This window comes from Panthera uncia (genome assembly GCF_023721935.1).
Source record: "Panthera uncia isolate 11264 chromosome B2 unlocalized genomic scaffold, Puncia_PCG_1.0 HiC_scaffold_24, whole genome shotgun sequence".
NCBI lineage: Eukaryota > Metazoa > Chordata > Mammalia > Carnivora > Felidae > Panthera > Panthera uncia.
The window spans coordinates 103,322,820-103,465,671 of record NW_026057580.1 but is presented as its reverse complement, the minus strand read 5'-3'; the positions used below and the strand labels follow the sequence as shown (position 1 = coordinate 103,465,671).

Genomic DNA, 142,852 nt, shown 5'->3' with positions numbered 1-142,852 from the left:
AAAAAAAAAAAAAAGAGGTTAGAGTGGGAGAGAGCCAAAGCATAAGAGACTGTTAAAAACTGAGAACAAACTGAGGGTTGATGGGGGGTGGGAGGGAGGGGAGGGTGGGGGATGGGTATTGAGGAGGGCACCTTTTAGGATGAGCACTGGGTGTTGTATGGAAACCAATTTGACAATAAATTTCATATATTGGAAAAAAAAAGAAATTTCTTCATTAATGTAGAAAGGGATCATTAGAAAACAAGAAACTAAAAGCTGCTTTTGAAAAAACGAGTAAAACTTTTTGTTTCAACATACATTTTTCTAGGGGTGCCTGGGTGGCTCAGTCGGTTGAACGTCCGACTTTGGCTCAGGTCATGATCTCACGGTTCGTGAGTTTGAGCCCGGCGTTGGGCTCTGTGTTGATGGCTCAGAGCCTGGAGCCTGCTTCAGATTCTGTGTCTCCCCCTCTCTCTGCTCCTCCCCCACTTGCACTCTGTCTTTCTCTGTCTCAAAAATAAAATAAACATTAAAAAAAAATTTTTTTTAAAACATATTTTTCTAGCTTTTGTATTAGTGGTCATCGCTATATAGTAAATCACACCAAAATGCGGTGACTTAAAACAATACACATTTACAGTCTCACAGTTTCTGTGAATCACAATTCTGGAAGTGACTTGACTGGGTGGCTCTGACTCAGGGTCTCACACAAGGTTGCAGCCAGGGCTGCAAGATGGCGGCCAGGGCTGCAGTCATCTGAAGGTTTGACTGGGGCTGGAGGATCCACTTTCAAGTTTGTCACTCATATGCCTGGTTGTTAGTCCTGGTTGTTGGCAGAAGGTCCTAACTTCTTGCATTGATCCCTCCATGGGGCTGCCTGTCCTCACAACAAGGCAGCTGGCTTCTTCCAAAATGGGTGATCCAAAAGAAAACAAGACAGAAGCAGCAAGGGCTTTTGTGACCCAACATTGGAAGTCACGCCATGTAATTTCCATAGTGTCCTATTGGTGGCACAGGCCAGCCTTCTTCAATGTGGAAGGGGACTTACAAGGGTGTGAATATAAGGAGGCAAGAATCACAGGGGACAGGGAGGGGCATCAGGAAGACTGGTTACCACACTGCTTGAAACTAACATCAGACCTCAATAAAAAACTGTATTTTATTGGGTGTAAAATAGCATTGACTATGGAATGCCTGGGTGACTCAGTCAGTTGAGCGTCTGACTCTTGATTTCGGCTCAGGTCATGATACCAGGGTCATGGGACTGAGCCCCATGTCAGGCTCCACAGTAAGCATGGAGCCTGCTTAAGATTCTCTCTCTCTCTCTCTCTCTCTCTCTCTCTCTCCCTCTGCTCCTCTCTCCCACTTCCTGCTATCTCTAAAAATAAATAAAATAAAATAAAATAAAATACCATTGACTGTATAAGACACATTTTTGTTTTATGTAACAATAAGAAAGAAAAAATTGGCCAGTATTGGGATAGTCTCCAAATAAAGCTGGTCTACCAAAGGCTATGCCTTCAGTGTAGGGGGAAATGAAAATAAATCTACAATACAAAAAGGAACAGCAGAAGACTCACAAGTCTCAATTTGCACTGGGTGAAGGTGGGGATAAAATAGTCCCTCGAGAATTTGAACCCAAGCAGGTAGGACCTCCCCCAACTGAGACAATTGTAAATAGAACTATCTGCACATCCACTCTTAAGGAACTTGATTTCAATCCAGGATGAATGCGACTGGCAGAGACTTTCTAATTTTAAAGGATGTTAAAATGTAGGAAAATGCGCATATGAAAATTAAGAAAGCCCAGTAAGTCATATCAGTAAAGACTCAGGTAAAATGTACAGAAATAGTTTAGAGTCAGCATTCTTTAGGGCCAGCTGACAAAAATGGAGACTTATTTTTGAAAACAGAACAGAACCTTGGTCCATCTGCTGTGTTCTGTTGGCCAATACTGTGTCCTTTCTCACATCAGTTTCTTAGACTCAGCTAATTACAGAAGCAGAAAATGAAGCAAAAAGTTAAGATGGGAATCCGTGGAAATTGGATGAACTTTGAATTAGACCCACTGAGGTCCAGGCTTTCAGAGCTTTGTGACCTTGAGTGAGTGGCTTTCCCTCTCTGGGTCTCTAGTCTTACGACCTTTGGGTAAGGTCCAGGCAATGATCTACCTTGCAGAATTGTAAGAATTAAATATAAGTATGAAGCATCTAGCATGGTGCCTATCATATTTACTCAACAATGATAGCGAGTTTTATGATTATGACTTACCAGTTTCTACGACTACACTCCTTTTTTGAGATGTCTTTTCAAAGGAGCAAATAGGAGCCCTAGTGGCGAGGGAGGACTACCTTCCTCCTGCTGCTCATTCAGTAACAGCTGTAAATATTGATGGAGTTCTCAGTCTTAATTGCACACGGGTCCTGGACTTAAGTATTATTTCAGCCGCACCACCTACGCAGCCCTGCCTCCTTCCCACGGAACTGTAAAGAGAATGGAGCTGGTCGTCAGGGCTGCTTTACTCCAGCCAAAAGGAGTCCCACTGAGTCTCCATCCTGGAGAAGTCACCTTCATTGATTTGGAGTGAATGGTTCTTCATTCTGCAAACATTTACTAAGTATCTTCTACATTCCAGACTCTAAATCAGGCTGCAAGGACATAGAGATTAATACACGTGGCCAGTGACCTTGAGAGGCTAATAATCCTGTGGAGGAAAGAGCAGGGAGAATGAATCATGACAGGTGAGAAGTCCCATGAGAGATGTAGGTGGAGGTTGTGGGAACAACTAGGACACGTTGACTCCATCTGGGGAGATCAGGGAAGGCTTCAAAGAGGAGGTGATGCCTGGGAAACCTTAAAAGATGAACAGTATTTTGCCACATCGATACTATTGAGGTCTTAGGGATTTAACACTTGACATTCATTTATTTTTTTCCCTTCTCGGGTATGGAATCAATCGAGAAATAACACATAACAGATAGATCAGTGGAGGTCAAATTCTCAGCTTTACTGCTGAGAAAGCCAACTGGAGAACACTCCTCTAGACCTATGGTCAAAAAAGCAGGCCCAAAATGAGTAGCATTTACAGTGGAGAAACCTGAAACACACACCAAGCCAGGTGATCAAGGTCAACATCAGCATAAATCATGTGATAGCAACTACCCGTGATGTGATGGGATGAGAATCACACGTCACCTTGGGGGTCTTCCTCCCCCAAACCCATAACCCCGGTCTAATTGTGAGAAAAACCTCAGACAAATTCCAGTTGAGGGACTTTCTACAAAATACTTAACCCGTCTTCCTCAAAACTGTCAAGGTCATCAAAACAAGGGAAATCTGAGAAACCGCCACAGCCAAGAGGAGCCTGAGAAGACAGGACAAGAAACTTCAGCGTGGTATCCTGGGTGGGCCTGGGGAATAGAAAAGGGACATGAGGTAAAAGCTAAGGAAATCTAAGGGGACTTTCGTTAAGAAAAACGTATCGATTTTCGTTCGTTATTTGTAAAAATTTACCATGCTAACGTAAGATGTTAATGATAGGGGAAAGGATATAGACTATAGGCGCATTTCTGTACTGTGTTCTCAAATTTTCTAAAAGTTAATACTGTTCTAAAAAATAAAGTAATCGGAAAATCGAGGCGGGTGGGTTTCCAGTACCCCCCAGCCCTCCATCCAAGTGTGGACAGCGGGTATATATTTGGGAACTGCAGAGCAGACCCCCTGAGCCAGCACGGCTGCCCAGGACAACCAGGAGCAGAAACTGAATCCCAGAGACCTGAAGGCATTTCATTGGTTGGCCCCACCCAACTGTGGCCCACTGTCTGTGACCCCCCATTCGGGTCATGAAGGTGGCCTCCATGCAGGACCCAGGCATGTTTCCGAAGAGGCCCTGTGGCAAAGCAGTCAGCGCATGGGTGTGGAACGAAGCCATCTGAGGTCAAAGCCCGGGTTTGCCACTTTCTACCTGTGCAACCTTGACAGGTTGCTTACCTTCTCTGAACCTCGGTTTTGTGACCCGTAAGAGGGAATTCCTCTATAGCTTATAGATGCTATAAGCAAGGTAGCTGGAACAGTCCCTGGCATACAGTAAGTGCTCAATAGGTATAAGCTGCTATTGTTACTCTCATGGAAACATAAAGCCAGATGACTGCAAGGTCAGGGTCGGGTGCCCTCCCTGACGTTACAGTCATCTTGGTTGAGGACACCCGGCACCCAGGAAGCAGCCCCTACAATGGCAGGAAGTGAAAGGGGAGGGGGTCAGCATGCAGGGGCTGCAGCCCCGGGTGCACATGGGAAATCGGGTAAGATCAGACTGGAGCACAGCTGGGCTTAGCCACACGCCGGTGAATGCTAGGACTCTGGACTTTTCTAGGGATCGACAGGAACTTTTAAAGCTATGGGAGGCAGATTTTTTCTGGAAAAGGCCAAGGAGTATATACTTCAGGCTTTGTGGGCCAAGGGGCAAAATCAAGGATATTATGTATCCTTGTTATATAACTACAAATAAAAAATATATGTACATACATATATATAAAGTTATGCATATTATATAGACATATAGTAAGTTGCATAACAAGAGATAGCATTTTCCATTAACAAAAATGGATTCCAAGAAAAATCGCTGGAACAGCTCTTTTTGAACACGAAATAGCTATTTGAAAACAACCATTAGGTGAGTCTAGTGCAGTTAAATAGCCAAATTCCACCCCATCTCAATCTCCAACCCCCTGTAAGCATGAATTTAAAAATGAAAACAAGCAAGGTAAATTGTGGAGTTCTTTGGTCTACAAGGTCAGCGAAACCCCCCCATCCCCTAATGAGTTGGAACCCATTGCCTCAGATTCACTCTCCTACTCTCCCGCGCCCTGTGTAATTTGAAGCCTTTGGAATAGCCGGTAATAAAAAATAAAATGAAGTGTCCTCGTATGGCAGCAGGGGAGGAACCCCAAATGCTGCTGAGTTACAACTGCATCACTACAATTTATAATGCACCAAACGGTGGGCATTTATTTTTGAGAGAGAGAGAGAGAGAGAGGAACTGCTGGGCTGTTACGGCAGAAAGCAGCCGTAGACCATACGTGGGCAAATGGGCATGGCCGTGTTCCAATAAAACTTTATTTGTGGATACTGAAATTTGAATTTCATATACTTTTCACATGTTGTGAAATGTCATTCTTCTCTTCATCCCCGCCACCACCCCCCCAGCCCCCCGCCAGTCATTTGAAAATGGAAACACTATGCTTAGCTTCAGGACCCTATGAAAACAGACATCAGGCTAGATTCTGCTCACGGACCAGCTTACCCTCTCCTGGGTTGTTTTTTTTTAATTATTTTTATTTATCTTATTTTATTGAAATATAGTTGACACGCAATGCCTTTTATACCCGTGATGCCCACGCCTGTTTTAAAGGCTGGTCCTAAATAAACGCTGAATCTTATCAACTCATCAGCAAGCAAACACATCTAAAACCTCTTCCCTCCATGTTCTAGGGCTGATGGGCTCTCTGTCTCCAGAGCTCGGGAAACCCCTGCAGGGTTTCCTCTGACTCACCCTCTTTCTGGTAACATTTGCGGCATTTTACCCTCCCTTTCATAGCAGGTGCTGTCTCAGATGGCAGCAGAATGAAACTCAGAAAAATTCTCATCACTCTAAACTGAGGGCATCCCCGGCTCCTAGTACCATTAAGAAAGAACTACTTTTAGCCTCATGACTATTGCCGGAACTTAATGAGCTCAATTCAGTTGCTAGAACTCACTTCTACAGCATCCCCCAGCTATGCAAGGTGTTAATGCTAGATGGAAGCCTCCCAGCCTCCAGGAAAGGGACGTACAATGTGCTTGAAAGTGACATGAAGACAAAAGGATATGAAACACTAAAGAAACAATATGTCCACAGTTAAATAGTCTTTGATTTGTTATCGAGTTTGTTTGTACATTGAAAGGAGTTTTGAGGGGTGCTTGGGTGGCTCAGTCGGTTAAGCATCCAACTTCAGCTCAGGTCATGATCTCACGGGTCATGAGTTCAAGCCCCGCATTGGGCTTTCTGCTAACAGTGCAAAGCCTGCTTGGGATCCTCTGTCTCCCTCTCTCTCTGCCCCTGCCCCACTGGCACATGCTCATGCATGCTCTCTCTCTCTCTCTCTCTCTCTCTCTCTCTCTCAAAAATAAATAAACATTAAAAAGAAAGAAGTTTTAAAATGAGTAAGAATAACCATAGGTGCCACCATTCACAAGTTGGTGTAGAATGAGGCATGGGTGCTGAATGAAATGGGGAGAGAACAGAAAATAAGAAGAGAGACTGGAGCACAGTCTCTTAGTGTCTCCTTAGTCAGTGCTGAGCCTCAGAACCGTCCTGGGGTGAGGACTCAGCTCCTTTGACGGAAAAGAAGACAAGTCCGCAAAGGCCAGTGGGTCTGCCAAGTTTCTATAGCTGGCAGGTGGACCTCATTGTCGCAGGCTGGCAAGGACAGATCAGACAGACTTCTATGAATGAACTGGCTGAAATCACAGGGTTTACCTCGGTTTGCACTGACAGTCTCAAGTTCCTCCTCGAAGTGGGCATTCGGTTGGGTGTCCCATATAGTCTCGTGTACATTTTTGTCCAGTGTAACCGACAGCATCCTCTATGCTCTCAATGGCGTCCGGCTGAACATAGATTAAATGGTCACCCTACTATTTGGCTTGTTAATGGAAGCAAAGAACTTAAGGTTCTGGACATGTCTGAGAGTAACTGCCAGGCGTCAGGGACAAAGAAGAGGGAAGGTGTCCCCAGGCCCACTGGGATGGCCCGAAGCATGTGTTCCTCACGCATTTGTTTACTTCATCCAGCTCTCGCCCAAAGTATTGGTCAAGTTCAAAGAGTCTTGTTTTACACTCTGCAGCCATTTTCTTCATGCAGGCAAAGCTCATAGCTTGTGTCCAGACAAACCAGTTCCAGAGCAAAAGCAGACCAAGCGCAGACAACACCTTTCAGCACACCGGAACCTGCCCCTTGGAACAGCCCAGACCCTTCAAGCAATCCTGGAGAGCAGTGACACCAAAGCCCGAAAACCCTTCCGCCCTTGAAGTTCTGGCTTGACGTTGGGTGCTCTTGGGGAAACAAAGATTAGAAATGTTTGGTGTTGAACATACTTGGTGTTGAACAACAAGTACCTAAGTCCAGAAAGGAGAGAGTTAAAGGTAAACATTAAATAGTCCCCAGAAATACTCAGGTGATTACAAAGCCTCCTGACATTCAGTCAATAAAGGGAGGAGAGATGGTGGATGATGCTGTTTTGAGCAGGTTTCCCGAAGTGTGAACCGAGGACTTCCTAGGGTGAGTGGAAAGACAGATTCCCGATCTCCATCCTGGAATCCGAGAGCGAGGTCAGAGGCTACACCCATAAAGACCCCAGGCTATTCCAATACGCAACACATGCTTGAAAGAAACTGATTTAGAAACATATTTCAGTACATATACTCTGACCATTCTCTTTGTACAGTTCACACTACCTTGTGCTTGCTTAATGGGACTTTTTCCTGAGATTCCCTAAAGTCAGATTTCAATTAATGATGGAAAGAATCAATCGATCAATCGAAAAGGGGCAAAGGGGAGGAAGGGAGGAAGGACTCAATCATGTGAACATCAGTCTCTTAAAGAACTTAAAGCTGCTCTATAATGAACAGCCCCCTGCCCCTTAGATAACACAGCTGACTGGGCTCACAGGATTCAGAAGGTTCCCGTTGTAGGGTCCTGGTGGGTTACAGGCCTGATCTCTCAGGGGCCTGGCCTTCTGCTTGTCCTGTTTGCTACAATATGCCGTCGGACATCTTTTTCTACTCATGCCATGATACAGGAAAGATTGGGAAGCACGGAAGTTATTTCGCCACAGACGTATATGTTAGCCTTCATGATTTTGCGCCAATTCTAATGTGTGGGGGGTGGGCACAGGGACTCCCCACTGACAAGCAACTGTCCCACAACAGCTGTGTGTTATAGAATTCAACTCAATTCTGATGCTATCCACCCAGAGATAGCATCAGATCCCACAGGTTAAGGACTCAGTCCACAACACTGCCCCCCATACCCCACCCCCCCTACACACACATGCACTTCAAATGCCAATTGCAAGCCCGGGTGGCCACCTGTGCTTCTAAGTGACTGGCCATGGATTGGAACTTCCAATGACGCCCTCCTTAGATCCTACTCATTCGCTAGAGTGGCTCACAAAACTCAGAGAAACATTTCACTTGGTAGATTAACAGTGTACCATAAAAGGATGCGACTTAGGAACGGCCAGATGGAAGAGGGGCATAGGGCAAGGGAAGGGAAAAAGGGCACAGCTTTCAGGCCCTCTCTGGGCACCATTCTCCCTGCATCCTCCTGTGTCCACCAATCCAGAAGATTTCCAAACCCTGTCCTTCAGGTTTGTAGAGAGGCTTCATTTTGTAGATGCAACTGATTAAATCCTTGGCCATTAATGATCGACTCAACTGTGAGCCCCTCTCCCGTCCCTGAGGTTAGGGGGTGGGACTGAAAATTCTAACCCTGGAATCGCAGGGTTGGCCTCTCTGGCCAGCAGCCCCCATCCTTCTGGTTCTCTGGTGGGGGAGGGGAGTGCTTTCCAAAGCCACCTCATCAATAGAACAAGAGATGCCTGTATTGCCCTCATCACTTAGGAAATTGCAAGGGTTTTAGGAGCTCTGTGCCCCAAACAGGGATGAAAACCAAATGTATAATTTTTATTATAAATCACAATATCACACCTCCTTCACCGGTCGCTTTCGGGTGGAAAGTGCCCTCAGCGTGCTTGCCACCGAGCGGGGCAGGGAAGCAACGTTGTCCTGGCCGCACGTGTTTTTTTGTCAAAGTCCAGCCATCAACACAAGCCTGGTTTATCACCAGAACAGATGGAAGGCTGCGTGCCTGCTCTGCATGCTCACTTCAGAAAAGGCTGAAGCCCACAGCGCTAATCTGACCTGAATACCTCGGCTCTCGGGCCTCTCTCCTCTCCCCCTGCTTTCCTGCCGAGTTAACTTCTCCGGGGCCATGTTTCCTGGAGGCTTCCGCCGGGTCAGCAATAAAAAGGAAAGGGCGGGGGCGGAATCCCAGTGGAGAGAACGAGAAGAATGGACAGTGCCAGGGCCGAGTGGCTGGTTTTGCCCCCGGCCCGTGCTTTTCTGCAGGTCCGTCTCCTCGGAAGATCCGAGAAGCCAGTTCACGGCAAAACCTTTTAGGTCTCTGCAAACCGTGCAGCCCCGGGAGAGAAAATGGATGTGCTTGTTTGTTTTGTTTTGTTTTGCCCCCTCAAGAGAATCACTTGGAGACCAATTTGCCCTTTTGGGACGCCGAAGGGTGACTCTAGAAGAAGTGCGAGGCTATATTTAACCTCAAACCCAAGGCCAAACCCTAGCTGCCGCCGGGGTTGGCTGTTCAGCCTAGGAATCAGCTGGGATTGGCCTAACCGCTCACCCGCCACGGGGTCAAGCTAGGCCAGGCCTGGTGGGAGCCCGCTGAAGGATCTTTATTGATAGCGATGCTACAGACGCTCCTTTTTCCAGAATGAGGGCCACGGCAGGCTAGCACACATGCCCCGGCCTGTTGTGTTTCCCCTGGGGACTGAGAAAGAAAGCCATATGCTAACTTTCTGTGGGCTTCCATCGCAGAGGCAGAACATATGTCAGGGGAGTTGTGGAGAAGCTTCCCGTTAGCACAGCCTTTGTCCATACACTTTTTGGAGCACAAAAGCCCTCATTAATTCAGCGCACCTCCTCACACCCGCCAGACACCAGCCAGCCCCTTGGTGATTCTAGCAGTCTCTTTGTTGACTGGAGAAGACTGTGGGCCTTTCTTCATACCTTCCAGACAGCGAGGGCCAAATGTTACCTATCACCATGGGCAACAGCCTAAAAATATGGGCTATACCTATATCAGTTGTTTATATATATATATGTATATATATACATATATATATATAAGTTATTTGTAAAAAAAAAAAAAAAAAAAGAATTTTCTCTGAGTGATGAAAATTGCCAACGGTCAAGCGGTGATGTCTGCCCGCTCACGTCTCTACAAGAGGAGGCATCCACATCCACATGATAAAACCCTCACTCAGATAAATGTAGATCTGTATTGTTGGATTGGTTTAAGAATGCTATGACTGTGCGAAAAAAAGACGAGAAGGAGAAGTGCCCAAAATGTTACTGTGTGGTACAACGATAAGTTGTTTTTCTCCCTCTTCCTCTTGGACATATTTTCCAATATTCTAAGAAAAAGCATTTGGTACCTTTATCATCAGAAAAAGGGAGCTGTGTTGTCCCGGCCCTGGGATAGCTGCAGACTCTACAATGCGAATCCGTTAACTTAGTGGTAGGTTCCTTTTTAGGGGTGGGGGAGGGCGGGCACGGAGGCGTCGCTTCACGGATCCTGAGGCTGGAGTCCAACATCAGGAAGTCTCCCACCACGTGGGTGGAGCTGCCCTCCCTCGGGAACCCTAAACCTACCTGGCCCTGGAGCCAGTATGGACGCAGAGGCTGGCAAGGTGTCCCCCAGCCCCGTTTCTAAATCCTGTTAAAGGCAGGCTTCCGGAAACCTTCTTCAAAGTTTGAGAACCTCAACTTTAACGAGAGCTACCATCAACCATCCCGTCTTGGCGAAGCAGTCTGCGAACAAGATTTGAAGAGAAAGAAAGGGAGACGGATGGGCTGCCTTTGGCCCATCTGACTCTGTGTCTCTGGCCCACAAACGTGGCCGTCGTCAGAAATTATCGTGGGGCTTACCCCAGACCGGTTTAGCAAGTCATTTCTCCCAACTGTGGTTGCCTTGAGCACACACACTGGAGACGGCGGGCAGAGTGAGTGTTTGGACCTTTCTGGGTCGATGTGTTAAACCACGTATGTTTCAAATAGGAAGCTAATGAGAATTTGCCCTCTTGCCAACTCCCGGCATTGGGCTTTAACAGCACAGACTGGACGGAGGAATATTCTAGATACTTGGTGCAGTAGAAATGGTCACTCGCTCTTTATTCCAACATTTTGCTAAGGACTTTCATATATTACAGTCATCCTGAACAGATTATAAGCAGATTTTCCCAGACCCCCTGCAACTAGTGTTTCCTAAGGGATTGGGATTTGCCATTCAAATGCACTCATGCAGCCTTGAATAAGGGACTGAGTTAAGTGGGGAGGGAAGCAGGGTTCACAGGCACGGTTTAGTTTTGCAGCCGACAGGCTTGATGGTAGGTTTTGATCCCAGGACCAAGGCCGGGACAGTGTGTCCCTGGAACCAGCCTTTGCAATGGCTACTTCCTGATCCTTGGAGTATGACTAAGGGATAGGCCCTGGAGCCTTGCATTTGTTACGGTGGTTTACCAATTGCCCGGATTCCTGAAGTTCACTTAGTGTCGCTGTCCTGTGCACACATTCTCCTGTGACCCATTCCTGGGGGCCCAGCCTAGAATCCCACTCCTTTAGCTCCAACAATTCTGTAAGCAGCTAATGCCCTGCATTAAATCCCTTTCTACATAAAATAACTATAGTGGACTCTGAGTGCAACTGAACCCCAACTTTCAGTAGAGATATGCTGAAGGCCCGCAGTATGCCAGGCTCTGTGCTACCCGTGAGAGTATAGACATGAATTCATCTGTATTGAGCACCTCCTATGGTGCCACAGATCACTCTGAGAGCCCTTTCCTTTAAGACCTTATTGGTGATAATTACATTTGGACACCCGTGAAAATAGTGACAGATGGTACATTATGATGCAACCAGTTAGGGCTATAACAGGAGATCTAAATAAAGTTATGGAGGAGCAGAAAAGACAGAGCAAGAGTTGGATAAGCCTTCAGAAATGGGGTTCTACACCCCCTCAAGGGAACACTTCTATCAACTGCTCCTAGGCCTGCTTCGTTCTCTGCTTGTCCACCTGCTGGGGCTTACCACCCTTCACTCCAGCCAGGTTGGTCTTCTCCTGATTTCTCACCTCTCTGTCTCTGCTCATGTGACTCCCCAACACTGTGAGTGTTCCTCTTTGCCCACCAGAATTTCATTCCTCGTTCTCTGAATTCCTACAGCCCTTGGGGGCCACACTCAGAGTTTTGCGCTCGGTCCCTGCCATGCGGGGCCTAGATAGTAACTGTCACCGATCTGCTTACTCAGCCTCACCGGCCCTTGGAAACAAGGGACAATTCACTAAGTGTGTGACAGTCGCTGGATAGGCAGCTAGATGAATTTCATTTGTGAGTGGCCCCCGCTGAGTCATTCACCTGCTCGTTCTCAGGGCCCTCAACCTTGCTGTCCTGAAATGACACCCACAGAAATAGGAGTTCAGGAAAGATGCAGGGACCAGTTGAAGGGTGCAGAGAGGACAAGAGAGGCAGGGAAAGGGGAGGGTCATACACAAGAAGTCAAATGCAAAAGCGAAAGGAAAAAAATACTTTGCGACTGGCTGGCTCAATCGGAAGAGCATGCGACTCTTGATCTCAGGGTGGTGAGCTTGAGTCCCACGTTGCGTGTAAAGCTTACTCTAAAAAAAAAAAAATAAACTAAAAAAGAAACCTTGCCTTAGGCTAGACAATACTTTTCTGTCTTCATTTGGCAATATTTCCATTCTAGATGGTACCAGTTTGACTTTCTAAGTACCCATTCTATGAGTCACGTTCGATTCTTTTGATGCTCACATAAGGGTAACAACAGAGTCCAAGTTCCCAAGAATGCTCCCAAATGAAAAACCCCAGCCTGTCATTTGCAACCCCCATCGGCTACGGCTGCACAAGCCACTGGAAGTTTCCAGGCATTTGCTAGAGTTCTATCATCCCGGTACCAAAAACAAAACACTGTCCATGCTTTTCTGTCCGCCATAACGCAGGAAAACCAACGCGCCTCTCTTCTTCTTGTGAGCTCAGAAAAATAAAATGTTTCTCCTGAGGACAAACCGGGATTTGGAAGGCTTTGCAGTATTTTTTTAATTTACGCACCTTCACATATCCCCGTACAGAGCAGTACACTTGAACAATGAAAAGGTCTCGTGGGCAGCAGACCCGCATAGAGTATGAGCATGGGTAAATACCAACCAGCACATGGAGATACATGGGTGTTAAATGGGTCCAAGATGTTTGAACTTGGGACTCCGAGGCCCTTGCTTTCAACACACAGACTCTTGCTCATGCTGTTGTGATTCTTCCCCGGGGAATCTTCCTAGACATCATTTATTCTAGACGCTCCCAAGACAGAAATAACTCCCTCGATGTTGGGTACGCCAGGAAGGCATCCCCTAACTCTTTGAGGCCACTGGAGACTTATTTATCACATGTTGCTGACGATTGCTCTTGAGAGTTGTATTCACGCACCAAAGGTGAGGTGGGACCCGTCCCCGCACGCACACTGGGCCCTGCCCACCAGCCCCCTTCAGATCACCGGCACGCCTCCCCTGACCCAGCACTGGGGGTTCTCAGAGTCAGTGCAGGCAGCTATTTCCCTCATTTGTCAAATGACAAAAAGAAACAAAACAAACCAACCACCACCACCAAAACCTAGGCCCAGATGGCGTTAATACCCCAGCCAAGGCCACACTGCCGGATAAATTCCAGACCCTCAAGTTCGTCAGGGGTTCCCCGTTTGGATAAAGTCCAAACAGCTTAACAGTGCACAGGAAGCTCGTTGTGACCTGACTATCCAGCTCCAGCCCTTCTGACTCTTGCTGACTCCTCCAACCCTGCTGAAGTCGCTGACGTCTGAGACTCACGGTGCCCGTTGTCAGTCAGACGCTCGCTAGAACATCCTTCTCCAGCGTCCAGCCCTACCGCCTCCTATGCCTTCTCCTGGCTCATTCCCACTCATCTTTTGAGTCTCAGCACCTCATTCACTCCATCAGTTAATCCACAGGCGTTCTGCTAGTTCTTACCCCACACACACCACGGCAGGTGCCGAGGATACGGCAGTGAACAAGCGAACCTGGTCCCCACCCACCCGGAGTTTGTGGCCCAGTGAAGAGACACAAACAGGCAGTAATAAGATTCTGAGATGCGGTGTGACAGGCTGTGTATTCAGGGTTCTCCAGAGAAACAGAACCAATAGGCAATAGAAGATGTGTGTGTGTGTGTGTGTGTGTGTGTGTGTGTGTGTAAAGAGATCTACTATAAGTAATCGGCTCATGGAGCCAATTGATTACGGAAGTGGGCAAGTCTGAAAATCTGCAGGGTGTGTTGTCAAGCTAGAGACCCATGAGAGCTAATAGCATTGTTGTTGTCCAAGTCTGAAAGCCGGAGAACAGGAGAGCCAATGGTATGGTTGCAGGCCAACGGCCAGCAGGCTAGAGATCCACAAAGAGCCAGAATTTCAGTTCGCATCCAAAGGCAGAAAAAAACCCAAGTCCCAGTCCCAAGGCAGTCAGGCAGAAGGAATTTTCCTTTACCTGGGGGAGGACCGGCTTTTTTTTTTTTTTTTTTTTTTTTTTTCTGTTCGGGCCTTCACTTGATTGGGTGGGGCCCACCCACACAAGGGAGGGCAATCTGCTTTACTTAATCTACCAATTTAAACGCTAACCCCGTCTAAAAACACCTTTGCAGAAATACCCAGAGTGATGCTTGACCTAATATCCGAGCACCCCTTGGTCCAGTCGTGTTGATACAAAAAAGTAACCATCACGGTCCTTATCATATCATAATGCCTGTTGGCTTGCCTGCCTCTCCCGCTAGCCCGTAAACTGCTCAATGTTCCTACAGTGCTGTTAAGACCTTGCTCTGAAGTCACACCAACTAGGTTAATGTCCCAGCTTTCCTACTCTTAGCTGGATTCCTAGTCAAGTTCTCTAACAACCCTGAGGCTCAGTTTTATTTGTGAAAAGGGATAGCGATAGTTCCTACCAGTCTCACAAGAAAGTCATAAGGATTAAACAAAGTGATACATGGGAGGGGCACCTGGGGGGCTCAGTCGGCTGGGCGTCCAACTCGGTTTTGGCTCAGGTCATGATCCCACGGTTCGTGGATTCGAGCCCCACGTCGGGCTCTGGGCTGGCAGCACGGAGCCTGCGTAAGATTCTCTCTCTCTCTCTGCCCCTTTCCTGTTCATGCTCTCGCTTTCAAAATAAATAAACATTTTAAAAAGTAATACATGGGAAGTGCTTACTGCTGTGCTGGTCCATAGTGGGTCCTCAGAAAATAGGGGCCATTTCTATCATTTCGTGGCTGAGCTCCAACAGCCAGCAGAACTTCCTGCATGTGACAGGCTCTCGATTGGACTTGCTCGGCAACCCCCTGCTTCCCATTTCTTGACAGGCCAGCAAGTCTGTGCCCAAGAGCATCTAAGGCCCTAACGTTGCATAGTTCCCTCCAGACAGGTGCAGCAAGAGGGGAGAGTGTCTGATCTCGTCTGAAGGAAGATGATGACAAGATAGACAGATATTTGTGTGAGACTGGAGTGCCCGGAGAAGCTAGACCAGGAACTATTCCCAACAGGTGATGAACGTGTTGTCTGGAGTGATTGGCCCCGTCCAGCTAAGATCTTCAGTTAACAGCAAGACTGGCTTCAATCAGGCAGTTGATGTTCAGCCAATCACTTTTTTTTTCTTTAAGACAGAGAGAGACAGAGCATGAGTGGGGATGGGGCAGAAAGAGAGGGAGACACAGAATCCGAAGCAGGCTCCAGGCTCCGAGCCGGCAGCACAGAGCCCGACGGGCGGCTCGAACCCACGGACTGTGAGATCATGACCGGAGCTGAAGTCGGACGCTCAACCGACTGAGCCACCCAGGTGCCCCTGGCCAATCACTTTTGAAAGGAGGAGACCTCAGGATGGTCCACTAGTCAAACATTTGATTTCCACTTCAAGGAGAAATAGTAGTCAGCGGAATGACTCAACACTGGGCAATTTCATCTTTTTCCATCAGTAAGAATGTTTCCGTCTTCCTCAAGGGCTTTAGAACCAGTTCCTCGTTAGGGTTAGGGTTAGGGTTAAGGTTAGGGAACTCAGTGGTGTGATAGTGTCTCCTACCATGATCTTCCACCTGTGGCCACGGAATGAGTCCAGGATGGGATCACCAGGCTCTGCCTCCCATTACTCTGTATCACAGTCACTGCACCTGTAAAAAAAATGGGGACAATCACCTTCCCTATACTTCAGGGTGATATCTTGTGATATGACATCTGTACCGATTAGGCGCTACTCGTGAAAAGGGTAGGAAGAGTACACGGTGTTACACATATACACGGCGGTAGCATTCCCTGGGAGGAATTCAGCCCGAAGGCCTTGAACAACCAAAACTAATTCTTACATGGGAATAAGTGTAAAGTGGGAGATATAACTTGTCACAGCATGTAAATCAACAACCGTGTAGTAAGGCTTTAAGAAATTATCTGGCATTATCTCTAGTATTTCAGCGAGCTCTCTTCCTTCCGAAGCTAATAGCATCGTGTATCCTGTGTGCTCGGCCCTCATCATAGCTTTTTGTTCCTATTTTTCATTCCAACCCATCCTTCAGCACTAACACCACCAACTACATGAGCTAAAGATAAACAGATAAGCTATAAAAAAGATGCTGAATTAAAAAAAAAAAAGATGTTAAATGATAACCGCAGTAAATGTTAAAATAACAGCACTGTGGCCCCCAACATCAGTCTGGCTGGGGGCCGTGGGCATATACCACAGTGAAGTTTGGAATTGGCAATTTGTTTTTCAGCTACAGGGCACTGCCTCAGGAGCAGAGCGTAAACACAGCTTACAGTTCGACAAGCCCAGTATGAAAGATGGGTGCTGTGGGTTGAACTGTGTCTCCCTTAAAAGATTTTGAAGTCCTAGCCCCGACCCCATACCTGTGTATATGACCGTATTTGGAAATAGCATATTTGCAGAAGGTCAAGGTATGGTAAAGTCGTTAGGGTCGGCCCTAATCCAATGACTGGTATTCTTCTAAGAAGGGGAAATTTGGACACAGAGACAGACAGACATAGAAAGAAGACAATGACAATGTAGACACACGGGGAGAAGACGGCCATCTACAAGCTACGGGACACCTTGGGCTCCCAGAAGCTAGGAAATATTCTCCTTCACACGCCTCAGGAGAAACCAACATTGCCAACACCTTGATCTTGGCCTTCTGGCCTAATGAACTAAGTAAGAGAGAATATGTTTCTGTTTAAGGCATCCAGTTTGCAGCAGCCCTAGCGAACTAATGTATTAAACTTACTTTTAATTCTTTTGGGGGGATTCTCCTCCATAAGGTAGTATTTCATCAATTATTTAAATGTCATACTGGAACCCCCGGGGTGGCTCAGTCGGTTAAGCGTCCGACTTCGGCTCAGGTCATGATCTCACCGTTTGTGGGTTCGAGTCCCGCATCGGGCTCTGTGCTGGCAGCTCGGAGCCTGGAGCCCGCTTCAGAGTCTGTGTTTCCCTCTCCCTCTGCCCTTCCCCTGCTCACGCTGTGTCTCCCTCCCTCTCTCAAAAATAAATAAACATTAAAAAAAAGGTTTTAAACAAAACAAAAAATGCTGAAGTTTCCCAGAGAAGAGAGGTTCTGCCTCAAGGCTACAGCACTAACTCTTGCTTGGGTTCCCAGCCTGGCATTCTGTCCAACAGGTTTTGAACTTGCCAGCCTCTACAACACATAAATAAATTCCTTAAAATGATAAATTATACACACACACACACACACACGTCGAAATACACATACACATAGACATACACATAGACACCTATGCATATACAGATACACGCACACGTGTATTTATGTGTCCTTGGTTCTGTTTCTCCAAAGGGCCCTGACTGAAACGATATTTGAAAATCACAGGATTAAGCGTTGAAGATCTAGATCTGAGCCCCAGATCCATCCTGTACCGTCTCTGGGAAGTTCAGAAATTTCTGGGAAGGCCTAACACCTCTTCAGAAATTCTCCTCGAGCTTTAAATCCCTCATCTACAAAGCAACAATACAAAAATTTTTTTTTTCTGAATAATCCTGCTTGCCTCACCTACTCGATAGAGTTGATGTGAATACCAAATGAAAACACGTTTTAAACACTAGAATGCCACGCTGATACCCGTTATTAAATTCCAAGGGCATATTTCTTACCGATGTCAGGCATCTATTTCTTTTCTTTCAGACCTTGCAAAATGGGACACTAAAGGAAGGCGCTCAGCTTCAGCTGGAAAAGAATAAAGACAGGGTGGCCTGAGGTCACTGAGAGTCAGTTCGAGGGGGTAATCAATACGCCGCCACCGGGGCTGTCCTGGCAGGTGGCTTGGGGAGGACAGAGGAAGACAGACAGCACCTGTATGCCCGCTGTTGGCATGGAGACAGAGGGAAGAAGCTCTTTCCCATCAGTTGGCCCATCTCTTAGGAGACACACGAGCAGGAAAGCGAACAGGCGTTGTGGCTGCTGTCGGTCCCCGGTGTCCCAGGCTGCTGTCCCCGGTGACACAGAGCCTGTGTGGGGTGTCCCCAAGCACCGCCGAGCAGGCCACCGTGTGATGTCAGAGGCGGGGAGGGAACCGCCTGACCTACCCCGGAGCAAGACATGGGCCTTTGGACAGGTGTGTGGCATCTTCACAGGAGGCCTGGTGTCACCTCGGAGGAGCGCCGCCGAGCTGGTGCCTCCCTGGGGGTTAGCGGACTGAAAAGTGGCCAGAGAGGGGAGGGGAGTGCGGAATGCGGGCCCAGCTACGCACAGTGTGTGCTCGTGAGCCAGCGTCCGTGGCGGGCATGCGGGATGGGAGAGTGTGGACACGCCAGCTGGGAAACTGGCAAACAGCGCCTCTCCTGGCCGTGCCTGGGACTCGCTCCAGTGTCCTCCCTGTCCACGCAGATGGCAAACTGCTGGTTTCGTGGGGCTCCTCCGGTTGCCCCCGGTGACTTTCCCTTTGCTCCTACGCCCCCCGGGGGGGGGGGGGGGTTGCAGAGAGCTCGGCCGCCACCGTCTCCGCCTTCCCGAACCCTCCACGCCTACCACTTCTCTTCCCGCGTCCTTCCCAAAGCCAGATGACGCCGCACCTGTAGGGCCACAGGGCCATTTAGAATTTCCCCGGTCTCCCGGGATGCCAGGTTTTATCCGGGCCAACAGACTTTCTGAGAACAAAATCCTTTCTTCGCAGATTCAGCAGAGCCAACCCATTCCTCTAACATTGTAACTCTAACTTTAAAACGGGTCCAGGGTGACTGCTGTGAGCTTGTTCGAAGCCCCACTGCCTACGGCCAGGGATTTCCTCGTTTTCTCGGAGCTCCTTACCAGACATTGTCATCATAAAGATGGATCTCGTACTTGGCCCCTCGAGACCTGTCACACTTCTATATTTTCAAGACTGTTGTGTGTTAATATTTTCTTTGTCTTCCAGGATTACCTCCGTTCCCCATATGTTCTCCACCCCCCAGAGTGTCGTAAAAATCAAAAGCCTTAATCAGCTTGCACCATTACTATGCCAAGTAGTTCGTGGGCGTTTATGGCTACCTTTCCAACGAGCACCTCGTCTCCCATTTGTCCCCATAACAGCATCTGCGCTGGAGCTCCGCTCCCTAGAGGCACAAGACAGTTCCCAGGCTGCCCCCCTGCCCAGGCCACAGTCGGGTTTCTGGAAGTGGGGTAAGCCTCCCTCTATTAGAACTCTATAGAATTCTTCAGATATACGCGATACACATCTGAGCGCAGGCAAGAAGTTCTGTACGTAAAGAAACGATAAAGGTTTGTGCAAGCATGTCAAAAGGAAGGAAGGAAAGAAGGGAGGGAGGGAGGAAATCAGTCATCCTGGACTATCGGGCAGAAAGGGGAGGTGACAGCTTCTGTGCTTCTCCAGAAGCACATTTGATGATATCTAGTAAGTGTAAAGGCACGGAGAGCCTCCTTCCCAGCAGTCCTCAGGCCAGGGCCGGGCACGCTGCCGACAAGATGGCCAAATCCAGCGGGCACAGCTCTCGAGTTAGAAATGGTTTTTACGTTTTTACAAAGTTGGAAAGAAGGTGGCAGTAGGCAGAGATGAAGGGCAGAGCCTGTCAAAAGCTCTGTGGCCCGCAGGGGTGCCTGGCTGGCTCAGTCGGTTGTCTGACTCTTGGTTTTGGCTCAGGTCATGATCTCACGGTTTATGAGTCTGAGCCCCATGTCGGGCTCTGTGCTGATAGCACGGAGCCTGCTGGAGAGTCTCTCCCTCTGCCCCTCCCCTGATCTCTCTCTCTCTCTCTCTGTCTCAAAATAAATAAATAAACTTAAAGAAAAAAAAAAAAAAACCTCTGTGGCCCACAGAGCTTAAAATATGTATGGTCTGGCCCTTTCCAGAAAACGTTTGAAAAGTTTGCCCTGGAGTTTTCCAAACTTGTCTGATCATCTCACCTGTGGACATTATCACACATACAGATCCACGCTTGCGACCAGCCCATCGGCCATCATCGCATTGTTCGTAATCACTAGAAGTCAGAGCTGACCTAAATCCTCGAGCAAATGGACGCCTCCCTTAGAATAAATGTGGTGGCCACGAGCATTAAGACAGGAAATTCTCATGTGTAAAAAGCACGTTGCAGATAGAGAAATGGAGTGTGATCCTATTGACATGAAGTTCTTCACGTAGTCGCATTTGTGGAACTTCCATAAGTAGTGGAATTATGAAGAACCTCATGGGAAGGACAAATCTCAAATTCACGTTAAAAGCTGCCTATACAGATGGAGAGGCAGGGGTCAGCCAGGGCTTCGATATAATCTGGAATGACAAGTAGATACATAGATAGATGATAGAGTGCGATAGAGCAATCAGTATTGTGATATCACTCCCTAGATTTTTCTGTACACCAGAAATAATTTATTTTAACGGTTTTTTAAAAAAAATTACTGTTGACCTTCCTGATAGATATTCCAGGAAGCCAAAGCCTTTTAGGGTTAATATGTGGGTCACGTGAAAGAAAACTCCCTATTTTCTGTCTTCTTTTCCAGTGATTCATCGAGCGATGAAGATTTTAAAAATCAACTGGATTTTTCTGGTTTTAGGAGGAAAAGTCAGCAGGGTCCATGTTTGATTAAGGAAGCTCTTCTTCTCCTAAAAATGCTTCTCCCCCTGAGACTTTCTGGCTAAAAAAGGGAACGTTGCTTCCTTCTGGAAATGCTGGGCAACATCTTCATTAAAATACTGTGGACAGGTGGAGACCAGTTCAGGGAAGAGCCAGGAGAGACAGCCAGCAGGGGGGGTGGGGGGCAGGCGGAGGGGGGTTACGAGAGAGCAGCCTCTGCCCTTAGCTGGCTCACAGCCACAGGTCGCTGGGAGAAGGAAGAATGCAAGCTGAGGCAGCAGGAAAGAAATCCTACAGATGACGCTTCCAGAAACTGGAGCTGCCAGAGACAGGAGAGACTTACAAATGAAACCTTGAGGCCAGAGGGAGGTCTCTGCTAATTGGAGTATATAATTCAAGAGGTGAACACAGCACAGAGCCCTAGAGGGGCTGACTGCAGGTGTAATTAAAGATGATATTCCAGGGGCGCCTGGGTGGCGCAGTCGGTTAAGCGTCCGACTTCAGCCAGGTCACGATCTCACAGTACGTGAGTTCGAGCCCCGCGTCAGGCTCTGGGCTGATGGCTCGGAGCCTGGAGCCTGTTTCCGATTCTGTGTCTCCCTCTCTCTCTGACCCTCCCCCGTTCATGCTCTGCCTCTCTCTGTCCCAAAAATAAATAAAAAACGTTGAAAAAAAAATTAAAAATAAATAATAAATAAATAAATAAATAAAAGATGATATTCCATAACCTTGTCCTTGATTTGAGAACACTGGCCCCGAGAAATGCTGGGGGAACACAGGTGTGCCTCGTTAGATGAAGCTCTCCTTCTTTGAACTCGGGTATACGGAGGGCCATTTCCCACCTGTAATTTGGCCCACCGGGATGGCTTTTGGATTGAGGATTCTTGCTCAGCTTGCCGCCTTCATACACTGGCCAAATGTGACCCCAAGAGGGAGAAATAATACAAATACATTTGAATAATAAAAGTAGAAAGTCTGGGGGCATCCGGGTGGCTCAGCTGGTTTAAGCGTCCAACTTCGACTCGAGCCATGATGTCATGGATCGTGGGTTCGAGCCCTGTGTCAGGCTCTGTGCTGACAGCTCAGAGCCTGGAGCCTGCTTTGGATTCTGTGTCTCCATCTCTCTCTGCACCTCCCCTGCTCTCTCTCTCTCTCTCTCAAAAGTAGATAATAAACATTAAAAACATTTTTCAAAAAGTAGAAAGTCTAATATGCAGACAACAAGGATCAAAACTCTAGTATCTTCCACTCCTCTGAGCATCTAACTACAGAATTCGAGAGCCTGAGATTTCTGGGGTACAGATGCTTGTCCCTCATGGGCAGGTGCTCCAGGGTTACTCCTAGAGATGGCCTTGAAGACTTACCACGCACCCTCAACTCCATTGAGCTCCCCCCGGCTTCACCCGACTGTGGTTTGGCAGAATCAGACGGACCACGGGAACCGACCAAGAAGCAAAAGGGAAGAGAAAACACAAAGGTCTTAAGGGTAGTGATCATTATTTTTTTTAAATCAGAAATGAGCAAGAAAAGTATTCTAAGCAGCTACGTGCAGCATTTTCCTAATCACAGAATAGTAACAAGGCACTTTGTGTCTGCACACAGGGCTTAACACACATGCAAAAATCTAATGCTGTAATTTCTCCACTTTATAAAGGAAGCAAGGGACGGGCCTTAAGGCAGTGCTGAAAATCACAGGGAGTGAGCAGCGTTCAGGCCTGATTCCCAGCCCAGTGCTGTTGGGGGAGGGGGTGAGAGGCACCGCATCTGGGCAGCGTCTCGAGCTTCCAATCTGATGAACATACTACGTTGCTGCTGCAGCTGTTTATCCGGGGCTGGACTTTTTGGCATCAATTGCTTGTTTGCTCCTTTCTTGCCTGGGCAGAATCACTTGCCCAGGGACACCGGCCTGGGTTGTGACAGATCCGAATGTTCTTCTCACTCTGTCGACCTCCCAGAGCCCACCTGATGCCCACAGGAGAATCACAATAAAGACCAGACCCTTCTGCACCCGCTCCCTTGCAGCTTTCTGTCTCACAGCCACTAGGGTGTTTTTCTGAGCCAGGCCCTCCCCTGCCGTATTTGCCTCGTGTGAAGTACCTCGGGAAGGAAATGTTCAGATGAACAAACGAGAATCACAGACTGCTTAATCTAGCGCCCGGGGCCTCCCTCAATATATGCTTCGTTTCGCTAGCTTTTATTGTCAATGCTGAGAGATGCCCATACTTTGGAGAGGCCTGTATCACAAGACAGGAGCCAAAGGACATGATGGCCCCCACTTCCTAGCTCAGAGGACCGTCCAACTTGGAAACTCGGTTCAATTTGTAACTACAAACTACACACAGTTGGGCAGAATTGGCTTTGTACTCAGACGGCCAACCTTGAAATGGAATCTTTCCCATCCACTGGCTGTGTGGCCTCAGGCTATTTAACCTCTCCAAGCCTCAGTTTCCTTATCTAGGTAACGGGACCTACCACAGCTTCGTGAGGCAAGTACAGCTCGTATCCAAATGCATCCGCATAGAGGGGACTCACTGAAAGGTAGCTGATGTCACCATCACTTGCTCGGGGCGGGGTTGGCAACAATGACAGTGCCCCTGGGTAAAAGCATGTAGCCGTGGGCGCTGGACGGGCAGAACACGCAGGCGCCGGAGGCACGCTGCCCGGAGTTATCCGAGATGAACAATGGAAGAGCCATCTTGGGCCCGCTCCAGCCACCACGGCTCTGGGACCATTCTGGGGGAAAACACAAACCCCTCCCCCTCCCCCCAATTCTTCACCACGTCTTTAGGGATAAGTTTTACCCCTGCACTCTCGGGGTCTGCCCTAAACTTTCCTGCTGGAGCTGGATGCTATTTTCGTCCTGTTTTGTCACATTCCCCACAGACGCCCTTTGGGGATCAGGAAACTGGGTTCCAATTGACCATCGGCCTCTTCTCTCAGAAGAAAAATGCCTCTGGCTAAACCTTCTCGGCCAGGGCCTGTTGGAAACTTCCAGACCCTCTGTGCAGTCCCCCGGGCCCAAGCACACAGTCTAGGCAGTGCGGACCATGCTTGGCCAGCCCCGAACACAGGTACGAGGTTCCCAGGGGCACTGGGCGAGGCACCTTGCACAACGATGTCTTACTCAATACTCGAACGCTACAGAAATGTAATCAACCGTAAGCGGTCTCCCCAACACCTGACCCTATATGCTTACCCCAAGATAACTATTGATGACAAAGTATTCTTCCACTTTTTAAAATGTATATAATCTTATGTATATGGGATTTGCATAAAAAATGGGATTACATTGGGGCGCCTGGGTGGCTCAGTCAGTTGAGCATCCGACTGCAGCTCAGGTCATGATCTCACAGCTCATGAGTTCGAGCCCCGCATGGGGCTCTGTACTGACAGTTCAGAGCCTGGAGCCTGCTTGGGATTCTGTGTCTCCCTCGCTCTCTGCCCCTCCCCTATTCATGCTCTGTCTCTCTTTCTCTCTCTCTCTTTCTCTCTCTCAAAAATAAATAAGCATTAAAAAATTAATAAAAAATAAGATTATATTAAATCCTTTGCTATAATTTCCTCTGTTCTCTTGGTAACCAACACCCTGTTGGTGTATCACTCTTCTTAAAACTATATGTTTGACAGGCATGGGTTGGTTTCCATTTTTCTCTATTACAAAAACACTGTCACAAAGAAACTGTATGGGTATATTTGTACAAGTATTAGTTACATTTTAAAAAATATAACTATTGAAGCAAAAAATATTAACGTTTTATATTTTAATCAATACTTCTATTCTCTTTTTGAGAGAGAGAGAGAGAAAGCATGAGAGAGGGAGGGGGAGGGGCGGAGGGAGAGGGACAGGGAGAATCCTAAGCAGGCTCCAAGCTCAGCACGGAGTCCGGTTGCAAGGTTCGATCTCACCACCCTGGGATCATGAACTGCGCCAAAATCGAGGGTCGGACACTCAACTGACTGAGCCACCCAGGGGCCCCTTAATAAATATTTCTAAGTTGCCCTCCTAAAGTATGGTATCAGTTTATATTGCCTATCCTGGTCCGTCTTTTGGCAAAGAGTTTGACGTTCTCTCAGCCTGGCTCCTAATTGTAAATGGGACATCATACTGCTCACATCACAGGGCTGGTGCAGACAACTGACATTCAATGGCCATTGGTGGTCCCCATTCCCCACCTTTAACTAGCCCTCCCAGCCTCACGTACCCAGACCCTCCCCTTCAATAAGGAATTGGACGAAAGCAAAGATGATTACAGTTTAAGGCTCCTACCGGGGGTATGTGTGGGCAACGTTGAGGGAGAGTGGATGTCCAATCACGGGGTCCCCAGCACTGATGTGGTGGGGGGACTGCAGTATTCCAGAGGAAGGAGGGCGGGGCACGAGACCTCCCGTGGCAGCTGAATCCTCACTGGCTGGTGCCTGCTAACACCACCAACTCTACCAACTCTAAGCCTGTTCCCTAGAGGATTCTTTCTTTCAAAACACGGGACACATAGCTTAGCCTCCGGGTCACCATTCAGGAGGAGGACAGAGGGAGCCGTAGCATTATGTTAAAAGCCTGATATGTGGTATGGTGGGCAAGCTTCGCCCACCTTCTTGAGGAGACGGTTCACTCTGACACTGGCAGGTAATTTGAAAGCTTTTATGGAGCCTTGAGTGGAACCCAATGAAACCTGCAATCTCGGCCAATTCAATAGAAGCGTCTGAAAAGTTGGTCACAAAACATCCTTCCCTAATCCACAGCAGACATTAACATAGACTTTGCTGATTGTCCATGAATAACCTCCAAGGACTTTTGCAAAAACTGACAACACAAAAATTATGACTCCCTTGTAATGAAGTTAGTACCTGAGGGAGATATTGGGTTGATTACTGGTTATGATTTGAAAGCCCCTTTATTTCCGCTTGTTTTTCCCTAGACAGTCATCACTGAATGAACATGAAGTTTGATACTTACTGTTGGTCACAGGGGGAGTTCCAGCTCTTTCAGGGCCTCTGCCTTCTGGCTCTGGGGCTCATTAGAGACACGGCTTTTTCTGGTTCATAATACGGGTGGATGAGGCATTCTGAATCACAGGCGGTAGAAGGGTGAGCAAGCACTTAGACGGGGCAATTTCTGCTGCTAACGTCACATATGCAACTGATCTGTGTAGTGGCATTAAGAAGTACCTTGGGGCACCTGGGTGGCTCAGTCAGTTAAGTGTCTGACTTCGGCCCAGGTCATGATCTCACAGTTCATGAGTTCGAGCCCCGCATCGGGCCCTGTGCTGATGGCTCAGAGCCTGGACCCTGCTTCGGATTCTGGGTCTCCCTCTCTCTGCGCCTCTCCCCAGCTGGTGCGCTCTCTCTCTTTCTCAATAATAAATAAACTTTAAAAAACAAGTTTAAAAAGAAGACGTACCTTTAGTATTTCTGCCATATTAAGATCACAAATGATGGAACAGTGCTTTGGATTAAATGAGACTCATGATAATACATGAGCAGAAACAGTTAAGAGCTTACTTCCTCTTAGAAGGTATCAAATATTTTATAGAATTTAAATTCCAGGCCCAAATATAACACAAGAGCTTTCTTCCTTTGCACACCTATGAGACAACACAACGATACACAGAAGAAGTGGTTTGCCAAGGGGCAAGTCACTGTTCTTACCTTCTTTTCCTCCCCCCTCCCCGCCGGGACTGTTCACCAGTATTCACATGCTTGTCTCAATTTGCTTGATCACCTAAACAAGATTGCAGAAGTGAGTGGGAGCAGGGGTTAAGGTGTGGAAAGATTTTCCTGCAGGTGCCCTTTCACAACACAGGGTGTGCTGCTTAGGCAATGGCATCATCAGTTGAAATAGACTGAACCTGAAAGAGGGGAAAAAAATTCCGACAACGTGGGTGAATCTTTTTTTATACGCATGAATTTTTTTGCTTATTTCTTTATTTTGAGAGAGAGAGAGAAAGAGAGAGCACGAGTGGGGCAGAGGCAGAGAGAGAGGGAGAGAGAATTCCAAGCAGGCTCCATGCTGACATAGCGCAGAGCCCGACGTGGGGCTCGAACTCACAAACCATGAGATCGTGACCTGAGCCGAAATCAAGAGCCGGATGCTTAACCTACTGAGCCACCCGTGTGCCCCACAGCATGGGTGAATCTTGAAGCTATTATGCCCAGTGAAAGAAGCCAGACGGAGAAGGACAAGTATGAGATCCCGCTTACAGGTTGGACCTGGAGTGGTCAGTCTCAGAGCGACAGAAACTACTTTGATGGTGACCTTGGGTTGAGGGGAGGGTGAATGGGGAGTTACCATTTAATGGGCAGAGAGTTTCAGTTGGAGAAGTTGAAAAAGTTATGGAGACGGATGGTAACTGATGGTTGCATAATAATGTGAATGTACTTAATGCTACAGAACTGTATGCTTGAAAATGGCTAAAATGTTACATTTTGTGTTACGTGTATTTTACCATAGAAAATAAAATTGCCAAAAAAAAAAAAAAAAAGAGAGAGAGAGAGAGAGAAGAGAAATAGACTGTGAAGCTGGGCATGTTGGAGGTGAATCTACTCGAAAGGCTTGTGATCAAGGGAACCCATACACGGAACCAATCCCGGAAAGCAGAGGAGGAAAGACACCTGGAATCTACCTCCTGAACAAGCCGGTGCATGCGCACGAGGGGGTACGGGACCAGCCCCCTTCCAGGCGTCTCTGCCAGGTGGGCTGGGAGATTCTATCATCTCTGGAAGATTCTATCATCCATGAAGGAATTCAGCAAAGGGAGCATGAGGGGGAGGAAAGGGATTGGGAAATCCAGGCAGGGGAATCCAGGAAGGAGATTGGATTGGATCCCCATCCAGGAGATCGGGAAACGAGGCCAAGGAGGGGAGGCTGGGCTTGCCACCGGCTATTCTGGGGCACCAGCTTCCTGCGTGGCTGTGGCCTCCAGACTTCCAGGTTCTTCACCAGTTCTAGGTATGGACATTTTGAGAACCCAGTGATAGCACAGACCCTCTTCTCTCCAAACTGTTCATGCCTCTCTGCCACTTTCCGTGTCCTTCCAGTTTCTGGCACTCTCTCTGGCACATGATCTCTCTTTGTTGCTCTGTGTGTGGCTCTCTCTCTCCTGCTCTCTCTCTCTCTCTCTCTCTCCTGCAAAGTTTTGGAGGTCTTGAGGACCTCCTAAGCCTACATGAGCTGTAGCAATAGGAACTCTTAGCTTAAAGACATTGGCAGGGAGTTCTCTGCACACATGTTTGGAACAGAAAATAAGATTCAAGAGTGAAAAAAAAAGCTATGCTTTTTCCCCCCCAAGTTTGGGAGGTTTTATTTAACTTCTCACCCATCACCAATTTCAGAAAGAGGTAATTCTCTAGGGCTTTGGGGTATGCTTTTGAAATGATGCAAACCTACACTATAGATTGTACATTTTGGGTCCCCCTGTTGGGATTACCGCTAAAAAGAGTGAGGTTCCGTGTTAAGTGCCATAAAAATATTTTTTAAAGATTAATGATCTGGGGTGCCTGGGTGGCTCAGTCAGTTAAGCGTCTGACTTCGGCTCAGGTCATGATCTCACAGTTCGTGGGTTCGAGCCCCACGTCGGGCTCTGTGCTGACAGCTCGGAGCCTGGAACCTGCTTCGGATTCTGTGTCTCCCTCTCTCTGCCCCTCCCTCACTCGCACTCTGTCTCTCTCAAAAAATAAAGAAAACATTAAAAAAAATTTTTTTTTAAAGATGAATGTTCCTATCTCTCTCTGTATCCACAAGCGATCAGAAAGGGGGCTTTGTCAGTAATGTCCCCTTTTACGAATCTAATCGACAGCAAGGGAACATTTTCCTGCTACTAACAATAGAAACACCCAATAGTAAATCACTTCCTCTCAAGCAACTCGTGACCCAGAAAGGTGTGTCGGATCGCACTTTCTATGAACCACCCTGCGAACGGACAAGAGCCAATCTGGTAGCACCAGATACTCCATGAGCTCATTTTCTATTTTTAGTTTCATAGACGACTGGGTGGACTGTGATACGCAAATAAATTATGGTCACAAAACTGCTTTGGGAGTTTAATCTGGGAACTTCAAAATAGCCAGCGATAATGTGCTGCTCAGATTATTTAGGCTCATATTTAAGAGAGAGATTTGAGGCAAGAACTGTCGTTTGCTGGCCGTCTCCATGTCACTCCACAGTGCCCTTTTGCTGGGAAGCAGGTGTGCCCCTCTCTTCCATCGGCCCGTTTTCCCTGCCCTCCACCAGACAGCGTTCCCTTTTTGTTGCTAACAAGGAGGAGGAGAGAAAGTGGCTCTTGTGAAAGTAAACTACAGAACAGCCATTTGCAGGCATGAAATCTCTTTAAAAGAAACTTCTGACCCTACCTAGTTGAAAATGATTCCTCAAATTAGGGTCTAAACCTAGGAAGGTATCTACTAGTTATAAAAATGATACAAGTCATACTGAAAGAGACCGAGAAGAATGGCCATCGTCTACACTCGCGTAGGGGCTCCGGTTTGAGCCTCCTGTGGCCGGCAGGTTGGCCTGCCACAGTTTCATGAATGCACCAGACATAACACTGCAGGGTCAGAGAGAAGAGATGGTTTGTTACTCACAGCAACAGCAGTAGCCAGAGGAGCAACACTTTTTGGTGTCAATTTCTCCAGAGCCAATTCCCCCAGGGGTTTGTAAAGAAGACTAGATGACATTGTACATGCCGTGGGTGGCATCGTAGGAGAGAAAACTCTGCACTGAAACATCCTTTATAACAGGCAGAAGCCTGCCTGCTCTTTGCTCTAGAGGGAGGAACTTGATCTCTAGCTTCCAATCCTGACGTTAATTAAGACCTACAGGAACGTAAGAGACCTGCGTAGAACTGTCTTCCAACAACGATAACACTGAATTAAAAATATGCATATAAATGAGATCAAGTCTACACAGCCGTGGTGTGAAAAGTGCACTTTTCTTTACCCTCGTATCCTTGTTAGGACTACCTACCCCTAGAATCTATCAGAACAAGGTCGGCCCAAAGAAGGCCATCCAGCAGAGTCACTTAACACTCTAATTAGAGAGCCACAAGCCGAAGGAAAACTGTACCAGAGATAAATCTGGTCGGATTTATCCAATGGATCCAATGAAAGCACCAAAAAACCAGATTTCCAGAACCTACTCTGTAGTTGGTTTGATACCAGTATTCTATTGAAATGCCTGTCCGCCATGTTGTGTGGGAACACCCGCAGAGCCAAGAAAAGTGGTGAGCGATCCAGTCTTATACAAACAATTCATCCCCAGTCAAGAGACACCACGGTGGCGTGAGAACACTGAGAAAGTGAAACATTTCCGACAGTTGTGTCTGAATAGGGGCAGAAGGAACTTCGTGAAGTCTGGATAGGTCTCACTCAGAGAGAACTGTGAGAAGCAACCCATTTTTTCACAGGCAAATTACAAACACACAGTAAGTGATATCCCAAATCCCAAAGGAAACAGTACTCGTTCTTGGTAGTAACTGTGCAAGATCGTTGGGGGTAGTAAATTCAAGAAGAGGAAAACAGTGGAGGGAAACTACTGGTCTTCCTAGCTGTGTCCGGTTTGAAAATGGCTTTCGCAAAGTTCTAATCGCCAAATACATTGAATTCTTTTTTTCTTTTTTTAGATCGACCACGGACCAGGGGTTCCCGCCTCCCTGACACCTTGTTCCTGGGGCGGCGTCTACTTAGTACTACATCTACAGGCCCCCTTAGGCCATTTATGCCATTAGAGGGCCCTGAGTCTAGTGACCAAAGACAGGGGAAAAGGAGGAGACAATGAGGGTGGGGGTGGGGAGACAGCACCTTCAAAGCGGGGTCACTCACGGAAATTTGCCTGAGAAGAAGAGGGAATCCCCAGGCCTTTGACTCAGAAGCCAAAACGATGTGAGAATAGAGATGTGTGGGGCCTGCCTTTCCCCAAGCTGTCGGTCACATTGGAGGCTGGCTCAGGGCCCAGGCGTCTCGCTGAACGACACTGGAGGGACAGCAGGAAGAGTGGCAAACACTGTCTCAGTGGGCTGGGTGGGAGCCGAACTAAGCACCGAGTCATGGGGCAAATTTCTGGCCCCCACCGGCAGTCTCGCCTGCGTCATGAAAGGGGAAGGGGCCATCTCCGAGGCTCTCCTACCTGCTTCCCTGAGCGGTGGCCCAAGTGCGTGGGCCAGCCTGGCTGCTCTCGGCGGTTGCCCCTTTGGTCAGTGTCCTTGCGGACATGGTAGTCATGGCTCAAAATCAGCTCATGTTTCCAACCACTGTGCCCCTTCCTAGAAAGAGCCGATGTCATCACGTGCCCGTCGATTGTTGGTAGTGATTCTGCACAGCACATCGTCTTTTATGGGGACTTTAGATAGTAAATGGAACTCAGGTATCTGTGTGTTACGGGAATGGAAAAGCACTGTCCTCAAACTGTTCTTTCTCCCGATTTGGCCTCCTCTGGGAACTGATGGGAAGTACTCCGTGCTGAGCTGCCAAGGCCAAGTCCAGGAGATTTTTGTCAGGGGAGAAGGCTGGGGATCCTGGAAATAGAGGCGCAGCACAGAGTCTGGCTGCACTGACCGACCCTCAGGAGCTGGAAGCCCTTGTCCTCAGGAGGGAGGGAGAACCCGAACGTGGCCGAGGACCTGCTCCCACCACAGTTTCCCACTCCCCGCCCCTCAGCTCAGGGGCTCAGCTCGCTTTACATGCAGCTCCCGGCTTTCGCCCCCGCGGGGCACCTGAGAGCAACCCCCCGCAAGGGGCAGGAAAGCGTAATGGTCGAGGGGCGTAGAGTCAGACAGCAGCCCTCCGGTAAACATGTGACCTCCGGGAAACTGTTCAACGCGCCTTTTATTTTCTCTTCTGTAAAATGAGGATAATGCAACCTATCTCTTAAGATGAATATCAGGGCCGGGCACCCAGGGGGCTCAGTCAGTTAAGCATATGACTTCGGCTCCGGTCATGATCTCACGGCTCATGGGTTCGAGCCCCGCGCCGGGCTCTGTGCTGACAGCTCGGAACCTGGAGCCTGCTTCCGATTCTGTGTCTCTCTCTCTGTCCCTTCCCTACTTGTGCTCTCTCTCTCTTTCAAAAATAAATAAATATTAAAAGTTTTTTAATAAAAAAAGCTAAATATCAGGACTGAGATAAGGCATGTAAGTGCTTAGCACAGTGATAAATAAACAGATTTCTCAATGCTCGGGTAAGTACTGAACTAGAAGCTGGAACTTTGGAGTCATTCCCCTTAGTGCTGGGCTGTAATTCCTCTCCAGCAGAAGACAGAATGAGAAATAGTTTATGCTGTGACAGCATAAACATGGCTGGCTGAGCTCAGTAAGGTCAAGCTCGTCTACACAAGAATGATCCAATGGGCCAGCTGGTGCTCAAGCTAGGAGTTTGGGGGGTAAAAAAAAAAAAAAAATGCGTAAGGTCTGCTCCTTCAAATTCTGATGAAATTGGTCAGAACTTTTTAAAGCTTCCCAGGTGATCCAAATGCACATTCAGGCCTAAGAACCACTCTCCCAGCCAGGAAAGAAACAGTTGAGTTTTCTCGAAGAATCTTGTATCATATGTATTCAGTGAGCAAACACGTATTGATCTCTTTGATGGGCCAAGTTCAGGAGCTGGTGCTTGGTTTCTAAGACTCAGTCCCAATCTCAAGGATCCTAGAGTCTAACAGAAGAGACAAAGAGGTGACTAGACAGTAATAATACCGTGGGTACACTCTGTGATGGGGTAAATACTAGAAGTCTGGACATACTTAGGACGGGATCTAAACCAGCCAGCCCATCAGTCAGGCATGAGTGATGCCTGGAAACCCTGCAATTTGCATGGAAACCCTGCAAATTCGGTATTTTCCCGTTCATAGGGTCCACGGCATTCTAACAATAATTGGAATATGTGATTGATTTCCATTTTTCTTGAGACTTTCTATCAGATGGAGAAAAGGGAATTTTAGTTAAATGCAAAGCACATAGCCTGAGAGAGGGCTGGCATGGAGGCCAGGCAGGACCAGATACACAGAGTTCCTCTGTTTCCTTCCCGGCCCAGGAGTGTTTTCTAGCAACTCTGCTTCCATCAGGAGACAGCCAGGATCAGATGCCCGAAAACACCTCGAAAACGAAAAGCCAGATGGAAGTGCTTGGTACCCCTGTCCGCAGAACACCTCACAGAGTAAAGTGATCGTTTTGACGTGTTTTGCAATGAAATGTGTACGCAGAGTTGTGAGCAGCTCCATTTATTTGAGTAAACAGCTTGTGAATAAATCATTGGTAAACATTACAAAATTAAATACGTTTTCGAAAGCTTGCCAGTATACATAAAATTCACAGACATAGTTCTTTTAAAAAATAAAATATGTTCAGAGCACCCTTGACATAAAATGTTTGACCCTTGTCCTCGGACAGGGCCACCTAGAGACATCTTACAGTAAGTGGGGTTTCTGTGGGGAGGCGGTGGAGGCCTCCTGGGGGGAAGGAAGAGTTTCTACTCTGACCTTTTACCCAGCCCACATCCATCTAAATGTCGACCCTTCTCCAGGGAGCTGATATATAACAGAGAGGGGCAGGGCTGGTGCCCCACGCCTAGCTCCAAGCAAGGAGCCCGGGGTGCACGATTAGGGCCCGGAGCCGGAATCCTCACCGCAGGCCAACAAGACAACCAAAAACACAATCTCCACCCCCCTTCCACACGAGCAAATGCCCCTGGATCAACTCTCTTGAGAGAAGGTGAAGCTTTCTCACCTCTACGGTGTTCAACACTCGGTTCGCCTGCTCTGGTCTAATGCTGTCCAGGGACGGAAGGGACCAGATCTACTTCTAAGGAGGATGATACCCAATTTGCTAACTTTCCTTACAACCTGCTTCCGTGGGGAGAGAATAATACACAGTATTTGGTTGAAAGCAGAGAATTAATTGCTACACGGTGCTTCCTTTTTCCACTGCAAAACACCACTCAGCATGGGCATTTCTCTAGACATCTGAATAGTTCTTCAAATTAAGGGTTCATAAAACTTTAAAAGACCACAAACGAGGCAATAAGGACGTGACCTGGCAAAGCATCCCAAATAATGAAATAATATGAAGTCCATGAATTTAAGCCCTTGACCAACTCGACTTTTTGTGGCGTAGCTCATGAAAATAACGGATACACTGACTTCGTTCACTTTGGTGCATGAAGTGAATGTTGAAGGTCAGCAGCAGGTCACGCGAACAGTGTCTCGTGACCTCTTGAACACACAGGTACTGTGACCTCCAGTGAAAGGAAAACCACAAGTTTATTCCATCGGTGTGAAATAAAACTCACATCTACATTTTAACTTAGTCGTGTGGAGATATATACAAGAAATTCGACATCTGAGACAGTTGTACAACTTAGGAAAAAGTATTACCAAACTAGCTGTAAGAAAACCATCATCCCTGTATAGTTAGGTCCTAAACCTCTGATTTCTCAAAGAAAACGGTGCCTGGCCCAGCCCATTCTTCCAAGTCTGCCTGGTTTGATACCCCTGGTTGGGCTGAAACCAGAGTCGTGATATCCTTGCTATTAAAATATTACACTAGCAAAACCTTTTAAAACAAAAAAGGAACACTCTTGAATAAATGTCTAATAGACACCCCCTCCCCCAAAGAAAAGGTTCTCATCAGGGCAACTGGTCTTTAATAAATGTCTTCATGAAGCCCAAATCCCAGGACCCCTTCTTCGTCTCTGGGACGGTCCACCCTGTGCTAGAATTATACAGTCTTCTTCTGCGGAGGACTCAGTTTTCTCATGCCTCTTATCCGACAGAGCAGCTCCTGGATAAATTCCTAAAAGAGAGCAGAAGAAGTTAATCTGGCAGGCTTGCTCTACCAAAATGTGGGGTTCAAATCTGCTTGAAGTCATTGAGGTCAACTGCCGTTAACTGTAGGTGATGAGTTTGGTTGGATGGGTTAACCCTCGCTGGTTCGCTCCAGGACATTTTTAAACCAACGAAGCATAATTAAACCTCACATCGTGATGCCTTCTCACCGCCGCTCTCTTTGGGGGAGAAAAACACAAGCTGCTCTCAGTCGCCGACATTATTGATTTGGCCTCCAAAGGCACATGTGGTTTAGATCAGCTTTCTCAACCTTGAATAAACCTTTACTATCAGCATACGAATCACCCAGAGAGCTTGTGGGTTCTGACTTAGTAGGCCCAGGTTGGGGTCTGAAAGTCTGTATCTCTCACTGGCTGCCAGCTGATGCCAGCGTCGGTCTCTGGACCGCCCCCGGAACAGCAAGGCTTGAACAGCGGTTCTCGAATGTAAGTCCTCATCAGAATCACCAGGGGACTTATTAAACCACAGAGTGCTGGGCCCAAGAATTTCTGACTCAGTCGTTCTGGGCGGGGGGTGAGAATGTGCATCTCTGACAGGCTCCCAGGTAACCTGCTGCTGGTTCCACACTGAGAACCACTGATCTACATCTCAGAAAGAAGAGTCTTTTGACTTTTTTGACTACAGATCCGTTTTCTTTGAAAGCCACACACATTTTATATTTACAATCCAGTACATACAGACACATACCTGAAATAAAAATCTAAAGAACAAATACTTAATGTACATAATACACTCTATATTTTCTATTCTTTTTTTAAACATTTTTTTAATGTTTACTTGTTATTTTGAGAGAGAGAGAGAGAGAGAGAGAGAGAGAAAGTGTGAGCAGGGGAGGGGCAGAGACAGAGGGAGACACAGAACCCCAAGCAGGCCCCAGGCTGCGAACTGTCGGCACAGGGCTCGACACGGGGCTCTAACTCACATACCGTGAGATCACGCAGGGCTCGAACTCACATACCGTGAGATCGTGACCTGAGCCGAAGTCGGACGCTTAACCGACCGAGCCACCCAGGCGCCCCTTTTCTGTTCTATTCTAATTTCATTTAAAAGGTAATGCAGAGGGAGACCAACTAAAATGATTTCACATCCTATTCATAGATGGACACCCAAAGATCGAAGAACAATGTAGAACAGTTCCCACTTGAGGCCTTCAGGAATCTTTCATTGTTGCCTTATGACTTAAAATTTTTGGCTGCTCCAAAAATCCCATTTATTAGGTAAAAATTACCTTGTCTTTCTATTTTATATTTGTCACAGAAGAAGCGGACAGCCAAACTTTCTGACCAGCAAGTAGCAGTCAGTGAATGACAGAACCGAGTACGTCGGGAATTTACCAAGAGCAAAACCACTGAGAAATCTTCCTCTCCACTTGGCCTTGTGAGGAACCACTCGTAAATTCTCCTACCAACCACAACGCTTAGTCATGGCCTCCCAGGCCAAGTGATCTCTGCAACCACTCTCCAGCTCTAAAACACAATAAGCTTAAACATTTAGGATTTTGTTAGCCACCAAATTTCTTTTTTTTTTTTTTTTTGGTGATGTTTTTGCTATTATAAAGTTGTATGATTTTCCTAAACAACTTAGAAAATATAAGCCAGCAACAATTACTCCTCAGAATGAACCACTAATATATTTTCTCCTATGAAAACTGTGTTTTACCTAATTGAGATCACACCGTATAAATATGTCCTTTTCTTCAAGTTAGCATTATGTCATTATGTCAGCTTTCTCCCACAACATTAGTCTTCCTAACAATTAACTTCAGTGGTTATATGATCCTTTATTATATGGATATTCTACACTCCGCTTAATTTCTCCATCACTGGATGTTTGGTTGGTGCCTGACTTTCCAGAATTATAAACAAAGCCACAACTAACATCTCGGCGCATGAATCTGCAATTTAGATTATTCTCTTTGGAGAGCTACCCAGAAAGGGGTCAAAGGATAAAAACATTTTCATCCCTGCCAGTTCTGACCTTGGGCAGAATGGAACACATATGAAGTAAAATGAGGCCCTATCTTAACTTTGCGAGCACTATTGTATCTAATCTAAAGAGTTTTCTAAAATAATGCCGAGTTTTGGGGGCGCCTGGGTGGCTCAGTCGGTTAAGCGTCCGACTTCAACTCAGGTCATGATCTCACAGTCCGTGAGTTCAAGCCCTGCGTCAGGCTCTGTGCTGACAGCTCAGAGCCTGGAGCCTGTTTCGGATTCTGGATCTCCCTCTCTCTCTGCCCACCTCTGCTGGCGTTCTGTCTCTCTCTCTCTCTCTCAAAAATAAACATTAAAAAAATTTAAGGGGCGCCTGGGTGGCTCAGTCAGTTGAGCGTCCGAGTTCGGCTCAGGTCATGATCTCCCAGTCCGTGAGTTTAAGCCCCGCGTCAGGCTCTGTGGTGACAGCTCAGAGCCTGGAGCCTGCTTCGGATTCTGTGTCTCCCTCTCTCTCTGCCCCTCCCCTGCTCATGCTCTGTTTCTGTCTCAAAAATAAAAACATTTAAAAAAACTTAAAAAAAATGCCGAGTTTTCACACTTATTTTCAATTTTCATTTTGTGAATTAAGTGCACATCTATTTCGCCCCCTGCTATGTGGTTTAGACAGTGTAATGTGAGACACACAGTTTCAGTTTCATTGTTTTTGGAAACTGTTACTCAAATGACTGCTGTATGAACTTTAACATTTCAGTGTAGATTTCCTTTTTCTTTTTCTTTTATTGCCAAGGTCAGAATTACAAATCCTATCATTTATCCTACACTATTTCTATAACATATTTTGCATAAAGTTCATTATAAAAATAAAGATTAAATATCATAAGGAATAATATACCCTAAGCTACCGACCTTTCTTCTTCAAGACAAAAGCAATTTGGTAATTTAAATCACATTCAAATTTTCTCAAAAAATCATGATGTGCAGTAATCTTACTGATTAAAAATTTCAACAAATAACTTGTATTTATAATATATTAACATCAACAAATCTCTGAAATTTTATACTAGTGTAATTTACGCCTGTAACTTAATAGACCGTATTATACATATTTTTAAAGTGTTCGTTAAATTTGCATAATGAGGTGCTCAGCTAAGTTAAAAAAAACAGCAAGACCAATATTTATTCTCCATACAGAAACTTGCACTGAAGGATTTTACTGATTACAGATAATTCTCAAAGAAGATTCAAGAATCTGTAATCAAAAATACTTTGATGTCTCTTGTTCATATTATTTAAAAATTCTCTACGTAAGTAACAATATATCTCATTTACTTCCAAAACAGATCACTCAGACTTAGGTTGGGGACACTAATTTAGTCAGAGAAAGGCTGCCCATTGAGGAAATGATATCTGATGTGAGATCTAAATTAATAGAGAGGCCAGCTCAGGGGAAGTCTGGGGGCCTGGTCATCACACATGTGCAAACGCCCTGCAGAGAAACAAGCAAGGGAGTGGGTGTTCCTGGTATGGAAAGGCCAAGATGAGTGGGGTGCTAGGGTCAGCTTGCCAGGGCCTTACTGGCCGTATGAGGTGTTGAGAGAATATTCTTGATGCAATGGAAAGCCACTGGAGACTTTCAAGTAGGGAAACAACATCATCTGATTTCGGTTTTTAAAAGATCCCTTTGACTGCCACGTGGAGAGTGGATTTTATAAAGATAAGAATGCAAGATGGGGCGCCTGGGTGGCTCAGTCAGTCGGGCATCCGACTGCGGCTCAGGTCACGATCTCATGGTTTGTGAGTTCAAGCCCTATGTCGGGCTCTGTGCTGACAGCTCGGAGCCTGGAGCCTGCTTCAGATTCTGAGTCTCCCTCTCTCTCTGCCCCTCCCCATTCATGCTCTGTCTCTCTCTCCTTCAGATATAAACAAACATTTAAAACATTAAAAAAAAAAAAAAAAAAAAGAATGAAAGAGAGGCCAGTTTGGACCTGTTACAGACACCCAGGCTAGGGATGCCAGGGCCTTAAAGTTTATGGAAATCGAAACGGAAATTAAGTGGATCCATTCCAGAAGCAGAGTCAAAAGACCTTGCTAGACTGAATGTGGGGCCCCAGTAAAACAGGGAGGAGACAGGGAAAAGGGGGATGAAGGTCTCCGACCCTCATCAACTGGAAGATAGATGGTGCCATTATGCTGAGATGAGGGATAACTGGAGGGGGGAAAAAGCAGGTTTACAGACTTGCGGTGTCCCTTACATTACGTGAGGGGGATCCTGGGAAGACAGATAAACATGACTTGGCATCTCAGCTCCCGGCTGATGACATAAGCAACAAGCATCTAAATCGGTGGCTTGCAACTAAAAAACAACCCTCCCTACAAAACCACATGTGATCCACACACATTGTTAGAGGAACCTAGTCCCCAGAGACACAGGACCAAAATAAAAGTGTCTTGAAAAAAATCAAACTCTTACTATATGTGATGCCCCTTGATATTTTATTTTGAAAAAAATAAAGGTCAAGACCAGCTCATGGGTTACCTCCCACAGTTTATAAACACAATGATCTAGACTAAAGTTGATTGCTGCAGTAGCCCCCAACCACATATACAAGTGGTATAAATATAAATAATATAAATATAGATATTTATAGTATATTTATATGCAATCTATATTTCTATATTCTATAATAGAAATGATATAGTGTAGCTATTTAAATGTAAATGAATGGAAATAAATACAACTTAAAATCCTGTTCCTTATTCACACTATGGTCCCATTTCAAATAGTCAGTAGCCAGATGTGGCCAGCAGCCACCATACTGGTCATTGGGCCTATAGAATATTTGTCATCTCAGAAAATTCTGTTGGCCCTCACAGGTGACAACACTTTGAATCACAAAGCTTGATGAGATAAACGGAGAGGAAAGCGTAAACGATAAAAGGCGGCTGAAGACCAAGGCCAGAGGCCCCCTAACAAGTGAGTTCTCGGGGAAGTTTTGGGGCCAGCAGAGGAGACTGAAAAGGAGAAACCAATGAGAAGGCGGGAAAACCCAAGAATATGCTGTCCAGCAGTCAAGCAAAGAACACTTTTCTAGAAAGAAGAGACATTCAATCAAGCCAAGTGCCAATGAGAGGTTAAGAAAGTCGAGACAGATTCAAAGCCAGAGTTGGCAAGAAAGGGACCATTGTGTTCTGGCTGGGAGAAGTTTCAGTAGAATGGCTGGGGACGGAAACTCTTGCCACTAAAAGGTTCACAGTGACTTTCTTTGGGTAAACAGCTTTATTAAGGTATAATTGGCAGGCCATAAACTGCAGACGACCAGCACAAGTCCCCCATCTGTGCAGTCAACATAATGGACACATTCAATTCCTCTACAAGTCTCCTTATGCTCCTTTGCAATCCCTCTCTCCTCCCCCTGTTCCTCTCGTTCCCGGGGAATACGCTGTCACTATTAGATTAATTTGCATTTTCTCGAGTTTTATACAAAAGGAACCATAACACTATGTACTTTTTAGTCTTCTACTTTTTTGGTTTCTTTCATTCAACATAATTATTTTGAGATTCAGCCACACTGTTGGATTTATTAATAACTCATTTCTTTATTTTTTTAAGCACTGGGTAGCATTTTGTTGTATAGGAATATCACAGTTTTTTATCCATTCAGCAGTTGATGGGAATTTGGGTTGTTTTTAGTATGGGGCTATTATAAACAAAGTTGCTTAAAACATTCATATAAAAGTCTTTGTATGGAATATACTTCCACTTCTTTTGGGTAAATACCTAAGACTGGAATAGCTGAATTGCTGATCTATTTGTTTGTTTTATTATGTCTCTGTCTGGTTTTAGTAGCAGAGTATTGCTTACCTCATAGAATGAGGTGGGAAGTATTCCTTCCTTTTCAAGTTTCGAAAAGAGTTTGTACAGATTTGGTATAATTTCTTCCGTAAATGTCTGATCAAAATTCCCCTGTGAAGTCAGCTGGGAGTTTTTTGTTTTGTTTGTTTATGCCAATACCGCACTGTCTTCTAAGGATAGGTTTATAAGTCCTAAAATCAGGTAATGTTAGTCTTCCACCTTTGATGATCTTTTAAAATAAAATTGTCTTGACTATTCTAGGTCTTTTAAATTTCCTTAAGAATTTTAGAACCAACTTGTAAATTTCTACCAAAAAAACCAAAACCAAAACCAAAACAAAACTCGTGCTGGGGTTTGGGCTGAGACTGCATTCAATCTATAAATCAATTTGTGAACATCAACAATGAATGTTCTCAGCAACGTTTTATAGTTCTCTGTGTACAGATACTGCACATCTTTTGTCAGATATATATCTAAGTGCTTAATATTGTTGATATTTTTAGAAGGGGTATAGTTTTATTTCAATTTCCAATTGTTACCAGCCGTAGATTTTCATATATTTACCTCATATCCCGCAAGCTTGTTGAACTCACTTGTTAGTTACAGCAGCTTTTTGTAGACTTTTACCTTTTGCAGATGTTCTTTATAGAGTTTAAGAATTTCCCTTCTATTCCTAGTTTGCTGAGAGTTTTGTTTACCAGGAATAGAGATTGGATTTTGCCAAATGCTTTTTCTGCATCAGTTGACATAATTATAGAAAGGGCCTTTTCCTCCTAGTTTCTTAACATAGTGACTTACCCTGATTGATTTTTGATGTGTGTGTGTGTGTGTGTGTGTGTGTGTGTGTGTGTCTAGATATAGATATAGATATAGATATAGATATAGATATAGATATAGACATATAATGTTGAATTCAATTTGACAAAATTTTCTTTAGAAATTTTGCAGCTATGCTCATGTGGAATACTTGCCTACATTTCTTATTATGTCTTTGGTTTTAGTAGCAGAGTACTGCTTGCCCTGTATAATGAGTTGAGAAGTATTCTTCCTTTTCAAGTTTTGGAAAGAGTTTTTACAGAGTTGGTATAATTTCTTCCGTAAATGTCTGATAAAAATTCCCCTGTGAAGCCACCTGGGTCTGGAGTTTTTTGTTTTGTTTTGCTTTGCTTTGTATGTATTGGTGGGTTATGTCTTTACAGACATTTGTCTATTTCATGTAAGTTGCTGAATTTATTGGCATGAGGTTCATAACATCTGTAGACTCTAGAGTGATGTCACCTCTCTCATTCTTGATATTGGTAATTTGTCTCCTATCTTTATTTCCACTTAGACTAGAAGATTATCAATTGTATTGCTCTTTTCTGAGAATAAGCTTTTGCTTCACTGATTTTCTTTATTGATTTTCTGGCTTATATTTCACTGATTTCTGCTTTCGTCTTCATTATTTCCTTTCTTCACCTTATTTTGAGTTGAATTTGCTCTTCGCTTCCTAGTTCCTAAGGTAAATTCTAAAGTCATTTATTGGAAAGCTTCCCTAATACAGACATTTCGTATCCTATGCTCACTTCTAAGCACTGCTTTGGCTGCATCTCACAGGTTTTTGATATCATTGGTTTTCACTTCCTTCATTTCAAAATAGTTTCTAATTTCATATGTGATTCCTCCTTTGGCCCAGGAGTTATTCAGAAATGTATCATTTAGTTTCCAAATATCTGGGGATTTTTCAGACAACTTTCTGTTACCAATTTCTAATTTCATTATATTATTTAAAGAATGTACTTCGTATAACTTGAATCTCTTAAAATTTGAGACCCGCTTTATGGCCCAGGATGTGTCCGTGGTGGTGAATGTTCTGTGTGCATTTATAAAGAAGAAGGCTAACTTCAAGCAGGCCTCTTACCACACGACTTGTACACATGCAGATAAAAAGGATGCCGATCGGATGCCGGCAGAACGTGCCGATAAAAAGGATGAACAAAGTGGTTCCCCAGATGCAATATTTCCACAAGAAAACGATTCTCTAACCACAAAGGACATGCTCTTTTGTGACACTCAAAAAAGGGCATTCCTGACTCCTTTTTGACCTTTTCATTCCCCGCTAAAAGGATGGACAGAAAGTCCCTGGTGGATGTGGCTTCTGCAGTAGGTCTGGCATGCACTGGGCTCAATCTAAAGAAAAGGAAGGGAATGAACAGTTATTGGAGGCCTTCTCTGTGGAGCCTATTGCCATTTTACTATGTTGAATCTAACGTAGTAAGTTTTACCATTTCCACTTTATAGACGGGGAAAATGGATGTTCTAGTTCATTCTAAGTACTTGTCCAAGCTCACAAAGAAAATATTTGAACCCAGGTCTCCTGAAGCCAATTGAGCTCAATACAGAGGCACCAAGTCCCCACCACGTGCCAGACTCTACCCTCCGTGCTGGGGCGCAGAGAAACGGAGAGGCTCTGCCTGACAGGGGCCCCCAGGCCAGCGAGGCAAGCAGACATGGAAATAGGCTCTGTCACCGTGAGACATCGCTAAGTGTGCACGCAGGGTCTCCTGGAGGGCAGATGGTCAGTGCACACTGCCCTTGCCCAGTCCAGGCCTGGGACCGCTCTTGCCTCTCCCAGTGGACGACAGGCTGAAAGAAGGTCATAATTCCAAGACACTTTGAAAGATGAGAAGCCCTGTGTCAATACAAGGAATCTAGAATCCAGAATCAGTGCTCTGGAGCCATGGCCCGGCTTCCTCTCCCTCCTTCTCCTCTCCCTCCCCCTCACTCCTTAAAGGAACACCGTTCATTAGCCAAACACTTCTCTACCAGTTTTTAAGACCTGGTCATTCTGGTTTTCTAATGTGGGAAACAGGATTTCAGCTAACCGCCAGAAGTTTTAAAAGGCAAACAGACATTGCCCTGACCCATCATTCGAGACAAGTGGCATCTGTTTTTTAGGCTACCTCAGCAGCTTTGGTCCAAATGCTCTTCAAAATGCTCCCTGACATCCTGAGTCTTCGACCTGAGAGCGTCCCCCAGCGGCAGGGCTCCTGTGGGCTGCTGAGGGCCAGGCCCTGAACTGCAGCTGGACGAACTGCGTCACATACTGGCCTTTAACAAGAGGCTGGGGCCCTGTGTCCCCAGGGCCGTGAATGCCGTGGTGACGCAAGGAGCAAGGAAAGAGAAGAGAAACAAAGATCTTGGATTGCAGACACAGGGGGGTCCTTTGAAACAAATACTAAAAAGATCTCAGATGGGTCCCTTCCTACAGAGAGAGAGTTGCCCTCTGCACACACAGCAGGAAGCAGGGTGGCCACGTGGTTAAGAGGGGGACTCTGTAACGGAAAGGGGGGGGGTGCGGGGGCTGGGTTCAAATCCTTGTGCACCACTGCAGGGCTATTTTCTCTGTGGCTCAGTTTTCCTCACGGCAAACTGAGAGCGACGATGATAAAATGCCCCCTCAAGGTTGGTGGAAGTATTTAAGGATTTGATGAATGAACAGAGGTGAGACGGGAAGGCGCTTGGACCACAGGCAGCAAGGCCGCAAGTGCTGTGACAAAATCCACGCTGGCCTCCCTCATCCCGCCTGGTCCGGGGTCTCAGTTCCCACAGCACCTGCCTCGGGGACTCCTGCCCTTGACTGTGCACACGCACACACTCAGGCACGCACTCAGAGAGGCACATGAATACTCGGGCACACACACACTCAGAGAGGCACGTACTCATGCACACACACACACACAGCAGCAAACACGCCGCCTCCCACCCTCCTTGAGCTCTTCCCTCTCCTAACTCCTCTGGATCTTTGAACAGGGCCTCTGTCCCGCTGCAGGCGAAATCCTTACCCTCCCCCCACCTAACTCTCCTCCCTTAAAACAATGGAAAGTTTTGTCTCTTAATAAACACCTTTCTAAGTGACCCTGGGCCCCTCCCCCCACCTCAGTCCTGGGCACCATTTTTGTATCTGAGAATGCTCTGCGTTCACCTCCTTAGTCACGAACTCACCTGGGGACGACTCTTTCCCACAGTGTGCACCTCTTACTTCGTTTTGCGTAGTGCCAGGCTCTCCCGGGCACTGAAGGCCTGGCTGGGGTTCAGACACAACTCATCCTTGCTGGGCACCTTTTATGTGACAAGCACTCTGGGCAGTTTCATGTACCGGCTCACTTAATCATTACAAGCGTCTGATGACATAGGCTCAGGGAGGTTGAGAGGTTTTCCCCAGGTCACACAGCTACTGAGTGGTCAGACAAGGATTCAAACCCTACATTTAAATAAAGCCGTAAGAAACCTGGACTCAGCTCCTGGGAACAGGTGGTACAATTCCCTCACTCTGTACCACGGTGCCTGGGGTGGGGCGGCGGTGGGGGTTGGGGGGGATCTTTTTTTATTAAGCAACCAGGATAGGTAATTTTAGTCTAATTCCAAACTAAACTAAAATGACTTGAAGTGTGTGTGTGATAGACACAGCAATCTTTTAATTTTTACATATGGGGGAAGGGCTGACCAGGTATGTAAAGGACTGTGTTTCCCAGGTAAGCTCTCGTTCCCCCAGACCATGAACCTTCCCTCCCTTCTGATCATAGCCTCTTCTCAGCACATAAATAGCTCAAAAGCCCTAAATAGCTGCCTTCTCTCATAGCTAACTTATAAATTAGAAAGGAACAAAAAGAGGAGGAGGAGGGAGCTAAAGGGGGAGAAAGAGAGAAGGAGAAAAGGGAGAAGAGAGGGAAGCCAGAGTGTTGACCTTTCTGCCCACTGAAATCCAGACTCTGTCCGGCCAGTGCTCCTCACTGCCATATGCCCTGACCAAGGTCTCTTCGTTTGACAATGCTAAGGACAACTTCTTTCCTTCCTTCCTTCTTTACTCTCTTCCTTCCTTCCTTATTTTCTTTCTTTCTTTTTCTCTTTCTTTCTTTCTTTCTTTCTCTTCTTTCCTCTCTCACTCTTTCTTTCCTTTTCTTTTCTTTCTTTTTCTTTCTCTCTCTTTTTTTCCTTCCTTCCTTCCTTCCCTCCTTTCTGCTTGCTTTTGGTTATCAACTTTATTGAGAAATAACTTATGAACAATAAATGTGAAAGAGTTTTTGGACCCAATTCCAATGTGTGTGTGTGTGTGTGTGTGTGTGTGTGTGCGCGCGCACACACACATGCATGTAAAGACTTCCCCACATCAACAAGCAATTCTGACACCAGCAGGGTGTCCAAGAACTCAACTCAACTGTGACACCATCTACCTGGTGATAAAAGTTTCAGTCCCACAGATGCCACTTCAGATGCCAATCCCAAGTCCAGGTTGTTACCTGTGCTTCTGACAAACTGGCTATAAATCAGGGGTTCCCATGACCCCTTCCTTGGATTTGATTAATGTGCTAGAACTGTTCACAGAACTCAGGAAAACCCATTTACTCACTAGATTACCAATATATTATAGGATACGCATCAACAGCCAGATAAAGAAACCCATAGGGTAAGGTCATGAGCAACGGCACTTCTGTCCTCGTGGAGGCTGGAGCCCAGCACAGTAGCACAGGGAAGCATCTCCAAACCCTGTCCTTGCAAAGTTTTTACGCAGGCTTCATCACTAGGCATGAATGATAAATGCACTGGCCATTGGTTCAACCTCCGGCCTCTCTTCCATCCCAGAAACCAGGGAGTGGAACTGAAAGTTCCAGCCTCACGGGCATGGTTGGTTCCTCTGGCAACCAGCCCCCATCCTTAGGTGCTTTACAAAAATCTCCTCATCCACATAAACCCAGTTATGGTTGAAAGGGGCTTGTTATAAATAACAAGACACCCATTTCACCTTTGTGGCTCTGACGCTTTTCAGGAACTGAGGACAAGAGCCCAACAAAGTATTATAGCAGAAGATGTCCCCATTGCTTTATGGCTCGGGAAATTCTGAGGGTTTGGGGAGCTGAGTCAGGAACTGTAAATAAGCAATATATTTTGGTCATCTGAATGACCAAATATATATCTGTCTTACAAGTCACAATACTATAAAATTATACCTATTTAAAGGTCAGATCAGGGCGCGTAGGTGGCTCAGTCGTTTAAGCATCTGACTCTTGATTTTGGCTCAGGTCATGATTTCACAGCTCATGAGTTCGAGCCCTGCATTGGGCTCTGTGCTGACAGCAGGGAGCCTGCTTGAAATTCTCTCTCCAACTCTCTTTGCCCCTCCCCCACTCACTCTAGCGCTCTCCCTCTCAAAATAAACAAACATTAAATAAATAAATAGATAGATAGATAGACAGATAGATAGATAGATAGATAGATAACAGATCACTGCCATTACTCTAAAATTTCTCATCTCCCTCTATAGCTCATCCCCCCTCTGCCCAAGCCCTATTTTCTATCTACAGTTTGCATTTTATGTAACTGGAATATTAATTATGTACCCTTTTTGCCTGGCTTGTTTCACTCAACATAATGTTTCTTTTTTTTTTTTTCTTTTTTTTTTTTCCTTTTTTTTTTTTTTTTTTTTTAATTTTATTTTATTTTTGGGACAGAGAGAGACAGAGCATGAACGGGGGAGGGTCAGAGAGGGGGAGGGTCAGAGAGAGGGAGACACAGAATCGGAAACAGGCTCCAGGCTCTGAGCCATCAGCCCAGAGCCTGACGCAGGGCTCGAACTCACGGACCGTGAGATCGTGACCTGGCTGAAGTCGGACGCTTAACCGACTGCGCCACCCAGGCGCCCCTCAACATAATGTTTCTGATGCACTCATAGTGTTGTGTGTATCAGTCGTTCAGTCTTTTATATTGTTGACTAGTACTCCATTGTATGGATATAACACGATGTATTCGTCCATTCACCTGCTGATGGGTATTTCGGTTTGTTTCAAGTCTTTGACCATGGTGAGTAAAGCTACTATGAATATACACGTACAAGTATTTGTGGGGTCATATTTTTTTGTTTCCTTTGGGTAAATGTTAGCAGTACCATGGCAGAGGTGTATAATGCACATTTAACTTTTTAGGAACACCCAAACAGTTTTTGAAAGTGGTTGTACCATTTCACACTCCTGCCGGCAGGAGTACGAGAGTTCTATTTGTTTCACAGCCTCGCTAACACCTCGTGTTCTCAGTCTTTTCAGTTTTTAGCCATTCTAGTGAGTGTGGAGTGATAAGATCCTCCTTTTTCTCTTCTCTTTTCTTTTCCTTTCCTTATCTCTTCTTTTCTCTTTTTTTCTCTTTTCTCTTCTTTTCCTTTCCTTTTCTTTCCTTTCCTTTCCCTTTTCTCTTCTTTTCTCTTCTCTTTTCCTTTCCTTTCCTTTGTTCTTTTCTCTTCTCTTCTTTCCTTTCCCTTTTCTCTTCTCTTCTTTTCTCCTTTCCTTTCCTTTCCTCTTCTTTTCTCTTCTTTCCTTTCCTTTTCTTTAGGGGATTGCCCACTCTCCTCCACATTGTCTTTGCAAGTCTTTGACTTTCTCCCCTTGCTCCCCTTTGCTGGCCACCTACTTCTACCCCCTGACCTGCAGATGGGACGCTGGTATTCTCCAAAGCTTGGGTCCCAGCCTCCTCAAGGCACGATCTCTCGGCCAGCCATTTCCCTCATATTCTCAGATCTCCTCTCTGCCTTTACCCCTGAGATCCAGGCCTGCATTTCCTGTGGCCCCCAGATGTCACCACAGGGACGTCACATGGGCACATCCATCTCAAAATGACCAAAAGTAAACATACTGTTACCTATCCCTTCCTCAAACCTGTCCCTCACCCTGAGGAATTCAGTTTCCATTATTGTGTCCTGAACAAACCACCATATAGATCTTACATTTGCCTCCAAATTAATCTATAAGCTTAATGAAATTCTGAGAAAAATATCAATATTCGAGAATAGATAAGACAGTTTGAATAAGAAAATTATGGGGTCGCCAGGCCCTTGCTACGAACTGATTGTAACGCCCTGGCAATTGTCACAGTGTGCAGTGATAGACAAAGGGCCAGAAGTCAGTCCCACGTATTAGAAAAATTTGATATACAAGCTGATTACATATCCATCGGGGTAAGGACAGACTGACTGCTCACTAAATGGTACTGGGACAACATGGCAAATGTAAAATTAGATCCCTATTTCACACCATACACAAAAACAAATTCAAGAGGGTTTGAATACCTGGGGGTAAAAAGTAAAAGAGAAAAGTTTTAGAACAAAATATAGGAAGACTATCTTTCAGACACTAGAGTAGCACAAGATTTCTTAGGCACAAATCTTTAAAAAGCACAAGCCATGAAGGATGTCATTGATAAATCTGATTTCAACTAAAAGGTAAAGCTTCTGTACACAAAAGACAACACAAGCAGAATAAGGGCCACAGTTTGTGAAATATATTTGCAACCTACATACAGGTCAGAGGATGGCCATCCACAATATATAAATAACTCTTCAAAATCAACAAGAAAAACACAAGTCAAAGGAAGGTGGACAAAGGATTTGAAACAGAAATTCCCAAAGATGGAAACATGAGCACATGCAAGAAAAATGTGTTCAACCTCACTAGCTAGCAGTCAGGACAAGGTGTGTTAAAACAACGAGATATCATCAGATTGGCAAAAACTGACAGTTTGGCAACGCCGGGCATGGGGGTGATGAGGTTAAAAGAGAATTCTCAAATCCTGCTGGTGGGCATGCAAGCTGGCGCACATATTTCCACGCAATTCCATTTCTGGGCATATTCTTTGGACACACTGTGTACATGAGTCAACAGGTCCAGAGTTATTTTATGCGTCATTATTCATAATAATAAAAAACTGGACACAGCCTACGTGAGCATCACCAGAAGAATGGATACGTTACAGTAATACACAGGGACGCTCCACAGCAGCAAAAATGAATGAACTAGAGCCTTCTGTGTCAACACGGGCAAATCTCAGAAATCTAACGTTGGGCAAATAAGCAAGCTGCAGAAAATCTGCAAAACATGACTTACGCAGTTACAAAGCATGCAAGACCGTCTACGTGCAGATTTGTGACTCCTACTTAGTTGCGGGAGCCCTATCCCTCTGTTTTCCTAGCACGGTGTTTAATACACAGGAGGTGTCTGGCGAAGGTTTACAAAGTAAAGGAATACATGCACGAAATAACTTAATCACACAACCGTGGCCGTTAAGTGAAGGAGCAGAGAGAGGAGACACTAGAATCTTTGTGCACTAATTACGTGTGTGTGTGTGTGTGTGTGTGTGTGTGTGTGTGAGGCGGGGATTGTAGAAAGTATCGACTGGCCCCAGCTGCTATGGAGGAAGATTCTAAAGGTTCTCCTTTAGGCGCTGGAAAATTACACAACCTGGGGGAGCTGGGGAAGGTGAGAAGCATTTGGAGAAGGGTGGAGCCTAGCATGCTTGTGTGCACACACGAAAGATCAAAGAAGCAATAGAAAGAAAAGCAACATATCCAGTGACCCGGTAAACCCGACTTTATATAACACGCAGCCGCCTGATTCATGAGAGACTTGTAAGAAAGAAAACAGCCAAAGCGTGTTTCTGTGAGGCTGGCCTGGCAGCAGCCGTGAAAGCAGAAGGTCCCTCCTCCCCCTGGAGTGTCTGCCGTGCGGCGCTGTCATGGGGCACGGCATCCCAGTGCCACGCTCTGCTCGGAGCTCTCGCGTCCCCCCGTCCCTCCTGGGCCCTGTGGCTTTTAGCTTCCACCCCCTCCTGCCAGCTCCGGTCTGTGCCAGAGGCGGCAGGTGGACACCCATTCTGTAATTATCACCATGGCCAGGCGTCTGGGACCTTTCCCTCGTCACCCAGTGATTCATCTGTGACGCTCATTGATGATCCTGTGACGCTCATTGATGATCCTGCGCCGCTCGGACCAAGACGGGCCCATCAGAAAGTCGGAAAAGGAGAAACCACAGCATCGCTGCAAATCGCCGCTTCGTGCATAATTGAACTCCACTTATGTCATTCTTTCAAGCGTTTCGAGTCATTTACAAAGACAAATGGATACCATGCGGTAGCCCTCTAATTAGAAGGGCTTCCCCACAGAAGGATTTTTGGAAGATACGCCTAACACTGCTGCTCAGTGAGTGCTGTCACCAATCCCCATAATTGTGTGGATCATTCAAGCTTCTAGAGAGGACGCCCAGCCGAACTCCGGGTGCCCAACCTGCTTTCCCAAAAAACATCACCCACCCCTGACACGAGTCCACGGCGGAGTGAAGAGAGAAACAGCAGGTAAAGATCCTGAAAGTTGGGATCTGCGTGGGTCAGTGACTCCCCCGGGTACTGCCCCCTCTCTGTCACCCCAGTCGATGCACCGGTCCCTCCCTTGAACATGCACATTCACGGCGGGGGGGGGGGGGCATCCGCTCCAGATCCTGAGTCTCACTGCCCAGTGACGGCAGAGCCCAGTCAACCTACACAAGTTTTACGGAGCTCCCTGACACTCCTTCCCAAAAGTCCAACATCCAGCAGAGGACATGGGGATCAGGCAAAGTGTGATCAGGGAGAGGGAAGGAAGAATTTCCAAATCCACCGAGCTTGCCATAGGTGAGGGCAACGGAAGGGTAGTACTTGCCTCTTTTAAAAGCGACGGCAACACCTGAGAATCGTCCCAAATGGCAAAACGTCCTCACCCAGACAACCAGCTAGGCATTTAAAAATCACCCTGTGAATCTTTATCGGCTTGCATATCCAGGTCCCACAGGAGGCCAGACAGGCAGGCAGTGAGTCAGCACTGACAAACAGCTTTGGGTGGGGAGAACGTTGCTTATCTTTTTTTAAATTTTTTTTGTAATGTTTACTTATTTTGGAGAAAGAGACAGAATGCGAGTGGGTTAGGGGCAGAGAGGAAGGGAGACGCAGAATCCGAAGCAGCTCCAGGCCCTGAGCTGTCAGCACAGAGCGCGACGCGGGGCTCGAACTCCCAAGCCGCGAGATCATGACCTGAGCCGAAGTCGGACGCTCAACAGACTGAGCCCCCCAGGCGCCCCGAGAACGTTGCTTATCTTTAGAGAGGATCATTTGCTCACAGTGCACGCCAGAACTGATCCTGTTTTCCGTGATGTGAAAAGAGGTTTGTGAATCTGTTACGGGTAAGGGTTAGGGCCTGCTGTTGTTATAATCACTACTGCCAACACAAATTCCTGAAGGTCTTACCTGCATCCTGGTTGTTTGTCTTTTTTTTCCCTTCCTTTAACTTAAAACCACCTGGCACTATCTTGTCCATTTATTTTCTTGACTATCTGCCTTTAGAGATTAATTTGTTGTGCTGGTGAAAGCAGTCCCGTTAATCTATTTTAGAGACTCGGACCACTGCTCTTGGACTAACTATTTTGTACCCAAATCCTCACCTTTATTTGTACACGGCAGAACAGTTCGTTGGCCCTCACCGTATTCAACCGTACTGGCATTTAATTCTTCCTTCATTTACTAACAGGCCTCTTAGAACCTGTACACTTGCTACTCAGAAATGTCAACTAAAATCCACATAAATAATCCCACCACAGTAAATAATCAGTGGAGGAAATCCAGCACAATTATAATCTCTTACTTTATAATCACTAGGAAAGCTAACTTGATCGAGGGTCCCATTAGCAATGAGGGAGAATATTATTTGCTACAAACACCTGAATCTTGTTAAGATGAAATCTTACTGAATTTACAAACTGTGAGGTTTGTTTTTTAATGGTGACTCCCTTTGCTAAAGATACAGAAGTCCAAAAGCCAAGTGTCAAATTGCCTTTAATTCGTGTTCTTTCTTCCGTCCAGATAAGTCTAAACACAAGAAGAGAATGTGGCACTATTTATAACTGGGGTTGATCAGCTTTTAAAACATGATCATTCATTCTGAATGTAATGAAAAAAGAAAAGGTCATAAAATCACAATCAGACATTCGAAAATGCCAACCATTTAATTTTTTTTAACGTTTATTATTTTTTGAGAGAGAGACAGAGAGTGAGCGGGGAGGGGCAGAGAGAGAGGGAGACACAGAATCTGAAGCAGGCTCCAGGCTCTGAGCTCTCAGCACAGAGCCCGGCGCAGGGCTCGAACCCACGAACTGCAAGACCGTGACCTGAGCCGAAGTCGGACACCCAACCGATTGAACCACCCAGGCTCCCTGAAAATGCCAACCACTTAAAGGTCCACTGTCCTTTAAAGCCTGTATGTCCTCCATCATGCGTTTTTAAAAAACAACAATCATTAATTACTGGGGGAAAAGCATCCAAAGCAAGACCCATGGGGCTCTTCCTATAATAGCAGCTCCTTCTTTCCTTGTGTCACAATTATTGCTGTCATCATCATTTTCACTATTTTCACGGTTATTCTGCTTCTAAGAGTGTGTAGTAAAGAATTTCACTTGCCCAGAAAGAGGGCTAGTCTCTGCCCTCAGCTCCTGGAGGGTTCTAAGCTCTTAGAATGTCTGCTTGATAAAAGTGTCTTTGTTTACCTGGGGGCCTCGGGCCATGCTGAAGAGTCTAACAAGGTGACTTAGGGTGGGGGCTTTGGGTCATCTGATGTCAGCTCATTATACCAAGGGACTGGAGACTGAAATCGGCCACGTGGCCAGTCTACTGTGTCTCTGTGACCAAGTCCCAATAAAACCTCTGGGCGTCAAGGCTCAGGTGAATTTCCCTGGTTGCCAATACTCTGAACACATTGTCACACATCAGAGCTGAGAGAATCAATACTCTCCAGGACTCCGCCAAAAAAGGACAGCTGGAGACTCTGTGTTTGGAACTTTGCTGGACTGTGCCCCACATACCCTTCCTTTGGCTGATTTTCATCTGTAACCATTGACTGTACAAAAATGAAATTATGGACATAGAAACTCTCAGTGAGTGCCGTGGGTCCTTCCGGAAAATTATCAAACATTAGTATGGTCTTAGTGATCCCTAAACTTACCATTGGTGTCAGAAGTGAGGATGGGCTTATAGACTGCTCCCTAACTTTGCAGAGTGTTGAATAAAGACCAAAAAAGAAATGCAGAGGTTTGCTCTATGACTGCATGCCTTTGGAAAGTTTACCTAACCCTCCTGGGTTGATTTTCCTCCATGAAGACAATCTCTTTTTTTTTATTATTATTATTTTTTAATGTTTATTTTTGAGTTGGGGGGAAGGGTTCAAGAGAGAGGGAGACACAGAATCTGAAGCAGGCTCCAGGCTCTGAGCTGTCAGCACAGAACCCAATGTGGGGCTCGAACTCACAAACCATGAGATCATGACCTGAGTTGAAGTCAGACGCTTAACTGGCTGGGCCACCCAGGTGCCCCTCCATGAAGACCATCTTAATCAGATTTAAAAATATTCCAGAGAGGAGCTTGTGCTGACCTAGTAAGAATTCACAAAAAGGCAGTGAGAAATAGACAGAGCACAGGGTGTAGACTCAAATGTGGGTCCAAATGCTAGGTCCAGCACAACCTGGCTTCTTCTCCCTGGGCAGAGGGGTCCTGGTGCATAAAAAGCCCTCGTGAAAGTGTGCGATCAACTGGCATACTAGGATCAAAATCCTTTTGGCTACTTGGAAAAGTTACTCTTCTTTCTGATTAGTAAACCCCAATCCTTTATTACCCACCTGCCTAATTACGCTAAAACATAGTAAGGCTCTCCTAGCCAATGGCTACAACCACTAGAATGTCATTTGCATTGATTCCAGGCTTACTTCGAAAGCTCCCAGTTCGCTCACTGTTCAGAAACATTGTTCTCAACAATGTTCAGAAACATTGTTCATTGAGAAATCATTGTTCTCAAGGTGACAGCTTCCAAAGGGCGTATTTCAACTCATTCATCCAGCATTCAAGCTCTCTTCCTCATCCCAGCTCCAAATTGCAGTCTTTTTGGAGGAAACCCCATGAAAGCCCGGAAGAAAAGGTTCCTCTGCAGGTGGGCACTATGACCCATTTAAACAGAGTGAAATGGCCACTTCCGTGGATTTATCAAGTATGGATCCCCTGAAATCACATTCCATTCGGCAATTTGGTAACTCACTTAGAAAATCATGGGATAGGTAGACACCCTGGCAATTCTGTCCTTTTATTCTGATTTTAATACCCTTTAAGCACTTAATTCTCACCATAGTTAACTGTGAACTTAAGAGAGGCTTTTTTTTTATTTTTTAAATGTTTGTTTATTTATTTTGAGAGAGAGAGAGAGAGCATGAGTGAAGGAGGGGCAGAGAGAGAGAGAGGGAGAAAAAGAATCCCAAGCAGGCTCCACGATATCAGCACAGAGCCCAACACGGGGCTCCATCTCATGACCTTGAGATCATGACCTGAGCTGAAATCAAGAGTCAGACGCTTCACCTACTGAGCCACTCAGCTGCCCCGAGAGACTGTTTTTTAAATGGGCACACAGGTTCACCGCTTTATTGAAGTCCCTAGATTAGTTACAGGCACATAGATGTTCAACAAACATTTGCTGAGCAAACGAAAATGCCAAGGTGTGTGTCCTCTAGTCGCACATAGCCTGTGTTGTAAATACCCAGTTTATATTTTGTCTCCACTGCAATCAGCTCAGAACAGGAGCTCCGAGGGCTTCCATGCACCTCCATGTAGACGTAACTGAACCATGTTTTGCAGGTCAGGTTGAAATGCTAAATGGAGACAGAGCTGATGTGAGCAGGATAAGTTAACAATGGCGCCCACAGAAGTTGGTCAGAAAAGCAAGATGGAGTCACCATGATACCACAGAGAAAGGAGATCCCGCCTTCTTCCCATTGACACAGGGAGAACAACCAAGCAGGCCTGACTTTTGAGAAACGCCGGTCAATTTCTATTTGCGAACCATGATTACACATCCATTTCCTGCACTATCCTGGTTCCATGACATTTCCATGACCCAGACAATTACTGGAACCCAATGAGATGCCTCTCACCACCTACTCACAGACTTAGTCATCCTGCATAAAACCCTGACGCATATCGACCTATGGACTCTGATTGCTGAAATCATATGTAACATCGTAACCTCTCTTTCAAATAATGAAATAAATGCACAGGAAAAAAATATGATGTTTATCAGAGAGCAATGGCGCAGCCACTGTCAACTATAAAAAGAGACGTTTATAAGTACACTGACTGGACTGACAAGTCCCCTAACAGATGGTAAGACAGAGCCCTCGAGCCCGTATTAAATACATTTTCTGTCCACCATATCAGTACAAGGAAAGTGCTCCTATGTGACCCTAAGATTTAAAAACCATGCAGTGTAGGAGTGAAAACTAAGAAAAGAAGCTCTTTTCTAGCCCAGCTAACTGGCCCCAACACCTTACCTCAGTTCTCTGATGTCCACCCAGCTGTCACTACTGATCACTCAAACCCATGTAAGAACCAAAATTAAATTACTCCTTCTCTTTTTGCATTCTATAGAAACCTTATTTTTCTACATTTGAATCGGCTCTATTTTAATGGCAGCCACATCAGAAATGGCACTTACTCAAGGGGAAAAAATTAAAACACCATTCTTACCAATCAATCACAAACACCACAAACAGTATGGTGACAACAATTATGTTGCTATGTTTTGAAGGGTCCGAGTCGGAAAAGATGTGAGCATCAGGGGTCCACAGTTGGGAATGTGAACCGAAACTGGGAAAATACAAGTTCTTTTCTGATTAGCCAGGCTCCCACATAAAATGAAACCATGGGCCCAAAGCATATGACATGAAATTAGCACATTCTGTAAGGTGTACTCTTCAAATTGAATAATTCAAGAATATCATCCTTGATGAACTGGGGCATTTTGCATGTTTAATATGTAATGGAGAAGTATTACCTTATAAAGAACCAGACTCACCTAACATGCTTACCTTGACTTCTCCAATTATTAACTATATTACCTCGGGCAAGTGACAAAGCCCTTCTATGTCTCAAATTCCTTACCCGATAACAATTCCTCAACCTCACAGCTTTGTTGGGAAGAAGAAATAAGTTCATACATGTCATCTATTTAGATCAGTCCCTGGCATATGCTTAATTATTCAGCTATTATTATTGTTACCGCTAAAAATATTATCAGTGCAAAACCATCAGAGAGGAGGAAACGGAGGCTCAGACAAGTTGAGAGAATTGCTTAAAGTCACACACACGTAGTGCTGGTGTTGACACAACACTCTGGTCTTGAAGTCCAGTCTTCCCGCCACCCACCCCCCATCTGCAAAGAGGCTATAAATAAATATCCCCGAATCAGCAACGACGTCTTCCTTACATTTCTAACTTCAAAGTGACATAAAATTGTATGCAGAATCCTTTGATCAAAAAATAGCACCTCCAGAGAGGACTCTTTTAAAAAGAACATCATTAATTGGTAGGCACTCAGTTGAGATAGGACAAAGTCCTTTAATGTCCTAAATGTGTTGTCACGTAGTTTAGGAAGCCAGACGGGGGGGAAAGAAAGAGCACAAGATCGGGTGTCAGAAACTCGGGGTTGAATCCTCCCTTTACTCACTGCTGTGAAGTCACAGACAAGATAACCCAACTTCCTTCTTCAAGTGCTTGTGAGGGTTAGATAAGATAACGCTTGTCACTGCAATGTGAACTCCAGAGCTTTGGAAAAATCATAAGCTGTGGTTTTTATCGTCACAAGGCAGGTGCCAACCTTTTCTGAAATGACCCTTTAATGGATGAGTGAACTTATCTGCAGTTCCTTAGCATTTCACACCATTTCCATCTCCAGAAACCATGAGCTAGAGAACACACAGATGTTCGCTTGTCAACTCCCCTGCCTTTCCTACTTTCTTCCTTTAGAACTCCAAAGAACATCCAAATATTACATGCTTTCATCTCTTAAACCTCCTTATAAAAACCAGATGAGGAATACTGTTGTTCTGGGGGAAGCAAGACTCGCCGTCTTCACTTAACTGCCGGGCTGTTCACAAGTGTGAATATTTTGCTTCCCAGATATTCCAACAACTGGAGGCGAATAGGGCCCGTGAAAGTGCAACCTTCCTTACCTAACTACCAGAGCCTGAACTGTCCCCCTAGGACAAGAAGTAAAGAAGGTTAATGATTCAGTGAGTAACTGACATGTCTACACCTACCAGTCTAGATCCACTCTTGGCAGCTACCCTACCACTCCCAACTAACACGTTAATTCAGTGACACAATCCGTCACCTTTCTGATGACTAAATCCTAATGACCTAATGGCTAAATCCTACTATTCTTGTCTAACCTTTCACAACAATTTAATGTAAGTTTCCAAATAGCTTCTTATCTTAACCCTTATGTTAATTCCCAAAGTAATTATAAATCAAGAAGCTCTTTTCCCAAAAGAGTTCGTGGTGAGGTTGCTTGCCTCCATCCTGTCCTTGCTTCCAGAAGGCGTCTAATCAAAGTATCAACTCTTCAAGGAATTTAGAAAGTCAAACTCTTAAAAAAAAAAAAAAATCTCTCCAGTAGAAAGCTGTCCAAATAGTGACATTTTGAGTAGTCCCCTTGTTCTGTACACACACATACCGCCGAAAAAAAATCTGGTTTGCAACCTGGTCACTCCACAGTGAGACCCGCCAATGGACAAGCTGTGCTCACACTACAACAGATTCAATCAGCTTACTGGCTCCTAACACTCAAACATGGACACACTGCCAAAAGCCAGCAAAGACAAATAAAAACAGAAAGAAAAAAGGTGAGATTCAGAGAAGACAGAGACGATGCAGAGAACCGAAAAATCTTAAAAGCAAAAACAAAGAAATCAAACATTTGATTAATATTCCCAAAGAGAAAAGAAATGCATCCACAAAACAAGAAATATGCAAACAGAAAATGCACCCACAAAACAAGAAATACGGAAACAAAATAGTGAACAGAGATCAAGAACGTGCTCTTGAATATTAAAAATAACACAGCTGAAATTTTAAAATATCAGTAAAAAGACTGGAAGATAAAGTCAGAGATATCTTCCAGAAAGTAGAAAAAAAAATAAAGGAGATGGGACAACAAAAGGAAAAAGATAAGAAATTAGAGGCTCCATCCAGGAGATGTAATATCTATATAACAGGAGAGACAGTATTATAGGATAGTAAGGAAGAAATTAATAAAAATCACAATAAATAAATAATAAATAATAATTTTTTAAGAGCTGAAAGACATAGGTCTTCAGACTAAAAGAGCTTGCAAAGTACCCAGCCATGAATTAAAAATGGACCCACACTGGGGCACCTGGGTGGCTCAGTCAGTTAAGTACCCAACTTGGGCTCAGGTCACGATCTCACAGTTTCTGAGCTCAAGCCCCACGTTGGGCTCTGTGCTGATGGCTCAGAGCCTAGAGCCTGCTTAGGATTCTGTGTTTCACTCTTTCTCTGCCCCTTCCCCTCTCGTGTTCTGTCTCTCTTTCTCTCTCAAAAATAAATAAGCATTAAAAAAAAAAAAAAAAGAGGACCCACACTAAAGCATATCACTGTAAAATTTCAAGGTAAGGAGATAATCCTAAAAGTTAATTGAGGGGGGAAATACAGGTCACATACAAAGGTCTGAGAATGGAAGTGACATCAGACTTTTTAATACTAGAAATGACAAAATTTCTAGTATTAAGGTGATGACTTAAATTTGAGGGTTTTTTTGTTTGTTTTCTTAAGTTTATTTATTTTGAGAGAGAGAGAAAGAGAGACAGAGAGCGAGTAGGGGAGGGGCAGACAGAGAAGGAAAGAAAGAATCCCTAGCAGGTTCTACACTGTCAGCACAGAGCCCTGCATGGGACTCAATCCCATGAACCATGCAATCATGACCTGAGCCAAGATCAGGAGTTGGACACTTAACCGACTAAGCCACCCAGGTGCCCCTTAAAATTGAGTTTTAATAATGACTTTTATCCCAGAATTCTATGCCATCCAAACTATTCATCAAGATGCATTTTCATACATGTAAAGATTCCAAAAATTTACCTTCTATTCGTCCTTTCCCAAAAAGCTACTAGATGATGTACTCCCACAGAAATGAGTAACACTGAGATTTAAGAAACAAAGCATCTAACAAACAGAACAGCAGTGAACAGAAATCTCAGTACAGTTAGCTACTCAGTAGATCCAGAGAATAACTCCTCCAGATTGTTTCATAGGAGTGTCAAGAGGAAAGTCTGGGTGGGGGCATAGTAATGATGGGTTTGAGCATACAGAAAATATACTACATGTTTGACAAAGATCGTGGAGAGTTCAACAAAAAATAGCAATAGGTACTAGACAAGATAAAAGACAAGATAGTTATCAATTCCAGGAAAAACAAAGGGTTATACCACAAAGGAGCCATGGTCATATTTCACTGTTTGGCTTAGCCCTGAAAAATATTTCTTTAAATCATAATAGTATAAACCTTGACCACTGATTCAACAAAATACTGGTCAATAACTTTATTAAGGGGATGGGAGAAAATAAATTTTGCAGACAGTGAAAGAACTACCATATTTCCCCTTAAGCCACTAAATGAAAAAAAAATAGTAAATGAATATTTGGGGATATAAGAATAAATAATAGGAAAACAGCCTATACAAATATATATATATTTGTATATACATATATATATGTATATACATATACATCCTGTAATATATATATATATACAAATATATAAGTCCTGTAATATATATATATACAAATATACAAATATAAAATATATACCTTTAGGAAGAGGAACTCAGGGATGGGAAAGGCAATGTTATTTTTTCTTTATAAGCCTAATTGTATCTTTGGCTTTCAAAACTATGAATATATATTACACTAATTAAAAAATATATTTAATAACTTTAATTTTTAAAATTAAAATTAAAAATCTGAGTGTGAGATGCAATCAACGTAAAGGAAACAGAAATTGTAAGATTGAAGCTCAAATAAGCACTTGGCCTCAAGCCAAATGATCATAAAACACCCTAGTCATTTAAATCTTACACACTTTTGTGAAAAAAACATCTAATGAATCTCCTAATTTTCCTGATTGATCACAGGAACAAATGAAAAGGACTTCAGTTACCAATCTTTTTCATAACTGATCAAATCCTCAATTTCTATACTGTTTGTACCTTCGCTCTTTAGAGTATATATGAAATGCTTTGGTCTAATCAAACTAATATCCATTGTTCTTTACACTAATATTTATACACTTGATGATAAATATACAAACAAGGCATAAAATTTCTTCTTCCAATAAAAGTAATTCTTTTGAATGACAGAATCTGCTTTTAGCATCTCAAAACTGCATATCTATGCACTAAAAGAATGTATTCTCCAGTTATAAATCTGAGACTTTTGCTAAAATGATTCCAAACCCTCTCATGAGTACCTTTGAATTTGGTTTTTATATAAAAACAAGCAACACACCCAATTCCATTTGTTTTGAGCCTTCCTGAACCAGACATGCTTCGACACACACTTAAGGAAGTTTAATACTGCACTTCACTTGCAGATAGTAACTTCTGCTTAGTATACACATAACCAAACCCATGAAGTGCTGTTTAGCTTTAAAAATACACAGACTGGTTTCATAACAACGATTTCAAACACGGCATTTAGGAAAAGTGACTCGTTTACCTCTGTTGGTTTGTAGCAGTCTACAAGAGCTTCCTAGAAGAAAACACACAGAAGGTAAGTTTGATTATCTTAAAATTCAGTATCATTTAAAAAGTGAAATTAGGGGCGTCTGGGTGGTTCAGTCGGTTAAGCATCCGACTTCAGCTCAGGTCATGATCTCACACTCTATGAGTTCGAGCTCCACGTCGGGCTCTGTGCTGACAGCTCAGAGCCTGGAGCCTGCTTCGGATTCTGTGTCTCCCTCTCTCTCTGACCCTCCCCTGTTCATGCTCTGTCTCTCTCTGTCTCAAAACAAATAAATAAATAAAAACATTTTAAAAAGGGTGAAATTAAAAGTCCTTTTATCTGTATGGTATTCTTCTAAACATGGGCAACCCAGATTTCATAGCGACAATCTAGAATCACACTTCATTTCAGCAGCTGTTGTTCATCTTGAAGATATCAAAAGTTGTACCTTCCTGCGCAGGACTGCCTGGCACCCGTCAGAACACAAACGCACACCTCTCCTCTGGGCTACCAACTTGGTTAATAATAAACTGTGTATACTGAAGTTGAGACAGCCTGTGGGAAATGGTAAGAATCACCCTGGACATGGAAAGCCGGGCACCCGGCTGTGATTCAACCACAACCCACCTTGCCACACCTCTGCAGGTCTCAGTGTCCTTGCCTGGAAACCAAAGCGGGAGGCCTGATGGTAGCTAAAGCCCCTTTCAAGTCCTCTATTTTATTGTTTTTAGTTTATTTATTTTGAGAGAGAGAGAGAATGAGCTTGAGTGGGGGAGCAGAGGGGGGAGAGAATCCCAGGCAGGCTCTGTGCAGTTAGAGCAAAGCCCGATGTAGGTCTCAAACTCACGAACCATGAGATCATGACCTGAGCTGAATTCAAGAGTTGGATACTCAACCGACTGAGCCACCCAGGCACCCCAAGTTCTCAATTTAAAAAAAACCTTTTTTATGTCACTATATTTTCTATAGAACTGGTGCCTGTTCTGTATTCTTTTAATTTTCATAACTAGATGCTATCATTTCCCCGCTAAATTTACCAACAACAAATAATCATTAAACGGAGACTTTTCACCACTCAAGGGACTGGTAATTATTAACACATTGAACACATTAATACATTAAAATATGCCCTTTAATTGCCTTTAGAGATCATCTGCCGTTGGTGATAACCAACAGCCATTAACAGTAATTATCAGTGAACATTAAGAGCAATGACAAGCCAAAAGTTAATTGGTTTTAGAAACTCCCAAATGCAGATTTTAAAATGATAGATTTGACCTCCTGGGGAAGGGAAATAATGTTGTATTGCTCTGGACTAAGGAAACATGGGACATCTCAGTATCCGTTGTTGTACTAGAATGCTAACAGATGAATATCCTCTAATAAAAGACCTGTTATTAAAGAGAATTATGTTGTAAACGATCTTTTCTAGAACTCTCATTTCATGGGTGATATAATCCATAACCGTGAGACCAGAGTCTTGGGCTTGGATACTCCAGGTCTGGCTCAGCACCTCCCCCTTCTCATACAATTGTGGGGCGTCGTCCCCTTCCCCGGCAAATGGACCTCTGGAGATAGAACCAGCTTTTGTTCCAAGAAGATGTTGGCTACGGAAGCTCACACCCATTAGGTGGTTTGAGAACTGACTGTAGTCAAGAGCTGCTTTACCATCAGAGATGCAGTTCGTGACAGTGAACACCTAGCACTCCATCGCTTTCCTCTCTGCAAACTGTCAGTGCTCAAGTCCTGGTGCCAGCCCTGCCATAGGGTGGGATCAGCACATGCCCTGGAGATCTGAGTGCATTCAAGCATCCATGACCGGCAAGTTCTAGATTTTGAAAGCTGCTTACCCGTAACTTTAAAGCTCTCTCTTCTTCACTGTCTGCATCAAGAAGGTCGTCAATGTCAATTTCTACTTCTGGCATTTCTTCTTCCTGGCGGGGGGGGGGGGGGACAAATGGGAAGGCATTCTATTTAGTGAGAAACTACATTGTACCAAACCAATTTAGTTAACTTAAATAAATGAGTAGATCATCAATTAAAGGAAGGGGAATCAACATTTGGGGGGAAAGAGAGACTGGAAGAGGAGGGAAAGGAGAAGAGGTAGAGTAGGAGGAAGAAAAAGAAGGGAGAAACGGGAAACCAGAAGAAAAAGGAAGAAGAAAAGGGAAGAGGTAAGACAAAAGAAGGAGGGGAAAAGGAAGGGAGGGGGGAGAGGGAGCAAAGACGATTTAAGAGTTCCAAAGCAGTCAAATGTAACATTTCAAAGATAACAATTTCCTACTTTCTGGCAGAAAACGGCAATTGTGACAATCATTGGGGCTCAGCAGATGACAGAGCAGTGAGAGTTGCAGTTTCCTATCCAACATCTACTCTTTGCTTGGTGGCTACCGGGTCTTTTTTTTTAATGCTTATTTATTTTTGAGAGACAGAGACAGAGCACAAGTGGGGGAGGGGCAGAGAGAGAGGGAGACACAGAATCCGAAGCAGACTCCAAGCTCTGAGCCATCAGCATGGAGCCAGATGCAGGGCTCGAACTCATGAGCCGCGAGATCATGACCCGAGCTAAAGTCTGATGCTTAACCGACTGAGCCACCCAGGTGTCCCTGCCTGATCTTTATTCAGGGTCCACATCTCCCTTCACAGCTCTGGGTCTGGGGAACCTGATTCTGAGGATTTCTGACACATGGTACCTGGGTCAGGACCACCCCAGCTCCAATTATCGGCTCAGGAGGGGATGGGAGATCCAACTGAGACTGATGGGGGCACTGGGAAAAGATCCTCTTTCCACAAGAAGCATCCCTGTTCACTCCTTCTAAACTGCGAGTGGAAAGAGGAAACAGCCAGAAATTATTGGCAGCCATCACTGAACCAAGAAGGGAGTGAGCCTGACTCACGGTGGGCAGAGTAAGGGGCAATAAGAAAAACCAGGGTTCTGGACAAGTCACTGAGTCACTGAGTCAAACCACCTCTGAAGCCCCCCCCCCCCCCCCACCTTTGAGTAAATGCCTATTCCTGTTTCAGCCAATGTGAGTCAAGTTCAATATCCCTGCAACCAAAGACATCCAATCCAGAAGAGAGGGCAGAAAGTCCAGCTAGAATGTGGTGAAAGATGTCACCAATTTGGATTCCATACTTCTACAGCAAAGTAGATCTTTGCTACCTCGCCCTTCTGTTATCTCACCTTCCCCATTCTGAGAACATTGACATAAAATTGTATTTAGGAAAGCGCTGCGATTTTGTATTTCACCTTCCCATTATGAGCCACCTCCTTTCCGGTGCCTCTCTGCCATAGCGATGGCCGAGGAGGGTCTGCAGAAGCGAGAAGCAGAGCGGTGTGGGCGACGCCTGGGCTTAGCCACTCTGTGGGTTGCATCACCTGGTCTTCAGGGGCAAGGCTGACTCCCTATTTCCTCTCTAGTAAAACGCATTTACTAATAGTGCTTTCAAAAAGAATCCTTTTTTTTTCTTTCTATTCCAACACAAAAGAGGATCCAAGCTTTTGGAGGAAACTGAGGAATATTATATAGTGCTGTGAAATAATAAGAAATGTATATATTGGTCTCTACCCCTGGCTCCTGGCCCAGAGCTCCTAAAGCACGTGTGAATGGGGGTGCCAGGAGAATCTTTTGTTCCAACAGCTAGGCTTTGACCCCCCATTCCTGACACAGAATTTTCTGGCTGGTAGGTTCATCTTTAGTTCTAATGAGGTATCTCTTGGTGGACTCTTGGATGGAAGCTGGTCACAAGGAAGACCAAACCATGAGTAGAAGATTGGAACTTTCCACCACTCCCATTACCTGTCCTTCTGGAAGGGGAGAGGAGCTGGAAATGGATGTGGGTACGGATGTGGCCTCCATCCAGGCTGAGGATGCCGGGAGGATCCCGAAGCTGTACTTGTAGTCAGGACTCTGGGAAAGACCACACTGGATGTGCATGCCGCCTCCCTCCCTCCGCGAGAACCAGCCTCCCTGGCCACCACCACTTCCCCTCCACCATGCTGGCACTCTGTCACTCTATGCTGCCTGTGCCCCACTTCCTATTTTTGCATATATGTGAAATCCAGGCTGAAAGGAGTCATTTAGGAGGCCACAAATAGATGATGGAACAGATCTCAAGGGTCTACCAGACTTTCCACAGTGAAAGGACGGATGGGGACTGAAACACCAACAACGGAACTCACTACATTATAAAACAGTCAGCAGCCCACAAACACAGACCACAGCTGGGGAGCCACAGTGTGGTCAGAGCCCGTGGGGCTCCCCCCCGCCCCGGCCAATGAACACCAAAGTGATGGCCACGGTCCCCTGGAGAAGATCTCAGCACACACTGAGTTGTGTTCCGGAAAATGTGGCTAAAGATTAATTCAATTACATCCTCAGCACTGGGTGGCTTTCAACACCACCATATAAGGGCAAAGTACCCACAGCCAGCTTCGGCTGACTCCCCTCAAGAAAAGCCAAGCAAAAAAAAGATAAACCCACAAGTTTCTATCTAACGATCTACACCGAATTGCCCTAAGTTTCTCCACTCCTCCCCCAAAACGGTCCTTTGGGTTTGGCATTTATATTTGTGTGGACACACAGCATGTATCTGGTGTGGACACAGAGTATGTATTTTAAGTCATGGTTCGATGTAGTCAAGCACAGGAAACAGATATAGAACCTGCTCAAGGAGTCACAGCCAAGGGAAACCCAGCGTCTGCTATGCTATTTTTTGTAAGTTTTTTTTTTTTTAATGTTTATTTATTTTTGAGAGAGAGACAGAGACAGAGAGCGAGTGGAGGAGGGCAGAGAGAGAGGGAGACACTGAATTCTAAGCAGGCTCTGAGCTATCAGACGGAGCCTGACGCGGGGCTCGAACTCACGAGCCACGTGATCATGACCTGAGCGAAAGTCAGCCACTTCACCGACTGAGCCGCCAGGGTGCCCCTCAGCGTCTGCTGTTCTTAGTGGAAATAATGCTGTCCTGAGAAGAGTACAGCAGTGGGTTTCCCTGCAAACATTATTCAGCTCTGATGCCCTGCCGGGTTTGGTCGAATGGGCTTTTACTTGTGCAGAAACACAGAGTCCCGCCCCTACGGGACGCATCCACAATAAGGCATCCTCTCATTAGGACTGCACACCGCTCTCCCCCAGGCACTGCATTTGACCCATTTTCTCCAACCCTGGAGATCCGGCCTGTCCAGTATGGTGGCCGCATGTGGTTATTTTAATTTAAATTCACTAAAATGAAATACAGTTAAAACTTCAGTTCCTCGGTCGCATTAGCCACAATCCAGTGCCCGACGGCCGCATGTGGCAAGCGGTGAGTGGCTCCCGAGATGCAGAACTTTGCGGTCCATTGGACAGGACTGTCCTAGAACCACTTACCCCCCACCTGCCCCCGGCCCAGACATCCGGAAGCAAAGCCTCCTTCCCTCTCAAAGGAACTTGACAGGAGCAAAGAAAACGCCCTCAAGGATAGAATTCTGTGTATATGCGGTATTTCAAATTTTCAATGAGGAGTGCAGGAATATTCTTGAATACTGATTAAAGTTCTCTTTAGCTCTATTTGATGTATTGAGCAGCATCACGGAATAGATAACTTTAGTGACAGATTACCTCACTCACAAGGAAGTAACCACAGCCGCAGCTGACTCTCCTACCAGAGTTGAGTTGTGTTTGCGGATCTCCCCGCATTAAAAATCAGTCCCCAAACAGTGGTTATGGTGACAAAGAGTGAACCAATCTCTTCAAGGTCCCTGGGCTAAGTCATCAGCTAACATATCCCTCATTTAGTCAGAGGCCTTCCTGTTACCCACAGACCACGCCCCTGGATCACTTCTGTGCATCTTTCTGGTCACAACGTCTGCTGAGAATCCACGACATGCGAGGCATCGCGCCTCGGGTGCTGTCACACGCACCCAGGAGGGACTGTCAGCCTAAGCTCAAAGCAACATAACAGGCAATGGCACCAAAAGAGAAAGGCAAACCCCGTGTGCTTCAGTAATTAAGGGGAGGGAACATTCCCACCCTGGGCTGCCTGGGAGGGTTTCGCCAAATAGCAGGATTTGGACAGGTTTGGAGGGGGACGAACAACAGCCACAACTGGAGAAAACATGCAGAGAACATTCCATTCCCGCCCAGCGTGACCTTCCTTTTAGGAACACGTGCCTAGTGCTGCCACATTTTCTAACTTTTCAGGCAAAGCTGAAAATCCAGATTTTTAATATAAAGATATCACGGTATTTTCAAGGTGGGTTAACAATTCCTTAGAACACTGTAACGGACAAACAAAATCCCTCACCCTGCAGGCTGCAGTTTTTCCTCAGCCTGCAGAGACGAGCCCCGGAGGGCTCCTGGGCAAGGGTGGGAAATGCCAGAAGGGGAGCCAGCCCGGCTGTAGGGCCCTGGGGAGGGTGGAAGGGAGGAGACGAGGAGGCCGGTGAGAAGCACGAGCTCATCCCAGTGTGAGTAACAGGGCTTGAGTGCCAGTGTGGCGAGAATGGAAAGATCATAAACCGTGACTAACAGGGAGGGAAAACAGATGGAATTTGGAAATGAACTGGGTGGATGAGGGAGAAGGAAAAGGTAAGAGACCATCCAGGTTTTGAGGCAGCCAGGTTCTGGAGAAAGATGCAATCGGAAGGAGCACATCCGGGGCCTCGAACGCATTGCACCAACAAGCAGCTCGGAGGTAAGCCGTCCCCAGGACCCTGTCCCCCGCCAGCTTGTGAGCAGACGCGGGACCCCCACGCCGCCACCACAAAGGGACGCACTGCTGTGCTGAGCGGAGGAGGCACAGCCCGGTGCGGGCAGAATCTGCAGCGGGTGGCAGCAGCAGTGGCCGCGCGCTCCTGACGGGCCCAGGCACGAGGACGCGCTCATGCAACCCACGCAGGTTCCCGACGCGCCGCCGGCCTGAGGTGAACACACACGCTCTCCTGCATACGCGCACACACTCCTACATGTGCGCACACTCTCATGTACACACCTCTCATGTGCGCACACACTCAGGTATGCTCACTCCTTCACATGTGCACACATTCTCACGCACACACACACTCTCACATGCTCACAGGCTCTCTCACACACACCCACGCACACTCATGCACTCACTCTTACATATGCATACACTGTCATATGCACACATGCACACACTTGCACACGCTCTCACATGTGCATTCTCACATGCATACCTTCCCACACATATACATTCACACACATTTATGCACAACTCTCACCTGCACACATTCCCACATGCATACACACACATGCACACACACTTTCGTGTGCACACCCACGTGCACACTCACACACACACCCATATATGCACTCATGTGCACATGCACACTCACACATACACTCATGCACACACACACACCCATATGCACACACGCACACCCACGCACATACACTTATGCACTCACTCTTACATATGCATATGCACACACATATGCACTGTCAAATGCACACTTGCACACACTCTCACATGTGCATACGTTGTCACATGCATACAGTCACACATATATGCTCACACACATTTATGCACAACTCTCACATGCACACATTCCCACATGTATACACACGCATGCACATACACTTTCACGTGCACACACTAGCACACTCTCACATGTGCATGTACACACTCATACATGCATACAGACTCTCACATGTGCACAGTCACAGGTGCATACACACTGACATGCACACACAGTCACAGGCACTCACACACTCACATGCATACACTGTCACAGGCACACACTCTCCCATGTGCACACACACACTCTGGTATGCGCACACACACTCACACACTCTCGCGTGTGTGCACACACACACTCACATACCACATGCACACACTTCTAACGGGCCAGGAAATTGACACCCCGAACCCTGTCAAGAGCCGTGTCACGAACATTTGTATTCTTAAAAAATACAAATGCTCACTTCCCTCCACAGCAGTGAAGGGGGCGGGGAAGCTCAGGCTAAAACAGCTTGAACAAGGATTCTGGTTGTCAAGCTCTGTGACACACGGCCAGACGGCTCCCTGAGAGTGCCAGAGGCTCACGGTCCTCAGCGGTCTCCACCTCCAGTAGGGATGTGCAGTCCCATGGGATTAGAGCCTGGGACACGCGGGGCGGCAGGGGTGAGGCTGGGAATGGCCGGCACTTCTGAGCACACACCCCTGCTGCAAGCACACGGGGAACCTGGCTTGGGAAAAAGCTGAAAAGAACAGAGGCCCGCTGAATCTGAGGGATTCTGTGAGTTTCCCATGAAGATAGTTACATTTCATGTTGTCATTTTAATGACAGTCCCCAAAACTTCTGTAAAAGCAAGCATATTTCTTCTAAGAATTGTCCGGATGACCATGCTTTAACCAACCCAACTCTGTGTTTACACACTGGCATCGAGCAGAATTATGTTCATTGTCGTGGGCTAGTGAGAAAAAGGCCAAAGATTTAATAACTGTTCAATTTATACCTCAGTGACTTATGAACGCCAGGTGAAGCCAGAAGACATCTGCCACAGGACACTGAGGGGCAGGGCTGTGCCTCCTTCCCAACAACAAAAGGAATGACATTAGCTTTCACGCTAAATTCACGTTCTATGCCTTATGGATAATTTGCAATTTTGATTTGATATAATTGGAAGAACCAGAAGTATAAAGAGTTATACTCGGTTTTAAGTCGTACATTTTTAAATATTATAATATTAAAATGTTTGAATCGGCCCTGGAAAATGCAAGAAGTTTTTTTCTACTTAAAAAGAAGCCTAGCCTACCCTACAGCGCATCATTGTGGAATTTCAAGACATCGGGGATGGAGAGGAGATCCTGGAAGCTTTCAGAAGGAGACACAGGTCACACACAGGCAGTCAGAGGGTCAGCATCATCAGGCAAGGGGGCAGTAACTTTAAAATCCTCAGGGGAAACAATTTCCAAACTGGATGCCAGCTAAGGGGGCACCTGGTGGCTCAGTCCGTTAAGCGTCTGACTCTTGATCTCAGCTCAGGTGTTACTCTCAGGGTCGTGAGTTCAAGCCCCACATTGGGCTCTGTACTGGGCTCAGAGCCTTCTTTAAAAAAACGGGGGAGGGGCACCTGGGTGGCTCAGTCGGTTAAGCGCCCGACTTCGGCTCAGGTCACGATCTCGCGGTCCGTGGGTTCGAGCCCCGCGTCGGGCTCTGGGCTGCCGGCTCAGAGCCTGGAGCCTGCTTCCGATTCTGTGTCTCCCTCTCTCTCTGCCCCTCCCCTGTTCATGCTCTGTCTCTCTCTGTCTCAAAAATAAATAAACGTTAAAAAAATTTTTTTTTTTTAAATGGGGGAAAAAAACAACCTGCCAACTAAGAGTCAGAGAAACACCACAGACATTTCAAGACTCATCAGGTCTTATGTCTTCACGATTTGCCTCCCATTTGGGGAAGAAGTGCTCCAGCAAAACAAAGAAACTAGGAAAGTCATCGGCAGTTGTCGATTGTGCAGACCAGAGGGCACACACGAGAATCAAGACCGAGGAGGGTACCCGGGAGGCCCAGAGGTGAAGAACAAAGCAAATGGAGACTCAAAGGCTGGGAAGCTGAGCAGAAGGAACGGAGAAGGGCCTAATGTTTAAAACAAGCATGGGGTCCGGCATACACCTGCCTGGGCGGCTGGCTGGACATCCAGAGGGGCTGGAATAGTATGGAACCAAAATGGCAGAAGTAAGTGTAGGTCAACCCGGCTCCAACACCCTTGGTGAAGGGTATGATCCCATATCACTAGTATTTCCCTAATACCCACTTATTTTGAAATTTAAATAAGCTTCAATGGTAGAAGCTTGCTCAGAGCCAAATGGCACTATCTCCCCAAAATCTTCCTTTAAAAAAAATGCAATAGCCTAAACCAAACTTTGTCCTGTAGCTAAGGGAAGGGACATTTTAGATAATACCCACAGAGGATGCTATTTTTGGCCACCCAGAAGAGCAAGTCCGTACCTCCCTTTATCCCACACATCTCACAGCTAAAGTTCATTTCTGAAGCGCTCAGAGCGCAGACACCAGCTGTGGGAGAGAAGGGGGGAAACCATAGGACATCCACTGTTACCACCCACATCCACCTCGCACCCCACCCGGAGCGCCACCCCTTTCCTCTGGGTCAAGAAAACACGATGTAATATGAGTGAGCAGTAAGGACATGATTTAACACACACCACGAAATATGTTTCAGGTTTTTGATAGTTCCCTTGCTTTATTTGGTACTTTTGACTATCGTCATTGAGCAAATTTCTTGTGACACAGCCTCATGTCACAGCAGCCCAGGGGAGAGCTACTGCCCTAGCAATCAACGATATACTACATTGAATACCAACGCATAGAGAGAAAGAGTGACTTTACTGGTCTCGTGAGATTATTCTAGAACTCCGTGCAGCATCTATTCGCCGAATACCTACTACCTGCCAAGCACTTTCTGGATGTCAGAGAGAAAGAACTGACAAAAATACCTGTTCTTGTGGACATCAAACCCTGATTTTGGAAGACAGACCATAAACACAGATGTACAATATACAGCATAGTAAACGGTGATAAATACTTAGGAGGCAAAAAGAAAATAAGCAGAGGGGAGGGACAGGGAATAGGAAGGCTAGCATGTTATGTGGGGTGAGAGAAAAACCCGAATAAAGACTTGAAGAAAGTGAGGAGAGCCATGTCGATGTCTGGAGGAAGTCATCAGGGGAAGAAGCAAGGGCCCAGGCGCATCTGAGAACCTGCTAGGAGCCTGGACTCCTGTAAGGGGCCCCTGTCAAGACTCCGACTTGTCCCCTGAGCGAGAGAAGAGCCACAGAGAGTTTGAGCCGAGTGATGGCGTGATCTGATCTACCTTTTAAAAAGGATCAGGGGCGCCTGGGTGGCTCAGTCGGTTGAGCGTCCGACTTCGGCTCAGGTCATGATCTTGTGGTCAGTTGGTTCGAGCCCCGCGTCGGGCTCTGTGCTGAAGGCTCGGAGCCTGGAGCCTGCTTCGGATTCTGCGTCTCCCTCTCTCTCTGCCCCTCCCCTACTCATGCTCTCTTTCTTTCTCTCTCTCTCTCAAAAATAAACATTAAAAAAATTAAAAAAAAAAAAAAAAAAAAAAAGGATCACCCTGGGCTGTGGGAGGTGAGGGCATGAAGAGTCCACATAGGCGGTGACAGAGATCACCTGGTCCGAGACAACGCTGCCTTAGACCAGGCAGCTGTAGCACCATAGACATTCTCTTCTTATTTGGGTCACCGCGAATCTAGATCTCAAAGAGCAAACGGACACGTTCATGCAGCTACAGCGGCTGCTGAGGCTGGCTGAGCTGGCGCCTCCCACAAGGTGCAGGCGTCCAGTGCGACACCTATTATACAGGAAGAGCAGGTGGGTAGGGTGTTGGGCGGGGGCCGCTGGGGCGCAGACTCGGCTGCTGAGGACCAGCATCCGGGTGAGGGGCTGCCTGGGCTGAGAAGTCGGGGGAGGCCACTGAGATGCTAGGGGCAGGAGCTGTGTGGGAAAGCATCAGGACAGCACAGAGCCAAGCCAGGGAGGTGCTGTCCCAAATCTGAACCCCGCCTCCCAGCCCACCCCCCCCATGTAAATTGTTCCTCATCCGCCACCCCCAAATCTCTGCCCTTCCTAAAGCCTGACATGTGGCAATTCGTTTTCAAATGAACATCTCTGGAGAGACAGTCATAGGTCTCCAGACATGTTTATTTATTTATTAAAAAAAAAAAGGGGGGGAGGGCTCAACGTCAGGGAAGAAAAATGTTACATATCCCACCCTTGGTCTCAATGGCTCATGAAGCCACGTCTTTCTGTGATGAAAGGACCCCGGGGAGTTTAGGTGAACAGAGCAGAGAATGGGAATCCAGTGATGCAAACCTCCATCTTCCCTGCTTCTCAGCCCAAATGAGACCCGTTGGTGCACGGAGGTTGGCAAGAGACAGACTCCGGTTCGGTAGAATTCCTTCCACTTAAAACCTCTGTGAGCTGTCACCCTCCGAACCCTTATTTCCTATGCCTGTAAAATGGGTCCAAATAGAAAAAGCCAGCACGCTGGTGCCTGGGCTGGGCATGTCACACAAAACCCAGGGATCAGTAACATGACCTCAGACATGGCTAAGGTTTTTGAGCACGGTTGATCAGGTGATCCCTCTTTAAAAAAATTGAATATAAATGTCTCTTCCAGGGAATCGTTCACTCCTTATGCCTAAAAATTGCATGCAAAGACCTAACGCATCACCAGCTTGTTCAAAACCACAAGGATTAAAGGGGGAGAGAAAAAAAATAAAAGAAACGTAAGCAAAAATCTCCAGAGGCAGAGCTTTCTGGAAACAATAACACTTTGCTCTGCATTTCTGCGTATGAACACTAAACGTGCACAGCTGGTCATGAACAATGCCAAAGTGACAAGAAAATCAGAAGTTGTTATCCTAACAAGGTATTTGAAAATAAGTGAGAGCTGGGGCAGATCGTAAGATGGCAAGGACCAGCTTCTCGGCTTCGTCATAACTGATGCCTTAAAGGTTCTGGCTTCAGTGGACAGACGGCCGCCGTCCTCCTGCTCCCTGTGCTGACTCACAGCAGTGTGATCCCTCTAGACCTCCAGCTCCCCCACAGCAGCACCCACATCACAGGGAACACCACTTGTAAGCTCCCCAGGCAGTACTGGGGGAGCTGGTGGAAACACACGTTCAGAGGTACATTAAAACAAAAGGTAGGAGGGATCAGGCAGGTCAAGGACGTGCACGAGGTGGCCCAGCAATGAGCTCAAATTGCTACTGGGCTGCAGGCAGCCAAAAAGGACAGTGAGAGAGAATAAAAGGGTGTTCCAAGAGAGGGCTGGTGTCCCGCAAAGAGAATAAGAGGCAATGGCCGTGCAGCCTCTCTCTAAGAGGTCACCCTCGGCTATCTCCTGCTTCCCATCTATTTAGTAATACGGCGTAGACGGTCTTTGATAGAAGATGATCCACAGCCACCTTTTTAGGAAAACTGCTCAGGGGCCAAGCAGAACTCTTTAGGCTGGAAACACTCAGACCCAGGGTGCCACAAAGGCAAGTGCCTATGACAGCTCAGCTCTCACAAGGCAGCTCTCTCATACCACACGACTCATGACCGAATCGTGCCAATGGGAATCTGGGTGACCATGGTGTAGGGTTTCCAGAACGCAGAATACCGCATCTGGACGTGTTCCCATCTCCTATCTTGGGCAGGCTCCTAAATGTGCTATGGCCACATGTGGTCGGGGCCGACAGGTGCACCAAAGAGTGAGACTGAGAAGACGAGGAGCGGCCGTTTGGAAGAGATGCCAGGCACCGAAAAGACGTTGGAATGGCCATACGGAGGCCTCCAGGTGCAGACAGACCGAGACTGTTGTTGAAATGAGCTCTCAAGACTCAAAAAGCCATGGGGGAACCTTGTACACATTTTGCTAAGTGAAAGAATCCCAATCTGAAGAGGCCTATATACGGCATGGTTCCAACCACAGGACATTTTGGAAAAGGCAAAACTATGGAGTCAGTGGAAAGATCAGTGGTTTCCAGGGGCTGGGGGAGGGCGGGGAGGGATGAAAAGGCGGAGCTCAGGGCATCTATGGGCCGTGAAACTGTATGACACTGTAATGGCAGACACATGCCCCGGAACGTACAACACGAAGAGTGAACCCTAATGGAAACTATGGAGCTCACCTATCAAAAACGTGTCAGTGCTGGCTCATCAGTCATAATAAACACACCAGACTAATACTAGATTTAACAACAGGGGAGGGGGGGGGGGGGGGGGCCGGGGGGGTGTATGGGGGTACTTGCCATTCAGGTACCTTCTGAGGAACAAGGTGGGAGCTCAGGGCCACCCACCGAGACATTCTGCCTGAGGAGGAGAAGGTGCCAGAAGTTCCTTTCATTACTTCCCTCACACAGTAGGGAGGGGATGGGAGAGGGGAACTCTTGGTCCAAGGGCCACGCTGGGGTCAGAGGGCAGGGCCCAGGGCACATGGGCCCAAGTGACTTGGGTCAGATTCCAGTCTTAGTTAACAACAGTTGCCATAAGCATTTACGTGTAAGGGGTGCTGCTCTGCATAGGTGGTGTGACCATTCTAGAACGCCTGGCCCCGGACCCTTCTTCTCCCTCTGCCCCCCCTCATCCAATCCATCACCAAGTCTTCATCCCTCAGTCCATCCATCCCTCTGTAGCAGCTTTAAGAACACAAAGGTGTCACTGCCCTGCTGAGGACCTTTCCGTGGCTTCGCATCCCTCTCAAAACCAACGTTCCCTGACCACCCCCAGCCCCGATCCATCAACATGCTCCCCACTTAGGCCTCCACGGGGCCTTTGCACGTGCACGTACGCAGGGTGGTCTTCCCACGATCTGAAGTCAGCAATCACTTCCTGAGGGAAAACTTCGTGCTCCCACCCGTGCCAAGGTCAACCTCCCAACCCCTGAAACTGCACTCCTAATACCATGCACTTCTTGGGTGCGTGTGTCACACGGGCACCATCTTACATTTGTCGGTCTCCCTCCCTAAACCGGAAGTCCGTTGCGTCGTGCCTTTCACAGTGCCCAGCACACAGTAAGCCCTTACTCATCGTTTTTTGGGTTTAAAAAAGGAGCAATTCACTGAGGTAGGTATTACCATCACCGCCACTTCACAGAAGTGTTTGAGTGAGCACCCTGACTGGGGGGCTGAGGGCTTAGTTTCGAACTCAGACCACCTGACCCCAATACATACGGCTTTATGCCAACGTGCGTTCCATGCCTTCCTTCCAGGATGCAGCAGTGCTGAGCGAGACGTCTGTCCCTGCTGATTGCAGTGACGTTGGGAGCAGCCAGAGGACTCGGACCCTTTGAGTGGTGCTGGACCTCAGCCAGAGAGCCTTCCGCCACGGCTCCACGGCCGTGGTTCAGGCACCACAACGTATCAGAAGTGGCCAAGGGGCGCCCGGGTGGCTCAGTCGGTTGAGCGTCGGCCTCTTGGTTTCGGCGCACGTCATGATTTAAGATCTTCTCTCACTTTCCCTCAGCCCCCCTCCCCACTTGCATGAGCTTGCTTGCTCGCTCGCTCTCTCAAATAAGAAACGGAAAATCAAAGAGTAGCCAAGGCACCCACCAATCTCGAACCCAGGAGGTGAGTCCAACTTTCCATCGAACACACCCTCTGTGGAATACACATGAATGGACTCAGGGTTTTAGGGCAAGTGTGGGAAATGACTAACCGTTTCCAGAGAACGTGCTAAACCCCCTAGCTGGAAGCCTGAGCTGCAGAGATGGCTGATTCAGACACCGCTCGTCTCTGGGCGTCTCACAGACGAGCCCCCATCCACACCTGAGGATGTGATTCAAAGGGACAGGCAGCCAGGGTCTGGGCAGGGGACCGGTGTCTGTACTCGTCTACCCACTGCCTGCCAGTCGGCAGGGGAAAGGGAGCGCTCCCCGGACCGGGAACAGGAATGGGGCAGATCTACCCTCGGGTGCCAAGGATAAACCTGGGTCTTGGATAGGGAAGGATTCAAAATTACAGGGGAGGGAAAAAAGGCCAATTGTTCCACAGAAGCCGGTAATCAGGAGCCTGACGCCTTGAGAAGCGGCTGTGATACAGTGCCAGCCTCCTGGGGCTCAAGCACGGTTTACTTAAGAGCCGATACCTTGGAGACTTAACTGATCTTTAAATGTATGTCTAGTAATTTTTTGGTTGCTGTTCTCCTACGGAAGTGCTGCATTTTTCAAATGTCAACCGGTTTCAACCATGCCACTGAATATTTAGAGTGTACTCAAGGAGAATGGTAAGTGTGCCCACGGGACTCGACGGGGAGGTACAAAAGAAATCAAAGCTGTGGAAAATTCCGGGTGTGTGATCAAAGCAGCAGGAACGAGCCAGAGTTCCTTCTTTGACTGTTGACTCCCCACTTGGAGAGCCTGTTTCCAGAGCTCTCCGCAGCTAGCAGCAGGAAGTGCTGTTTCTCAAGTCGTGACTCACAGAATGCCTGCCCGGCGGCCCCCTGTGAAAGTGCAGATCCCTGGGCACTGCCCCCACCCCGCCAACCATTGGACCCCGACACGTGAGGAGGGGCTCAGAGTCTCCATAGGTAACAGGCGCCACAGAGGATTCACAAACCAGTTAGAGTTTGCAAACCACGGCTCCCGTTTCGAATGTCTTTGCAGAAAGGGGAGACCTCCCATGACAGACGGTGACAGCAAAAGGGAAGAACCACTCCTCACGCGTGGCCACCGATTCCCACACCCCTCGTAGAACCTTCATTCTACGGTCGCGGGCTAGGTGCTGAGGACTCCACCGTCAACCAGACCCGAGACCCCCACCCGCAGTGGGGGAACATGACACATGACAAAGGTAAATGGTGGCCACCCAAAGGAACACTGTGGGACGCTGCTCGCCGTGGAAGCAGAGCTCAGCCACACGAGCGAGAGCCGGCTGCTCCATCCTGACTCAATCGAGGGCCACGCGGGGACCAGTCCCGGCCCAAGGCCATCGTCGCTGGGCCCCTGCTCATCTCTGCTCCTCCTAGACCCTCTGTGAACAGACAGCACTGCTGGGCTCACCTGAGGGTTCCTCAGCTCCTGCTGGGGCCTCCATTTTCAAGACGAATGAAAAAAAAAACAAAAATTTCCACAGCGTTTGTAATCGTACAGGTCTTAAAACCCAGGATGAGGCAAGACCAGCGGGAATGCCGAGGAAATACAAAGTTCTGGCCGGGGAACTGAGCCGTTCACCGCCTCTCACCAAGGAGCAGCCCTTCTCTCCCTGCGGAGGGAGGTCTTCTGCCACGGTGTCGCCAGAGCAGGGCACACAGAACCCTAAAGCCGGTCCTCCTCCTCATAGACAGCGGCACAGGGGACGGTTGTCATAACCAGACTGTCTCCACGACGGAGAGCTGTGCTTTGGCCGCTTGGGTACCCACGGCCACATATCCCTTAACAGTCTGGCAGTGGGCAGCCTGCCAACCAAGAAAACAACCCTTGAACTTTGGGGCTGCCCGCAACCATCTCCCCAGTCTCACAGATCCCAGGCAAGCAGTAAACAGTCAATGCAACTCAAACACGCAGTGCCTTCCACACGCAAGCCAAAGGCCCTCTGGAGCCACCGATCCGCGGGCACGTCTTCTGGGAGTCAGGCACACGGCATCACTTCCTAGACAAACACCAGGAACCAGAAGGTCAGTCTTCACTTGAACTGGATCCGAGGCAGGTCCTGCTTGAACTCAACAGGGCACATCCGAGCCTCTTACACTGGGCTCTTCTGACCTCTTCCTCCCCAAGAACATGCTCCCCCATCCCCCACCTCTCTGAGGCCCGGGGAAAGCAAGTGCAGGAGGTAATCCTTGCCAACGTGGCTACGGTCCTTCCTGGACTGAGGTTTGAGCCCCCCGCCCCTACCGCTAAGTTTATGTGTCTGGGAAGTAAAAGGGTAAAGCGAGTCACAGAAGCTCAGGCCTCCACCCGTGGTGGGTGGGCAGTTCTGTTTAGGGGAAGGGGGTGGGGAGGGAAAGAGACGGCAACCAGACCTTCCTCAAACCGAGAAAACTCTCACCTTCCAGAATGCTGTGGACCCTCATCATGAAGAGTTTCACCTTCGACTCCAGGCAAGTAGCCCACAATCCGATTCCAGACATTCTGAAAACTCCAGTTCTGTTATTCTGACTCTGTCACAAAATCGCTTCAACTAGGAAGACAGCAAGGACCCACCTACATCTGTCCCTTTTGCTGCTGGAATCGACACCCGTCTTAGATCACGAGTCACGGCAGACGCACAGAAAGAAAGGGATGCCAGGCCCCATCTGTAATTTCCACAAACGAATGGATTGAACTACGGATACATTTTTCAAAGGAAAAAAAAAAAAAAATGGTCGCAAATAACAAGGGTGCAAATCCCTGATGTCTTTTTATTCCCGGAAAGAGGTGCTGCACGGTCAAATCTTTCCCAAAATCTTTATTTAGTTTCTTCTGGGCAGGGAATAATCTGGATCCAGGATGACTTACTCAAAACAGCCTTGCAAGTTAAAAAAACAAAAACCAAAATAAGTCCTTGGAACAGAAATTAGATTCAAGAATCTGATGCCCTGCTACTCTGTTAACTACGGACATAAATGAGAGAGGACGTAGAATGCCTCACACCTAGTGGGCACTCCATAATTGTCTGCGGAGTGACCGACTAAATGATTTATTTTGAGTCCCCACGGCGCTTTGCGCTAGCTAGAGCTAATTCAGTTGTTATAAAGGCAAGCAGGGTTGAAGATTTATGATTGCCCAATTACCCCGATTCACCATAAATCCTTGCCAGCCTCTAGGCTGTTCCAAGCTGCTCAGCACGCGTAATGACGGCATATTGCGACGATTCCCTCTCGAAGGCCTTGGCGGTACTCCTATTTAGGAAGCGGAGGTCTACCAGAACTATAGTTCTCGGCCTCTATAGCCCAGAATAGGAGAATCCCATTTCTCCACTCACGGAGCCAGGTTCTGCAGCCCAGACAGGGACCAAGCTGAAGCACCTCACGTCTCCTGTGCTCAGTAATCAGCGCGTGTCAGGAGATGAGGAGATGAGGTGAAGGTCATGCGGGCTGACCACTGCCCATGACCCGATGCTGCATTAGTACCTGGATGTCCTGTCCTCTGGCCTCGCACAACCCTGCAGTCACTGGCACATTAAATGTCATCATGATCACTAGCACATGAAAGCCCATCAAGATGTGTATCTGTCGGCCTTGGCTAGCGCACAAAGAGCTCCTTGAGGGCGGGGACGGTGTTTTGTTTATTTTTGTAACCTCCATACACAGCAGGCTATCCAGACCACAGACATGCACAGTGAATTTTTATTAAGTGAATAAACCGAAGCTCTCACCAAAACAAAATGCGTAGGCCTACCGCTACCATTAGGCACCTTTTTCTAGAATACTGAGGTTAAGAATAAGAGGGACTCCTACAATTGCATGAATACTTAATTTCCTCTTGAAATTGACCCAGAATTGGAGACAAGATGGTTGTGCAGGGCTATCTGTAAGAAGGGCTATAAACAGCAACTGCCCGAGGTGTGGAAGCAAAGAAAATGCACACGGAAAGCAGACGTAAATTCCTCTTATACTCTTGCCGTCATCGATCGAGAGACAGTGAGACAGTCTCTTGGATCAATTATTATATTTATGAACTGGCTCAATCTCACCTTTAGATTGCTTGTCAATAATCGTATTCAACGTGCGTGAGTACTTAAACAAGCACACTTGCCCCTTTACGCAGTGAGATGCCGGGGAACAGCAAATTTCTACCACCGAGCAATTTGTTTATTTTTTTTTTTTTTACTAAAGTGTGGTCGACATACTCTGGTGTACAACACAGTGACTCCACATTTATATACGTTACAAAGTGATCACCATGGTAAGTGCAGCTATCATTTGTCACCATACAAAGTTGTTACTTATGACTAACTATATTCCTATACATTGTATCCCTACACCTTATGTATGTATTTTATAACGGGAAGTCTGTACCTTCTATTCCCCTTCTTTTTGCCCATCTCCCCCTCACCTCACCCTCCACCGAGCTCTGGCAACCACTGCATTGTTCTCTGTATCTATGAGTCTGTTTTGTTTTTCGTTATTGTTCATTTGTTTTGTTTTTGGTATCGGTCTTTCTCTGGCTTAATTCACTTAGCACGATACCCTCTGGGTCGAGGGCAAATGGCAAGATTTCATTCTGGTTCGTGGCTGAGTAATATTCCATTATAGATATAGATACAGATATTGATATAGATACATAGATACATATTTATAAATACACACACACACACACATCCATACGTACCACATCGTCTTTATCCATTGGTCTGTCAATGGGCACTTACGTTGCTTCCATATATTGGCTACTGTAAATAATGCTACAATAAACACAGGAGTCTGAGGGCCAATCCCTGAGCCCTCCAACGGGTAGAAATAAGATGTGTGAGAGCCAGCAAAGGGAATGGGAAGAGTTTGGTGCCTGGGAAGCCAGGAGAACATGACTTAAGGAGGAGGGAACGATCAACTGCGTTGAACCCTAGAAGTAGGACAACGACTGAGACTGGGCCACTGGATTGAGCAACACGGGAGTCACGGTTACCTAACAAAGCATCTTTGGAGCAGTGCTGGGGCGGAAACCCAGAGTCCGTTCAAGGCACAAAGGGAGACTGGGACTGGATTTGGTGTTCAGGAATGCGGCCGTCCCACCCACCACCTGCTGTTTCAAATACCTGTGTTCCACCGCAGTCTGGAAGCAGATGAGCCTCTGAGCCAGCAGCAGCAGGTCAACAGCAACCTAACGCCATTTCACAACGCTTACGTCGTTCCCTTTGTTTCATCTCGTCACACGGGCGTGTTATCACCTCACCCCATCGCCAGAAGAAGGGAGAGCGCAGTACATAAGATACCGTGAGAGAAAGCGACCACCTTCACAGACTTTTTATTCCAGCGTGTTGTTACAATTGTCCTATTTCATTGTGAGTTGTTGTGGTTGACCCGTTACTATGTCTAATTTGTAAATTAAACCGTATCACGGGCATGTGTGTATAGGAAAAAAAGTAGTACCTATAGGGTTTGGAACGACACACAACTCCAGGCATCCACTAGACGTGTCGGGATGTATCCCCTGCAGAAGGGGGGTAGGCACTGTAGAGGAAACGTTTTCAAGGAGTTTTGAAGAAAGGGAAAGGGCTGTAACTAGAGGGGGAAGAGGGGTCAAGAAAGGATTTCAGATTGTTTTTAAGGATGAAGAAATAATAGCACATTTATACTCTGATGGGGATGTATAATGCAGGAAAGTGAGGAGGAATCACCAGAATGATATCCCTGAGTAGGCAAGAGGGTAGAGTCCACTGCATCAGGGACGGTCCCTTTCTTGGGCCGCAGCCAGCTTGTCTGTCGCACTAGATGAGTGATGTGTGTGGGCACAGGTGCTGCTGGGGCAGGGGGGTGGGGGTGCGGGGCACTGGGAGCCCATGGAAGTTCCCTCCAATTGTCTCCATTTTCTCGGTGGGAAACCAGGAAGCAAGGTCATCGGCTGAGGTGAGGCCAGTGGAGAAGGTGTGGAGGAATGTATTTGCCATCTAGGAGAATGGCAGAGCGGACAGACGGGACAACCGTCGTGCACGTGCTGGGCCTGCCTGTCATTGGTCGTCATGAGTTTACAGTACGTCCAGGCAGAGTGGTAAGAACGGACGAGCGAATGAATAAATCTCTCAGAAGAGATCAACAGACCAGAAGCCACACAAAAGAAAGTTCGGCTAGCCCTCTCTTTTCCTCCACAACAAACGACAGCAATGCTGGAGACATGTAGCTGGACACTGAAAGCGGGCTCCTTTCCGCTGGGCCCCAGGCACCACCTTGCCCATGGTTATCGCCCCACTAAACAGTTGCTCTCAAAGGAATATTCAAATCCAACATCATTCTTACCTTTGAGCAGTAAGAGTATGTCAAGAACACAGACATTAAGCCAAGCAGCCCAGAGTTTTGGTCCCAGCTCTGCCAATCACTAGCCATGTGAGCTCAACCTCTCTGTACCTCGATTTCCTCATCCGTAAAATGGGAATAAATAATAATAGAACTTTTCTCACTGGGCTGTCCTAAGGATTCAATAGCATGTCCTTTGCCTAACACAGTGTCTGCCTTATGGTCAGTGCTTCACCAAGAGCTACTGTAAGTCTGAGGAAGTCAACAACAGACCCAGGCCAGCGAAAAGATTAGTCATGATCCAAATTCCTTATCATACCTGAGTGATGCCTTTGTTTTCAGAGCTTAAAACGTAAGTGTTATTGTGCAGTTGTTAACGGTTACTGGCCTCTGTCCAGAAGATTGCTTCTGTAACCACCTGACCTACACCCTCTAAGAATCAGTAAATCAGTTCCAGAGCAGGGACTATTATGTCCATTGATTAATAATAAAAAAAGTCTTGAACCATGAATCTCCTATGAAAGAGTGACTTCGAGCCAATGTGTTTATTTTCTTTAAGACACCTGTCTAAAACACAGATTATCACAAAGTACAGTCCTAGGTCTGGGCAAGAAGTACAAATTCGAGTAAGACATTCCTCTTTTCTTCAAGGTAATAGTAGTTAATATTTATTAGTACCACGGTACCAGGCACGATGCCAATAACTTTTATAACCAAGAATTTCATAGGGACGCCTGGGTGGTTCAGTTGGTTAACCAACTCTTGACTTCAGCTCAGGTCATGATCTAACAGTTTGTGAGATCAGGCCCTGCATCAGGTGCAAAGCCTGCTTGGGATTCTCTCTCTCTCTCTCTCTCTTTCTCTCTGCCCCTCCCCTGCTTGTGCACTCTTTCTCTCTCTCAAAAATAAATAAATAAACTTAAAAAGAGTTTAATTACTTCTCATCTCAACCCTTGTAGCAGGTGCCATTATTACAACTGAGGAAATGAAGACTTCAAGAGGTCATAGGCCTCGTCCTGGGTCAGGCAGCTTGACCTGACAGTGGTTTGAACCAAAACCGTCTTTCTTCCCTCTTGAACCTGCAAGTGAAATGGGCAACCAAGGTCTGGCTAAGAGCCTGGAAGGCCTTGCTGAACAGTGACCCTCTTGGCCTTCTGCTTCCTGCAGCTTTTTCCTGCAGGTGCTCTGTGTGGAGGAGAGTCAGGATTACAACGCAGAACAGATCTATCTGTGTGATTCAATTCAGTGAACTAGGATGAGGTGAGGTGGCAGCCGTTAGATTCAGTATAGCATCAGCCACAATTAAGATTTCAAGCTGTGGTTGTTGATGTTAAGGTGTCCGTGGCTTTCAAACTCTATCCAGAGGCGTGCTGGAAAATAAAACCTTCCATATTGGTCTGAAGAAAGGTTTTATAGGTTCCAAATGAGAGCAGCCTAGAATGTGGAGTCAGAAAACGTCCCCATGGAAAGGAAAGCTAAAACAATCAATATCGACACGATGAGCTCAGCCATCACCAGAAATCCCTCCAACATAAAAGATGGTTTGATAATATATTGCAGATGAGACTTGGGCAAGGATCCTCCACAAGGAGACTAGAACCGTTGCCAAATTCAATCAGGGACACCCAGGTGTCTTCCTTATCCAATCAAGAGACCAGAGTCCCCCTCAAATTCAATAACAGTGACCGTGAAAAATGGCACGAGGATGTCAATTAAGTCATCAAAGAACACTGCAAATCTTCTCTATTGCATTATGACCACTATCTGAGTGGGCACTGTGTCAACGGAAAGAAATCCAGGGGGGGTGGGGAGTGAACACAAAACATTTTAAATGCGCCACTCTTCACCAGGCCCTTTTGAGGAAAAGGGATTGCACAGACCCTCGAGGACTGATTTCGGTTACATCCAGAAAAACTAACTCCAAGGAATAGGAATTTAGCAAGGAAATAAAGGGTAACTGAAACGTCGCGGAAGAAGGTAGCTCCTTTTGCTCTGTTCACCGCCCATCAGGCTTCTGATCTCCGTTCTTGGTTCCCAGGTGCACCGCCTACCAGGACAGCAGGCCCTGAGCAAATGTGCCTTCCTGGGAGACGTCGCACCCATCCCCGGGCAATCCTGTCAATCCTACCTCCAAAGGGCACTGTATCTGCCCACCCCACCCCCATCCCCACCCCCAACACCTTGGCCCAGGCCATGTGGCTCCCTCCGGCCATGTCACTCTCTCTTGACCTTTAACACTGCCGGCGTGGCCCACACAGCAGCCACATGGGTCTTCTCAAAATCCCAATCTGCCTTCAATCGTTTAGGAACAAAACTCATAGTTTCAGAAATGGTATAAACATTTGTCTGACCATCTGATTAAGCTCTCACCGAAAGAAGAAAGATTCAAAAAAACCAGATCATCTCACCATAAAACCGACAAAACCAGAAGTAGATTCGTCTGTTCGAAATCAGAAACCCTTAGCGCTTTAAATCCACACACACGAAGTTAAATGTTGACAGGACAACAAATTGTAGCAATCACCTCAGGAAATAAATAAATCCTGACAATAAATAGATCTCTCTCTCCGCTGTGACTGAATCCACGATAGAGTATAATATTCTACGTCAGTTTTTCCACATTGCTGAATTTTCTGTGTAGGTAAAAAAAATACTGGAAATGATCAGATTTAAACGTGGTTATTCAGTATGAAATAGAACTTGCGGTTTAAAACAGAAACACTACAGAGAGTAATTAGTCGTGGCAACGTAAATCATACCAAAAGGTAAAGCATGTAGAAAAGAACGGACAAATTGAGCATCAGTTAAATTTAAAAATCCAAGGCATTTTGTTTTGAGACATCTTTGAGCTCGCTGAGCAGACACTGGAAGCAAAACTCCCCTCCTGGGATGGAAAAATTTATGGGCAAGAAGTTACGGTCACAATTAAATGGTGGCAGACAAGGCCAAGGGGGATTCAGTCCCTTTATGAGTCTTTTGATGGATGAACGCGTGGGGACGGCAACCAGTAGGCAACAGAACAATGTGGGAAGGGTGATAAAGAGAGGAAAGAGCATTGCCATGACAGAAGCGTTGGCTAGAGCAGAGACCATGGCTGGGTTCACCAGAGAGAGTGCTCCCTTCCACAGCACCTGTTTATTATCATATAAAAGTCAGGGGCACCTGGGTGGCTCAGGTGGTTAAGCGTCCACCTTCGGCTCAGGTCATGATCTCACAGTTTGTGAGCTCGAGCCCCACGTCAGGCTCTGTGCTGACAGCACGGAGCCTGGAGCCTGTTTCAGATTCTGGGTCTCCCTCTCTCTCTGCCCCTCCCCTCCTTGTGCCTTCTCTCTCAAAAATAAATAAACATTAAAAAAAATAAAAATCAGGTTGTGCGCATTTTCCTATTGAACTTCTTTGTGAAATAAACTTTTATAACAGTAAAATAAAATAAAATAAAATAAAATAAAATTCAAATCTGACCACCGCAATTCCTCTGCTTCAATGGCTTCCAACTAATCTCAAAATTCTGACTCCCCGACTTGGCCCACTAAGTGCTCACAGTAGGAACCCCTCCGTGGCTCCAGCCCCTGCGGCCATAGGGCCTGTAACCATCTCCTGGACCACACCCTCCTCCTTACCTCAGGCTAGCTGATTTCTCAGCCTTCCAGAATCTTCTGGGGGAGCCCCCCCACCCAAACCTGCTATCTCCTCCCCTCATTCTCAGGCACAACACTCCCCTTTACTTCTCCTTCTCTCAAGCTGCCATCCCTTTGTTTATGAGTGACTCTGCCATATAACCGGGGAACCCCAGCTCCTAGCTCAGTGCTGAGCCCAGAGGGGCTAGTCCCCAGAGGCTTATTTAGGCTTCCCACAAAGATTATCAAAACAGGAGCTTATCTGCACAATGACAGTCCACATATGAGCCAAGATTAAAGGCCCCATAAACCCTGAACACATGAAGGGTCTCAACAGAACAACTGATTAACTGAGGGGCTTTTCGTGTAAATCACTCCCCCTTGGAAACCCAGCTCTAGATTATTTGGGACATTTTCTCTTCAGACAGATGGTTATTTCCTTCAAAGTGGATGAGGAAATTGTTCCTGAGAGCTTTGGAAGACCGTCATGAAGGAAAACTCCAGTTGTTAAGCTCCCCGGGATTAATGCCTTTTGTCCCTAACTAAATAAAATAATTATATTAACCGAGGATGGAGGGCGGCATGGAGCAACCCTTTCAGAGAGTGACAGTGACAATCAGGCAGCACTCCCTTTACCTGCAAAATCTCACAAGTGTTCTCGTGGTTCCTTCCAGGTCCCAGGTGGGTCTGTGCTGTGCTGCTCCCCCAAAAGCAAGACGTGGAGTGAGGCTTGCTGGGCCAGTGGACTAGGAGGCGGATGTGAGGTGTGCCCTTTCCGGTGGAAGCTTTAGGAGCCCACGGGTGCCTCCCCAGGGCCCTCGCCCTGCCCTGCTGGTTATAGAAGCATGTTTCTAGGCAGAGCCTCATGGGTCTGGGTCCCTGAGTGACAGTAAAGAGCAGGACCCCCCATCAGTCAACACTGGATACACAGCATTAGTGGGAAATAAGACATTATTTTTAGCCACTGAAATTTTTGATCGCTCCTGACCGCGACGTAATCCAGCCATTCTGGAACGACACCGTGAGCTGACCTGTCACTGGCAGCTGGAATTGTAAATGGTCATTAGGCTCCTATCACAGACAGGAGGCTACAGGCCAGCCCCACACCCATGAGGAGGTGAGGCCAGACTCTCAGCATCTTCCAACCAACAGTTACTCATGGATATGCATTATTTGTCAGACACTGAGCTAAGTGCTAGGGATACGGCGGACTGTTGCTAGAAAATTCCTACGGACGCCATGAGGAGGGGCCCCCTGGCAAGCTGAACAAAGTCAGGAAAGCAGCGAGGTAGCCGGCAAGGCGGAGAGTAAAGGAGAGATGGCCTGGGCCTCAGGAGGAGCAGCTCTGCATGTGGACAGGACAGTACGGGTGACTCAGCGATCAGACCGACTCCTGGAGGCACTCTCCCAAGTGCTTCCCATGCGGTCACACCCTGTGTCCTCACAGCGCCCTAAAAGATAGGCCACACCGTTGCTGTCATTTCATAAGCAAGGAAAGTGGCAGGAAATTGGAAGGAAGGAAGGAAGGAAGGAAGAAAGAAAGAAAAGAAAAGAAGGAAGGAAGGAAAAAAAGAGAGAGAGAGAAAGGGGAAAGAAGTCAACTAGCACCCCAGCTAAACTGAAAGGCAGGAAAGTTAAGAACACATACATTAGAGGGGTGCCTGGGTGGCTCAGTCAGTTAAGCATCTGACTTTGGCTCAGGTCATGATTTCATGGTTCCTGGGTTCGAGCCCTTCGTCAGGCTCTGTGCTGACAGTTCAGAACCTAGAGTCTGCTTCGGATTCTGTGTCTCCCTCTCTCTCTCTGCCCCTCCCCACTCATGCTCTTTCTTTCTCTCTCTCTCTCTCCAAAATAAATAAACATGAAAACAACTTTTTAAAAAAAGAACACATACATTAGAAATTAGGAATGGTGGAGTGTTGCCTTGGTGGAGTGGAGACCAGCCCTCTGGTTGGAGGTATATGTAACACACCGACTTACTGTGACCTAGGGAAGGCTGCCAAAGATGACTTCAACAAAGGCTATGGATTTGGCTCAGTCAAAGTAGGTCTGAGAACTAAGTCGTGTAGGGGAGTGGAATTTTCTACTTCTGGTCATGCTTACACTGACACAGAGCAAACGTCAGGCAACCTAGAGACCACGTATAAGGTCTGTAGCTACGGACTTGCCTTCACCCAGAAATGGAACACAGACGATACTCTTGGAACGGAAATCGCTTCACAGAATAAGTTGGCTGAAGGGTCGAAACGTACTCTCCATACCGTATTTGCACCGAACCCAGGAAAGAAGAGTGGGAAATTGAAGGCCTCCTACAAATGGGATTGTTTCAGTCTCGGCAGTAATGTTGATGCAGATTTTTCTGGACCGACCATCTTTGGCTTTGGAGGTTGCCTTGCTGGCTCTCAGACGAGTTTTGACACAGCCAGATCCAAACTGCCACAGAATGGTGTCGCCCTGGGTTACATAGCTGCCGACTTCCAGCTGCACATGCATGTGAGTGATGGCCCTGAATTTGGAGGGTCTGTCTGCCAGGAGGTTAATGAGAAGATTGGAACATCAATAAACGTTGCTTGGATGGCTGGCAGTAACAATACCCGGACTGTAGAACTTCTCTATCTGCTACAGGAAATAAGACGAGCCCGACCGGACTGGGTTATACTCAGACCCTTGGACCAGGAGTCAAATTGATCCTACCAGCTTTCACGGACAGAAAGAATGTCAATGCAGGAGGCCACGAGGTTGGGCTGGGATTTGAACGAGAAGCCTATTGTGGTTTTGAGGAAAGCACCTGATTTGTCCTTGGAGGTGAAGAGAACCCACTATGTTTTGGCCTTAAAATTCTTCCGTGAAATTTCAAAAGTGTGAACTTCTTATTCTTCCAAAGAATTGTAATCCTCCCCACACTGAAGTGTAAAGATCGCAAGTGCGTTGTAAGGAAGGAACTTGAAGGCGTGCCCGAAGGTTGTCATACTTGTGCCGCGTTGCAGTTGATTTCCACTGTGTTATTTTATTTTATTTTTATTTCTATTTGAATTTTTTTTAATGTTTATTTATTTTTGAGAGACAGAGAGAGACAGAGCATGAGCTGGGGAGGGGCAGAGAGCAAGGGAGACACAGAATCCGAAGCAGGCTCCAGGCTCGGAGCTGTCAGCACAGAGCGTGACCTGGGGCTCGAACTCACGAACTGCGAGATCATGACCTGAGCCAAAGCCGGACGTTTAATGAACTGAGCCACCCAGGTGCCTCTCCTCAGTGTTATTTTAAATGTGCTCATGAGGGAAACTGTAGTGACTGTTACAAAGGAAACGACCTGAGCCTCCAGCTTGTACATCACAGCCTACCTGCCCCACACCACTTTTTCATGACCTTTGGATATACTGGTCTCTGTGCTGTGGTAGAATCTTTGGTTTTCCATCAGAGTGAAATAAAATAAACCCATCACATTTGGAACATAATCCATCATCTGACTTGCTAGGGATGGTTTTCTTTTTTTTAGCATTTTTTTGTATTTTAGAAAGAGAGAGTGCAAGAAGGGGAGAGGGGCAGAAGGAGAAAGAGAAAGAGAGAGAAAGAGAAGAGAATCTTAAGCAGGCTCCATGCTCAACATGAAGCCCGACACGGGGCTCGATCCCACGACCCTAGGATCATGACCTGAGCTGAAATCAAGAGTCAGACACTCAACTGACTGAGCCACCCAGGCGTCCCTGGGAATCTGGAATTAAAAAGGGGAAAGGCCTGCAGCAAAATGTGACGGCCGACACCCAGCCATGGGTGGTACCATCAGCTAACAGAAGTTGCCGGGTGCCCAGCCAAGGGATCAAAGGTATGAAAGGGGAATCAGCCGTTCCCACCTCTGGTAGATGAGTCAAGACCGTAACTCCTTGACCACGTGTCTCCCTGCTGGCCCATGTGTGCCCAGCTTTGGTTTGCTCAAAGACATAAATTCATTCCTCCGTTAACTCATTCACAAATCCTCTGGGGCACCTGCCGTGTGCACCTGTGTGCTCTGAGATACAATAATGAATAAACTGGTGTCGTGACTGCCCCAAAGGAGCCTTTCTTTCCAGTGGAGAAAACAGACCCAACCTGGGGGTGAGAGCCCCCGGGCAAAACAAGGGTCCCTCATACACATCTTTGGCAGAAAGAAGCCCAACACATGTGTAAAACTGATGTCCCCAAAACGCAAGCTATGGCGAATCACACCCTGTGGTCATAAAGGGAATGAAGTGGGGGAGGAGACAAAGGGGCAGGCATCCATGTTCACCGGAGGGTGACCGGACCTGCCTGTGAGCCAGAGAAGGAGCCAGAGAGTGAGACGGCTCCTCCCTACTCCACAGAAGAGCCACCTCAACTCAAGATCATAACAGGCCAAATGCTGGGCATCACGTGCTGTCTGGGATACCTGTTTCCCAAGTTCGGCATATACAGCTGCACCACTGCACCTGCACGTTAGTTACTGGAGAGCCCAGCCGTGAACTTCTGAGTCCATCTATATCAAAGAAGAAAATTATATTTAACCTGCCCGAGTTAGCTCATCAAATTTTGACAACCAGTCTTCTTCAAAAGCCTGAAGAATCTCTTTGACCTGATCAGAAGGGACCACTTAAAGTTGGCAAGCAAAACCACCCAAAACTTGAGAAATGGGTGAAGAGCCAAAAAGTGAGTATTACACCATAGCACATCTCTTTAGCTTTTTGAGATGCTTAAAGTCAATAGGCTTATAAATGTTCGCGTCAACATGAGATTTTACATAAATCACTGAAACTTTTCTGCTTTACTTACTCCTCTAAAGAAATTCCCCAGCTTGATGACTCCAGTAGAAACAAACACAGAGGTTTGTAATGACTCTACCGTGACATTTGGAAGCACTTTTCTGAACACTGAACTTGCCTGAAGTCCTAAGACAAAATACAAAATAAAATTTTTGTATTCTATTTCTTTCCATTCTATTTCTTTTCTGCCAAGGTAGAGCAATAAAGTCGAATTTATATACCCATTTTCACCAACTCATTTTCCTTTTTATAATTTTAGGGCTAACTGTAGTATAGAAAATCCAACCGAAATTTATAACTAACATCAGCCACGGTTGCTTGCTAAGAGTCCAAGAAAACTCATAAAAAAAAAAAAAATCACTCCCTTTCAAATGCGAAATGTCTAAGTTACCACAGCAATCATGAAAGCTATAATCCACAAACCAGCAGAATATTTATGCTTTAAGTGGGTATTTATAGATTTCTATAATATCGTGCTTACTTGGTGACAGGTTCCACACTGTACAATTGAAGGTATATGTATAATCGTCTCATTTGCTCATCGCAAGGACCCTATAACATAGGTACACAGCTGCATTATTCCCATTTCACAGTTGGGCAAATAGGGAGGTTGAATAGCTTGTTCCAAGGTACACAGTGTGGAATTAATAGAGGCAGATTCAAACCCAGCAGGTCTGGACAGAGAGTATGCACCCTTGACTACCATACTAAAATTGTCCCCTTGCTGACCATAACCTAAAGATCTATACACAGAAACCAATTTGGTGAAAGTAGCTGGATTCAGTCAAATAACAAAGTTAGGTTTTCTTTTTCTTTTCTTTTAATGTATATTTATTTTTGAGAGAGAGAGGGTGTGAGTCAGAGAGGGGCAGAGAGAGAGAGGAGGACCAGGGCTCCAAAGAAGGTTCTGGACTGACAGCACTGAGCTCGATGCAGGGCTCAAACTCACAAACCATGAGATCATGACCTGAGCCAAAGTCTGATACTTAACTGGCTGAGCCACCCAGGTGCCCCTTCTTTTCTTTAATATCACTTATTCCCAGGCTATTTGGCTACAAAACCCATTTCAGACTTAGCATTTCCAAAAAACTAATCCATATTCTACCCCCACGTCCTATTTCCCACTTTATCTAGTAACTGCTATGGAAGAAGAAGGAAGAGGAGGAGGGGGGGAGGGGGAGGAGGGGGAGGACGGAGAGGAGAAGAAAGGGTAAACATATTGCAAACCATTTACTGCACAAAGTAATTTTACTTCAAGTCTCAAATTAGAGAAGCAATGAAAAAGAAAACCTGTCATAGCTCCAAATCAAAAATAAATCAAGTCACATTAATGAAAGACGGTAACAAAAATACACTCAAAGCATGTTCTGTTTGTCGGGAAGATGGTTCACACAGACTCCAAGCAGCCCCCAGTGGCTCAGCACTCCAGCGTGCTACAATTAAGGCGAAGGACAAAGCATCTTATTATATCTAGAAACCAGACAGCTAGGCTCATATGTGACATTTTTCCTAATTAAGGTATAGGCAAGAAAACCATTATGTGCAAGAAACCACTTCGATACTTGGGAAGGGGGATACCTGGGAAAACAGGAAGTGGAGAAAAAGGAAAGAGCAAAGGTGACAGAAAAGAACAATGCTAATTCACAGCTAAATATTCAAGATTTTTAAAAAAAATTTTTAAAAATGTTTATCCACTTTTGAAGGAGAGAGAGAGAAAGAGTGCAAGTGGGGGAGGGGCAGAGAGAGAGGGAGACACAGAATCCCAAGCAGGCTCCAGGCTCCAGGCTCTGAGCTGTCAGCACAGAGCCCGACACAGGGCTCGAACTCACAAACCGTGAGATCATGACCCGAGCCGAAGTCGGAGGCTTAAGTGACTGAGCCACCCAGATGCCCCTAAATATTCAAGATTTTTTTCAAGTTCTGCCATTCTATTAAAATGTGTCCTCTCAGGACAACCTGAATCCTGAAGCAGAAAGGAAGAAAAAGGTCCACCTGTGCCCCCCTCCCTGAAAAAGCACCCAACAACCGTCGCCAGGGTACAGATGGGTTCCATGGCAGGCTAGGCAGCACTCGTGAAGAAGCTTTCCTAAAATGCCAGCCTCGCCGGAAGCAGCCAGCCGCTTCCGGGCAAACAGATGAAAATAGAGGGAATAAAAATTGCAATTCTGAAGACAGAGCTACTTGAGTTCACTTAAAAAACTATACAAATTGGGGCGCCTGGGTGGCTCGGTCGGTTGAGCATCCGACTTCGGCTCAGGTCATGACCTCACGGTCCGTGAGTTCGAGCCCCGCGTCAGGGTCTGTGCTGAGAGCTCAGAGCCTGGAGCCTGTTTCAGATTCCGTGTCTCTCTCTCTCTCTGCCCCTCCCCTGCTCATGCTCTGTCTCTCTCTGTCTAAAAAATAAATAAACGTTAAAAAAAAAAAAATTTAATAAAAAAAAAAAAAAAACTATACAAATAGATACAGAGAGAACATAGATCACCTCGGTTAATTCTCACAACATCTCATTACCACCCGTTCTACAGATGAAGAAGCCAAAGAACAGAGAGGCTCAGTAACTTCCCCAGGATCACACAGTCAGTATGTGACTCCAAAACCCTCGTCTTCCTGACACACTGTGCGTGGTGTTATTCTTGGGTTTCATCCCACCCACTAAAAAATAACAACAAGGTTGCTTCATTTCACAAATGTAAGAGTCATCATGAATATTTGTATCAGTCTGAAAAGCAGCAAGATTTAACAGGAGACAAATACTTGAGGACTCAGACTCTAACAAAGGGTAAATCTGCAGTTACTTTCCGTTTAAAAAGATAGGTCCCAGGGGCGCCTGGGTGGCTCAGTCGGTTGACCGGTTGACCGTCCGACTTCAGCTCAGGTCATGATCTCTCGGTCTGTGAGTTCGAGCCCCACGTCAGGCTCTGTGCTGACAGCTCAGAGCCTGGAGCCTGCTTCACATTCTGTGTCTCCCTCTCTCTCTGCCCCTCCCCTGCTCACACTCTGTCTGTCTCTCTCAAAATTAAATAAACATTCAAAAATTAAAAAAAAAAAAAATAGGTCCCTGTGGCCACGCCCCCAAGTCTGGGGACTCTCTGCCCCTGGGCAGCCCATGCCCCTCACAGTGGGGATGAAGGCCTGTGTGGGGGCCGTCCCTCCTCCCTGCGTCTCTCTCCAGGCCTCCCCACACTGGCCCTACTCTCGGGACAGGCAGACACCACAGGAGGAAGTGGATTGGGAGGGTATTTTAGGAAGTAGAACAGAGCTTTCAAAAGGACTACACTCATATTAACAGACAGGCTCTAGAAAGCTAACAAGCACAGCTGGCTGACTTTCCCCAGAGAACTTCCTCTGCCTGCAGCACTCACGTTTGGAGCCAGCCATCCAAGGAGTACACGGGTCTCATTTTTTCTCCTTCTCTGTGAATGAAGAAATTAGTCACCTGTGAGATTTGAAAATCCGCATATCAGAGTGTACCTAGATGCCTCCAGATCTCCTCTGGCTGGGTCGAGGGCACTGAGACAAACAAACCGCGGCTAGCGATGTCTTCCTCTCGGATGATCACTTCCAGTCAGTGACACAACCACCGACAGCACAAAGATCCCCTTTAGAATTTCTGACACGGCATTTTGTACCACCACGATAATTTTGAAAGCCAGGTATCATTTTCTCTCTGATGATCCCGCAAATCGGAAGAGGAAACAAAGCGACCAAGGTGATGCGTCTATTTCTGTGCTTAGGTTAGACATATCTCTTTGGTTGAGATATCTCCGGTAAGGCCTATAAATCAATCATACTGACTTTACTTAAACTGAAGAAGTGAACTGAAAGGGCTGGTCATGCATATGAGCAGAGTCACAAATCTCTGCCGGCTGTAACTCCCCTTCCTTCCAGGTGTAGCCCAGAGTCTCCAGAGATTGCTGAGCGGGTCCCCCACCCTCTCTGTCATCCCACATAGGGCTTCCATTGACCCTGTGGCCCCAACACACTCCCCTGCCCACACTTGGCGTTTCCTCCAGCCTCCTACATGAATTGACTTATCAGGCAGACCATCTGGACCCTTCATCCAGGCCCCCCAACGTGGCTTCCGGATGGGCCCAAGACATGTCACTATAAGCCTTTCCAGTGAGAGGCCAGCCCCCGATCACAGGCTGCAGACAGACAAGGAGGGCACAAAGGCTGTGCCCAAAGGCCGCATAGTACCAGCTGGTGTGGTGAGGGGCCATCTTGGGTGCCAGGAGACACACACACAAAGCCCTCTAGGAGATTACAGTCACAGCGCTCAGCCATGGGGGAGAGCATGTTTACAATTGAGGTAAAACTTGACTGTACAGAAAACAAGGAAAACAGACAGCAAAGAGAAGCCCGTCTTCCTGGCTGGAGATGCAGCATTGGTGGTAACGTCTGTCCCCATCTACTCACTGGGAGAGTCACTGGGCAGGCGGGCCGCTGGGGTTCTGATGCAGGTCCCATTGGCCCAATAAAGTAGCTCTCCCCACCCACTCTCTACCCCCCTCTCCCAGGAAGAGAGGGACGGGAGCACACAGAAAGGAGAAGAGAAGGCATGGTTAGGCGTGAAAAGGCTACATCTCCGTAAACGCTCCATTGCCCCTGGGACGCTCCACATATGACCCAGTGTTTACACTCCTTGCTGTCAATAGACAGAGTCCAGTCCTCAGTCACACTGGCAGGAATTCGCACTCCTTATCTACCAAGATAGTTCCCTTCCCAATATAAAACTGGCTTGAAGGCGCCATTAAACGAGACCCATATACAGGCCCAAACAACCATTTCGATTTCCATCTCTTCTCCCCAGATCGCGTCACAGAAACAACAAAAACGAGTGCATCTTAGTTCTTCCGGAACTTGCCAGATGCATCTCTTGAAGCAGAAGCTGACCGACACTTGGTATGGGGGGGCGGGCGGGAAGGCCTGCATCCTTTCTGCTGAGGGTTAAGACCAGCTTATCGGTGTCCGGAGGGCAAAGTGATGTCAGCAACTTCTACAGCAAAACCACCCAGCAAACAAGGTGTCGGGAGCTAGGCCCGACTTTGCAGGCTGGGAGGCCCTTCTATGAAACGCGAGGGTGTGTGTCTGCACGTGAACTAGTTGAAGATGATCGTAAAAAAAACTCCACTGGCTCCGAGAGGCCAGTCCACGAATCTACCAAAACACCACAAAAAAAGAAACAGCTTGCGAATGAGACCAAGAACTCGTCCTTCGAACAAACTAAGAAAGTTGTTACAATTACTGAGCCCGATGACTTTTTTTCGGTATTTTCAATAAGACTGTGTAGAAATAAACAGGATGCTGTTCTCCCATCATCCCTTTGGACAGACAATCAAGGGGAAAGGTCAGCTTAAACTGAGTGATAAGCCTTGACACAGGAAACAAGACTTGAAGTAGTTGCAAGTGAACCAGACACAAAGTGTGCCAAGGGTACCCTGCCTCGAGCTTAGTTTTTAGGAGCAATTCCTGGCTTGGTAACGCACGGAGGCCAGGGGCACCCCCGTACAGATGACAATTGACTCAGGCTGTCCTGTGCAGCCTGGCCAACAGGGCTGGCTGCAAGCATTCACTGCATGGGCTCCACCCCCAACCCCCACAGCCCCTCACCTAGTGGAGCCCGACGGGGTCCCTCCCGTTCACTGCTATCACGAGAACCCCTTCTCCAGAAAACTAGGTAATCAATCAAAGGATAAACCTACAAGAAAAGGAAAAAATAAATAAATAAAAGAAAGCACAGGCCGTGTCGGGCCAGCGTTCTAAATACCCACAGCAGAGCTTTTAATTCTTCTTCAGTAGAATAACTTATGACTTAGGTGTGGCTGGTCTGAGGATCCTGTCATCAGGGAATCTTGGCATGTTCAGGACCCAACGTGGCCATCAAGGCCAGCAAACCCAAACATCAGTGAAAAATACCACAGGTATGCTTGCGGTTGAACTGCATTTCCCAAAACAGGCCAGGGGTATGATGTCCAGGTTTTATTTTAACCGATTCTGAGAAAAACAGCAGCCTCAAACCTAGCAGAGGGAAAAAAGCCATGTGTTATGGTTACCCAATAACACACGGTTAGATGCTATAAAATGATTAAGCACTAGAACAGGGAAAGCACACAAGGTAAGAGTTCTGGGAATTACCTACCCCCTGTCCTGGGGGGAGCAAATCACCACCCAGAAAATGTCAGAGCGACTTTCTTGCATTTAGAAATGCTCTACACTTGGAAGCTTGCCTTCCTTTGTGCTTTTAATGGGTAAAGTAATATTTTACAAAGGAAATTAGCGAGCAGTCATAAAGAGCAAGGAGTGAAAGATTTATAAAGGTTCACAATGGTAATGAACTCACGTTTTCAAAAAATACACTCAGCGTATCAAAGTTCTATAGCCTTAAGTAAATGACCACTCTGACTTCACACAAAGAGGAAGGGACTCCCCTGAAGCAGATGCCCGATACCCAGCCTACAGGGGACAAACCTACCCGCTCCACCAGCTCATCTGTGCCGCTCAGTGAGGTATTGGATCTTTCTAAAAGTATTTTTAATGTTTATTTATTTTTGAGAGAAAGACGAAGTATGAGCCGAGAGGGGCAGACACACACACACACACACACACACACACACACACACACAGAATCTTAAGCGGACTCCAGGCTCTGAGTTGTCAGCACAGAGCCTGACGCAGGGCTCGAACTCACAAACCATGAGCCGAAGTCAGACATTTAGTCAACTGAACCACCCAGGCGTCCCTAATGGATCTTTCTATGCCTGGTTTCCACCCTTTTGAAATAACACTGGTGAAAATACCCAGCTCAGAGATTTGTTAAGGGAATGAAGAGTTAATGTGGGAAAGGACTTTGAATAAAGCCCAGAACCTAGTAACCGCTATGTGAGTTACCATTATCATTGCTGATTTGGACTGTATCACTTGGTCAAGAGTAATCAAGTACCATAGCAGCTCCGGAAGCAAAGTTTAAGCCATGAATAATATGTTTCAAATAAAATGAGACTCTCTTCACTATTAAGTATCAAACGATATTCCAGGAAATCACACTTTTTTAAAACACATTTATTCAACAAAGACTATCTGCTGGACTTGGAAAGTCCATATCCTCTAGGAGCTTACAGTCAAATTGGGAAGATTAGATGCACGCCCATAAGAAAGCACATCGCAGGCAGCATATGGTAAGTGCCAGCTGAGAGATAGTGAATTTATTCTAATTGATTTATAAATACTAAGAAGCACTGGGTAAGCAGACTGGTTACAGCTTAAAAAAAAAAATCATGGAAATGAGGTTTCAGTTGGGCTTTGGAGGATGAGTAGGATCCTCACCAAGAAAAAGGAAGGGTTTGGGGAAGGAATATTGGGAATGGCATGAGCAAAACTCATAGGGCCATCTTGAATTTGAGATAAGAGACTAGAGTGCTTAAAAACCTAAGGTCTACAGACTGTCTCAGTCCAAATCCTTATTCACCAAGACAATGGCTGTGTGACCATGGCCAGTTACTTACCCTTTTTGTGCCTCAGTTTCCTAAGTGGCCACCCTCATAGGTACTGTCCAAAAGACTGAATAAGATAAAGCATGAAAGGAAGACACAGATTCTACACATGGAAGGACTCAAGACTGGCCATTGTGTGGTAGGAAGCAGTGTTAAGGAGGCTACCAAGAGACCCGCCTGTCCGAAGGACTCTAGAAGGCTGGAGCTGAACCTGGAAAGTGGTGCAAAGTCATGTTGGAAGGCTAGAAAGGAAGGCGTGGAGAGTGCAGCTGTCATTCAGGGAGAGTTCTGAACCACCTGATAAGAGTCGGTCTTCTGATGGCTCACCTGGCAGTTCTGGGCAGCTTACAAGGTCAGAGAATCTGGGGACAGGAACCCGATAATATGACAGGGTCCACATGTGGGTAGTAAGGAGCTGGGCTAAGTTCACGCACTTTCACAAGAATGGAGAAGGGCAGGTATAAGGGACTGGATTAGATGGCTCAGCATCGGTGGGACGTGAGAGAAGTCAAAGACAAACTCCACTAGATGCGATGTGATATCCTGGATTAGGTCCCGCCAGAGAAAAAAGACATTAGTGGGAAAAGACAAAACAAAACAAAACAAAAAACAGGGGAATCCGAATAAAGACTGTAGTTTAATTGTAGTGTACCAATGTTGATGTCTGGGTTTTGATAAATGTACATCATAAGACATTAACATTAGAAGTAGACAGGTGACGGGGAAATGGGAAAACCCATCAGTACTATCTTTGCAACCCTTCTGTAAATCTAAAATGATTTCCAAAACGAAATAAAATTATTTCACTCTTTTGGAGTGATTCATCACACCATCACTAAAAAGAGGAAAGCCACAGCAAGTGCCACATTGGCCTTGAGAGGATTTGACTGAATGATGGAGACAACGATATGGCTGACGTGAGACCAAGGGGACACCCAAGCATGGGATGTGATAACATGGCCTTGTGCCCACATCCAGCCATGTGAGGAACCTAGATGAATCTGGACCCTTAGGGATGTGGAATGGCCTGACTGTCCTCTCAGCTTCCCATGCTCACATTCCTTGCCAGGAGCCCATCCCCCCACCCATTACACACAGCACCCACACAGCCACTGCTTCCTGTTACGCAACTGTGCCCACCAGGAAAGGTGTCAGCATTTCCAAAGACCTTTACCCTCAGACTCAGGAGCTTCTATTTTGAGGCCCATGACAAACCAAGTCTTCTTAAGGAAAGAAGAAATATCCATAACACCAACTTTCAATAGTGCAAGGGAAGAATGGTCACCAGCGGGTGAGCAGCAGAGCCGGGCTTCAGATTCAGGCCTGCCTTGCTCTGTCCTTCCCACCACACCACGGGGCCTCCTACGGGAGCCCTGATACGGTCTGCCGCATTAACACACACACACCAAGATACAGCTTTACAAAAGAGCTCAAAAACCATGTCATAAAGGCACCAATGCCCCAGGGTTAGAAAGATCTTCTAAAAACCTGTCTCATCTCCCTGGCCTAACAGAATTGCATATTTCCGATCTATCATAACTTGAACTATTAGTTCTGAATGTCAGAGATACCATATAATGTGTATATAGGTGTATGTACATACATCCATATAGGTTTTACATATACACATACCTATGAATAAATATACAATAAGCACATATAGGTTAAATAAAACCTGTACGATAAATATCCTTTATAGATGGGTGATGAGTCGGTAAAATAAATTCTTCATCAAAAAATAGGAGATACTGGGACGCCTGGGTGGCTCAGTCGGTTGAGCGTCCGACTTTGGCTCAGGTCACGATCTCACAGTTCGTGAGTTCGAGCCCTGCGTCGGGCTCTGTGCTGACAGCTCAGAGCCTGGAGCCTGCTTCCGATTCTGTGTCTCCCTCTCTCTCTGCCCCTTCCCCGCTCATGCTCTGTCTCTCTCTGTCTCTCAAAAATGAATAAACGTTAAAAAAAAAAAAATTTTTAAATAGGAGATACTGAACACCTACCACATAATAAGGGCTAAAAACCATTTGCTGATTTTACTTAACGACGTGGCATTCTTTAAATTAATCCCTACAAACACAGCATGTCTGTGCCACATTATGAAATCAGGAATCAGGTTATTTTCATGAGAACGAAGCTGGAGAAGAAGCAGGAGGAAGAGATTAAATTCCAGTCGTGGTTTGGAGCCTGACCAGCCCGTGTCCCTTCACTTTCAAACTGTGTCTGTCAGTCGTGGGTTCTGCACCCACGAGACAATCCGAGCAGTGAAAGCCTGGGACTATCCTTTTACTGGGCTATAGATGGAATGAAAATGGCAGGGAGAGAGGTCAGAATGGATGATCGCTGAGCTCTCTTTGAACTGTGAGCGTCTGGGATTGTCTTCGAGAGTTATTCGGATTGCAGTTATGCTCAGATACGGTGGCACAGTATCCCCCGCCCGTGAGGGGCTGGGTATGTGCCGGAAAGGGCTCACAGCTCATGAGAGGCAGCTGTTAAATATCCAGGAATTTTATGACCCAGCTAGTAAGTGGGGTCATTAAAAATTGAATTGTATAAGCATACAAGTAGCGTTTCAAGTAAAACGACGTTAATAAATACTGCAAACTTACTACTTTTTAATGACTTTATCACATTTCACTCTTAGCCACCCTCTTGAGGGTCCTTACATCTCTTGTCTCTGGATGGAAGAAACCCTCGTCCCCGCTCCACACTGACTTCCCCACGGTAGCCTGAAATCAACCATGGACGGTGATTCCACAGCAAGGAAAACTTCAAATGCTATCAATCAGGGTTTGTTTGTTTGTTTGTTTGTTTGTTTTCCTGAGAATCAGTTGTTGAACATTTACCAGCAACCCACCAGATATCTGTGCCCTTCAAAGACAAAGATAAGCGGGAAACTGCACTGTGCTGGGGGTGGGGAGGGGAAGCAGTTAGGGGAGACAGGGAGGTGGGGGAGAAAGGGATAAAGAAGGGTAGGGAGAGGAAGGGGAGAGAGAAAAAGCAGGAGAGAAAGCAAGAAGAGGGAGACAGGAAGTGGGAGAGAGAGGAAGAGAGAAGGAAGACAGGGAGGGAAAGAGAAAAATATTTACTATCCCGGGGGAAACAATGGTTCTACGTAAGCAAATTATTTCAGATAACCAACATGTGGACTCTTTTTCTGAAAATCTCTCTAAATGGATTACTCATGTGCCTGCCTTCTGAAGCAGAGGCTACCAAGAGAATTAATATTTTCTTAATGACTCAGGTCAGTCCTGTGAGCAGACGTTCTATTGTGCTACATGACCTTCCAGGCCACTGACACGCACAGAGCTCTTTTTGTCTTCCATGAGTTGGCTCCAATCTTCTGAGCTTTTTATAGATTCTCTGTCAACCCCCTTACTGTCAGGCTGTCAGCTGTCACTTGTAGACTTTCTCCCAGTACTTCTATCGAGCAGCCTCGTTAGTATGTTGCTTCGAAATCGCAGTGAACTGAGAAGTCAGGAGACCAGGCTTTTTAGAATTGTGGCAAAAGTTAACAGTAAACGTACTCTCGCAAGCCTAAGGCTCTCTCCGATAAATAAAAAAACATCAACCCTAGGGTGGCTCCTCTGGTTCTCGAAGTTACCCATCTGCTCACAGGCTCGTCACTATGTTTCAAATGGTTAAGGTTGCAGAATTAGCGACCTCTGGATAGCTGAGATTTCCACTAAGTATATAAAACATTGAGTGAGACAAACTAAAAGCTAAACAGAGACAACATTAACGAATACGAAGGCGAGTAAAAGTTCTGTCACGTAAGTGATACGCTACAGCACAGACACCCTGTTCTGCGGCCAGTCTGTTTCCTTTGTCTGAGGCGGAGGGCAGAGCCGGCCGTGGCCCAGCTCCACGGCTGCCTCTTCCAGTGTCCCATCTTCCAGCTAATGCCCAGGGCTGGCCCCACCTTAGACCATCTGCCCACCCCACCGTTCCTCATTCACATCCCTGGAGGGAGGCAAGGAGCAGAGAGATCCAGTGCCATGAACCAGGACACGACGATAACTGAGCAAGATGGTGGCTGGGGAGAAGCCATCGATAGACAGGCCCCCCAAAGGACAGGTACCAAGGCAACAGCAGCCTCCTGCACACCACCCACTTGTAGTACGACCTGATATAAGGACACTGACTGGTCCCTTCTGGGCACAGTGCCAACCTCTCGAAAATGCATGTCTCTATTTCCCCGAATGTGGTCTTTGGGCTGCCACTAAATTCTGAAACTAAGAAAAGTATTTAACTGCTCATTGAATTCACTAGATGAAATAGCGTGCTTAAAAAAAATTAACCTCTTTCCTTTTGTAGGGTTTTATTTGTTTTAAAATATTCTGATAGCAACATAAAAGTTCTAATCCTTAGGCCTATTGCCTGTTTACCCATACTGTCACACACACACACAAATTTTAAATACCTATAACAGAACAGCAAAGCCATCCTCAAAATAGAAGAAAATTCCAAAAACTCCCCTTCTTGTACGGAGTATTTAACTTGTAAAGAAAGAAGCATTTAACTTGTAAAGAAAGAAACAACAAACATTCTAAAATTAAAAATAGAAGCTCCGAAAAGAATCCCATTATTTAACAGTCCTACTTGATACCTGGCACATAGTAGGCCCATAACAAAGTGGGTATCCTCTTTGTGAAGTGGATGGATGGTTGAATAGATACAGCACTACTGACCAGATAGTCTGAGGTCAGGACTTTGAAGTTCAGGACTTTGATCAGCATGATGGGTCCAAAACCATATTTGGGCATGGTGAAGAAATATAATTAACTAGTCAAAGTCTTTTCTAAAATGAAATCTGAGTATCTTTTCTTTGAGCCTGAGCCCAGGGATTTTAAATACTCCTGCCTTAAGGCAAGTTGAGACCTTCTCCTTCGATAGCTGATATTTACTAACCATTTACCATTTTAGCACATGCGCCATTGTGCCAGGTAATGGAAATGGAGTATTGTGAGCAAGAAGGGAAGGCCCAACCCAACATTAAAACACACTCACCAGAATCTATAGTAGAGCCACACAGAGGAGGTCCCCCGATTTGTGACTACAGTGCACTGGGGAGAAGATCATCTCCAATGAATGGTACAGGGTCAACTGGAGGGAAAGAAATGAACCCGATCCCTACCTTATACCATACACAAAAATCAACTTCAGCTAGATTACCAACCTAAATATAAAAGGTAAAACAATGAAGCCTCCAAAAGATAACAGAGGAGAACATCTTCATGACCTTGAAGCAAACAAAGATTTCTTAAACAGGATGTGAAATGCCCTAACCATGGAGCAAAAAACTGGTCAATCGACAATATTAAGAACTTCTCATCAAAAGACACTTAACATAAAAGAGTAAAAAAGGCAACTCACAAAATAGGAGGAAATACTCAAATAACACATATTTCTGACAAAGGACTGATAGCTAGGGTGTATAAAGATTAGCAGCCAGGATACACAAAAATCAGTACGTCAGACAACCCAACTCAAAAGATTTGAACAGGCACTTCACAAAGAGGATACCCAAAGTATCAAGAGGCATATAAAAGGGGCTGAACATTCGAAGTTTTCAGGTAAACGTAAATGAAAACCACAATGTGGTAGTGTACCACACAGACAGTTAAAATGAAAAAGGGAAAATACTAAGTGTTGGCAAGGATGTCACTTTCATATACTGCAGTGGGAATGTGAGTCCGTATAACTGCTTTCGGCTGCCACGTAAAATCTTCTGGAATTACCCAGGAAAGCTGAACATACACACATCCCATAAGCCAGCAGTTTCACCACTGCGTACGTAACCCGGCAGAAACGCAAACATATGTTCACCAAAAGACATGTGCAATAATGTTCCCAGCAGCTCAATTCAGCACAGTCCCAAACTGGAAACCTCTCAGATGCCCATCAAAAGCAGAGCAGATTAAAAAGAAGTGTGATATATTCACACATGGAATATTCCATGGCAACCAAAATGAATAAGCCTCAATGGCACGCAACAACCTGGGTGTATCTCGCGTCCTTAATGCCGAACAAGAGAAGTTCTTTAAAAAGGCAAGTGAACCAGATTACCTTGGAGTGGGGTAGGGGGCTAATGATGGAAAGGGGGCACAATAGGGACTCCTGTGTTGTTAGCAATGTTCCTCCCCTTCTTGATCTGGATAGTGGTTACGTGGTGGGTTCAACGTGAGAATATTCATCAGCCTATCCACTCCGGATTTGTGTGCCTTGTATGTTACGCTAAAAGAGAGGTTCTTCAAAAAATACTTCCATTCAGGGGCACCTGGGTGGCTTAGTCAGTTAAGCATCTGACTTTGACTCAGGTCATGATCTCACGGTTCTTGAGATCAAGCCCCAGGCTCTGTGCTGACAGCACAGAGCCTGCTTGGATCCTCTGTCTCCCCCTCCCCCGCTCGTGTGTGCTCACTCTCTCTCTCTCTATTTTTTTAAAAAAAAATACTTTCATTCAGGTGGCACAGTCGGTTAAGTGTCTGACTCTTGGTTTGGGCTCAGGTCATGACCTCCTGGTTAATGAGATCAAATTCCATGTAGGGCTCTACATTGACAGCATGGAGCCTGCTTGGGATTCTCACTCACTCTCTCTCTCTCTCTCTCTCTCTGCCCCTCCCCCCACTCACACACACGTGTACTCTCTCTAAAGAGAAAAAAAAAAAAAAACAACTTTCATTCCTGACGTCATCTCTCATTTCTTTCTGTCCCTAGTCCCTCAACCACGTCAAGGTCCATCCTGCCTCAGGGTCTTAGCAGTAACTGAGCCCCCCAGGGGGAAAGCTCGTGCTCCCTGATCTCTGCACAGCTGGTGTCATCTCTCATCACGTAGGTCCAGGTTCACATGTGACAAACTTCCCCAGAGATGCCCTTCTCATGACCTGAACCCACTTTGGTTTACCCACCGTGTTTGTTTATAGAACACAGGGACTTTGCTTCTTGGGTTCACCACAGTATCCCTAGCACCCATACCCTTAGCATCTCAAAATTCATCTGGCATATTTACCCAACTGATTTGAAACTTATACCCACATAAGAGCCTGCCTGCCAATGTTTACATCAGGTTGATTTATAACTGCCAAAAACCTGAAGCAACCAAGATGTCTCCAGTACAGAATGGACAAATAAACTGTGGTACGTTTATACAATGGAATATTACTCAGTTATAAAAACAGATGAGCCGTCAGGCCACAAAAAGACACACATGAATACCAAATGCATATTGCTAAGTGAAAGAAGCCAGTCTGAAAAAGCTATGTACTATATGGTCCCAATTAGATAACATTCCAGAAAAGGCAAAATGATGGCAATGCTGAAAAGATCAGTGGTTGTAACGGGCCTGGGAGAAGTGGAAATAGATGAATGGATGGAGCACAGGAGATCTTTCTAGAGTGATGAAACTATTTGATGTGATATTGGAAGACAGTCTACATGACACTATGTATTTGTCAAAACCCACAGAACTTTATGGTACAAAGAATAAGTCTTATGGGTGGTTCAGTTGGTTAAGGGTCCAACTTCGGCTCAGGTCATGATCTCACGGTCCATGAGTTTGAGCCCCGTGTTGGGCTCTGTGCTGACAGCTCAGAGCCTAGAGCCTGGAGCCTGCTTCAGATTCTGTGTGTGTGTGTGTGTGTGTGTGTGTGTGTGTGTGTGTGTTTGTGTGTGTGTGTGTGTGTCTGTCCCTCACCCACTCACGCCCTGTCTCTCTCTGTCTCTCAAAAATGAATGTTAAAAAAATAATAAATCTTATGATGTACAGTTAAAAAAAATCACTTAGGAGCCCAGGGGATGCTAGGCGGGAATGCAGAAATTGACAAGGCAGTCTAACTGTAGTACAAATGCATGAAACAACCTCACTGAAGGAAGGAGGTGCTGACCTGAGCGACTGGAAACGAGCGCAGTCTGTAAGAGCGAATGCAAAAGAAACCGCACACAGGCGCCACGTTCTAGTTGATAACATTGTTTCCCACGGCAGTCTAGCCACCCAAAAAGATAAGGACACCCTGATTTCCAAAAGCATTCTGTATGCTTATCCTGCAATGTAAAGAATGGAGTATGACAAAAATTGTTAGCTTACTTTCTCCTTAATTAATTGCAATTAAAAATAAAAAACCGCCTGGCGGCCTCAAAAAGTGAAGGCTGCTCTTAATATCGTAAAGCCCTGTGACAAAAGAGTGCACGTCACTGAGGAGCGGGGAGCCCTTGTCTTTCCGGTGACAATGGTCGGGATATCCACACCCACGTTTTTGTTTTTTTTTTTTCAAAATAACTTTCGATTTCTCATATAAAAGGAATACGTGTTCAAAACATACATGTGTACAAAACATAAATGAATACAAATTACCCATAATGACACGAAAACAGCACTATCAGCATTTATCGCGGATTTTTGCAGCCCTTTTTCTAGGCACAGATGAAAGAAACCTATGACACGATTTTTATCCAGAGTGAATGTTATATGATGACAGATATATTATTACTTAACTCCAATGTGATAATTATCTTGAACTAAAAAGGTAATTCTCTTAAAGCAGCCCAACAAGATTTTTCTTTCTGAGACATTGGACTGGGTTATTCCATATTCATAAAACCTGGTGTGTGACCAAATTTTGCAACAAAGGCCTAAACCCCATCAAAAAAAAAAAAAATCAAAACAAAAAATTCCAAAAGCCTCTGTTCTCTTTTTGGCCAAAGAGCATAACTTTAATTTTTTTTTTTTTAATGTTTATTTACCTTTGAGAGAGTGTGTGTGAGCAGATGAGGGGCAGAGAGAGGGAGACACAGAATCCGATGCAGGCTCCAGGCCCTGCACTGTCAGCACAGAGCCCGGCGTGGGGCTTGAACCCACGAACCGTGAGATCGTGACCTGAGCCGAAGTCGGATGCTTTACTGACTGCGCCGCCCAGGAGCCCCGATTTGAATATTTTTATTAAGAAGGCAGAATCGATCATGGCAAAAAGAGCATAAATGTTGCTAATGGCGCTTTCATAAATATCCTGGGCTTTTCTTGGGATGATTTTTTTACATTAACAATCCTCAAAACGCCCCTGGAAGGGCTGTATCATTTAAAAGGGGAAATTAAAGGAAGCCGAGGATGACGACTCACAACCACATTGTGAGCAAAGCGCGCTTCGGGGAGCCCGCCTCGTCCTTCTGAGCAGACCAAGCCCATTCCTGCCCCAGGGAGACGGGAGCATCTATCCTATAAGGCAGTGCCCTGCACTCGGGCATTAAGCGTGTAAAAAGAACCCTATGAGTGCAACCAGTAAGGATCTCTTAAATGAGACCACCTATTTTCCACCACCAGCAAGAAGCCATATGTAGGAACTTCTCCCCTTGTTTTGATTTTGTACAGTGGGGCCAGAGGGGAGAAGATGGTCCGAATTCCTTGAGAAGAAGGGCTAGGTCCATGCTACGCCCACCAGGCCCACTTAGTGCTCACAGCCTTGCCCTCCTGGAGGCGGAGAGGGCCAGTGTCTTCGTCATGATGGCTGCGTGGAGAATTTGCACCTCACTAAGTGTTTTGTATGTTCTCTGCATCTCATTCTCTGCCCTCCTTCACTGTCTTCAGTGGCCTCGCGCAGGGCAATTTACAGTAAGGTGTCAATTGATAAATACACCAGTTTCTCATCTTCTTTAGAGTAATAAGTTAACTTGAACTTGGAATATTTCACTTACAAAATACAGCCCACTAGCCCTCCCTGAAGTTTAACATGAGAATATCCCAGAGGTTTGAGACATGACTGGCAGCCAAATGCTTTTAAAGTCTCAGGCTAGTTTAGATGATGGTCTGTTTACCAAAATACACACGTTTTTATTTAAACATCCATCCATAGAAACTGCTTCTGGCATAAGAGTACTGAATGCTGAACCATCTGGGGTTTGATGAAGAAATGGAATATTCTAGCTTAACAAAAGGCACTTGTCTACCAGAGAGAGTATGTGTTGTTTTTTTTTTTTAGTTGTAATATTTGTAGGCCATTTTCATGATAGCAAGCATAATCATGTTTCAGCACCAAATCAATGACTCATTTTCTCTTGACTTGTTAGAGCGCCACACCCCATCACAAACACAAGAAAAACCAGTTGACTAATTAGAATTGTTATGTGGTGTATTAGCTCATAAAAACTGAGCAGAAAAGTCATCTTTTCACCAATCTGAAATCTCAACACCTTACCTGTTTGGCCTGAAACAGATTTGAATCTATTAACATTTGCAGAAATGAACGAACAATCTGTGTCAGTTGTACTTGTGACATATAAAATATAAAAGGTGTTAACAGATGATTGACCAAGCAGCTCAGGAAATATATATATATATCCTTTATCAGACGCAAAAGAAGTTGTTAAGGGCTTTGCACATTTTGTTTAAAAAAATTTTTAACATTTATTTATTTTTGAGAGGGAGAGAGAGAGAGAGAGAGAGAGAGAGAGTGTGCATTAGAGGGGGAGGGGCAGAGACAGAGGGAGACAATCCGAAGCAGGCTCCAGGCTCTGAGCTGTCAGCACAGAGCCCCACCCGGGGCTCGAACCCATGAACCATGAGATCGTGACCTGAGCCGAAGTCGGATGCCCAACCGACTGAGCCACCCAGACACCCCTGCACATTTTATTTAGAAGCATTATTTCTTTACTTTTATCATGGGAAGGGTAATATCTGATGCTTTCAAACACGCAGGATAAAATATCCACTCTGTAACCAATGTTTTATTTAAAGTGTGTTTCTAATTTTTAGCCTCAATATTCCATCTACGTGGACAGCTGGAGAGCGTGAGGGCTCCAATACTAACCATTCATGCAGAGTTGACAATCCAAGAAATAAATAGCACATTTCCTACAATATACACTCAGGAACTGATGGATGAAGAAACTAAACTATTATCTAAAGAAATAGCTGAATCCCATTAATGGTTCATGTAATAAATTATAAACAAACACAAGAGTGGAATCCTATAAACTGTTCAACTAAAATAAAGCCTACTTGAAAATGTATCAAATAAATTAAGCAGAAGAGCCTTGCCCAGCGTATGGGGCAAACATACAAGGATAGGTGCAGATGACCGGGGTGGGGAGGGTGACATTGATGGTCACTGTTTCCGGGTCCAAGTCCTGCTGGTAATTTAAACTCAGGCCTGGAACTAAGTCCTTCTGAGCCTCAGTTCTGTTGTTTTAAAAATGAGGTAGCTCCTTACATCACAGCGCCTTTGTGTGGATTGAATGGGATTACTGATGATCCTTTATGGATTCCACCATCATACAAAATAAACAAATATTAAGAGCAATAAATTCTGAATTTAAGATACAAAACAGATGAACGTAAGGGAAGGGAAGCAAAAGTAATATAAAAAAACAGGGAAGGGGACAAAATATAAGAGACTCTTAAATACAGAGAACAAACTGAGGGTTGCTGGAGGGGTTTTGGGTAGGGGGATGGGCTAAATGGGCAAGGGGCATTAGAGGACACTTGTCGGGAGGAGCACTGGGTGTTATCTGTAGGGGATGAATCACTGGATTCTGCTCCTGAAATCATTATTGCACTATATGCTAACTAGCTTGGATATAAATTGAAATAAATAAATAAATAAATAAATAAATAAATAGCAATAAATTCTGCTTTCCACTTCCCACCAGGACTGTCCATGAAAAATATTAATTTGTTTTCTTCTATTCTGTCCTGCTCATTCTGACACTAACTATAAAGTGACATCCCAGGAATAATTCCCCAGTGAAAACTAATTTGTTTATACAGATTTATTCAGCCTTTTATTTAGGCTACTTTGTATCCTTCACTTTTTAAAAATTTTATTTCCTGGGGCGCCTGGGTGGCTCAGGCAGTTAAGCATCTCACTCCTGGTTTCGGCTCAGGTCACGATCCCAGGGTCATGGGTTCGAGCCCTGCGTCAGGAGCGTGCTTGAGGCTCTTTCCCTCTGACCTTCTCCCTGGTTCATGTGCTCTCTTGCTCGCTCTCTCTCTCTCTCTCTCAAACAAAAAAATAAATAAATAAAACAAAAATTTTATTTCCTAAGGCTACTACTATTTTCCCTCTGAGGTGCTCGCTTTATATCTCAACACAAGTTAAGATAAATACCACTATCAGTTAATTATGAGCTGCCAAGATAAAGGACAAATAATAAGAACAGGAAAGCACTACCCTCCCCCCAACAGTCAGTATTATAAGTTATACACCAAAAATGTTTAAGCCAAATATTCCAGTTCTTCTTAAAGGTTAACCCAATTAAATTAAAAAAAAAAAAAAAAAAAAAAAAAAAAGACCAAACGGGGCGCCTGGGTGGCTCAGTCGGCTGAGCGCCCAACTTTGGCTCAGGTCATGATCTCGCGGTCCGTGAGTTCGAGACCCGCATCGGGCTCTGTGCTGACAGCTCAGAGCCTGGAGCCTGCTTCGGATTCTGTGTCTCCCTCTCTCTCTGCTCCTCCCCCGCTCATGCTCTGTCTCTCTCTCTCCTTCAAAAATAAATAAAAACATTAAAAAAAATTTTTTTAATAAATAAATAAAAACAAACAAACAGGGTACCTAGGAGATCTGCACTGTCCGATTTCAAATTTAACAGAAATCAGTAGTAAGTAGAAAGTGCTGGAGGGGAGGAGGGTGTTCTAAAAACACCTTCTCAATCCGATTCTTCCTATCTGAGCCACATCACACGAGAGATTATACCAAGAGAAGGATGGACACACTCTCACTTTAGCTACTAGAATTAGCTATGCAACTAAATGATCCTTTGGTGAACCATCCTGATGCTTGTCTCATGTTTGCTTTGAGAAAGACTCTTCCATTACTGCTTTAAATATCACCCTCTCTTTAATAAATCTCATTTTCTGCAGTGTAGGGCCACCTTTAGTATAGAAGCTCTAAAGGGCAGAGCGTAAAAACGTAGACCGTCCTCGTTTTTTCAGGTAAGGACAGAAAACCCGAAAACCGAAGTCTATCATGAGTAGGACTTGCCAAGGTCATCGAGCTAATTAAGCAGCAGTTCAAAGTAGATCCAGTTCCACAGGCCGGGGTCCTTCCCGGGACATCCCAGAAACCAGCAACCTGTTTTGATTTTATCCATTTCATAGATGCCAACAAGGTCCCACAGCCCACAAATAATAGATCCTGCCCCGGTTTATCAATTCCTGAAGTTCAGCTGATAAGAGGTTACTTTCTCTTACTTAAGACCTTACTTCCTATTAAAATGAAAATTAAAGTGGTTCTTGTCATTTACGGTATAATGTGAATGACTTTATTGCACCCTTTCCTGAAAACAGACTCTGAGTAAAGGAAGGAGCACGGAGCCAGGATGCAGTAAATAAATGTACTGAACACACTAACATAGCTGTGAACAGGACATAGTCTGTGCCCTCAAAGGGCTTTCAATCATACAGATGCCTCCCTCCTCTTGTTACAGAAAGCGTTTCTTTCTTTTTCTTTTTCTCTTATATAATTTAAAAGGATGAAGGCTTCTTATTCCTCTTTCCTCCTCTTTGCAAATATCTGTTGGAATGAATGAATGAATACTCCTGCCCTCTAAGGTTCCTTCCACGCTTTGCCCTGAGGATTCTTTAAGAAAAGCAAAAGCCCTCCTTTGATCATTTCTTCCTCAACCATAAAGTAACGTTGTGGAGACTAATCCACAACCCTGGTTTCTTCTTTTTTTTTTTTTCTCAGCTTTTACACAGTGGAGCAGATTTCCAAAGTGCCAGTGCTGACTAAGAAAAACCTGGTGAGAGTTTATTGGCCAGAACTTTGAGGCAGAGGCAGGAATCCTGGCTCTCGTGCCTTGTTCTATTAAAACCTGCGTGAGCCTGTCACTGTGAATCTTATCTGCCGGTGGAAAAGCACTCACCCCTTCCTCGCCCAGCAAGCATTTCCACTCTCAGAGAAATGAGCAACTATGGTGCAAATAGGATTCTTGTACATACCGAAAAATTAAAATTACAGACAGAAATGGCAGCAACCTGTGATTACTCCCTTTGAAGACTTTCATCGCCCTGTACCTTTACGCCATCACAACTTCCGTTCAGTCCACAGGTTCAAAGGACGGCACGGATGTAATTCACAACCAAGGGAAAGAAACAAAACTTTGAGTCAACAATGAAAGAGGAGACTTCGAACACCGGCAGAGCCAAATGGCATTAGTGCAGTTAAGTGTGGGCATGTATTTCTGAAATGCACAGTTCCGGAACATGGTCTCGAGGGCCGGTTTCTATCACACTCACCTGCCAGCCAGGTACTGGACACCTCAGTGCAGCCAGGGGCCTGAGAGACACTGGGGCTGCAGGGACCACGAGATCCTGCCCTCGCGAAGCTGTGCGACTGGATGACAGACGGTGAGCCAAGAGCGGGGCAAGCCTGCAGCCAGCCTGCCGGTGAGGGGATGTATCAGAGATGCTCCGTAGAGGAAATACCACAAGGGCAAGCCCCGGAGCCCTTGCTGCAGCCTATGGGCTCTTGCTTTGTCATGAGGGCCCTGGAATAATAGGATCCAGTCTGGATTTCAGAAGACACTTTGAGTCACCGCAGTGAGGGGTGGATGGAGGGGAGGCTCGCAGGGGGAGGCCCCAGCCCAGGAACCAGAGACAGGTGTCCGTTCCGGACTCCGCCCCTTGCGAGTGACGTGGCCTCTAACCAGGGGTTGCTCAAGCTCTGGGTGCCTCAGTTTCTTTACCTACCTTGCAGAGTCACGGCGAGGATGGGCCTATGCAGTAAGAACTCAATAAATGGAGCTGCTGGGCACAATGGCTGCATCGTGGCGAAGGGACTCTGGAGTCAGGACGAGCTGAGACAGGGACAAGTCACAAGTTGTCTGGTCTCAGTCTCCTCCGCCACAAAATGAAGAAATGCAGATGATACCACACCCCCCCCCCCTAAAGTTATTGTGAGGTTTGACCGTGGGAGACAAAACGTACAGATCAGAAAGAGAGCAGAAATGGTGCCATGAAAACACCGGTGACGGTTTGAAATAGCCAAGTCCTGCATGAGGAGACAAGGGACTAAACTACAAAATGCGATCGTGCACACAGCGCACGCACCGCGTGGAACAAAAAACAATGCAGGCTTTGCTCTTCCGTCACCTAGAAAGAGAGACTCCTTTGAGGAGAGCCGTCAATTAGGCCAGGTTTGCCGTGTGCAGCCAGGTAGTTCCAGAGCTGGGAGAAAAGCAGAAGACGCTAGAAGCGAAGGCGAGTCAGAGGCGAGAAGCAGAGGCAGAGCTAGCGTGTCAGGGGGCGCAGCAGAAGCAGAGGAAAAGAGGGTGGGCGGGAGATGCAAGGAAGAGCGGGTTCACAAAAGAATTCTCACAATCGAAGCTGAAAAATCAATTCGCTGTCACCACGATCTGTAAATTCCTATTTGGAGCAAGTAAGTCAATGAAGGGGGGGCAGTGTGCTTTTCAACAATGCTGAAATAAAACAGTAATAATGCAAGAGTAGGATATAGATTATTGCTGCAAACCATAAATCTATTTTTTTCTAGCTATGATTCTAATAAAGAAATGCCACCAACGAATTCAACTACAACGCCAATGACTTGTAAAAGGTTGTCTGAAGATTGACTCTTTTCATTCAATCAAACAAACGCTTCACGGTTGAAGAACTGTCCTCTACCATATTAGGACGTCTAAAGAAAATGAAGACAGAGCCTGCCTTTCAACTGACGTCTAATTTCTCCATACACATGAAAGCCCACAGGAACTTCCAGAGTAAGGAAGATACTAGAAGAAAGGGGAATGATACAGACAGTATTTGCCCATGTTCAAGTTCCAACACATGCCAACATCCCGACCCCAAGTACCTACGCATCCTTCTCCAAATTCTACCGCCAGATAGATGTGAATGCCTTGTTTTCTCTTCCTTCCTGTCCTCCGCCCACATCGTAGAGAATAAGCAAGAGACAGTGGCTACGGTTCAAAGTACACAAGTGACTGAACAGCAACAGCGTCCCAGCAACTACGTTCCAGGTCTTTCCCATCCAGTCCTCCTAACAACCCTGCAAAGAGGGCTGGGTGACTCCCTTAAACATGAGGGGAAGGTGAGGCTCAGAGATGTCAAGGAAATTGCCTACTCACTACTACTACTGAAAGCTGGGGCTGGGGCTGGGGCCACAATGTGACTTCCAGCTCTTCTAAGCGTCAGAGCATTTACTCTCTTAACCGCTGCCTCCACACCGAATTTCCCCAGCCACTGTTCCGAAGGGAACCGGTTGAAGTACTTTCTTCCAGAAGGTGCCTGGCCCCGTCCCGCCTTGAGAAGCAGTGCGGCACCGTGGTGACATTGCACTGATTTCCTGGACACAGCCCTGCCCCACCACGTTACAGCTATGGGCTCTGGGGCAACTTTTTGACATCTCCATGGCTCAGTTTCTATATCCATAAAGTGAGAATATCAGAAATTGTTACTCGGATTACATGAATCATCCCTGATGCATAAAGAGCACTCAATAAACGCCAGCTAATTCTGGCTTTTCAAACTGCATGCCACTGTCCCGAAATGTGTTATGAAATCAATTGGGAGGGTCACAAACCAGCAATTCTGGAAAACGAAATAGAACAGAATATGGTATTTAAACATGAATAGTCGTATTTTACGTTACCTTTGTAATTTTTTTCTTTAGCGCACGCAGTAACGTTAAATGATGCTTTGTAAGTCCGTGTGTCTTTCACACATCCATGTGTCCGTGTGACAGGCAGCAATCTAAAGGGTATTTCTTTCCAGGGTCGCCATCAAAAAATTTGGAAAAACACTTGATTTGCAGAAGGAGCATGACAGGGAGTCAGGCAAGATGAGAAGGTATAATATGCCAGAAAACACTTTCTAAAATGCAGCTAAGGGAAAGCCCTCCCGGATGGACATTCAGGATAACCCAGGAAAATGCCCTCAGCGCACAAGTCTGTTTACGGCTAGGCTGCTACAGGCATTTCAGTAATCTGAGGTTAACAACAGGCTTTTATTTCCAGAGCAAATCAAATTGCAAAACTGGAAGTACAGATGTTATCTTGATGCTGGGCAAGATGAGAAAAATTGATATGACTTATCCAGTAAGCCATCTTGCAATACTTGTCAAAGTAGACGCTATGCCAGATTTCAAACGCTCTTAAAAACTGTCTGGGTTTGGAAGAGATACGAAAATCTCTCAAAACAGAAATTCTTTTTTTTTTTTAATTTTTTTTTTTTAACATTTATTCATTTTTGAGAGACAGAGAGAGACAGAGCATGAGTGGGGAAGGGGTCGAGAGAGAGGGAGACACAGAATCTGAAGCAGGCTCCAGGCTCTGAGCTGTCAGCACAGAACCCAACGCGGGGCTCGAACTCACGAACTGCAAGATCATGACCTGAGCCGAAGTCGGATGCTCAATCGACTGAGCCACCCAGGCGCCCCAAAATAGAAGTTCTTAAATGTTGATGTAGATTCATCCTAACAGGTCCATTATGACCAAATCCCTAGCTGAGATTTAACTATCCATACAAGATGATGAAATGGGAGATAACTATCGACATAACTAAGCTTAGAATTTATAAACCCATGTATCTTTATATCCAAAAGGCTGTTTGATACGGTGTTTGCTGATACTGCCCATAGCCTGGATAAGAAGGGCCCCTAGTCCTTCTCCACCCAACTTCCTGTGGCGTCCCTGGGACCAACTGGACCCACACACCCATGCAGTGACCTCCGTCCCTTTTTAGGCTCCGCTGCAGCCCCGCACAATCTCATGATCAAATACGAAGCCACTTTCAGGGCGCAAACAGGCTCCTCCCAGATCTGTCCTCCCAAGGGGGTCTCTGCCACTGGTCTGAACTAAAGGTATGATTACGGGGTGGCAGAGGGTGTAGACCGAGATGGGGTGTGCAAGTGGACACAATGCTCTTCACCAGGTGGGACCATACCACGGGTGGGAAGAAAAAGGAAGGAGGCCCTGGGCGGGTGGATTCTCCAACTACATTCCAGCTTGGAGTCTTGGGAAGTCTGAGAATTCAAAATTCAAACCTAGCCTTCCAAGCCACTGTGGAGATATCAAGGTAGGTGGATAGAACACATTTTACAAGATGCTGGTTACAAATTCATTATTTTTATTTATTTTTAATTTTTTTTAACGTTTATTTATTTTTGAGACAGAGAGAGACAGAGCATGAACGGGGAAGGGGCAGAGAGAGAGGCAGATACAGAATCGGAAGCAGGCTCCAAGCTCTGAGCCATCAGCCCAGAGCCCAACGCGGGGCTCGAACTCATGGACCGCGAGATCGTGACCTGAGCCGAAGTCGGACGCTTAACCGACTGAGCCACCCAGGCGCCCCTCATTATTTTTAAATATCTACACATACACTACGAGGGCCTCTATCGGTTCTCTTGCACCGGACCCTGCAGAGTTGCCGGCACACCGCAGGAGCCACACCGCCGTGGTTCATGTTCCCACCCCCACCCCCTGCCATTCACCAGTTCTGTGGGCTGTGAAGCCTCTTCCTCTGTGTCTCAGTTTCCTTACCTGTAAAACAGGGACAAGAGCACCCTCTTCATAGGGTTGTTGTAAAGACTAAATGAATCAGTCCATACAAAGTGCAGAGAATAGCACCTAGCACGTAATAAGGACTCCAGAGATGCTGCCCTTATGTTATTCTCCATACAAAATTGATTGGCCACTGCAAACTTCTAGAGAAGGCCACGGCCAGGAAGTTATTCTGGGTCTTCCTTCTCTCCCACTCCTAATTTAGAAAGCGCACGTTATCTCCAAAAGATCACTACTTTCTACTCTGCAAGGGACGAGTCACCTCGCTGCCCACCTGCCTGATAGAAGTTCTTCTGAAATTAAATATACGCTCATCCTGTCCCCCAACCTGGCAGAGAGCTCAGGCCTCTGGCCAGTTTGAAGCCTGGCAAATTTGCTTCCTGTGTCAGTTGCATGCAATCCAAATTTAAAACCTTACCAATTTTAAGTGTAAAAGGGACATTCCCGTCCCTTTATGTTCATGAGATTCAGAGCTATTGGCCAGGGTAAGGTCCTCCTAGATTAAAAAGCCAGAGGCTGAAATACCTGAAGTTATCAGCGAGGAAAGGCTACCAGACTAGAGAACCTTAGCTAAAAATAGAGTCCTACCAGTGGAGAAATAGATGGGAGAAAACAATGCGTTATATGGCTACTTATTAGTCCACCCGCTTTTTATAATTATATACAAGGTGTATCATTGGCTTAGTAATTACAAACTGCCAACAACCTCTCAATGACCAATATTCCTTCAACCTAAAATGACAGAGCAAACAACTTGAAGAGAAATACTTGTCACGTTATGATACACAGGCAGCAAATAGCGCTCTCTCTCTCTCTCTCTCTCTCTCTCAAAACTCCAGTTGTTTGCTGCACATCAGAAGGTCTAAAATAGGAGAAGAGATGTACAAGGGAAAGATTCAAGGTCGTGTTTACCCTTTAAAATACGTACCTGACATGTTCAATACAGTGAACATTCGATCCACCATTTTCCCCCATTTATTCTGAAGAATTTTCAAAATATTTGATTCGCCAACCTGCCCAAGGGGCTGGAACTCTCTAGTTTCTCCAACTACCCCTAATTAGTCTTCCGTAAAAGCAGCACTGCTAAAGCACTGTTAATGTCCACAGTAGTTTCTCTATTAACTCAACTCTTCTCCAGATCCAAAATGGAGTATAAAGAGGAGTGTGAAATAAATGAAAATTAAATGCATGCTACAGAGGCAAGACTGAGCACATCCATCCACCCAACAGTAATCCCATCGAAATCAAACATAGTGTTTCTTGGAAGAGTTTTGCCAACTTCCTATTAAAAAAAAAAAAAAAAATCCCAGGAACGCTTCCTATTTTGGCCAGTTTTTATTTACGCAATTAGCATGGCTTTTCATAAGAGCCAGGCTGGAAACAATATATTTTTACAAGCCCATTAGTCATATAGTCAAGCTTCATTATATCACAATCCTTCAGCAGTAGTCCGTAATAAGAATGTTGTTGCTTTGTGCAATGACAACGTTTAAGGAAAGGATGCGTTCACAATAGGCCATAAAATGTGTGAAAAACAGAATACCCCAAACCAGTAGACAAGCCAATGAGTTCATCTGGCTTTCATTTTTGCTGAGCAGGGTTAAGCGCAGTATGGACACAAACCTGGTTTTGACTTAGAAGCCATATCCTTAATTACTCACCCCCTTCATTCTCCCACCCTTCCCAAACTCCACGCCCTTAAGAGAAGTACAACACTTCGACCACAATTGCTGTTATTAAAGAATCTCCCCGGGAATCATTTTGGCTTCAGTCGTTTTTCTAGCAGACGTCTGTTACAGCTTATTCTCACCATTTCTCCTAACATCAGGCATATACACGTCCGGCAGACTTGTGTGTAAGCCTTAGCCCCTGAACTGTGGGAAGTCCCAGCGTCGTGGCGGAGGGGAACCCGGTGGGTTCCGGCCATCTCGCACACCGCCCGCAAAGCTGCCTGCCTTTCACCCAGGCACCCTTCCAGGTTGCCAAAGGCTCTCCATTCTGCGCCCACCAACGGGAGTAACTGAGCTTGGCCAGGGAGAAAGCAAGCTGCTTCAACAAAGCCCAGCGTGTGCAGCTTCGGTAAATGCAAGGATGAATTATGGGGACACGCGTCGGGGCTGACTGCGAAAGAGAAAGCGTTCATCTCATGATTTTGATGTGGAATTTCAGGAACGAGGGGGTCTCTGAGATCCCCAGAACCTCTCCTCTCCGTTAAGCAGCTTTCAGGTCCCTTCCCTGCTCCCTCTCCGCAAAAAAAAATGCGGGATTGCCAGGATCTCAGCAGTGAGTACTGTTCTTGTTGGCTTAGGCGCATCTGGGGTGAGCCCTTCTGAGCCCCGCTTCGTGTGGCTGCAGCTAGAGCCTGGAAAGGCTCTGAGAAAAGCAATGCGCTTAGCCAGACCTAACCCTCCCCACTGCCATGAAGAGGGCCCGCAGCTCTCCGGGCACCCGGCACCAGACAGGGGCTCCCAACCGTCGCGCCCCGGCGCCAGAGGGCACCCTGGAGAGAGAACGCCCTGCGCCTCGCTCCCAGCGTCCGGTCCCCAGGAGTCGGGGCGGTGCGCAACCGAGAGCCGGAGCCGGAGAATCCCTGTGTGGGCACAGTGGGGCGAGCGAGGCCCCCAACCCTCCCGGCCCCGCGCCCAAGTACCTCGCAGCCGTACAGCTGACCCAGCTGCTCCACGATCCACTCCTCCAACACGAGCCGCTTCCGAAGCTCCTTGCGATCGTATTTCACTGTCACTTTTCCCTGCTGGTGGCGACGTTGCTGCTGCTGCTGCTGCTGCTGCTGCTGCTGCTGCTGCTGCTGAACCTGCCCCGCAGCGGCCGCCGTGGCCACGGGCGCCGAGTCCTCCCGGGAGGAGCCCGAGCCACCGCTCGAGCCGGGGCTGCCGCCGGCGCCGCCCCGGGGACTCTGGAAGAAAACCCGCGCGCCGCCGCCGCCGCCGGCCCCACCGGCCGCCTCGCTGCTGCCCGTCGCCACCGACATTTCCCCGCGCGCGCCGGAGCCCGAGTGCGGCCCGCAGGAGGGGCGGGCGGAGCGCGCCCGGCGCCGCTACCACCTCCGGCCGGGCAGCGGCATGCGAGGCGCTCGCCGGCACCTGCTCCGCGCGCCGCGCACGCCCTGCAGCCCGGCTCGCGGGGAGGTCGGGAGGAGCCGCGGCCTCCGGGAGGAGGACGAGCGGGGGAGGGCGGGGAAGAGGGAGGGGCGGGGACCGCAGCCTTAAAGACGCCGCGGAGGACCCTCTCGCTCCAACCCCGGGAGGCGGATCTGGCGCCCGGCGGGCCGAGGGGCTGGGGCGTGGGAGTTGCGCGCGGAGGCGGGAGTTGCGCGCGGCGGCACGCGCGGGCGCCCGGGTGCAGACGCCCGAAGGATCGGCTCGGGGCCGGTGCCAGAGACGGTCCTACTGCGCGGGTGCCGTGTTCTCTCCTCCGGGGGACGGGGAATTGCTCTTTCCGCCTCCAGCAGTCTCAGGGCGCGGGAACCCCGCCGTCTCCAGCGGCCTCGGCCGGGCGCTGCCGGGGGCAAGGGACCGCCGGGAGAGGGACGCGGGGAGGGACCGCGCCGCGGGTTCCTGGTGAAGGGTTTCTTGGCCCTCCCGCCTCTTCGGCTGGCGGGGAAGCGTCTCTCTCCCTCCTGTCCCCACCCTCCAGCTCCAAACACATTCCTATTCATGCCACTTCCTCTCTGGGATTGTGAGAAAAATTGACGAGGCGATGTTTGTGCAATCAGACAATCCGAGCGCCTGAGAAATTCTCTTCAGACCAGTTTTTCTCTCCTTACAAAGCGTCTGTTCGTTCATAGGCAGAGCATTGCGATGTCTTTATATCTAAAGGGCAGAAGGCTTGATCATCGCTTAGCTAAGGGGCTGGGGACATACAGCAAACATTTCTCTAAAGGACTCGGTGCTGTTTACTGGTCTTACATTTCTAGTGTTGCATTCCCTGACTAGCCAGCTTTCCTCTCTCTCAATAGCATTTTCAAGCTACCTCTTTTTACCGGGGAAAGCAATTGCACTAACTTCACTACTCTAAAAACATCGTGCAGCCAAGTAGAGTTACAAATGAATGAGCTTATTATAAGGTTTCGGGCAAAGAGATGGGGAGGGAAGTTATAAACAGAAAGCTGCGTGTGTCTGTGTGTAAAATTATAGGGAGACACTAATATATGTCTGTTGTACACAACATTCCATTTCTGTTGAGGCAACTGAAAGAAATCACAAAGATGCTCAAACACAGTAGGTAGCCTTTATGAACTTTTTAAAAAAGCTGGTGAAGTTTACCCGTAGCTATTATAAAAAAAAAAAAAATGTTTCTCAGAGGTAAAATAGGTCATCAGGTTAATTTCTTCTGAATATTTTCTATGATGGAGAGGATTCTGTGTGGGATTCTAGACCCACAGCTACAAAGGCACAGGAAGTGAAGGAAGTAACCAGCAACTTTCTCCTGGACTTCGGGCTCTGCAGGCAACCCACATTCAGGTCTGCTCTACCCAGATTTATCATCTGCTTTGTTCTTTCCGTTTAAGGTTTTCGCCAAGAGCCTGAGGTGGGATTTTCCCAAAGAGTTCCATTCCTGAAACTCGTCATCAGGAGAGGGCAGGCCCTGAGGAGTGAAAGGAAAGGATCTAGTGGGAGATTATGTGAAATGGGATGGGGCTGGAGTCCTTTCACAGTTAGAGGGGGCAAGGCTGAAACACGTCTGCCCCGTGGAAGAGGCCAGCTGTCCTCAAGGTGAGTTCCCCACCCAACTTTTCACAGACAGAGGAGCTAGAACTACCATGATTGGCTCCTAGAGATTGATGACTACTCCCCATGTCACCCCCACCCCCGCCTGCTTGGGGCTTGGAGGTTGTTCTAAACCCTGAACACGTAGCCAAGAGGGCGGGCACCTAGTTGGCCAAAAGGTAGATGATGGAAGGCAGTGGCGAGGTGGTTAAGGACAGTCTCCCCGCACAGAGTAAGCTTGTCTTGTTCCAGACATCTGGCGCTTGTCCAGGTTAGCTAGCACCAGCTTTAACCGACCGAACCAACCAGGAAAATTTCAATCAAAACAAAAACAGCTAAAATTATAGTAATCATAGGAGAAACTATACAAAATCTCTCCCTCGCTCTGGCACTAGGACCTGGCTCTACCAGTATTTTGAAAATTGTGCCTGTGATCCAGAAGTATGGCGAAGACTGGGAAATTCCAAGTAATTCCAACTCCTTGGAGTCTTTGGACAATGAATTCAGTCATTCAAGAGCAACTTCAAAGAAGTTATTAAAATGCGCTAAGTTCTTTCTGAGAAGTTCTGGTGCCATTTTTTTTTTCACTGTGTAAGATACTTTTTCCTTTGTGCTTAAAACTCAGTATTCACTTACAACTTCAAAAATGACAGGTACTAAGAGACATTTAAGAAGAAATTCAGGGTTTTAGGCATCTTAACTTATAGAAAAATAGCCATGGAGGAGTCAGTCTTTTTCCATGCATACATTGACCTTCGGATGCCCAAATGAGTCACCTTGACTTGCAATTAGGAGTTGAACTAACACGACAGTTCCTCTTCCTATAAATCCACTTGCTCCACCCAGGACATGATTTACACTTGAAGTGAGCTCACCACCACCACACGCGTGAGCGCACACACACACACACACACACACACACACTTAATTCCATGTTTCAAAATATTTGAGAATAAGGGGATTATTCTCAGTCCTGAGACCCTTCACATAGATGACTGTTTAAATTCAGGAAAACTGGGGCGCCTGGGTGGCTCGGTCGGTTGAGCGTCCGACTTCGGCTCAGGTCATGATCTCACGGTCCGTGAGTTCGAGCCCCGTGTCGGGCTCTGTGCTGACAGCTCAGAGCCTGGAGCCTGTTTCTGATTCTGTGTCTCCCTCTCTCTCTGCCCCTCCCCTGTTCATGCTCTGTCTCTCTCTGGCTCAAAAATAAATAAACATTAAAAAAAAATTTTTTTTAAATAAATAAAAGAAAAAAGAAAAAAAAAGAAAAAAAAATAAATTCAGCAAAACTAACGATACTTCTCATCCTCAACACTATACATTTTTTGTTCAAGGCAAACACTTTCACTTCTAACCCATTTAGACAAGTTTTTTCAAATGCTGGTTAATCAAAAACAATGAGTGGTTTTTAGTGAATTGAATGGTCTGAGAATTTTCTAGAACACAAGAGAATTTTCTAGAACACAATTTTCTAGAACACAAGCCTCTACCTTAAGGCAATTACTCACTGCTATGAAAGCAGCCTAAGGAAGATTCATCAATATCCTTTCTTCATGGCTTTGCATTTTCTCAAGTTGGACCTTTTTTACTTGCTCTCTGATTTGGGGAAAGTTTCTTTCAGGAATTATAGATTGTTCCTTCATCTCTGAAAATGATCTTTATGCCCAAATCTGTTAAATAAGGTGACTTAATCAGGGGTCCCAGCTTTCTTCCCTCCCCCGGGGAAACAAGGATCAAATACAAATATTTATACTCAGATGCAAATTTCCTTACTCCTTAAAGACTAGATATCACAATAATTATACAACACCTGGTAATCTACTTTGAGGTTGTGATAATTACAGCCCCAAGGCCCACAGATCTGAGCATAGAATTCTTATCTTGACGAAGAAATGTCAGTGATAAGGTGCCTACATGCTAATTCTCTCAAACATTTGGTAAAGCCAAATGACAAGTCAAAAGTAATTTCAAGTCTGGTTTTCATCATAAAAGTAGAGGAAATTTAATCTGTCCTTTTGGATTCTACCAGTTACCCACGGTATCTTCTGTTTTCCAAATACAGTCCATTATTTCATTATTCTTTGTGCAGCGACAGCAGTCATGTTGTTAATGGTCTATCAATGTAATTTTTCTTTTGGCTACTGTTTCATACTTTTTTTTTCCCCTCCTCCTAACTAGGGGTTTTTAATTGTATCATGCACATACAATTATTTTGGAATCGTAATTCCAAAATAACCTTAACCATTACTTGTATAAATAACCAGAGCGACAATAGATTTCATCATAATTCTAAAATTTGGTCTCAGCAATTACCAGAAATTCTTACCCGACTGTTCAGAGGATGAAAACTGTTGAGAGTAGGGGGTGGGAATCCATAGTTTCACCTCGTCTCTAACAGAGGTGAAATGTCCCTACACCTTCCCGTAAGCCTAGCTTGTGAATATTTTGTCTTTCTGTAACACTAGGGTCAGATTTGTTTCTGGTGCAAACCCGTTATCCCCTGTCTAGCCAACTCCCCATTTCATTGGCCAAACATTTCGAAAGAGCTGCCCATTCCCCAGTGTGTCTGCCTTCCACGCTCACCATTCAGTCCCCCACAGTCCGACTGCTACCACTGGACTAAAGGCACCAACCAACGTCACCAACGTCACCACATTGCTCAATTCAGTGCGTGCTTTCCAGCTCTTACCTAGCTTGACCTCCTGCCTTGTTGGACAATCTTGAGCCTCTCCTTGCTCTTCAGACTCTCTCCTCTCTTGGCTCCCATGCCAACACACTCCAGGTTTCCCTCCCACCTCTTTGTCCCATTGCAGTGGCTCCTGGGAGCTCCTTTTCCAATATCCCCGCCTTAAAGGTAAACGGCTTCCCAGATTCTACCCTCTTCTCTTTCTTTGCTCATTCACACATCCTTTCCAGGTGATTCTGTCTCCTGCTAATGCTTCCACTTTGACAACCTACCATCTACCTGCCACAACCCCCCAAATCGTGAGCTAGAGTGGATTTCTGGTCCAAGCTTCAGATCTACAGGTGTACCATAGTTAGCACCAATACACTATGCAAATATGTTTAAAGTACACAAATGTACACCTCTATCAGTTCATTAGAGAAGAAAATACAATAGCCCCCCCCTTATCCACAGGGGATATATTCAAAGACCCCCACGGACACCTGAAACCGCATATAGTACCAAACCTTATACGTACCGTGGGGGTTTTTGATACGCACATTCTTACGATAAAGTTTAATTCATAAATTAGACATAATAAGAGATTAACAACAATAATGAATAATGAAATAGAACAATTATAACAATATGCTAGAATAAAAGTTATATGAATGTGGCATGTGTGTCTCTCTCTGTCTCTCTCTCTCAAAATGTCTTATCGTACGGCACTCACCCTCCTTGCGATGATGTGAGATGATAAAATGCCCACGTGATGAGGTGAAGTGAGGGGAGGGACTGAGGCATTGTGACCTAGCGCTAGGTTGCTATTGACCTTCTGACGATGTGTCAGAAAGAAGATCATCCATTTCTGGATGACAGTTGACCGCAGGTAACTGAAACCACAGATAAGGGGGGCTAGAGTAGTACGGCGAATATTTCGGGGGGGTGGGGCAGGGAACCGCACAGTAAAGGGTGCTTGAGCTCAGCATTTTCAAACGTTTTTTTAAACACAAACCACAATAAGAAATATATTTATGTCATGACCCAAGTATATATCCACACATATAACATACCCATAGTACACATAATATACCCGCTACACATCCTATTCTATCCTGCTCTGTTTCATTATTTTGAAGGAATTCTGTTTCCAATCTACTCAATTGATTTCCCAACCCACTGAAGGGTTGCAATCCAGAATTTGAAAAGTGCTGCTGTCAGCCAGAGCTGTGCCTGTGAGAAGAAATGCTGGCTCTCTTTAGTCTTAATGGCACACTCCAGGCTGGTTATTTATTTCCCTGGCACTCTCTTTCTGTCATTATTAGGTTATCAAGTGTTCTGGTAAACACCTTTGACCCAGAATGGCTGACATAAGGCATGTGGGTGAGCCTTCAGAAAGTGTCACAAAAGAACTAAAGAGGAAGAATATTCTGGACATAACGATAGACCTTTTCCTGGACCTCCATGCTCCTCCTCGGGAGATAGTGGAAGGACTAGAAGGTAAAGACCAGGAGGACTCTAGACATTGGTAGAGCCTCCAGTATGAGGGCAAGTATGTTGTGGTGATTACCAGCATAAGCCCGGTATCCCAACTGCCTGGACTGAATCTGGACTCTGCCGCTTAGGCACTGTGTGATCTTGACAAGTTACTTAACCTCTCTGTGCCATCCTTTCTCCATCTAGAAAATGATCAGTAGTACTTATCTGACAGGCTGCTCTGAGGGAAAATGGGTTACTGGAAATAAAGCACTTTAAACGTTGCCTGCTGTTATTATGTGTGAATATCACATGCCATAAACAGAGCAGAGAGGACTGACTTACCATTGTTGCAACAATATCCCAAAGAAATTATGGCCACAGGCACATCCTGACTTGAGAGATGTGAAGCGAGCGGTGGGATATCACCGGATATCCCCTCCATAGGCATCCCGCTGCGACTCACCATATAGCACAATCCAGTGATCGTCCCCATTGGCAAATCCCAATAAATGGAGGTAAACGCACACACCCAACCACTTACTCAGTTGGAACCTCCACCTGGATGTCTTGCAATCACTCCAAATCCGCAAATTCCACCCAAAATATCACCTGCCCAAGCCAAACATGCTTCACTTCCAATCTACCTTTTGCTGGGACTGTTGAACACCATTCACGTCCCTGTTAAGCCTAGAAACTCTTTCTTTTATCCACCGTGTCCAGCCAATCCATAAGCAAACCCTAATGATTGCACGCCTGTCTGGGTCTCAGATCTGCTCCCTCCTCTCTACCCACACACTCTCATCTGGGTTTCTCCTGTGGCCCCCTCGCTTGTCTCCACACCCTGCCTTCCACCCATTCTTTCTACAGCTCCCACAGAGATATTTCTAGAAGCAAATGTGATCATATCACGGGCTTAAAATTCCCTCCATGTTCCCCGGGTCAAGGGAAGGGTCGGGCTACTGCCCGAATGACTTCACACTGCACATGGGGCTTTTCTTACTTTCTTTTCCGGCATCTGTGCAAACCCTCCCCACCCCCCTAAATACACACCTCAGTCTTCCCAATACCTTGCAGAGCCTGAGGTCCCCAAATACGGAGCACTCCCTTTCTACTCTTTCCTGTGCCTACAGCCTCGTCTGTTAGCTGCCCATGGAGCCAGCCTAACTCTTCACACCCCCATCTGGGGTTGGCCACGTCCCTGACTAAGCTCTTCCCAGTTTCTGGCAAGGTGTCATTCTCCTGTTTACCCCTTGGCCACCGACTATCTCTCCATCACATCGCCCATCAAGCCTTTCTGTGATCAAGTCTTTGCTCAAGTTTCACCTCCTCAGATAGGCTTTCTCTCTGTACCTCTATCCCCTTGCTCCCTTTATTTCTCTCCCTCACTCTTATGACTACTTGGAAACTATATATAATGGTATATTATATTTTATATATTACATATACGTTACATATGTATTACATATATATGGCAGAAGGAGTCTGTTGGGTCATCTGCCCACCTCCCCACTAGATTATAAACCCCTGAACACAAGTATGTGACCGAGTGGAATTTGTATTCTCAGGACCAAGAACAACGCTTACAGCAGGCAGGTGCCCCAAGACAGTACATGAGTGAAGCTCTCTCCGCTTCTGGCTCTACACATTTTTTTCTTGATTCTCCAAACGCAGATCTCTCTCATTGCTCCTCAATAGAGGCTCAATCTGGCGCTGGCTGTTCTTTTAACTCAGAGGAAGTCACACCTCTCCCCTCTACAGAGACACGCCTGGGGTTTTACGGGTTTTTACTACGTTTCCGTAGTAAGCAAAGGAAACGGGTGCCACTCGGCTCTCCCAAGGTCCTACATGTGAGCTGGATCTCTGTTCGCCTTTTCCTCCAGCATTTGGTTTCGGCTTTCAAACGCCTTGCTGGTTTGAGGCTAAAATGAGCCGGTGGCTGAGGAATCAAATGTAAGATCCAATTGTCATTCCGACTGTACTCTTATCAGACTCTGCCATCAGCTGGTCACAATCTCCCCCGGTTGTTGTTTTCGCAGCCGCAAAAGTAGAAGTGGGTGTGAAGGCCACCGCCTCAGGCCACCTGTGGGGAAGCACCAATTTTGTTTTCCCCCAGGTCATTGTGGACGGAGGCGAGGTCCTGACGGACACAGCTAATCTGCACCTTGCACCGCCTTCAACACACCACGTGAGTGTGAAAACACAAGGATCCGTCTAAACCCTGCTGACACCAGTCTCTGCCACTCATTGGCCCTATGACAATGTCAAATGTCTCAAAAACTTTCTAAACACCTATTCTTGAGTTCTGTACTTGCCACAGCGTGGACCAGAAACAAACAGTCCACCAGCTGGCACCGGTTCAGGAGCCACACTCTGAAAAGCGCTGTGCCATTTTGTCATTATGAACGGCTTATAAACTTTAATAGCTATAATAATAGCAATCATAATTAGCCATTGTTCTCTTAAGCTTGAGAGAATGAGACACTGGTTTTATTTCCTCTTCTGGAAACCTTTTGATAAAAATAGAGCTGAGTCCAAAGCTATAACTAATTAAAACAGTATGGTACCGACATCAAAACACATAGATCAATGGAACAGAATAGAGAGCCCAGAAATAAACCCACATATATATGGCCAATTAATTTATGACAAAATAGCCAAGAATACACGATAAGGAAAGCATACTCTGTTCAATAAATGGTATTGGGAAAACTGGACAGCCACATGCAAAAGAATGAAACTAGACCACTATCTCACATACATGAAAATTAACTCGAAATGGATTAAAGACTTGAACGTAAGACCTGGCACCATAAAACTCCTAGAAGAAAACATAGGCAGTAAACTTCTTGATATTGGTCTTGGTGATGTTTTTCTTATTTTTTTATCAGACAGCAAAAGCAAAAATAAATAAGTGGGACCACCTCAAACTCAAACTAAAGCACTTCTGCACAGCAAAGGAAATCATCAACAAAATAAAAAGGCAACCTACTGAACAGGAAAAAATATTTGTGACTCATGTAACCGATAAGGGACTAATATCCAAAATGTAGAAAGAGCTCATACAGCTCAAAAGCAACTAAACAATCCAATTGTTTTAAATGGGCAGAAGATGTGAAAAGACATTTTTTTCAAAGAAGACGTACAGATAGTCAACAGGTATATAAAAAGATGCTCAGAGGTGCCTGGGGGGCTCAGTCGGTTGAGCATCCGACTTCAGCTCAGGTCATGATCTCACAGTTTGTGAGTTCCAGCCCCACATCAGGCTCTGTGCTGACAGCTCAGAGCCTGGAGCCTGTTTCGGATTCTGTATCTCCCTCTCTCTCTGCCCCTCCCCCACTCACACTCTGTCTCTCTGTCTCTTAAAAATAAATAAACATTAAAAATTTTTTTTAAAAAGATGCTCAACATCATTAATCCAGGGAAATATAAGCCACAAGATATCACCTCCCACCTGTCAAAATTAGTGTATCAGAAAGACAAGATAAAAAATAAAAATTAAGACAAAAGGAGGGGTGCCTGGGTGGCTTATTCGGTTAAGTGTCCAACGCTTGGTCTTGGCTCAGGCAGGTCTTGGTCTCGGGGTCGTGAGTTTGAGCCCCATGTTGGGCTCTGTGCTGGGTGTGAAGCCTATTTAAAAAAAAAAAAAGACAAGAAATAATAAGTGTTATTGGTAAGGATGTGGAGAAAAGGAACCCTCAAGCACTGTTGATGGGAATGTAAATTGGTGCAGCCACTATGGAAAATGGTATGGAGGTTCCTCAAAAAATAAAAATAGAACTACCATATGATCCATAAATTTCACTTCTGAGTATTTAACGAAAACAAAAAAACTAACTCAAAAATATCTGCACCCTCATGTTACTGCAGCATTATTTACAATAGCCAAGATACCAAAACAAACTAAGTGTCTGATGATGGATAAATGGTAAAGAAAATGTGATGTGAGATAGGTGATAGATAGATAGATAGATAGACTAGAATATTATTTAGCCATAAATAAGAATGAAATCTTGCTGTTTCCAACAACATGGGTGGAACTTCAGGGCATTATGCTGAATAAAGTAAGTCATACAGACAGAAACAAACTGTATATCTCCCTCATATATGGAATCTAAAAAACAAAACAATTTCATAGACACAGAGAACAGATCTGTGATTGCCAGAGAGAGGTAGGCATGGGGTGGGGGTGGGGGTGAAAGAAATGGATGAAAGCGGTCAAAAAGTAAAAAGGATGAATGAATGAATGAAGTGCATCAGTGAGTATCACCAGAAAACAGTTTACTATTGGCCAGTAATCTGTGACCGTGTCCTATGTTGTTAGGGAATTTAGGCAACACCTAACTTCCTTAATGGGCAATGGAACTTTTAGAACAAATCTGGGAGATAAAAATGCACTGGAAGGATCTGTTTAACAGTTGATTAAAATAGAGCATTAAAATAATAGAGGGATCCCAGTGACTCAGAAAGATGTTCATCTCCTGATGAGGCCATGTGGCCTTCACACTGCACATCATTGCTGTAGCGGATGGTGTGGGAGTTCTTGCTTTAGCAATTAACATCCCTGTTCCCGTGTGTGTCTCATGACTGTGGGGGTTGTTGTGTTGTGTTGTATTATGTGTCGCATCAGGCTGCAGTGAGCTCCACCCCAGAGGGCAGGGGGCTGGTCATTTATGAAGGGCTTGACATTCCCAGTGTCAATTGTGTCAAGATCTGGAAGGTCCTTGGGGTGCCTGGGAGGCTCAGTCGTTTGAGCATCTGACTCTTGATTTCAGCTCGGGTCATGATCCCAATGTTGTGGGATCGAGCCCCGTGTCAAGCCCCTCATTGAGCCCTGCATAGGGCTTGGCTCTCGGCATGGAGCCTGCTTGAGATTCTCTCTCTCTCTCTCTCTCTCTCTCTCCTTTCTGCCCATCTGCCTCTCTCCCCAGCTTGCACACGCATGCTCTCTTTCTCTCTCTTAAAAAAAAAAAAGGAAAGAAAGAAAGATCTGGAAGGTCTTTCTTCTAGAAACTGAATTCTTTACGTCCTGCAGAGGAAGATGGGAGAAAAGGTTTTTCCTTGACCTCGTGATCACAATGGAGATGTCTAGACCTAATTCTGCTTTTGGGAGCCTCCACGGGGGAAGAATGAACCCACAACACGGTCAGCGGGTCCTGAGCTAGTCTTATCTGGAGTAGATGACCCAGGTTGATAATAGTTTGGATCTAATAATACCAAAAGCTACCCATCACTAACATCTATTATGGGTCAGCCTTTTTATTATAAAGCCTGTCCCATTAAATTTCCCACAGCCATGCACGATAATCTACCTGCAAGGTTAATGACTATGCTTATTGGAAAGGTAAGGAAACGAAACTACAAGAAGCTAAGTAACCCTTACCTCCAGCCTAAGGCTTTATGGGTAGTGGCACTGGGATCTTACATTGTATCTGTTGGCCTAGTTGTTAATAAAATCTGGCTTGAATATTCCAGTCTCCCCTCAGTTTTATGCAGGGGTGTTAGGGCAGGGCTGTGTTTAGGGCAGGGCTTGGTGGAGCCTGGAGGCTCAGAAGAACATGAACCCACCCTTCACAAGATTGCTGGTCTACTTCTAAATCTAGAGCAGCCAAGCTTTGTTTTTATTGATGAAAGCAGCTTTCCTTTTCCCTCCTCTGTTCTGAGAACCGATAGCTTCTGAAATAGATCAGCAATTATACATGGCATCTGCTGGATGTTCAGTTTCATGTTCCCTGCCACATGGGAGGCAAATCTGATGCTGGGCCCACTCCACGCCAATTAAGCCAAAGCCTCCAGAGGCCAGGACTGGGCGCTGGTGCTGTTTAACACTCCCAGGGGATTCCTCCGTGCCGCTAGGGTTGAGGACCACTGCCACAGACCATCTGGGGACAATCCTATGTGTGACAACTTTCCCAGCCTTCTTCCATGCCTTCCCGTTCCCAACTACTCTCTCTCTCCTGTAGCTTTCTTCCACAAAAAGCTCCAACTTAATCATCATCAACCCTCCAAAACTGCTTAACTAAATATGTCAATTTGTAAAGAAATGCACTATTCAGGCACAGTGTGAATTTCATTGCACAAGCGGAACTCGTAAAAACAATTTGGCAACTGTTTTGAAATAAAAAGAGTGGATATTTATTGATAGACAAAACACCTTGATTATAGAATAAAGGGATCAGATATAGTTATGTCATATAAATAAGTAAATCTATCATACCACCAAAAGTGTAATTACCTAACTAGAAAAAAAAAAAAAAAAAGACTTACAGAGTATGGTCTGCCAGAACCTTGTGTAGAGAATTATGTTGATCCTAGGAACCAAAATATGTTGAGAAAGTAGAGAATGGCATTTCTTTCTAGCGTTTATATTTAAGATAACAGAGAAATCAATTGCACGGTGTTGCATATATAACATTTGAAAAACAGACCAAATTGCAATGTTAGATGTCATGGTACAACAATAATGCTACAGCCTAGGAAATGAACCGAGCAGTAAGTGTGCATAATGCCCTCAGTGTAGACAGGAAAGCAATACGCTGCAGAATAAGTAATAAATGGCATTAACCTCCTCTGCCCCAACCACCCAACCCACAGAGAGAGAAAATTATTAAAAATTCCACAAATGCCCTTTGGCTGTCTGAACCCTTCTAAAGGTTTTATATAGAAAAGCCCAGAACTCCTGTAGAACATAATGAATGAAGATAAGCCTTCAGGTACTTCCAAAACTGTCACTGTACGTATCGCAGAACTGCGATTATAATCACAGCCATGGTTTCCGAAAATAAAAATGCTAGTAAATTCGTGATTCTAGTGAACCAAGACATGTGGAGTCTTTCTGGGAAAGAGGGTCAGAATCTAATTTACCTGTTGTGCTGTATCCGTTATTTTGTACTGTATCCCCTATTCCATCCTGTAAAGGCAGTCGGGCTGGGCAAGGAACCGGGCAGACCCCACACATGGGGAGGTCAGCTGGGCCATCAGCGGTTGCGAATCCTGGAATGTAGTCGTGGGTGGGTTCCAGGCCGTGAGCCAAGCTGTGAGTGGGTGATATGCATCCTTCCTCCTGATTTCTGGGTCCCCTACCTCCCCCAGGTACATATTCCCCATGCTCTGCCCCTCGCTCTCAACCCTTCACTGTCAGAGCTACTCACACGGCTTTCCCCCCGCCATCATCACCTACTCCCCACCCCACACCACTTCCCATCCCCAACCCCCATCCTCGCAGCCCCACCCCCGTCCTCCACCAGCCCTCTCTCTCATCCTTCAGCACCCAGGTGGCAACCACAGGCTGGATAAACCAGCTACGTGATAATGACACAAGGCAACAAGCCTGTACTCCCCAAAATTCATGTCCTCCCTAGAACCTCAGAATGTGACTTTGCTGGACATCGGATCATCACAGGTGTCATTAGTGAGGATGAGGCCACACTGAAGTAGGGTGGGCCTTTAACCCAACATGCCTGGTGTCCTTATAAGAGGAAAAGAAACACAGGGACACAGACACCTGCAGAGGGAGACTGAAGAGATGCACAGAACGCCATGGATGATAGAGGCAAAGATTGGACTAATGCTGTCTCCAAGCCAAGGAACACCAAGGATTGCCTGGAACCACTAGGATTGAAGCTAGAAGAGGCAAGGAAGGATCCTTGCCCAGGGCCCTCAGAGAGATCATGGCCCTGCCAATGTCTCCGTTTTTTATCTTTGAGCCTCCAGAACTGGAAGAGAGTAAATTTCTGTTGTTTTCAGCCACCCAGTCTGCAGTGCTTTGTTAGTCCAGCCCTAGCAACTAATACAGAGCCTTTAAAAGTAAGTGTGGCTAACTATAGCCTCCTGCAGACTTGAGGTGGAAAATAAGCGTCATGTCAAATGACAGCTGATGTAGCTTCATGGGGGCACTTAGCACTAGGGCTTGGAGTTGGGCTGTGAGGCCGTGTCCAGACTTTGCAAGGAGGAATGACATTGGGTACTAGCCTTGTCCACCATGGACCCCCAAAGAGAGAATGATAGCTCATGCCAGCCCGGCTGGAGGTACTTCCCAGGGCTCACAGCCCACATTTTCTGGTCAGTGACTCCCATAGTCATCCACTATCCTACCATGTAGAAGAGTTTTCTGTTTTTCACTTTATAGGGGAAATGAAAAACAAATAAACACGAAATAATACACTTAGAATTAGAAGTAAACTTTTTCAAATAAATCTAATCTTTAAAAAAAGGTGGAATTATTAATTCTGATACAAATGCACTGAATGTCAGCTGATTTCTTAATTAATGGAAATCAGACCCAATACCTAGTTAGTAGACTAAACAATGTTGCAGAAAAGGCCCTGTAAGAAAGGACCAGCTTATGTAAGTTCAAATAATTAAGATACAAAGTCAACACTTCCATAAAATTTGTGCGGCGGGGAAAAACGGCCTCTAATCAATAGGGTTTTGATAATAAAATCTCAGGAGAAAAACAAAGAATAATTTGGCTTTCTGTATTAACTTGATATCCCTACTACCTAGCGTTGTATTTGGCAAGTAGTAGATTTAACGAATAAATACATGACTACATACGTTAATTTTTTTACAAAAACATATATTTAAATATCAAATGCTATTTGGACATAAAATACCATCTTTTAAAAAAAATTTTTTAATGTTTATTTATTTTTGAAGGAAAGAGAGACAGAGCGTGAGCTGGGGAGGGGCAGAGAGAGAGGGAGACACAGAATCCGAAGCAGGCTCCAGGCTCTGAGCTGTCAGCACAGAGCCCGATGTGGGGCTCGAACTCACAAACCACGAGATCATAACCTGAGCTGAAATCAGTTGCTTAACCGACTGAGCCACGCAGGCGCCCCAAAAATACCGTCTTGATAAGCTGTAAGTCTCTACACTCTTCCACTCAAGCTTATTAAGAGAGGAACGTGGAAACCCACGTCAACATTCTGAAAGTCAACGTTCAAGGAGAATATTAATACTATCACTGTAATAATAGCAACACTGATATAACACTACTAAATGCCAGCTGCTGGCACGATTGCTACTTTTACATCTGCTACTCAATCCTCACAACTCATCATTTTGCAGTAGAGGCAATGGAAACCCAGAGAGGTCATGTAACTTGCCCAAATCACACAGCTAGTAAGGGACTCTAGCAGCCAGCATAGCCCCTATGCTATGCCGCCTCTCATCAGTCCTTCCAGCAAATGTCTGTGAAGCAATCACTGCATGCAAGTCTGGCCATTCCACTGAGTCAAAGGGTCTCTACAGGGAAAACTCTTCCTGGTCACACGACACACTCACATTCCTGGAAACCCGAGATTCTGACACCCCACAGCGTCCTTCATAAAGCTGATGTTCAAACTCACCAAGCCTTCACTTAGTTCTCTCTCCCCGAGTCAGGAAGGTACAGAGAATCCTTTCAAACGTTACATGCCATGAACAGGGTGCGAATCATGGTGTAATCGAAAAGGACCTAGGGATGTGGCGTGTCTTCCTACAGGGGAAAGGGAGTGCTTGCAAATAAATTAATTTAGTTTATTTAAAAAGCTGAACTGTTTGTATGCTTAAATAGCTCTCTGTCCAGATGTCACATTTCCCCCGGACACGGTTCGAATGGCCAGATTTAAATTAAATTTTAAGCAGACATGCAAGGGCACGGCCATGATGATTCTATTTGCAGGATCGACTGATGACTTCCTTTTGCCAAGCCTCCTGGAAGTTCTAGTATATTTTTTGAGTGCAAATGAGAAATTCAAACGGGATTGAGAGAGTTCTGTTAATGGGAATGCTTTATCTGATGTGGCCAAGATAATATGCAGATCATATTTATTTATAGACTCTTTGAACCACCTCCCAGGCTATAGCTAGTTAACGGAGACTTTATTGGCATTAAATGATATCTTAAAGCTATTCACAAAAACTTCATATACATAAATATATTTTTTTAAGTTTATTTATGTTTGACAGAGAGAGAGGGGGCCAGCAGGGAAGGGGCAGAGAGAGAGAGGGAGACACAGTATCCGAAGTAGGCTCCAGGCTCTGAGCTGTCAACACAGAGCCTGACGCGGGGCTCGAATCCATGGACCGTGAGATCATGATCTGAGCCGAAGTCAGACGTTTAACCGACTGAGCCTCCCAGGTGCCCCCAAGGAAAACTTTAATCAATATATTTATTTTCCTAAGAAATAAATACCATGCATGGATTTTACATGTCACTTGTCTCCATTTGGCCCATGAGCCACACGCTCTGCTTATGCACCTGCTTATGTATCAGTAATGCAGTGTGTGTTCATTAGAATAGCTAACTGCTATGGCAAAGACCCAAAATATGGAATGTTTCCATCACTACAGAAGTCTATTCTGTGCTCCCATATTAATTCTGGATAGATGAACAAGCCCTTCTCCATAGCAGCCCCGCTTCGTGCAGTCAGTTAAAAGAGACTCAGGCTACGAAAACTCTGTCATCTCTAATGGTGACTTTCAAGGTAGTCCCAGGTGTTGAAATCAAGCCTTCAGAAAAGGAAAGCCCAGAAGACAGCATGGGGTAGATTTCGATAAGCCAGGCCAGGAAATGGCACACAGCGCGTTCTATTGGGTTGGATTCAGAAAGATGCACCACTCCTAATTGCAAGGTGTGAGATTTCGATCTATAAGAAATATATATTCAGTCATTCAGATGTCCACATTCCGGTCTCACAGCTCCCAAAACCCTTGCAACGTCCTAAGCATTGGGAGTGATCAACGTGCCTTTTGTTATGTTAATACGATGGCTTTGGGATCTCACGTGGGGATGGGAACTGGGTGCCAGTGGAGCCAGCCCTGTGATTAGAAGGTTGGAACTTTTGGTCTCACTCCCTTGACCTCTGGAGAAAGGAGAGGGGCTGGAGGTCGAATCAATTGTCAATGGTCGATGATTTAATCAATCGTGCCTAGGTAATGAAGCCTCCATAGAAATTCTAAAGGGCAAGGTTTGGAGAACTTCCAGGTCCATAAACATTTGGAAATGTGGGGAGAACAGTGCCCCAGGTTTCCCTACACCTTGCCCTATGCCTCTCTTCTGTCTGTCGGTTCCTCAGGTATATATCCTTTTATAATAACCTGGTGATCTAATAAGTAAAATGTTTCCCTGAGTTCCATGGCCAGTCTTGCAAATAAATCAGACTTGAGGAGGTGTGGGATCCACTCACTTACAGCCAGTCAGTCAGAAGCATGGGTGCCTGGGCGCCTGGCTGGCTCTGTCGGTTGAGCGTCCGACTTCAGCTCAGGTCATGATTTCTCGGTTCATGGGTTCGAGCCCCACATCAGGCTTTATGCTGATAGCTCAGAGCCTGGAGCCTGCTTTGGATTCTGTGTCTCCCTCTCTCTCTGTCCCTCCCCTGCTCACCCTCTGTCTCCATCTCTCTCTCTCTCTCTCTCTCAAATAAACATTTTTTTTAAGACTTAAAAAAAAAAAAAAAGAAATATGGGTGACAACCTGGGCTTGGGACTGGCATCTGGAGTTGGGGTGGGGTGAGGGGGTATGAGCAGTTTTTTAGGACAGTTTTACAGGACAGAACCCGTAACCTGGGAGATCTGATACTACATGGGGTAGACAGTGTCAGAATTGAGTTGAATTCTCAGACACCCTGCTGGTGAGACAGAACTGTTTGGTGTACTGTGGGAAAATCTCTCTCTCTCTGTCTCTCTCTCTCTCACATACACACACACACACACACACACACACACACTGGAATTGGGTCCAGGGACCCAAAGACAAGGACACCTGGGAAATAGAGTTCAGCCATGAAGTCTCCAGGGAGAAAAGGGGAACATAGGTTTTGATGAGCCCCTAATAGTCTTTGCCCCATAGAGTTGTGAGTTATGGGTAAACCCTGAACTCTATTTCCCACTTTCAATAAAGATATTCCATTGCAAACAATGAAGGCTATAGGAAGAGTTCCGGTTACTCTTTTAAAGTTCTGCTTTCGGGGCTTTTCCGGACAAATAAAAACTAACAAAAATCTTAACTACTGCAGTAATCCCTATCAGGCCCTGGAGTCAGAGAAACCTGGATTTGAATCTGGGCTTGGTCACTTAGTAGCTGATCTGGGCGAGATATTACATTTTCTTCCCCAGCGTAAAATGGGTACAAGAAGGGGCGCCTGGGTGGCTCAGTCGGTTAAGCGGCCGACTTCAGCTCAGGTCACAATCTCGGGGTCCGTGAGTTCGAGCCCCACGTCGGGCTCTGGGCTGCCGGCTGGGAGCCTGGAGCCTGCTTCCGATTCTGTGTCTCCCTGTCTCTCTGCCCCTCCCCCGTTCACGCTCTGTCTCTCTCTGTCTCAAAAATAAATAAACGTTAAAAAAATTATAAAAAATGGGTACAAGAATATTACCTATCTCAGAGACGTCTTCCGAGGATGGTAGGCAGTCCCGCAGCTAGACTCTGTATTACAGAGTGATTAGCACAGAGTGGGCCCTTATAACAGGAATCAAATCACGTTTCACTGAGACCCCAAGTGACGACAGATACCGCATGCGGAGGAAGTAAGGTGTGAGACCACCACAGAGCGTGGGGGACTGCAAAAAGGAAGTGGGGGGGAAAGGTCATGCAACTCTCAAACCAACTGCTCTCTCAGGGTTGGAGCTAAGGGGAGGAGCTAAGGGGAGGAGCTAAGGGAGGAGCTAAGGGAGGAGCTAAGGGAGAGAGTGATTGCTGAGAGCCCCCTCCTCAACCACGTCCAAGGGGGCAAGTTGAAGGGGCTTGGCCCCTGACTGCAAAGCCATGAGGCAGTAGGCCTCAACAGTACCGCTCAGGAACACGGCGGGTTAGCCCCTGACTCAGGCCGGGGGAGCCTACCTGAGTTGGCTGGCCGGCCGCTGGACCAGCCAAGCAAGGAGAGGCAGCAGCTCGAGGACGGGCCACTCTGCCAGCATTTGTCAAGAAAGCAAGAGCATTTCCGCCAGAACCGAAAGTAGAGTGCTAGTGAGGACCGGGTGTGGCAGAGAGAGAGCGGAGGCAAAAGGTGGTCATGGATCCGGATCCAAGGGGCCTCGCGAAGGGTTTGGGAATCTCAGCATAAAGCCGCTGGAGAATTACTTCCGGGTGACCAGGGGCCGTGGGGCCGTGACCAAGGAGAGGCAACAGAGATGTTTCACCCACATGAAGAGCTGTAAGTGGTACGAATTTGGGACTGGACTAGGGGAGGGGAAGTCCCACCAACTCACAAAAGGACACAAGAGACAAAGTTAGCTTTCCACGCCTGTCAAGCCCAGAAGGTGATGCACATCGCTTTGTTTCACTCAGACGTTCCTTCCGCAAACGTTCACGAGGCGACTGTGATTGCCGAGCATTCTTTTCCAAGCTTGGGGTACATCCGGGAACAAAACAAAGCTCGTGCCTTACGGGTTAGCAGGAGGAGATGGAAAGCAAACAATGAACACAGCAAATAAGTAAAATATAAAGTATGTGAGAAAGTGATGAGTTCCAAGGGGAAAAGGTAATTATTAACAAGAACCTGTGGCGCAGCCATTTTTAAACTTTTTTTTTTTTTTAACATTTATTCATTTTTTTGAGCGACACAGAGAGAGTGTGAGTGGGGGAGGGACAGAGAGAGAGGGAGACGCAGAATCCGAAGCAGGCTCCAGGCTCTGAGCCGTCAGCACAGAGCCCGACGCGGGGCTGGAACTCACCAGCATTGAGATCACGACCTGGGCCGAAGTCGGACGCTTAACCGACTGAGCCACCCAGGCGCCCCATGGAGCAGCCATTTTTAATCATGAGAAGTCAGCTTTCCTGCTTCTCTGACCTCTGCCTGCCCTGAACTGCAAACCCTGGAGTTCTCAACACCTAGGTAGCTACCTGGGGTGGAGCCCTAGAAGCCCCAGGTAGAGACGGAGAGATGTAGGCCCACACCCGCCGTGAGCCTCACCAACACGACCGCCAGGCCGGGGCAATTTCCTAGCCTCCTGAAGACCAGAGCTGCAGAAAGGAAAAACAACACCTTTAGAGAAGGGTCAAGCTTTGATATCATATCAACCTGAACCTGTTAATTACTGAGTTGTCTGGTCAGCTGAAAGTGACCAGAAAAACTTGAAAAATGACCGGAAAAGCTTCTAGCTCTTTCCCCTAGAGCAGGAGATAAGACCAAGCCCACAGAGAAGTTTAAGAGACAATAAGAGAGAAAAATGATGCCCCCCAGGATTACATTCCAGGATTCCAACACGTTTACTATTGTAGTTACACCCTCATTAATGACAGCCATTTTTTAATGTAATACTCACAGGCTACTTTAGAATCACTCCTTAGTACTATAGTATTAGGTACTACTGTATACATTAAAAATACTGAAGTTTAGGGGCGCCTGGGTGGCTCAGTCAATTGAGTGTCCGACTTCAGCTCAGGTCATGATCTCACCATTCGTAAGTTCAAGCCCCTCATCAGGCTCTATGCTGACAGCTCAGAGCCTAGAGCCTGCTTCTAATTCTGTGTCTCCCTCGCTCTCTGCCCCTCCCCCGCTCATGCTCTGTCTCTCTTTCTTTCTGTCTCTCTCTCTCTCTCTCAAAAATACATAAACGTTTAAAAAAATTTTTTTAAATACTGAAGTTTAGGGGCACCTGGCTAGCTCAGTCGGTTAAACATCTAACACTTGATTTCGGCTCAGGTCACGATCTCACAGTTCATGGGTTCAAGCCCTGCATCGGGCTCTGCACCAACAGTGTGGATCCTGCTTGGGATTCTCTCTCTCCCTCTCTCTCTCTCTCTCTCTCTCTCTCTCTCTGCCCATCCCCTGCTTGCACACTTTCTCTCTCTCGCTCGCTCTATCAAAATACAAATAAATAAATAAACTTTTTAAAAAAATACTGAAGCTTACTTACGCCACAAAAAATCGGAAGAGCTTAACATGAGATCTAAAGATCTCAAAATATAGAGAGCTTCTTTTTAGACTCTAAATGCAGACATCTGGGAAGAACTAAATTTACCTAAAAGAAACAAATATATATTTGAGGAATACCTATGTACTGGTATCCAGAGCTTCTGTGTCAAAATACCACACACCGAGTGTCTTCAAGCAACAGAGATCTGTTCTCTCCCAGTTCTGAGGGCTAGAAATCCAAAATCAAGGTTCCTCGGAGCCACACTTCCTTCTGACATCTAGCAAGGCAAGCGTCCTTCCCTACCTCTCCCGAGCTCCTGGTGGTGACCTTCAGGCCTTGACATTCCTTGGCCTGTAGCCTCAGCAAGGTAGTCTCTGTCTCATCATCATGACAAGGCCCTCTCCCTCTGTGTGTGTGTGTCCTCCCCTGCCCTTATAAGGACACCAGTCATGCTGGTGGTGTCCATCCTTGTGCAGGATGACTTCATCTAAACTAATTACAGCCCCGAGAACCTATTTCTAAATCAGGTCACATTCTGAGGTCCTGGGCGTGAGGACTTCAATACACCTTTTGGGGGACACAATTCAACCCGTCCCCACCTACAAGGTCACTTCTTAATTACTATATGAACTAGAAAATTTAGCCAGAGACTCAAATATAATACACTTGCAAGAATACTCCATTTGGGGCGTTTATGTTCTCAAGACATTCAGTGAGCGAATGCTGTGGTAGCCAGATATTTGCGCTGTATTCCTGTGGAAGGAAGGCAGCAACCCCGAGGAGATGACTCTCCAGAGGCATCCAGGACATTTACCGGGGCGCCAAGTCTATGAGGAATGACAGCTTCCTACCGTCGTTCACTCCACACATGGTCCTCGCTGGCTGCGGTCCGCACCCCAACAGTCCGCCCAGAAGGCGCGATCTGGACCCTCCTTGAGACACCAGTAGCTTTCTGGTCACTTAGCAATGTGTTCAGTTGTTCCCACATTCCCCTATGAGCCCTACCTTCAATCGACCGGATTCTCTGATGCCACTGATTAGCACGGTATCACACGAAGTCACTCTCTGCTCAGAATAACCGAGTCACATGGCATCCACCTACACTACATCTCTTTAAAGCATCCAGTCTCCAAAACAGCCTCTTGATCTAGGGCACCTGGGTGGTTCAGTCATTTGCGCTTTCCGACTTCGGCTCAGATCGTGATCTCACAGTTTGTGAGTTCAAGCCCCGCATTTGGCTCTGTGCCTGGAGCCACCTTCAGATTCTGTGTCTCTCTCTCTCTCTCTCTCTCTCTCTGCCACTCCCCCGCTTGTGTGCTAGCACTCTCTCTCTCTCTCTCAAAAATAAATAAACATTTAAAAATGTAAAATATATATATATCCTCTTGATGAAGTTGGGGGCCCCACTTTGGTTAAGCTCTACCGGAATTGGCTATATAATCTGGGGAGGGTGCATGGGGCAAAAATGAAACTTTGGGGCCCTTGTTCAAAGATGAGCGATAATTTCAAGACCACATTAGCAGAGCATCAAACCCAGCACGAGGCCCTTCTGGCCATGGCGTTGTGACTGCTGAGGTCACACCCCCCTGAGACCCGCCCTGAGCTCCACCCGCCCCCCCTACCTCCCCAGAACTGATCTCTCTTGACCTCCAAGAAACTTCCCGAGCAATACAGCTTCTGAGTTGGGTGGAAGTGTTGACGTCAGCTTCGTTGTGAAACCATGTTTATTCGGGTACAACTCATCACTTATTTGCGTCTCTGTCTTTTGATTCCAGGCATGCAGGTTCTGAGCAGAGAAGCCTGACTCTGACTTCCTCCAGATGCGCACCAGGCACCAGTCCCCCGGGGACCTGGTGGATCCTCACCTCTACCAGCAAGGCCTTCCCCAGCCTCCAGCCCTCAGGGCCCCAGGGAAGGGCACGCACGCCCCCCATTTGCACATTCAATACAGAGAATGTTCTTCACATCCACCAAGATCTATTCAGGCCCCATGTGACCACATCTCCACCAGAAACACAGATTTTATAGTTTTTTAAAAAATTTTTTTAATGTTTATTTACTTTTGAGAGAGAAACAGAGACAGAGCGTGAGTGGAGGAGGAGCAGAGAGAGAGGGAGACGCAGACTCCAGGATCTGAGCTGTCAGCACGGAGCCTGACGCGAGACTCGAACTCACAAGTGGTGAGGAGATCATGACCTGAGCTGAAGTCGGACACCTACGCGACTGAGCCACCCAGGCGCCCCCAGATTTTGTTTTTTAATGTGAAGTCTCCTAATTCTGAAATGTTGACAACTAAACAAAAGTTTAGGAGAAGTGCAAATAGAACGAAAGACGCCTGCCAGCCTGAAAGCTGCAGCTGGCCGACTTTGTCTGGCCTGAGATTAGCTGTGCAGGA

General features: G+C 46.2%; 3 protein-coding genes across 4 annotated transcripts; 2 read left to right on the top strand and 1 right to left on the bottom strand.

Annotated features, from left to right (window-relative positions):
- Positions 1-34,532: 34,532 nt before the first annotated feature.
- PPP1R14C (protein phosphatase 1 regulatory inhibitor subunit 14C) lies at positions 34,533-119,905 on the bottom strand. Of its 2 annotated transcripts, XM_049653073.1 has the most exons (4): positions 119,402-119,902; positions 62,825-62,908; positions 60,969-61,001; positions 34,533-34,704 (listed from the first exon to the last, which is right to left on the bottom strand). In XM_049653073.1, exons 1-4 carry the CDS (start codon positions 119,738-119,740, stop codon positions 34,630-34,632), a joined length of 531 nt encoding a protein of 176 aa, XP_049509030.1. In that variant the 5' UTR covers positions 119,741-119,902; the 3' UTR covers positions 34,533-34,629. The 2 variants fall into 2 exon arrangements, with proteins under 2 accessions (XP_049509030.1, XP_049509029.1); XM_049653072.1 differs by lacking the exon at positions 34,533-34,704 and having other exon boundaries at positions 60,030-61,001; positions 119,402-119,905.
- On the top strand, positions 83,215-86,822 carry LOC125938037 (small nuclear ribonucleoprotein G-like). The gene has a single exon (XM_049653075.1). It carries the CDS (start codon positions 85,261-85,263, stop codon positions 85,552-85,554), a length of 294 nt encoding a protein of 97 aa, XP_049509032.1. The 5' UTR covers positions 83,215-85,260; the 3' UTR covers positions 85,555-86,822.
- On the top strand, positions 86,993-89,023 carry LOC125938035 (voltage-dependent anion-selective channel protein 3-like). Its single transcript, XM_049653071.1, is given in 2 exon segments — positions 86,993-88,581; positions 88,584-89,023. Coding segments are annotated over 2 exon segments (882 nt in total). The 5' UTR covers positions 86,993-87,896; the 3' UTR covers positions 88,781-89,023.
- Positions 119,906-142,852: the final 22,947 nt, after the last annotated feature.

Bases quoted from the DNA above. Each gene is read 5' to 3' on its own strand.
- LOC125938037 (XM_049653075.1), top strand. From the start codon at position 85,261: ATGGAAAAATTTATGGGCAAGAAGTTACGGTCACAATTAAATGGTGGC.
- PPP1R14C (XM_049653072.1), bottom strand. From the start codon at position 119,740: ATGTCGGTGGCGACGGGCAGCAGCGAGGCGGCCGGTGGGGCCGGCGGC. The intron at 62,909-119,401 runs GTACTTGGGCGC...CCCCCCCGCCAG, and splicing joins GTCAGCTGTACGGCTGCGAG to GAAGAAGAAATGCCAGAAGT. The intron at 61,002-62,824 runs GTAAGCAGCTTT...GTTTTCTTCTAG, and splicing joins AGAGAGCTTTAAAGTTACGG to GAAGCTCTTGTAGACTGCTA.